Below are 142,483 nucleotides of genomic sequence, written 5' to 3'. Positions count from 1 at the left end.
GGATAATGCGAATGCCAAACAAGAAAGATGAATAATAGTAACTACCCTCTAATTCTACTTAATTGCGTATGAATGACTCCTCGATTCCTGTTTGGGTCTCTTTGTTATATAAATTGACAGCCTAAATTACTCATAGTCACGTGCATGCCATAATATATGAGAAAACCATATTTTTTGCTAGAATACATTAATCCCTCTAAATATACAATATAGCAATATAGCTTATGAGGGTTAACCTTTAGTGTAGGGTCGGTTTTGGGATTGCCTGAAAGTGTAGTCGTCCAGCGTTGCCCAAAAAAAATATTTTTCCTGTTTTTCATAAAATTAATTAATTAAATGTTTAAGGTTTTCAATTTTTCACGGTAAGTACTTTATCTCCTAAGGTCTCAAAACTTTTTTAATTTTTATTGTATTATATTTTATATTTTTTTTAAATAAATCTAATTTATTATTTTGCCTAACCCGCAAAAACTGACCGGCCTGCTTTAGTGAATATGAAAATCGTGGGTATTTTGAAGGGAATAAAATAGCTTTGAATTCAGACCACATAATGTTGGAGTCAGGACGAGGAAATTGAAACCTTTGTCTTTCCATTGTATATTTGTTTGGACTTTTGCCAACCCCTAAAAATAATATCTCAACAAAATCTTAAATTATCAAAACTGATGGTATTTGTTAAATGGGTAAACTATTAAATTAGTCATTTTGTTTGTCTTAGGTTATATTTTAGTTATTTATGTTTGAAATATTACGTTTTAGTCACTTATGTTATTGTGTTATAACATTTTAGTCACCGAGTGTTAATTGCTGTTAACGGTGTAATGGTAAGCTGACGTGGCACGTTAAATCATCATTTTAAACGAAAATTTTAGGTTAAATTATACAATTGATCCTTATATTTTTTTTTGTTTTGAGCAATTTAATTTTTTCTTTTACGCAGATGGAGAAGGGAAGAAAATAAAGGGAGAAGTAAAAGAGAATAGAAAATAAAGGAAAAAAAAAGAAAGTTAAAAAAGCATAAAAATAAAAAATTAAATTAATCAAAATAAAAAATATAGGGATCAATTGTATGATTTAACCTAAAATTTTTGTTTGATATGATGATTTGATGTGCCACTTTAGCTTACTGTTACACTGTTAACGACAATTAATGGCTTAGTGACTAAAATGTTACAACACGATAACGTAAGTGACTAAATCGTAACATTTCAAACATAAATGACTAAAATGTAACCTGAGACAAACAAAAGTAGCTATTTCAGTAGTTTACCCCAGGTATAAATTTCAAAAATATTAATTTTTATAAATGGATATAAAGAAATTACTCGACTTTAAAAAAAAACAAGAAAATGACTCTGCTTGGGTAAGCAAGCATTGCCCGGCATTGCATTTGCACATATGCCATTGTTTGTAGACTTCTCGTTGCTTACGAAGTGACTGGGCTTGTCTCCAATCCATTCGAGCAGCAGATACCACAAATGAAATCGATGTTGACACGTCAGTCGTCCAGAAGAGACAATTATTGATAATGTTTTGTGTACGAAATTTTTTAGGTTGCCAGTGGCAGACGGTAATGTTGGATTGGATGAAACGGAAGTAGAATCAAAGGAAAATATCCCGCTTTTGATTACATCGCAATAAAAAGACATGAAGCACACTTAATTGATGTCATAAATGTTATACTCATCTATTCTAGAAGAAATTGATACTGAAATTTTACCCTGCAATGTCCTTTTCACCATGTCTCCTTTCTTTAGATTGGTATACGCCCAGTATGTTGCCAAAGATGATGTATTCACAAAAACTATAATCAGCATATTACAAACACTAATAATTAAAATATATTCGGAGTTAAATTAAAATTTTTTTAGAGAGAACCTAAACATGATGATTAAATTTTCGTGTCCGTTTTACTATTTATATTTAGAATTGTGGCTGTTTTACCATTTACACTCAACACTTATTGGTGATAAACTTTATTTTTAAAATATTATTCATATCCACCGTTCATGAAAACTAATTTTTTGAGGGTTACAGTTATCTTCCTAACAATATCGTCTCCAAACTTTGATTCTTTTTATCCAAAGAGAGCAACGGGAAAGTACTTCAAGTTAAAAAGGGGAAGTGAATACTCATAGGTTTATATGGAAAGTGTAGTGAAGAATTTGATAATGGATGAATCCGATGAGAAGCCTGAGGTTGGGCTAATGGTTATGCCTGGCTTTTGGATTGGTGGCAGTGTCATCGAGAGCCGAGTTTATCTTTCCGGAATGAAGGTTAACGAGTAAATTACCAGCACTATGCAAATCTATCTAGAGTTTAATGAGTAATACACGTACGGACTAATATAGTGTGCTGTTTGTCTATGTGGTTTGTTGTTATTGCTGTAGTAATTGTATCACGACATGGGAGCTCACTGTTTGTTGACAAAGTTCCTTTGTCTTTGTGTGCTTCAGCTGTTCTTCTGGGTTTGATTGCCTGCAAGAATGCAGCAGACAGTCTATGCTTTTGCATTGGGACCTTAGATTACTGAAGAGCAGATGTAAGAAAGAGGTTATGGCTATCAAAACATTGTTGTTCATCTCAAAAACGGTGTTTGATCATCAATGTTTCCGGTTTTTATCAGAAGTCTAGTGCAAATCATAGTTCTAGTTTATTATTTGATGTTAGGAAAATTTTAGGTTTAGAAAAAATGTGTTTGAACAGTGTGAGGAAAAAAAGTTATTTTGGTGTTTTGGGCATGTAGATAAAAAGTTGGGTAAGAAATTAAAATCTCAAAAAGTATATGTTTAAAATAATTAAAATCTAAAAAATTCAAAAAAACCAACATAAGTGAAGGTATTTTTTTTAAAAAGTATTTATAATTTTTTTAATCCTTTGATAATGAGAAACTTTATACTTTTATGCCTTCTAAAAATTTATTATTTAATTTAATTTCTTTTAAAAATAATTTAACTTTAATACCTCAAAAATTTATAATTTTATGTCCCTTCTACTAAAATTTCTGAGTTCGTTACTATAAAAAAATGTTAATATATATTTTGCATGTTTAACTTGTTCATTTGTATTTAATTGGCACCCGAACTTATATTCTATCAACCAAGTTGGTATCTCCGCATTAACCCCATTAATTTGTGTTGACATGGCACTACAAGCCAATCTGATGGTACCACGTGGCTGTCTTAGTATACCACATGTTGAACATAACTTTAAAAAGTTAAAAAAATATTTAAGAATATATAAAAAAAATTCACATCAAGAATAAACCTAGACAAATGGTTGTCCAGATTCATTTCATATGGAATTTTAGTAATGTTATATTTTATTTTATTTTATTTTATTTATAAAATATGAGTTTTACGTTATCTTATTTTAAAATATATAAAATAATAAATTTATAAAAAAATATAGACAATTAAAAATGTATAAAAAGCCTATAATATTTTGAAAAATATATAAAATAATTTATAAATTTATAAAAAATAAAATATATAAATATATAAAAAGACTAAAAGACTAAAAATTTATAAAAAAGGATATAAATACATAAAAGAACTAAAAAGCATAACTAAAATGAATTTGGACAAATAGTATTTCAGATACATTTGAATTTGGACAACCATCTGTTTAGGTTCATTATTGATATAAAAATTATTCAATATTTTTTATTTCACAATAATATAAATAACCTAATATTTTGTAAAAAATGAAATATATAAAATTACTAAAAACATATTTAAAACAACCAGTTATTCGAGTTTATTCTTGACGTGAAACATTTTATACTCTTTTATTAATTAATATATTTTTAAAGAATTTTCAATTTATGTTTCAATGTGATATATTGAGAGACTGCCACGTGACACTACTAGATTGACTAACAGTACCACATCAGCGCAATTAACGATATTAATATAAAAGTATGAACTTAATTGATAAAATATAAATTGAAGTATGAACTAAATAAAAAAATAGATACAAATAAGTAAAACATATATCAACCCTAAAAAATGTAAAATTTAAAGGTCTATTGCAGACATTCTTCCATTAAAAAAAATGAATATCCCGTGAATGAAGTGTAGAATTGACGAGACAGGTAATATATGGTTTCTTTGGTATTTTTTGACACTAACAAGTGACGGATAAGATAGATTATACTTGAAGAGTATAAAATCGAATTTTTTTAAAACAATCTAAATATGAACTGTAAAAATGAATTAATTTCATGTCAATGCCACTCCACCTACTTTCAATCAATGCTAGGCCATCAATAAGATGTGTTGCAACAAGTTTTTTTTCCTTTGGTCGTTGGGTCCACCCCTTTGGCATGATTGGATGCCCATTCAAACTTCCAACTCTACAATGCAACACTTCACTGTGGCCATTGGCCACACCAATCCCACCCACTTCATAAAATAAGGGAAACAGTTAAAAAAAGGAGGAGATGAAAGAACTTAAAACCAGAAACTCCCAAGAAACTCCAACATTTAAACATATAGGCTAAGCTAAGCTGTAGTTACAAACAGATGGCCTGGACCATTTACAGGAGAAGTGAAAATAAATTTATATATAAAACATATATTAAACATAAAAATCTAGATGGCTGTACGGTTCCTCCACCTAGTAGCCACCTCGGAAAGTGCCTTGGTGGAAGACCCATTTTCAGAAAGTGCCTTTGCCGCAGCTTCCTTGAGGTCCTTCATTCTATTTCGAACACCTTTCCCTTCTTCACCTTCCATTAGACCCTTAACAGCCTTTGCAATCTCGTCTCTGCAAACTAAACCGTTTTCGTTGGGTTCTGTTCGCAGTGCCACTTTAATATCTTGGGTTAGCATCGCGGCATTCATTTTTTGCTCAGCGTAGAGCGGCCAGGCGATCAAAGGCACCCCGTTAACGATACTTTCCAGAGTAGAATTCCACCCGCAGTGGGTCAAAAACCCTCCGGTAGAGCTGTGGCTCAGCACTTGAGCCTGTGGTGCCCACGATGGCACCACTAGACCCCGCCCTTTTGTCCTCTCCAGAAACCCCTTTGGTAGAAAGTCGAAAGGGTCCTTCTGGCTCTCCGCACTGAAAAAAGTGGCGTTAGCAACCTTATCGTTTGGGCTTCTTACAACCCACAAGAATCGGTGCTCACTCATCTCCAACCCCACCGCCAACTCGTTTAGCTGGTTGGAAGACAGGGTCCCACCGCTCCCAAAAGACACATACAAAACCGAGCCATGTGGCTGCTTATCTAGCCACTTCAGGCAATCCGTCCCATCAGCTTTGCCTTTGTTACTCGCATCAACGTTAACAAGTGGACCAACCGGGTAAACTGGGGGCTTATCGGGTTCTTTCTCTTGCAACGCCTTCGTTGCTCCTGCTTCCAACTCCACGAAACTGTTCACCATTATGCCTTCAGCCAATCTATACCTCTTTGCATGATGAAGCAGCCATTTGTAAGCGTCGTTTTTCCTGTCTTGAGCCGGGTCCAGCATTTCTTTGCCGCGAATAGGTATGCAGCCTGGAATCCTCACTTCAGGCAAGTCCCTGTACTCGCACGAAACCATTTGGTCAAGCTTCGGCAGGTAATGAAACAGAGACAAGGCCATGGCCGTGGAGGGGAAAAATATGTACGGCGAGAGGTTGAATTCTCCGGTGACATCAAATGCGTCTGTCCCAAAAAGATCAACCACCAAACCGACGAGTTTTGTCTTTGCGGCCAGCGACTTCAAAGCATCCCGAAGGAACGACAGAGAGCGAGCCACCGTTAAAGAAATCACGGTTTCAATCTTTGCGTCTTGAGGGAGGTCACTCAAGTCAACAGGAGGAAGAAAAACATAATCTATAGGGCTGGGAAGGGAATCCAGGGTTGATATTTGAGCTTTAGAAGGAGAATCAGCGGTGGGGATAACAAAAGTGACAGTGAAATTGTGTTGCTGTACAAATCGCTTAGCGAACTCAACGAGTGGAATAAGGTGACCCATCCCAGGACTAGGCAGAATCGCTATATGGGGTGTTTGCGTTTTCGCCATGGCAGTGAAAACAGAACCAAAAGAAGAAGAAAAAGGAAGTACTCTTTCTCTGTTTTTCTCGTGAAGCGTTTGGTATGAAGGGAAAAGAAGATGAAAGATGAGGTTTAAATAGATGGGTGGAGTGAGATTGTGGAATTATTTGTTTGTTTTTGGTGGTAGAAATGAATTTGTAGAACAATACAAGGTTGGGTTGATTAATGGAGTATATCTACTTAAAAACCTATAATTTCTCCTTGATTGTTAAAAGAATATGTGGGGGAATAGTGATGACAGATGAGAAGAGGAATAGAATTTCTAGACTCTTTTAATTACAAATGGAATATTATGGAGAGTGGACCTAGTGATGTCAGTTCCGACGTAAGGCTTATGTTATATAGAAACTTTTTCTTTGCATTTCTTTATTTTATGTTTTGAGTTTTTTTCTTTTGGGTCCTTTCCCGAGCTGTTATGGTGAAAAAGTGCAGCTTTTAACTCAAATCATTGTTAGATGGATTGAACTCGGCCCGCAAACACAAATAATAATTGCTTGGTTTCAGCTTTCGACTAGGCATTAGATTTTTATTTTTATTTTAATTCCTAAAGGTAATTTTAATCATTATTCATAGTGATATTCTTATTTAAAACGTGTAAAAATAATGGAAAATGTTTAGCTATTGTGTTTAAAATTTTATAGAAAATTAGAATCTGAACATTAATATCAATAATTTTTTAGTCAATTATTTCATACTCCTCGGACCCAACAATAAAAGCTGTAGACATTTTGGGAAAAAAAAAAAGAAAAGGTAGTTGACTTTAAATTTATTGTAAATTTTGGATGACATGCTACGAATTAGACAAGAAGCCAGAATGTTGGGTAGGGGGTTAAGAAAAAAAATTACAATTTTTTTTTGTGAAATATAAATTTAAACTAAATAATTAATTTTTAGGACAGATAAATATACATAAAAGACTAAAAGAGTGAAATTGATTATTAATTTTTAAAAGGGACTAAAAGTGAAATTTACCCATTACCCTAACATGAAGCCGTACTTGAGATCTTATCTCAAATTGCGCAAAGATTGACGATTTTTAATTAATTAAAAGAATTAGGAAACAGATGAGACTATTAATGCAAAGGATAGAAAAAAATAATAGGTCTTCAATCATTTTGTAAACAATTTCCAAGGTAATAAAATAATAAACGTTATGTCCATGCAATCGCAAACAAACCTGTCATGACGGTACGGTGATGAAAAGATGATGCAAAAATAAGCAATTTATGTGCCCCCACTTCTTAATTATTGCTAATAAAAACGACCACAATCCCTGGTGTCTGCTAATTTCGCTAAACCCTAGCTGTTAATTAACTAATCATTTATATGAGAGAAAGAACGTAGTACGTATCAATTATTTATTACTTCTAAATTTTATCGATTTTCCTATCATTTTGGACCCTTTTTTTTTAGTTAAGGTTGCTAGACGCTTCGAAGTGGAGCAACTTGGTCTGAATTGAGAAGGAGCAGGTAGTATTGCACACGTGTGATCCGGACCCTTCTTTTTTAAGGTCAATAATGGAGATGGGAATCAAAATTTGAACCAATATGTAATGGTCATTAGTCAATACGTACCATCTACAAAATAAAATATTTTTATTCGTTTAAGAACATTTTTAATTTCCTTCATTATATTTAATTTATTATAAAATCTAAATTCCGAAAATTTTTAATTATTACATAAGTATTAAAAATATTTTGTCATGATATAAAACTAAATAATACAAAAAAAAATCTTTTCATGACAAGTATAAAAAGTTTCTTTCATTTTGTTGCAAACAAAAATACTTGAGTGGCTAAAAAATTACAATATGCTTGCATAGTACTCCTACGAAATACATGTGTATTTTAGAAAGAACAAATTTAATTTTAGTATAAAAAAGCTAAATTAAATTTACTGTGTAGTTTAAGCATAATGACTTATTTGGTCTTCAAACTTTACAAAAAAAAGTTATTTTACTCATCCATTTAATTTTTTTTATCTATTTTAGCTATTGAACTTGCCCTATTTGCCAAATCTATCCAAAATAAATGGAAAAAAAACTAATGCCTGTTAACTTTGATAATATGACATGCACATTAATTAATTTTTAAAATTTTAAAAAATATTAAATAAATTATTAATATTATTAAAATGGTGTAAAAATATATATTTTTTAAAAATTAATTTTAAAAATTACTTAGTTGTTAATGTGGCATACACGTGGATGACATATCAACAAAGTTGACAAATGTTAACTCTTTCATCTATTTTGGGTGATTTAACAAACAATACAAGTGTAAAGTCAGAAAGAGATGAAAAATTAAATGATGAACTAAAATAATTTTTTTAATTGAAGGGCCAAATAAATTATTATATTTAAAAAAAAAGCAATTGAATAGAGTAAATAAAATAATAATAATTTTACTAATTTTAATAATAATATATTCAAACCTGTTTGATTAGATTAAAGGAGTAAAAAGTTGTGACTGAATTTTTACATGTAAACTCAAAAAGAAAATTGAAAATTTAATCATAGAGTAACAAACGGATTAAGATCCATTCCATTATTTTTTTCATTCATTAATATTCAATAATCATCATCATTTAATTGTGTAGGACTCAATCCATTTATTCAATGTAAATATTAATTTATAAATGGTGATTAAACTTGCATTCAATATTAATAGATGGGAAAAAATGAAGTGGATCCAAACCCATGGCGGACGATGTAAAAAGTAAATTAATAAAAAAAAAACAAATATAAATCCCAGCATGAAATACGTGAAGCTACTTTTCAGCTGTTTTGGTATTGCAGCGGCTTGTTATTCTCCAACGTGTAAAAAAGAAAAAGAAATCAGCGAATGTATGATGAATTTATTAAATTTATCTTTTCTGTAATCATGAATTTCCCTATTTCTGGACAGGCTTTTAGTTAATAGATATCAAAATGGTGTCATGTAACGTTTGACTTATGCCTTACCACTTCATGATGACAAGCATAACTAAAATATGGATTGGATAGATTATAGATATAAACCATTAAGTTATTGGAGCAATAATGTGAAGTAGAGATTGGATCGGCATGCAACGCAACAAACTTAAAATAAGGCAACTCTATTCCTAATAACCTTAAACATTCATCCAATCCAAGTACCATTAGAGTTGTAGTGGCGCACAGCTTATATTATACGCGCACAATCACTTACCACCAATCTTTTCTTTAGAATAATTGAATAGATATACAGACCTCACAATTTTCTATCTTTACCAAAAACAATTACTTTTGGAGATTAAAAAATGGCTATTTGGATTTTGCTTTGTATCAATAATTTGGGATTGAAAAGCTGAGATTCGAGAGGTTTAATTTGCCACTTAACTTTACACAATATTGCAATCATTGAAATGTTAAAGCACTTTCAAACTTGGTAAATATAAGATGATGGAAAGGAAAATTGGACTTCATATCATATGTTGTACATCTTCCTTCCATTTGACCACTAATTGGGACAGTGCTTTCGTTGATGACCCACTTTTACTCACAGCCTTGGCAGCAGCGTCCTTGTACTTGCTCATTTCTTCACGAATGATCAACCCTTGATCTCCCTTCATCAAACACTTTGTGACCCTTGCTATTTCTTCTCGTTCCACAACACCCTTTTGGTTAACTGTTGGCCTCAATGCAACGTTTATGCCCTCAGTCAAAAGAACCGCATTCATTCTTTGCTCTGCATATAGTGGCCAGGCAATCATAGGTACACCATTGGCTATGCTCTCAAGGACCGAATTCCACCCACAACGGGTCAGGAACCCACCAGTTGAACCATGATCCAGAATCTCCATTTGTGGAGCCCAAGATGGCACCACTAGACCCTTTTCTTCGGTTCTATCCAGAAACCCTTGTGGCAAAAAGCTCAAAGGTTCTTTGTTGTTTTGTGAATCATAATAGGAGCCCATAGCAGACATTTCATTCGGTGGTCTTACAACCCATAAAAATCTTTGCTCACTCATTTCTAAGCCCGAGGCTAATTGTTGAGTTGATCCAAGGAGAGAGTACCCCCGCTGCCAAACGAAACAAACAACACAGAGCCGCTCGGCTGATTATCTAACCATTTACCACACTCAGATTCATCAATCCCACCACTCGAACCGGTTTGTAAGCGTGGCCCAATAGCGTATACAGCAGGCTTATCGGGTTCCTCCAGTTGTAAAGCCTCGATGGTTCCTGGTTCCAAGTCCTTGAAGCTATTCAATATCATACCCTTAGCTATACGGTATCGCTTCGCCTCGTTAAGCAACCACTTGTATTCATCTTTCCTCTGCTGGAAAATCTCTACCATGAACCGGGACGGACCCTGGTAATTTCATCAGTTCCGGAAGGTCCTTGAACTCACAGGAGACAGTCTCATCTAACGTTGGCAAGTCAAACATAAGAGCCAAAGACAAAGCCGAGGAAGGAAAGTATACATAGGATGGAATGTTAAATTCCATGGCAACGTCCAAGACATCAGTGGAAAGAAGATCAACGACCAATGCCCTGGGCCTGTTACTATCAACCAATGACTTGAACAAATGGCGGATGGAAGACATGGATCGAGTGATTGCGAAAAAGGCATTCATTTCAGGTTGGTAGCTAACTGGAGGAACAAGTATGGGTTTTATGGTTCCAGTGAGAGCATGAAGGAGGTCCTTTTGTGCGTTTGTTGGTGGCCCAATTGTGAGAATGATGAGTGTGATAGCTAAGTCGTGGGAGTGAACGAGGTCTTTGGCGAATCCGATTAGTGGAATGAGATGTCCCATGCCTGGAGTCGGTAACATGACTATGCGGGGTTTCTCTGCCATGGTCGATCTGCGAAAGCAATGGTGTAAACTTGAATATGCTATCGGATGGCACAAACGTACGACAGAGTGTTACATAATATATTTCGTGCAAAATCGAATCTTTGGTAGTTTGGTAGTTAGGTTCAGCCCCTATTCCAACGGTTCTCTAATGCGACGCCTTTGGTGTATCTTTATTTAATCATCTACTTTGATTTTTAAGGACTCTATTTTCTGCTATTGTCCAAGGAAAAAGCCCTAATCAAATACCGGATGGGGTCTATGAGATATTTATAAAATGGGATCACTTAGAACACGAATATCCTTAGCAGCCTTTGTTTTGTTCTTTGCATACACGATGCACTTAACACCGACTAGATTACTAAAATGATATCTTTATGGGAGTTCAGATGCTATTAGATAGTTAAATTTTTTGTGATTTTGAAACATGTCACCCAATTATGCTTGATTTTCGGACCATCAAATGTAGACAGTGTCAAATGGCTTTACTTACAAATTAATCCACGAAAAAAAATTAACCACTCATTATTAAATGAATCAATTTAGTCTCTATACTATTAAAAAAATTAAATAAATCTAATTTATAACAATTCTAAATGAAACAAAAGTTTTCGGAAGCATTAAAATATTTACTTTGCAGTAAATGATTTTTTTAAACTTAATTTTATTCCATTTTAGTTTTATTTTAATAGTAAAGGGGTTAATTCGAGTTTATTAAGAATGTGATAACCAGGAGCTTTGAGAAACATGTAGAGGGCATGAGAATGCGAAATATGATTCATCTATTTCACTAGAGTAAGTGGGAGACTATTGGATCTAATGCTCTAAGTGTAGTTTTCGTAATGGTATGTAATCAAAGAGAGCTCAATCATAATATTATAGTAAAATGACTTTGTGACTTAACAAGTATATAATTAATAGGTGAAAACCAGAAACTTAATTATAAAATTTCGAGCCCTAATTATATATTTCCATTCGATCCCTCCACTAGCTCATTGAAACCATAAATGAATTGCATGTAGAACCAAATAAACATAAATGAATGAAAATGATGAAGTTAGAGAAATGGGTCGCATTAATAAATGGATACGTTTTCTCACTGAGTATATGAATGACTTAAAGATAAGACTTAAGGGCCTAAAAAGCCCTCAAACTTAAAAAAAAAATTAAGTCCCTCTTTTTTTTACACTCAATTAAGCACTTGAACTTTCAAAATATATCAAAAAGGCTATCAAACTTCTTCAAAAAAAAAGTAATTAAGCCGCTGCTTTTTTTCACTCAATTGGGTACTTAAACTTTCAAAGTGCATCAAAAAGACACTCAAAATTTTTCAAAAAAGCAATTAAGCCCCTGCTGTTATTAAAAATTAGAAAAAAATGATAACAATAATAAATTTTAGAAAATTATTAAATTTAATAAAAATATAAAAATTTTAAAATTTATTAAAAATTAGAATTTTTTATAATAATCATAAAAAATAAAAAAAATTGTAAAATTTTATAAAAATCATAAAAAAATTAATGACCCCTAGTTTTTTTCAATTAAAGTCATCATGTGTCACAACACAACGTGACATGTGGTGGAAAATGATAAAAAAATAGAAACCAATAAAAGTTATAGAAAAATTATAAAATACTTTTTTTGGTACGATAATTTTTATAATTTTTTAACGAAGTTTATATGTCTTTACATTTTGTATAATTTTCTTACGATTTTATAAAATTTTATATTTCTATATATTTTATATTTTTTTTCTATTTTTATAAAATTTTACAATTTTTCATATTTTTTTCGATTATTATATTTTTTCTAATTTTTAATAAAAGTAGGGGGTTAATTGCTTTTATCGAAAAAGTTTGAGGGTCTTTTTGATGCATTTTGAAAGTTCAAGTACCCAATTGAATGCAAAAAAAAAAGGTAAAGGCTTAATTGTTTTTTTTAAAGGTTTGAGGGCCTTTTTGATGCATTTTAAAAGTTCAAGTATCCAAATGAGTGAAAAAAAATTGTTTAATTACTTTTTTGAAAAAGTTTGAATTTCTTTTGCACCTTTAAGCCTAAAAATAATGAAAACTTATAAATATTATAAACATATAAAAATATATAATTTATAATTTATAAAAATTTATAAAATTAATAAAAAATATTTAAAATTCTATAAGAATGTATAAAAATTCTTGAAAGATCATAACAAATTATTGAAAATTATAAATTTTATTAAAATTGATATAAACTTATAAAAATTATTAAAAAAAATCATAAAACATGATTTGGACTGAATCAACCAGTCGAACCAGTTAAACCAAAATCGGCCTAGTTACCATTCTGAGGAAAGCCATTAAATTGGTTAACTTGGGACAGAGTGGTTGAACCATTTTTTTTGTTTTGATTTTTTAATATTTTATTTAAATAAACTGGACAGATTAGTCGAATTGACAAACCAGTGAATTGATCGTTTCAACCATCGTTTTGGTTTTGAAAACCTTGGCCAAAATATTTCAAACTGACATATACTAATACTAGGATAATGAAAATTTATAAAATTAATAAAAACAAATTCAAAAAATTAAGTGTTTTTGGTACAGTTAGACTAGTGGTCGAGTCGGTCAAGCTATCAATTTGCTAAATCGACCGATTAATCTAGTTTAATTAAACAAAATGTTAAAAAAATAAAATAAAAAAATCAGTTCAACCGTCCCGCTCTCAGGTCAACCAATCTAATTGTTTTTCTCCAGATTGGTACCCTTGTTGATTTCGGTCTAATTGATCCGAACGACTAATCTGACCTAGTTTAAGTTTTTATGATTCTTTGAAATTTTTATAATTGTATATAAATGTAATATTTTTAATGATATTTATGTTTTTTTATAAGTTTATAATAATTTTTATACATTTTTATAAAATTTTAAATATTTTTTTAATTTATTAGATTTATTAGAGTTTCTTTATAATATTTTTAACTTTATATTAGTTTTAATAATTTTTCTGATTTATATATATTTCTGATTTTTTAATATTTTTTATGAGAAAAATATTAGATTAAATCAAAAGCTACCATGTGTAACCTTATGATTGGTCTGTTAGTTTTTTTAGCGATTAACATGGTCAATGAAAAAAACCGTTAATGGAAAGGATTAATTTAATTTTTTTATTAACACTAAGATTTTAATTGGGTGCGAATTTAATACATAAGTTTAATTAACTTTTTCGTATTTTCTTAAGGACTTTTTTGACTATAAACCTTTAAACTTTTATGGAAAATATAAAATTGGGCCTATTATTGGAAACCACAATGGAAGGGCCTCTAAATTAAGGGCCAGAGTTGAGCTCAAGTCAACCAATAGGTTAAAGAAATAAAAAACTCAAGAAAAGAAAGCCATAGTTTGGGCCAAGCAGGCACTGCCCCAACTGGCCTGCTCTCTTTCTTTAAATGCTGCCGAGGTGCTTTTCTATTGCAAATTTGGAGATCTGACGAAAAAGAAAGGCGGAAACTTATCGAAGGAGCGGAAATAAAAGATGATTCACCGGAAATGGAGTTTGCTAACAGGCCCAGTTGTCATCCTCGGCGGCGTTGTGGGAGCCACCGTCGTCGCTCACTTTCTCTTTGTTGACGTAATTTCTATTGCCCTTTCCCTTTTAGTTTTAAACCTAGTTGCACTTAAAAATCGTAGATTAGGAATAATGTTTTTTGTTTTGGGGAATTTTCATTGATTTCGCCAAACATAAAGTTTCAAATTTTAATGAACTGAAAGGAGGGCCAGTTTTCTTAATATTATGTTAGTTTACTTTTTTTTTTGTTTGAATCGAGATAGATGGAACACCTCTAATTTAAGGAACATGAAGATTTAAATGACTTTTTTTAGTTTTTTTTTATTTATGTTAGTTTATTTTGTATTTGGACTTTGAACTATAGTTGAATTGCACGAAACTTTAAAATGAAGAGAGTGCAATGTGATAAAGAGAATCAAAACATGGAATTCCATTGGAAATTGAAAAGGGTCATGATCTCCTCATTGTTTTTGTCAAGGTATTGTCGTGTGGATTATGTTGAAATTGTAACTCCGAATTCATTTATGGGGGTGTTGCTCTGCCTTAACATCTTTCCGTAACTTTGAATATTCACAGGATCCATATCTTAAACCAAAGAAGAATACTGATTCACCACCACAAACCAAGTAGAAAGAAGCCGACGGTCGCTGTTGGCATTTGGAGCAAAGAAATGCCTAGGTCGCTGTTTAAAACATGAGTTGTTTGTTGAATAATGTCAAATCTGTTTGTTTTGTAATTTGGGTTAGCTTCTGTTTTCTCTTTCTTAAATAACAACTCAACTACAAAGTTCTTGAACACTTGCATTGAATCTCAGAACATTGCTTAAAGTTGCACCAGACAGACTACTTTGCAAATAGACTTTGATAAAGCAGGTTCCACCTATTGGTTCCGTACTTCCTTTTTTAGGTGTTCATTTTTTTGATTGTATATATATCTTGCATTTTCTTTTTAAATCATTTGGGAAGGGGTAGAAATGTTAGGGATTGAATTGAACCCGAGCTTTTATGTTGCACAATACAAAGTATTTTGGCATTAGGTCAAGAGCTTGTTGGCCATTGTGTTTTAGTTAGACGCCTTAATTTGTGCATTTTATCTTTGAATGATAATCAAACTGTTGCATGCTTGCAGCATTCAAGGCTGAATGCGACTGTGTTTTGGACTTGAAAACAGTTTGGAATTGGTAGATGATATTGATAAATCCTTAGATAAGATAAAACTGATTGGCATATTGATAATACCTTGTCGATTCTATTGTGTATGGGTGTAATAAGAATTGGTTTTATTTTCTTTTGAGATGCATGTGGGTTAGGTTAAATTCTGCTATTAGTCCCTGTACTTTGTGAAAGTGGTAGATTTAGTCCAAGTATTTTTATTTGATCGATTTTAGTTTTTGTACTTTTTGAATTGGTAAATTTTAGTCCTTGTACTTTTTAAAATTTGAAATTTTAGTCTTGGCCCAATCAGTAGCAGCTAAATTTGTTTGGTAAAAATCAATTATTAGTCTTGTACTATGCATACAGTTGTAGGTTTAATCCATTTTCTTCAATTGGATCATTCTAGATCATTATACTTTTCAAATTCTAAAGTTTTGGTCATAATGCAAATGATAATCAGTAATTTATTAATTGGATTTTTAGTTAGTATTATGTGGAAATAATAAGCTGATATGATATTACACATGATAATATGTTTGGAACTTTAGATTTTGAAAATAACAAAATTTAATAATTATAGTTTAGTGAGGATTGAAACTTTAAAATTTGAAAAGGATCAAGTAAAGGTAAGAGGATTAAATCTACAATTTTTGCCAAGTACATGAACTAATAGCAGAATTAACCTATAGGTTATGGTGATGATGCAGCTCACCTTTGGTGTACAAGTGACCCTCCTTTGGGCTCCCAGATGTCCTGGATGCCATTTTGCAGATTTTCCGCTTCATTCCCATCTCACGAGGGAAGAAAAATCTCGTTCGTTCGAACTGAATGATACATTGTCGAAGAATTATACAGCCCCCTGAAGTCCATAGAAAATGGCTAAATTTATTGATCTCTTCCTGTATTTACCATCTCCGTTGATAAAACATGCCGTCCGGTGAATTTTAACATGTTCGAATGCCCATAAAAAAATGTAAGAGAAGCACCAACACACCCGGAAGAACATGCACGTGAATGTTCGGGCATTAGATTGAATGTCCGAAGGAACAGCGAACGGCACTTCTTTCGCCCATCCTTGATTCAAATTACAGGAAACATGCCACTTTTTGGACCGCATAGGAGTGGATTGTGAAAGTGGGAATGAAGATGGGCCCTATTCCTGGGATTAGGCAGGCTTCTTAGTCACTTTATCAGTTTCGAGCTCCTTCGACAGTGACTTCACTTGCCAACCTAGTCATAAGTTGGACACCATCATTTTGCTGCATTCAGATCGTCTAAGAACAATTTGACAATGTTCCACAACTCCATCCCATCCATCCCAAGTTATTGATGTTCATATCTTGAATCGCCAGAGTCTAGTAGCAATTTCATTTCATTTTCTGGTTTTTGAACTTCCATTGTTGATAGCTAGGAAAGACGAGAAATCCATATCTCATTCCGTAAAACAAAAAATGGAGGGATCAAACCAAATTTACATAAATCCCATTTACAAATTGCAGCATAGAGAAAGCAGTAACTTTAAACTGTGAACTATTATCACCACCAGTGAAAATATCTAATAAAATCAGAAACTTTATCACTATTTTATCGATGGCTTAAGAAACAATCCAACACCAAACCATCTAGCTACAGAAACATCATTCAGATTTCAGACCTTCCAAGTTCCAACCAATACAGCCAAGATGCTTATTTCGGCACTTGGTTTAGAAAAAATCAAAAATTCTGTGATCATTACAAATGCATTATGCAGCTGCTCTTGGAACTTTCATGCCAAAACCACGCTTCGCTTTCTCAACTCTGTTCATTAACAAACAAAAATGCTTCAGGATGATACCTTACAAAGAAACCCCATTTTGAGATGCAGAAAATTTAATAGCAATACATGAGTTCAAAAGTTATAATGGACACACAATGAAGCAACGGGGAAAAAAAAATCAATCTTTACCAAAAAAGAGAGCTTTCAAACATCCTACACAATGGCACAATGTCTAACACTTGGTACTCATAACAACTCATAACATGCAGGAATGTACTATTCTAACAATAATTAAAGGAAGGAAATTAGAAAAGAAAGTTATAACCATCGACCACCATCAAAGAACAGAAACTACATTTACAAACCATCTATGCAATCCCTTTTGTACGTGTCTCATGTAATAAACCCCATTATCCCTATTTCTTTCCATTGTACGATCTTAGTGCCATGCCTTTGCCATTATTCTAAGATCTAGTTCACCTCGAGGCTTTCCTAGATCCAACATTTATAAAGAACAAAAGACGTGTTAGCATTACGGCTACAAAGGATTAATGCATAAAACAGTCATGAGAATATCAATACTTATTAGCTGCAACGGATGAATTGAATGAAAGCAGTCTACTTTTTAACTAGTTATGGCAACATTTAGCTATCTACATGTATAAGCATGTAGGAGGGGAAAAGAATAAAGACAGACTCACGTTGGCGCAAGTTTCCCAAGGCTATCTAGCTCTTCACCAGTGTCCTCATCCAGAACTCTGCCCGATATCTCAATGATATAAGATCTATCTCTGTCAGGTGGAAGCCCTCTATTAGCAAGCAAATCTAAATCTTTCTGATGGAGCTCTCTCCCGTTTACAAAAACACCAGTGGTTCCACCAGCACAGTTCTCTGGTATTGGATGGTTAAATTCTTCGATAAAAGGCTGCATTGAAAATCAGTTTTTTAATATATATATACATAAATTACTAAAACCAAGAAACAACAAAATGCTTAACAGTCAGTATCTAGGTTAAAAATTATATAATCTTACAGGAATTATGCCAAGACAAGGTCCGCCGAGAACACCCCAGAATCCAGCTCGGAAATCATACCTGATTTAGTCATATGCAACACAAGAATGTCAATTATTGAAATACACTAGAAATTACATGCCAGTCTATCATGATAGACATACAAAGAAACTGGTAAAACTCATAGCACAGATCAGAGAGAAAACCAATGGATGCTTACCAATACTGTCCAGGAAGAACTGGTCCAGCTATCTTTTCAGCTTTTTTAACCACACGTTCAGGAATAGGATGTCCATTAACTGAAATGTTACTTTTCCCACGTTCCTCTGTTTGATTAAATCTTGAGAAATCCTTAAAACTCTTCTTGATAATATTTGCAAAAAATGATTCACCTCCTTTTGCCATTTTCGGTTGATCATCTTCCCTAGTTACATCCCCTGAATCTTGAGAAATCCCAGTATTAGCATACTCATTGAATGACACCTCCATCTCAGTAGGTAATGCCTCTTTTAAAGAATTTTGTCGTGTGGCACCCTTGATTGACACAACTTTCTCTTGATCGGAGCGACTACTACGATTTCCCTTCCCGAATCGATTGGCTGCATGATTGCTAGAAGAATAATCAAAGTGCTCTTGAAGAGGTGAGCCTGCAGGTGGGGAAGACAAAGTGGATTTGGCTGGCTGCTGAACAGAACTCACTTCCTGTCTTGAAGCAGTTAAAACATCCGGACTGTTTTCATCCTCGGAGGTGCTAGGAGATGAAGAATGAAAGCTTTGCATTTCCTGAGGTCTGACTGAATTCAAAGCCTGGCCAGTTGACGATTCAACAGGTTCTCTATCCATTGACTGAAAATCATAACCTGAATGATCATAATCATCAGAGGAGAAGTTAGTAGCAATTCGGTTGACACGGCCTTCATTACAGTTATCATCAACATCTACAGAAATTCCCTTTGATTCTGCATGATTAAGAAGAACAAGCTTCTTGTCCATGACAGTAAAGTTTATCACAGTTGAACAGGCTCCACACCGCAATTTATGTTCATTTTTCACCATGAGCTGCATTTTCCGGGGCACTCGTAGCAATTCAAAGCAATTATAACACGTTACAAATGGAGCACCACCAGCTATAGGACGAATATGGCGCCCACCACCAGCTAGCACTACTCTCTGGGGACGGTAATGAACAAAACCACCCATGTCTGAGTTAATATCATTCTGCCATCTAGCATGAGCATTCAATGGGGGCATTGTGGTCCTAGAACTATGGTAATGCGAACCAAAAGACCTAGGGTTGTCAATATGGTAAAATGGGTTGCTAGGCACATCAGGGAACCTTTTATTGCCAAATGAACTGGGTGGAATAGGTGCTGGAACTCGCCGATGTTTCTCATAACAATGAAAGCAAGAACAAGAAGCCTGGTGCAACACTGAACTTCGTGGATACGGCATAAATGGATCATGATTACTTTCAATGTACTGTCCAGAAAAGTATGGATGATGTGGCTGTTGGTATTCTCCAGGGAACTGGTGCGGAGCTCTTCCAAGCATTTTGGATCCAAAAGGATCTCCATATGCAGGGATATGATTTGGATTACGCATTGGAGGATACAACCCATGCTGAGTCACATCATGTTCAACGGGATAAGCAAATGGTTCTGGAAAAAAACCAAAGTAAGAAGGTCCTGCTTCCGCAGCATGCTTATCAGGTCCATAGAAAGGCATTGAGGGCTTCTGCAATCCAGAAGAACTATTTGGAAACCAGCTATCAGTACAACCATAAGACTCTGGAGGAACTACCCCCCTATCAACCGGAGCCTTTTCTTTTGGTTTATCAGCCACATCACAAGACTGACTAAGTTGCTCCTTTAGCTCATCTAGCTTCCTCAGAAGCACAGCTCGATCTTGGTCAAGGTGAATTCTACTAGAACCATCCAGGTCAGTTTGATTCTGCAACGATTCGCGATAACCATAAGAAGAATCCAAATTAAGGTTTGATGGGCCTTCATCTGGGTGTTTTGAGGTAGAAAATCGCACACCTTCAACAACAACTCTTGGAATTCTCTGAAATTGCTCCATCTCTTCTCGTTTCCCAACCTGCCAATCGGACATCTGTCCCAGTCTTTGTGATCCACCAGTATATACAAAATTGGAATCCAAATCCTCCTGTTCTCTTCCAATAGAATTCACTATATCATCCTTGTTCCTGCTAATATCATTTGGATTCTCAAGAGACCATTTATCACCAGCAACCTTTGATGCACTCCTACTTCTATCACTGCACTCAACATCATTATTCTCTGGATCCCTTTGATCACACATCAAAAACCCAGCACTTGATTTAACATCTGCATCAGAGGCATCACTTGAGTCTATTATTCCCTTCTCGGAGGAAGTTTGGGATTTGGTAGAGACTCTGCCAAGACTGTCTTCTTTCGACTTGTCCAAGAAAGTAACTGCTTCATGATTCCTAATTTTAGCTGTTAATCAAATAACATTACTCTATTAAAACAAGAAAAAACTACAAATTTCATGGAAGATCAACACTAAAAAGTTCAGAAAACAACAAGAAACCGAAATCAAAGCCTTAAATGGTTTTATTGTTTTGATCTCAACAAAAATACTCCATAGAATATACTTTTATGACCATATCGGATTCTGACTATTGAAAAGAGGAGGCTGAAGCGCACTCGATTCTTTCATTGCCTTAGAAAAATGGCAAGCTTGCTCATCAATCGGATTGAGGGCATTATAGAACCAATAAAATGAAAAGAAAAAAAAAAAAGCAAAACCCCAATAAAATGAAAACCAAGCAATACCCAACTTCGAGTTTTCACAGAATGCACCATGCCCATTGTTGGTAAATACAAAACAACTATCATTAGCATTCTAATAAGATTCCAGAGTCATAAACAGCACACATGATCCACACCTTAACTATACCTTACCTTTCAATTTAACCAATGGGTTCAAGTTTGAACATTTACAGGAAGCTTAGTAACATGGGTCCAGGATCCAGGATCCAGGATCCAAAATCGATTTTCTGTCTCGTCTTCACTAACCAAACAAACAACTAGGAAAAAAGAAAGAGAGGAGAAAGCAACGGTACCTCGAAGAACAGCACCGCAGCCACCACACTGGTAAACCGAATAATCAGCAAGCTCTGGGAGAAGGTTTTCACACTTTGGACACCGAACCAACCTCACTTTGGTTGACTCGGCCATTTTTTGAATCGTTCAAAGCCTTATGTCAAGCCAAAACAATGTAATACTTCTCTAAACTTATTTTAAAGAGCTTGAGAATCTCTTGCAACAACTATCATCATCAAACACATTCCATTTAAGGAAAAAAACAACAACTCTTTTTAGCTAAGTTTGGTAATAGGAAATAAGAGAATACCAAGAGCGGAAGGGAATTGATAAGCTGAATTAAGGTTCTATTTGTTTTGTTTTTAAGCAAGTTTCTCTTGGGTTTCTTAGCGACCAAACAGGGAAAGGAAAGTTTGGGGAAGAGAGGTTAAGACAATGCAATGAAGGATCCCAGAATTTGTGACAAACACTCTGAAATTTGCTGTTGAAAGAGAATAGTTAAGTGTGTTCTGAAGCAACCTGAGTTTGTACTCTGCTCAATTTTTGTTCCACTTTGGGTACCGAGAAAGAGAAGAAAAAATACAAGAACTAGAAAAAGACAGAGAGACCACGAAACCGAGTGTACCCTGGATCGTTTCCCAATGGGTGCAGGTAAAGTAAAAAAAAGACCACCGAAACGCCATCGTTTTCTACTTACATACCATTGGCTATTGCAACAACTAAAACCCCTTCAAACGTCAACAGCTTCTGAGTCTGGCCTCCACTATGGAATCTCCTACTTTTTTTCACTTTAGTCTTTTTTCTTAATTTTCTTAATTATTTTTATTATTTTACTGTGTTTAGAACTTTATTCGATCCAATATATTGCTTTTTTGGGGACCTTAGTGTTGTGACGGGTGAGAGAGAGACAGAGAGAGAGCAAAGCAGAGATTTGGAGGTTGTGAAAAGAAGTGAAAGGCCCCCCTCTGTTTATATTTGCAAACTTCTCTTCCATTTCTGAGTTCTGACCACCCACATCTTTAAACTTTAATCACTCACTCTGTTTTTTTCTTTCTTTTTATAAATTTATATTTTTTACATTTTGGAAAGTGAATGTATATATATGTTTATGTGCCCCACAGCTCACCTAATATGGGATTAGGTCCCACTCTCTGCTTGTTATTTTACCAATTTTTGACACATACACGTTGCATGGGTTTTCTCATTACAACACAATCATGGACCAATTTCAGACCAGTTTTCTAGACCTCCCTGGGATTACATCTCATTTTGTTACTAAAGAATGACTGGTGATGGGTTTCAGGATTCAGATTGGGAATGGGAGAAATATGGGTGTTCGATGATGAAGGGAGATGAAACGTGCATCGAGGAATGAGATAGGGATGGTGAGGTTATTAACTTCTAAATTAGGTTACATTTAAGTCAAGCAATAATGAATTGCAAGTGTGGTGTTTTAAAATAGTCACCATCCATGCCCACCCCAGCAAGCAAAATAAAATTTAATGAAGAAAACGCCTTCAGACTCTGTTCCCCTTTCCTTTTATTCCCTGTATTCTTAAGATTAAAATAATAAGGGTGAAATGTGAAGTTATTTTTAAGATAAGCCTGGGAATTTAATTTCGTAGCTCTCTTCTCGGAATTCTATTGGAACTTGATGATGAAAGCAACCCATCGAAGAGCTGCTGGTGTGGCATTGATCTCACCATTAATGACGCCTTTCTCACTCGCTTTGACTTCACCCTCCCAATGCAGACAATGAGCAAACGAACAACCACTGTCCCTTTATTAATTGTAGTAATAGTAGATAGAAACAAGAACCCCTCCCCAAAGAAAAATCAAACATTTGCATATATCTGAGGATGTTGATTTTTATCCAATATACTAAGTCAGTTGCTACGCCTACTTGCTTCTAGGTTAAACTTTTGGTAAACTTCAACGCTTTGCTTGATTTGATTACTTTCCCACAGGAAAATGACGCAAGTCCAGTCCTCATATTGCATCTAAAATTATTTGGATATTCAAATGGTATGTGGGAGACTTGAAATTTACTATATGAAGTTTGAAGAAAAGTTGATGGTCAAAAGGGGTTGCTTAATGGTAATAGAATTAGTATTATACAAATTAGTTTGTGGATGAAGTCTTCTATTAAGTGTGGGTCATGAAACATAAATAAAACAAAGGGTGAGATTCCCTATATATATAAGTTGGCTTAAATAAAGAGTGTCCCCATAGCTGGCTGTAGATTCTTTCAAGGACTAATTGACTAAATGGGCATGTTCTATTTGGAAGGGAATAAGGGACTGCCAAGAAATGGTCCCAAAAGCTATTCAACTCTTCAAATAGTTGAGTCCCCTATTAACTGAATTTCCTGGTCGTTGTTCACCCCTTTTAGCTAAAAACTTGTAACCTAGTGCTACATCGAATGGCCCAGACCAGGCAATGGGAGGCCCATGCTCAGGAGCTTTATGGCAACGAAAGGCCTAATTTGGAAGCAACTGAAACTGATTAGTGCTATGCATATTCTCTGACCCAAATCAGGTCTTTTGGGGAAGAATTGTGCTACATCAGAACCAACTTTGCTTGGTTAATTAACAGCAAGAATTAAGAAAAGCAGCATCGATGAACAATAAACATAATTACCTTTGAATCAATTACATTGTTTTGTATGTTACTTGTTGCAAAAGCAACTGAATCGTGATCTTAAATTTATAGCCTTATCCCTCCTTTATCCAAACCTTCTTTTCTTCCAACACTTGCTCTCATGAAGTTCACGCGAGCTGCTCCTCAGAGAAGATGATTCCTTGGCTATGGATTTGCTTGTGGGATCTGCAATGCTAACTGGGGTGAAATCAGTGGGATGAGAAATTCCGGTCATTGGCCTCTTCGAACCATCTCAATAAGGCAGTTCCATTAGATGCCGGTCGATCACATGACTGAGTGATACCAATTCATACGAATCATATAAACGGCTGCCACAATCCCATGTAGCAAATGTTGCTGCATCTTCATTTTTCCCTTTGGTTTTTATCTTCTTCATTTGAGTTTAAATAAAATTTCTGGGGGATTGTCATATTGGTTTATACATAAATGATTATACGCACTCATTATAATATTCAACAAATTTGAGATTCGAATCCCAAGCCATCACCTTATTCCTAATCAACTACCCATGAAAAGGGAAGGATAAAAAATAAGGGAAATACTCATAAAAAACCGGGTTTAAACGTAAGCAATTAGAATTACAGCATACCATGTAAAGCAGAATTTGCAATTAAATTAGCAATAACATGGGATTTCTTCAACCAGGCTATTCCACAATTATTGTCGGGATTTTATCATATTCTTATTTGGTTTTGGAGTAACAGTTCAAATCCCTTTTTATGGTAGCTACATCATCATATCACAACAATATATATGGGAAAAAAATGCAAAATAAAACAGCATAAAGTTTTTATATTTTTTATTTTTGTGGTATACTTATTAACCACCAGCAATGTTCTATTTTCTCCAATTAATAGCTATGTAGTTTTCCATGTCCAGTTTACACTTGGATGAATGTAAGTAGCAGCAGCAGAAAAAGAGAAACATATATGAACCAGAACAGTGAAGAACAACATGATGGAAAAATATATTAATACATGAACATGTTAACATATCATATATAATGTCATAAAAGTTTATCAATATTTTTGGTTTAAGACCCTCGATATTAGATTCTAATTAAATTTGAAATTGAATCAGATGAAACTTCTGAAGAGGAGTGATAATGACTAAATAATTTAGAAAACTACCCGATAAATTTTTCAGTTCATAAAAAAATAACCCACCACCACCGATTATACACTCCAAAAATATATATAAAAAAAAAGTTTAACAAAGTGACCAGACACCCGAATAAAGAAAAGAGACCATTGAAAAATGAGCTAAAAGTCACTCGTTAACCACCCCACTTAAAGATGAACAAAATCATAAATGATAGGAAAGAAGCTTTGCCGAAGTACGAAAGTTAGAAAAGTGACCTGAATTGACAAATGATAACAAGATCCAACTAATTTTAGACTATTATTCAAGTCAAGATTTGGATATAAAGAACCACTGATATTAAACATTTTGCTTTAAAAAAAAAAAAGCTAAGATTGTTGTTGGTCCACTAAATTTAAATAAAAGCTTAAATTTCCTGGTTGGCCCTACTTCATCATGTCCATTAAAAACAAGGGGTTTCAAGCAAATATCTTGAGCTAAAATAAGATTTGTCTAAAAAGGAAGAAAGCTAGTTATGGTGGGCATATCAACCACCAAACCTTAGAATTCAACTATGGGGGGCTTGTCTGAGTCCCACAGAAATTAAATGATCTTGCATTCAACGTAGTAAGAAGATGAGCTAGATGATTAAGCGAATAAACACCCTTCAACAGAAACGGGGAAGAAATTTTACATTCTAGAAAGCAGTGCTGAAATAGTTTTTGGCAACATTGTCACATAAGATTTGTAACACTTTATTGTTTGTCGGCCGTACACATCGCGGTGTTTTGAATTGACTAAGAGCTGCTCCTAATCCTAAGTAATGATCAAGAACCTTCTGGAAAGTTCCCCTCCGAACAACACAAAGCTCGAGGGGACCAATGGCATCAACCTTTCGTGAACTAACATAGCCTCCATCCACGAAAGATCTATCCAAACAATTGCAGCATTCTGTTAGGACCTCATCGCTTACTTGCCCACTAATTTCCCAAAATATCACATAATGACCTGGGTCAGTTGATACATCCACATTACTAGAGAAATCAATCACTTCCAGCTTTTTCTTGGAAATTAACTTGGCGGCTTCTTCCACGGCAAATTGTAAATCTTGCTCGGTGCTCTTGTCGATGTTTATGGCGAGCATGACATTTCTCCTGCAAACAAATTTCAGTTCCGTGGTTGAGTTATGGAAGCCCATAACCTTGACCACATCCCCTAGCTTATATCTGTATAAACCTGGGGTTTACAGATAAAATGAAATTAAGGAATTGGACTCCTTCTAAAAACTAGGAACTAAATGTGAATGCATACTACAATATTTCAAAGGAAAAGGACAACCAAAAAATTACACTAAACTTTTATATGACTACACAAAAACCTATGCAAAGACACTAAAAGCTTCCATCTTCTCCTTGTTGGCCATAATGCTTTTAATTATTAAAACAATGAATAAAAAATACACAGAAAATTGACCAAAATATCCATCCAATCCTTTTCACACTACATTATTTTGTTAACTAATGTCATCCTTGATATCATAAAAACTTTAACATAGTTAAAACCATTAACCTCCTCTATGTAGTTTGAGATGACAACTAATTAGACAGCCATCAATGACTTATACACTTGAATGATTTTAAAAAGGGGAAAACCAAGAGATAAAAGGTGTATTAAGAAAAACTTCACTAGCAAAACCACTAAGGCCCAGGCAAGAAGGCATGTAAATATGATAAAGAATGAATGATGACAAAGTAAAACTAAAGAGGATACCAGATACCATCTTACTTTAAAAATTTGATAGAAATAATTATATAAATAAAGAAACATATGAAGACATGATGGATCAGACATGTCTCCCTTATTTATGAGTTTTGTCTCTGCACCTAAGAAGCAGAAGTTGCCAAATTCTTAATACTAAAGTTACTAGTTTGAAGCAAAGAGAAATATCGCATAGCACACATAGGTCTTCTTTAAAAATAGAACTATTTCCAAGTTGAGAAAAGTAACAACAAAAAAACATTTGTATGTACAGAAAGATATACCAAAAAGCCAAATAAATTCAGCCTTTAACCGTTTGATACAACTACTTCAGAATAGATGAACAAGGTATGAATTTGTCTTAACCGACAAGATTTAAAATGTCTGAATCAAAGAAATTTATTTAGAACAATGCAAGCAGTTAAGAAAACAAAAACTGTAGGAAAGAGAAGAATTGCATCAGAAATAACCTGTCCTCTATAGCTCCAAAATGACTACACACACATAAACTAATGGTAGGAAATGCAAATAATAATAATAATTTGAATCATAAGGTGAAAATTTTAAGGTACCTCCAAAGTTCGTGATGATAACTTCATATTCTTCACCAACCCTAACTTCAGTAAGATCCACTGGCTTTGGCTCCATGGAAAGGAAAGAAACATTGCCATTCTCTTGCATATGCTCCTCAACATTCTCTTTCAGAGGAATGAACTCAAAATACCCAATATTAGGAAGCACAGCATAAGTAGCTGACTCAGGAGGTAGACTTGGATTGATATTTGCCCCAATCCACCCCTCAGAAGAACCGTAATCAGCACTTATAAGAGGTACATCCGCAGCATAATGCCTTAACTTTTTCAGATAAGGCTCCATGCACCCAGTCATTATCCCATAAATGTATTTAACATTAGGGAACAGCTCTGGTATTAATCCATACCAATTATTTAATCCTGAACATTTCTTCTCAATCATATCAGCCAATTCAGGATTTGGCTTCAGCAATTTGGCCATAGCAGACCGGACAGGAGGAAATGTGATCCGACTTGTGAGGACCCCTTCTCTTATATCATCACAAAGCTCTTCCCAAACTTGTTCGAAAGTTCGAAATGCAAGAACAATGCTATATGCAAAAGAAGAGGAAACCAACTGAATTTCCTCATGAAAAATCAGCCCACATAAAAGATGGCAGTACAAAGATTGGTGAAAATCAGGACCAAATATCACCTCATCAGGGCTACAGCACTCAGATTGCATTGCTTTCATCGCTTTTCTGAACTGCGAATTGCGAAAGACATTGCTGGTTGCAGTTCCAGCAAACAAACCCCCTTTGGTTTTAATCTGCTTGCTACTGTAAATGAACTGCAAAGCCCTCCCATTTTCAATAGGAAATTCTCTGTATACCAAAAAATACAAACAAATTAATAACAGCTCAAATAAAATTAGTGGTGGACATAACACATGTATTTCAAAACTGGTTAATATCCACTATCATAAAAAATTGAGAGTAAAGGTGTGGATAGAAAGGAAATTGTTAATGGTCATTAAAGACTTTAAAGAGGAGAAGGGTAAAAAAATTAGAGCTAATATATTCAATTAATTACTTGTTTCTAAAAGCAAAAGAAGTACGGAATATCTGCAAAGTAGTTTCCATCATTTCGTCATTAAAAGGCACAAATTTGGGCTTTCCTTGAGTAGTGCCAGAGCTGCGAATTTCAATAAGAGGCGGTCAGTCTTGGAAATCAAATGATAGCCAACAAACTAAAAGGTTGAAAATACCTGATAGAAATGGTTGTTATTGGTTTTCCGGTGAGAATCGGGGAAAAAGCACCATCAGCAACTCTTTGAATACAAGGCTCCAAGTCCTTGTGAGTGACGAGAGGAACACAAGCTTTGAAGCTTTCAGGGTCAGTTCTGCCATTGAGGCCCAGATTTTGCAAATACTCAGCGCATCCATTTTCTTCCAAAATCATCTTTAAAGTCTCTCTTTGAACATTCTCAGCATCTTTGGTCAATACTTCGAAATCTCTTATTACCTTTTCAACATCCAGAATTTCCTTCTTTTCCAACATCGTTGAAACTATGACCAAAAATAAGATAAGGCCATGAAATGATCACTATCTAACTTCCTGTTGAAGAAAGCATTAAAAAGAAAAGCAAATTACAATCAAGTTGTAAAAAAAAAAAAAGGTTTTAAACTAGTTTTTTTTCCCTCTTTATGCAACCAATTACAAGCAAGATGGAGCTTTTATTTGGTATTGGTAAGGAATTAATTCAGGTAAAAGAAAAAAAGGCGGCTACTGAAAGAACAAGGAAAAGAGAAAGGGAGGAAAAGGAAAATCTTAAAAGCAAATACGTTGTCGAGAGCAAACTTGTATAATCACGAAAACTAAGACTTTAGTTAATTGAAACTTTTCGAAATAAAAACTTCCATTTTTTCTGACAAATGGTCATCATAGTCAACCATCAAGAAATTTTCGGCAATTTAAAACACGCGAGAAACTTTTCAAATCTAAAGACCAAGAAAAATGATAAAATTAATCAAATTTAATTCTAATAAGAAAAACAAATTTAAGGAATGCAAGTTGTATCACAAAATTGAACTTCACATCCCGATCCAAAACTTCAAAGAAATGTACACAAAATTTACAAAAAAATAAAAGAAGAAATTAATAGAATCAACCTTAAAAGGCGTACGTGAACTAAGGAAAGTCAACAACACTAAACAAGGAAAATGGAGATTTTTCAATACAACCTAATTAGGATGGGGTATCTGGATTAATTGCAGCTTAAAGTTCTTTGAAAAAAGAACCCTTTTGTTTTAGTTCCAAGGTAGGGAGAAGAAGAAGAAGAAGTCAGTTACCTAAAGAAGCTTAGCCTTTTAAGTGAGATAGAAAATGAGAGAAGCTGTTTTGAGTCAGAAGTTTCAAAGCTAATATCAATCCTTTCTTTTCTCTGCAAATTTAAAGCAAAAATGTTGCGCGGAAGCGTGTGAAAGAGTAAAATTATTGTACTGAAAAATCACACTAAGTTCAATTCCCAGGAAAGAGAGGTAGATCACGAAGATCACTTAAATACCAAGTCTTTCCTAGCCAGAATATCCCTCTATCGTAATTTAATAGCACAATAAATTACTACAATCACATTCACAAAATATGCAAAACAAATAATAAAGAACACCAGAATTTTAACGAGGGTCAGCAAATTTTGCCTACGTCCTCGGGCACTACCAAATATATTTCACTCCAAAAATTACAAGTGAAATTTACAAATAGAGAGAGAATAATGCCTTAAATAGAGAATGGCAATTATGGGATGAAGAAAGTAAGCAATGGTTAGGCCTATTTATAGTTGAGGTTCAAGTATCAACTTGCAATGTCCCTATACAATTAGGGACCAAAATTACAATTATCCCATGCCAACTTTTAACCCAACTTGCCAACCAATATTACTTTCTACTTTCGGTGCCCACCCCATTTGACTTTTCAAACAATGGTGGGTTCCAATAATCTCCACCTTGAAGATTTGATTACGATAATCTTATCTTCACACAATTCTTTCTGCTTTTGACAACAATACTTGATAGTGCCTTCTTCAACTGTTAAACTTGCAGGATATTAATCAAGTTCAAACAATGTTCGAACTTGGTTGCTGTTACCACCTTGATCATCATATCTGCGGGATTATCTGCAGTCTTGATCTTCTGAAGACAAATTTTTCCCTCTTCAATAATTTCCCGCACAAAATGGAATCGTACGTCGATATGTTTTGTACGTGCATGATAGACTTGATTCTTGGCTAAATGAATAGCACTTTGACTATCACAATACATGTTAATATGCTCCTGAACCAACCCCAAGGTTTTAGCCATACCTTGTAACCAAATAGCCTCCTTTACAGCCTCTGTTACAGCCATGTACTCGGCTTCTGTGGTTGACAATGCAACTGTAGACTGTAGTGTAGACTTCCAACTTATTGGTCCTCCAGCAAGTGTAAACACATAACCGGTGGTTGATCTTCGCTTGTCCAAATCACCGGCATAGTCAGAATCAACGTACCCAATAACACCTTTACCAAGTGTATTATCCTGCTTGAACAGTAATCCAACATCCACGGTCTTCTGAATATACCGTAGAATCTATTTCACAGCTTGCCAATGTCCTTTTCCAGGATTATGCATATACCTGCTCACTATACTAACTGCCTGTGAAATGTCGGGTCTTGTACACACCATTGCATACATCAAGCTACCCACTGCATTAGAATACGGAACTTGCAACATGTATTCTCGTTCCGTATTCGTCGAAGGAGATAGTTGTGCAGAAAGCTTGAAATGAGAAGCCAACGGGGTACTTACAGGTTTTGTCTGCTCGTTCATGCCAAACTGCTGTAGTACCTTTTTCAAATACTGCTTCTGAGACAAGCTAACTCTATCATGAGCTCTATCTCTCCATATTTCCATGCCGAGAATCTTTTTAGCTTCTCCTAGATCTTTCATCTCAAACTCGAGATTGAGTTGAGTCTTCAATCTTTCAATCTCAACTTTGCTCTTAGATGCTATTAGCATATCATCAACATATAAGAGCAAGTATATGAAAGTTCCTTCTTGTAGCTTCTGAAAATACACGCAATGATCAAATTTACTTCTTGTGTACCTTTGCCCTTTCATGAACTGATCAAATCGCTTGTACCACTGCCTCGGAGATTGCTTCAATCCATAAAGCGACTTTGTCAGTTTGCAAACCCAATTTTCTTTTCCAGCAACCTTGAATCCATCTGGCTGAGTCATATAGATTTCCTCTTCCAAATCACCGTGTAAAAACGCGGTCTTTACATCAAGCTGAACTAGTTCAAGATCATATTGCGCAATCAAGGCTAGCAAAATCCGAATAGACGAATGCTTCACAACTGGAGAAAACACTTCATTGTAGTCTATTCCTTCTTTCTGAGCGTAACCCTTTGCTACTAATCTAGCCTTGTATCGAATTTCATTTTTATCAGGAAATCCTTCCTTCTTTGCATATACCCATTTGCATCCAATTGCCTTCTTTCCCTTGGGTAGTGTCACCAACTCCCAGGTCTTATTTTTATGAAGAGACTGCATTTCTTCATTCATTGCTTGCTTCCACTTTACACCATCAGGGTTACTTATTACTTCTGTGTAAGTAGAAGGAACATCATCATCTGTAATTGGAAGTGCATAGGCCACTATATCATCAAAGCGAGCAGGCTTACGAATCTCTCTTCTTGGCCTTCTATATGCAATTGAATCTTGTTGCTGTAGAGGTTCTTGGGTAGGAATCTCTTCATCATTTGTCCCTTCAATATTAGCTGGATCATCGTTAACCTTTTCAAGCTCCACCTGCTGCAAAGTACTACTGGTTTTGTCATCCTTTTGTGAATCCTTGTACTTCAACATGGTTGATTCATCAAAAGTCACATTTCTACTGAAAACAATCTTCCTTGTATCAGGACACCAGAGACGATATCCTTTTACTCCATCAGTTATACCCAAGAATAATGCTTTCTTTGCTCTTGGGTCTAACTTAGATTCTTTTACATGATAATATGCAGTGGAACCAAATACATGCAAAGAATCATAATCAGTAGCAGATTTACCAGTCCACATCTCCATAGGAGTTTTTCCATTTATTGCAGCTGATGGCAAACGGTTAATTAGATGGCACGCATATGTAACTGCCTCAGCCCAAAATTCTTTGCCCAATCCAGCATTGGACAACATACATCGAACTTTCTCCAGTATAGTTCGATTCATTCGTTCTGCCACCCCATTTTGCTGTGGTGTATCCCGAACAGTGAAGTGTCGCACAATGCCCTCATCTTGGCATACTTGTAGAAATGGATCGTTTTTGTACTCAGTACCATTATCTGATCGAAGTCGTTTGACCTTTCGACCAGTCTGAGTCTCACCATCTTCTTCCATTTCAGAAATGCATCCAAAAGTTCACTTTTTCTTTTCATTAGATACACCCATACTTTTCTTGAATAATCATCAACAAAAGTAACAAAATAGTGCATACCTCCCAAAGAAGCTACTTTGGTAGGTCCCCACACATCACTGTGAACGTAGTCCAGAATTCCTTTCGTATTGTGAATTGCTGGACCAAATTTTACCCTCTTCTGCTTGCCCAGAACACAATGTTCACAGAATTCCATTTTGCAAGAATTTGCACCTTTCAATAAGCCTTGCTTCACCAATGTCTGCAAAGCTTTTTCACCAGCATGTCCCAATCGCATATGCCATAATCTGGTAGCCTCTGAATCTACATCTTTTGTAGAAACTGTTGATGTTGATTCAATAACTGTACTTCCATTTAAAAAATACAAGTTATTTCTTCTTGTGCCTTTCATCACCGTCAGTTGCCCAACTACTACTTTTAGTAATCCATATCTCAAAGTGATTGTGAGCCCTTTAGATTCTAGGGCACCTAATGAGATGAGATTTTTCTTCAGGCTAGGTACGTAGCGAACATCTGTCAAGACTTGGATTGAGCTGTCGTGATTCTTCAATTAGACTGTACCCACTCCCATTGTCTTACAAGCACTATCATTGCCCATAAGAACAATTCCACCTTCTAGCTCTTTAAGACTAGAAAACCAGTCCTTATTAGGACACATATGGTAAGTACATCCTGAATCCAAAATCCACTCATCCGTTTGACATGCCATTGCCATGCCAACCAAGCTAAAGTCTGACTCCTCATCATGCTCCGCTACACATGCATTAGAAATAGCCTTGCCCTTTTGTAGCTTAGGACAATTCTTTTTCCAATGCCCTTTTTCACGGCAAAAGGCACATTCATCTTTGGCGGGTCTCCCTTTGGACTTTCCCCTTCTACCAGATTTGCTGCTGTGTGAACGACCTCTTACTGTTAAGACTTCTGCGATTGTATCTCTGTGATCTCTTTTATCTTTCTTTCGAGTCTCAAATCTATACAACGCACTACAGACTGCATCAAATGTGATCGTGTCCTTCCCATGAAGCAATGTGGTGGTAAGATGATCATATTCATCAGGAAGGGAATTCAACAACAATAATGCCTTGTCTTCATCTTCAAATTTCTCATCCAAATTTAGCAAGTCTGCTAAAATTTTATTGAATGAGCTCACATGGTCATTCATCGACATACCGGGTGCATACGTGAATCGATGAAGTTTTTTTTCATATAAAGCCTATTTTCAAGACTTTTCGTTAGAAACTTTTCTTCCAGTGTATCCCATAACTTCTTCGCTGATGTCTCCCTCATGACAGAGTACTTCTGCTCTTTGGCCAAACATAGGCGGATTGTACCACACGCCTGTCTATTGATCTTGGCCCACTCCTTGTCATCCATCTTGTCAGGTTTTTCTTCAAGGGCTATATCTAGCTCTTGCTGACATAAGACATCCAGGATCTCACATTGCCACATACCAAAATTATTGGTACCGTCAAATTTCTCTACTTCAAATTTTGCATTTGTCACAGTAGTCCTTGTTGATGACGATGCTGCTGCCATTTTTCTCCTCAATCCCAACTACTGTATACGTGAACAGTACCGTATACATGAATAGTGTCGTATACGTAAATAGTACCATATACATGAATAGTGCCGTATACGTGAATAGTACCGTAAACGGTCGTATTCCCCAAGTACGAACCTGGCTCTGGTACCAATTGTTGCGCGGAAGCGTGTGAAAGAGTAAAATTATTGTACTGAAAAATCACACTAAGTTCAATTCCCAGGAAAGAGAGGTAGATCACGAAGATCACTTAAATACCAAGTCTTTCCTAGCCAGAATATCCCTCTATCGTAATTTAATAGCACAATAAATCACTACAATCACATTCACAAAATATGCAAAACAAATAATAAAGAACACCAGAATTTTAAAGAGGTTCAGCAAATTTTGCCTACGTCCTCGGGCACTACCAAATATATTTCACTCCAAAAATTACAAGTGAAATTTACAAATAGAGAGAGAGAATAATGCCTTAAGTAGATAATGGCAATTATGGGATGAAGAAAGTAAGCAATGGTTAGGCCTATTTATAGTTGAGGTTCAAGGATCAACTTGCAATGTCCCTATACAATTAGGGACCAAAATTGCAATTATCCCATGCCAACTTTTAACCCAACTTGCCAACCAATATTACTTTCTACTTTCGGTGCCCACCCCATTTGACTTTTCAAACAATGGTGGGTTCCAATAAAAAAGAACAAGAATATGCAAGTTTTCCTTTCATTGTTGTTGCTTCCCGCTGTATTTTACCGATTCGGGCCATGGTCTAAGGTTTGAATTCCGGAAATGCCGCTTGGTAGTTGGTGTTAAACTGTTGTACTTGTAAATTACGGTTATGAGTTTATATGTGAAACCGTAGCAGATATATTGCCTTTTTTGGAATTTCTTTTCCTTTGCTCTTTTCCATTCATCTTTTTTGGCTAATATATTTTCCATTATTTTCTTTGAATTTTTTTCTGTAATGTTAGTAACAGTGAAACAACGTTAATAATATATATTTAAAAATAAGCAAAAATAATTTATTATTTTTCTTAATTTAATTTTAAAAATTAGCTAATTTTTTTAATTTGATTCCTAAACTCAAATTATATTAATATGTTAAATGTCATGTCATCACCGAATACTTTTAACAATTTTGTATAATATCTAAAAATTAAATAAAGATATAAAATTTTTAAGGGGTGATGTGGCCTAATCTCTAAGTACTAAATTAGTTTACTTTATCAGATCTAAGTTTAAAGACTAAGGCTCCGTTTGTTTTACTGAAAATGGCTTCCGGAAAATGATTTCTGGAAAAACTAATATTTTCTGGTGTTTGGATGAATCTGTGTAAAATATTTTCTTTTGTTTGACAGGTTCTTTAAAAATATTTTATAAAAGTCGTTTTCAATTAAACAAACATACATTTGAGATTTTATTTTTATTTTTTCATTGTTTAAATGAGTTTATTCTATATCTATAATTTTATATTTTACATTATTTTTACATATATTAAAAATATTTTGTTAAATTTAGGTTCATTGCAACGATTATTTTTAGTTACATGACTACTTTTTTATTTAAAAATGTGACATTAACAAAATTGACAAAAAAAATCAACAATGTCAGCAGTTGGACTTGATTTTCAAATCTGGAAAGTAGAGGGGCTAAATTCTTGAAAATAAAACTACAGAAACTAAATTGCAAATTTGTGAAAAGTATATAGACTTATGACATATTTTAACATTTATAATACAAAACATTTATTATTAATATATTTATAATATATTAATAATACAAAACATTTATTATTAATACAAAATAATTTGAATTATGATAATACAAACCGTGCTTCTCGTGTCTACTCCTCGTCCACTTTTTCTTTTCCTTTCTTCGTGGATGCCTCGGGTGCGATATTAGCTATGAAAAATTAAGATAATTTCCATAATCATTAATACAATATAAATTTTTCATCTAATACTTGAATTTCTATTTTACTTTCATCCCAATTTCAATTTAACCCCTAAATAGATTCATTTATTTTTCTATCTCAAGTCATACCTCATTTCTACTCAATTTCAACTAAACTTAAACTTAACTATCTAATTTTTATCATTAATTCCTAGTTTCAAAATTCTTGCAATTTTGGTCCTTATTATATAGACTTTATAACTTATTTTACCATTTAATACATCTCCCAATTCTAATTAGAAATTTTATTAATTCAATTTCTAATTCACAGGCAAAATTAATGTCTAAAAATCTAATGACTTCCAAAATTTTCAGCATAAACTTAATAATATTTTATTCTAGGTTCATAAAAACTCAAAAATTACAAGAAAAAAACTTAAACTTAATTTGACTTACCAATTTAGAATTAAACCTTGAAAATCCTAAACTTCTTCTTTTCTTTTCTCTTTTTCTTTGCTTTCTGTTTCGTCCTCTATTCTGTTTCTATGTTTCCTCTGTTTTCTTTCTTTACTTTACTTTATATATAATAATATAATATATAGTAATAAAACATAATAAATATCTTTATTATTTAATAATATATGAGATTTTTAAGGATTAACCGTCTCAACTTATGTTTTTGGTTTAATTGTCCTTTTAGTCCTTTTTACTTTCTTTGTATCATATTTATTTATTAATTTAATAATAATATAATATATAATTATAACAAATATCCTTTACTTAAATAATAAGTAAATTTAATACAAATGTACATATTTTAATTACACACTTGTATTTTATCATCCCCTTACACTTGTCTTTATTTATTCTATAATATAATAATAACTAATAAATATCTTTTGCTTATTATTTAAAAAAATATACAAATATATTACAAGTGTATTTTTATGTATTTTACACATATTTATTATCACTACCACACATTTGTCACTATTTTAATATAAAACCATAATAATAATAATAATAATAAACTCTTCCCATTTGCCGCCTCACCTAATGAAATAGGCATAATTTCCTATTTAATCCCCTTTATTTTATATTAATCTATAATTAAATTTTTACCCCTAATTCAATTTAGTCATTTTTTAATATTTTCTCTAAGTTGAGCTAATTTCACTTAATTAAAGCCTATTTAAACATACTACCAAACTCACAATTACTCCTAATATTTATTTACGGACTCGGTTTGCTAAGACGGAGGCCTGATAATGTACTTTTCCAATGCCCGTGAATTTTGGGTCATTACAGAAAATTTCAAATCGAATTAGGATAATAAAATAGATTCGTCAACTCGATTAATTCAAAAAAAATTTATTTGATTCATTTGAACGCTCACCCTAAATTAAACATTAAATTTTACAAAATTTAATTTAAAAAATTTGAAAATCAAAGTTAACAACTTTACTTTGTTGATTAAGAACACAGGCTCAACCATAGCCCACAATTTTTATACTTAATCCACACTTCCACTGAAAGATAGTTTTAATTTCATCGGACGTACCCTAAAAGTGTTATATTTTTTCAAATAAAGAAGTTTAAACTTCCTAGTTGGTCCTACTTCATCATGTCCATTAAAAACAAATATAGGGATTCAAGCAATTATCTTGAGATTAAAGTCTAACCTACTACGGACAGCAACCACCAAACCTTAAAAATCAACTATGGGGCCTATATGACAAGCCCCACAAAAAATCAAATGATATGTTGCATTAGTAAGATGATGATTAAGCGAATAAACACCCTTCATTTATTTATATATAAATAGAAATAACGAGAAAATTTTACATTCTAGAAAGCAGTACTGAAATAGTTCTTAGCAACATTGTCACACAAGATTTGCAACACTTTATTGTTTGTCGGCCCTACATATCGCGGTGTTTTGAATTGACTAACAACAGCTCCTAATCTTAAATAGTGATCAAGAATCTTGTGGAAAGTTCCCTTCCAAACAACTCGGAGCTCAAGGGGACCAATGGCATTAACCTTGCGTGAACTAACATAGCCTGCATCCACGAAAGATCGATCCAAACAATTGCAACATTCTTTTAGGACCTCGTCGCTTACTTCCCCACTAATTTCCCAAAAGATCACATAATGACCTGGGTCAGCCGATACGTCCACATTACTAGAGAAATCAATCACTTCCCGTTTTTCCTCGGCAATTAACTTGGCGGCTTCTTCCACGGCAAGTTGTAAATCTTTCTCGGTGTTCTTGTCGATGTTTATGGTGAGCATGAGATTCCTCCTGCAAACAAATTTCAGTTCCGGGGTTGAGTTATGGAAGCCCATAACCTTGACCACGTCCCCTAACCTATACCTGTATAAACCTGAGATTTACAGATGAAACGATATTAGAGAATTGGACTTATTTTAAAAATTAGGACGTAAATAGATGCTACAATGTTTCCAAGCAAAAGGACAACCAACAAATTACACTAATAAGATGACAAACATTTCAAATAGCTCAATACTTAATGTTGACTATATACATATACATCTACAAGTAAATAATGCAACTACTTGCCAACCAGGATTCGATTGCCGGTGACTAAAATACAAGAAGTTTCCACCAATCATCTTTAAAAGTATTATATTTATGTTTGATGAGCGTGATTAACTTCATGATTTCTAAACTTTTATATGACTCTACACAAATACCTATGCAAAAACCCTAAAAGCATCCATTTGGCCATAATTAAAACCATTAACCTCCTCTATGTAGTTTGAGATGACAACTAATTAGACAGCCATCAATGACTTACTTATATACTTGAATGATTTTAGAAAGGGGAAAACCAAGAGCTAAAAGGTGTCTTAAGAAAAACTTCATGAAAATATGATAAAGAATACCATCTTACTTTAAAAATTGCATAGAAATAAATTATATAAATAAAGAAACATATGAAGACATGATGGATCAGATATGTCTCCTTTATTTATGAGTTTTATCTCTGCATCTAAGAAACAGAAGTTACCAAATTCTTAATACAAAAGTTACTAGTATGAAGCAACGAGAAATATCGCATAGCACACATGGGTGTTCTTGAAAATAGAACTTCTATTTCCTAGTTTTGAGGAAAGTACCAACAAAGAACCATGTGCATGCACAGAAAGATATATCGAAAAGCCAAATGAATTATAAGTACTGTTTGATATAGCTACTTCATAATTATATGAACAAGGTGCGATTTTATCTTAACCAACTACATCTGAAATGTCTGAATTAAAGAAATTTATTCGGAACAATGCAAGCAGTTATGAAAACAAAAAGCATAGGAAGGAGAAGAATTATCTGAACCACAAGGTGAAAATTTTAAGGTACCTGCAAAGCTTGTGATGATAACCTCATATTCTTCACCAACCTTAACTTCAGTGAGACCCACTGGCTTTGGCTCCGTGGAAAGGAAAGAAACATTGCCATTTTCTTGCATATGCCCCTCAACATTCTCTTTCAGAGGAATGAACTCAAAATACCCAATATTAGGAAGCACAGCATAAGTAGTTGACTCAGGAGGTAGACTTGGATTGATATTTGCCCCAATCCACCCCTCAGAAGAACCGTAATCAGCACTTATAAGAGGCACATCCGCAGCATAATGCCTTAACTTTTTCAGATAAGGCTCCATGGACCCAGTCATGATCCCATAAATGTATTTAACATTAGGGAACAGCTCTGGTATTAATCCATACCAATTACTTAATCTTGAACATTTCTTCTCAATCAAAGCAGCCAATTCAGGATTTGGCTTCAGCAATTTGGCCATAGCAGATCGAACAGAAGGAAAAGTGATCCGGCTTGTGAGGACCCCTTCTCTTATATCATCACAAAGCTCTTCCCAAACTTGTTCGAAAGTTCGAAATGCAAGAACAATGCTATGTGCAAAAGTAGAGGAAACCAACTGAATTTCCTCATGAAAAATCAGCCCGCATAAAAGATGGCAGTACAAAGATTGGTGAAAATCAGGACCAACTATCACCTCATCAGGGCTGCAACACTCAGATTGCATTGCTGTCATCGCTTTTTTGAACTGCGGATTGCGAAAAACATTGGTGGTTGCAGTTCCAGCAAACAAACCCCCTTTAGTCTTGCTATGCTTGCTACTGTAAATGAACTGCAAAGCCTTCCCATTCTCAATAGGAAATTCTCTGTATTCCAAAAATAGAAACAAATTAATAACAACTCAAAAAAATTGTTTACTGGTGGGCTGTGGGCATAACACGTATATTTCAAAGCTAGTTAATGTCCACTATATCATAAAAGTTGAAAATAAAGGTGTGGATAAAAGGGAAACTGCTAGTATATTCAATTAATTACCTGTTTCTGAAAGCAAAGGAAGTATGGTATATCTGCAAAGTAGTTTCCATCAATTCATTATTGAAAGGCACAAATTTGGGCTTTCCTTGAGTAGTGCCAGAGCTGCGAATTTCAATAAAAGGCTGTTAGTCTTGGAAACCAAATGATAGCAAACAAACTAAGAGGTAGAAAGTACCTCAGAGAAATGGTTGTTATCGGTTTTCCGGTGAGAATCGGAGAAAAAGCACCATCAGCAACTCTTTGAATATAAGGCTCCAAGTCCTTGTGAGTGACGAGAGGAACACAAGCCTTGAAGCTTTCAGGGTCAGTTCTACCATTGAGGCCCATATTCTGCAAATACTCGGCGCATCCATTTTCTTCCAAAATCATCTTTAAAGTCTCTCTTTGAACATTCTCAGCATCTTTGGTCATTACTTCGAAATCTCCTATTAGCTTTTCAACGTCCAGAATCTCCATCTTTTCCAACATCGTTGAAACTATGACCAAAAATAAGAGAAGGCGATGAAATGATCACTATCTAACTTCCCCTTGAAGAAACTGATTGGAAAGCATGAAAAAAAAGCAAATTACTATCAAGTTCTCAAAAAAAAAAAAAAGGTTCTAAACTAGTTTTTTCCTTTTTTATGCAGCCAAGTACTAGCAAGATGGAGCCTGTATTTCATATCGGTAAGTGCAAATAAAAAGAAATTAATTCAGGTAAAAGAAAAAAGGCAAATCGCAAAAGCAAATGGGTTATGGAGAGCAAAGTTGTATAATCACGAAAAACTATGACAATAAATAATTGAAACTCAACCATGAAGAAGTTTGTAGCAAACTTATTGCCGTCTAGAAAGTAAAGAACGGAGATTGAAATGCAAATTGTATCACAAATTTGAACTTTTCCTAAACTTAAAACTCATAATTTTCGAAACTGAACCAAACCAATCATTTGAACTGAGAACCAACAAATCCGACGGTCCGATCACCCTTATAAAACGGAAATTAGATAAACTGTTGAGAACCGGTTAAAAACGGGTTAAACCGATATTGGTTTACGTCTTGTGATTTTCAGTTTGCTTTTCTTCATCTTTGAGCTTTGGATAGTCTCTTTTTCAAACTTGCTTCTTTTTTATTCGAACAGACAAATTTGAATCAACTTTAAAAGAAGTGCCTGCCTGAAGTAAGGCAAGTGAACAACACTAAACTCCCCCCCCCAAAAAAATTTCAATAAAACAGAATTAGAAAGGGGAATCTGTAGCTTGAAAATCTGTGAAAAAATTCCTTTTGTTTTAGTTCAAAGGCAGAGAGAAGAAGAAAAAGAAGGAAGCCAATTACCTAAAGAAGGTCAATCTTTTAAGTGAAGGAGAGAATGAGAGAAGCTGATTTTGAGTACGAAATTTCGTAAGGTATCCAATTTTTATAGGAAGAGAAAAGAGATAAAGTTTGGCCAAAGGCGTTACCATTTTTTGTCATTTTCTGTTTTTGTTTTATTTGTTTAACCGCTTCAAGTAGAAGAAGCAGTGTTGTAGTACAGTTCGATGACCAATGAGTGGGTGGCTAGCTAGCTTTGAACCTTGATAAGGATAGTTAGGTTTCGGGACCCAAACCCCCTTTTCCAACAGAAAATGACTCATGTCATATAACATGTAATGATTTATTATCTAATCTTCCTACAACGAATTGAATTAATTTATTACCATAAATAAACAATGCGCTATGTAATTAAAATAATATTTAATTTAATTTAATACTCAAAAAGATTTTTAAAAAATTGATGACACGTAGTAAAAATTGAAAATAAGAACATACAAAAATTATGTTAAAAATGAAGAAATTAAAATACTATTATTTAAAATAATTCTATACAATAGTTGTGGACATTTATATAGATTTTTCATATTTTTATAAATTCCGTTTGTTTCACTACTTTCGGAAAATATTTCATAAAAGTTGTTTTAATGAAACAAACATACATTTGAGGTTTTCTTATTTTTTCATTGTTTAATTGAATTTATTTTTATCTATAATTTTATATTTTACATTGTTTTTGTATATATTAAAATGTTATGTTAAATTCAGATTTATTACAACGTCATTTTTAATTACATGACTACCAAGTGAGTTTTTTTTTTAAATGTGACATCAACAAAATTGAAAAAAAATTTAACGATGTCAACAATTAAACTTGATTTTCAAATTTGAAAAGTAAAGACTAAATTGCAAATCTATGAAGTGTACATATACTTATGACATATTTTAACTTTTATACTACAAAACATTTATTATTAATATATTTATAATTGTAATAAATATTATTATTAAAATATTGAATATTTTCAATAATATGTGAATAATATTATTTAAAGTTATTATTTTTAAAATTTATTATTAAAATAAAATTAAAATATTAAATAATTTATTAAAATAATAAATTATATTTATTATATTAATAATTTATTATATAACTAAATATAAATAATTAATATGTATGTTTAATAATATTGAAAATTTTTATATTTTAATAATTTTAAATGTTTTTAAATATAAAAATAAAATTTATTATCAATATAATAATATTAAGCTTGATTTAAGTTAATTTTTATATAAAAATAAAATTATCCATTAAAGAGGCTCTTTTCCGGAAAATGACTTACGCTTTTCAAAAGGGTAAGTCATTTTACAGGAAAAATGACTTATTTTACGTTGACATGTAAGTCATTTTCTGTTGACCAAGCTGTTTGTTGTGAAGCAAACACATAAAAATGCAGAAAATATTTTCCGTAAAACCTTTTCCATATAAACAAACAAACCCTAATAAATTAATATATTTATTTATATTAAAATTTAATTTAAATAAGACATGTTTTATGATAATATTATTTATCTTTATGATCATTTTCATATTTTATTTCTAAATTTTGAACATTAAACTATATTATTGTTAAGGATAAATAAAAAAGAATTTAAATAAAATTTCTATGGAAAAACACATTGTAGTGAAGCTTGTTTCCTTGTACTTGACGATATAAAATAATTTTAATGGGATATGTGATTTTTTAACAACACAATAATTAATAATTATCATTTTAGTAATCTAAATTCAAAAAAATATAAATGTGATAAATTATCACTATATTATAATATTAATTATATAAATTACATTTTTTAAAAATTAAATTTTTTAGGACGTTTTTTTAATAAAACAAACAACATAATTATCATTTTGTTGTCTAAATTCAAGATCTCACATATGATCATTATCTAAATATTTATTCAAAATTAAATTTAAAACATTATTAGAAATATAGATGATAATTTTGTTTATCTAAAATAGTTCAAATTTATAATTTTCTTTTTAATTATCATTCCTGAGTAACATGGAGTACATATTTATAAAAATTTGCTCTTTTGTTAACTTGAGCATGAATTAGGACCAATTTGTAAAATTTTGAAATTCTCAGATCGACATCACAACTTCACCATCTCCACACCGTGACGTTGCTAATTCAATGAGTCGCGTCGCGACATCATGCACATCAACATTATGACGTCACTCTCTATCAGCTCACGTTGCAACGTTGGGAGTTGGTAGTCATGACGAGGCCCCTTTTTTTTTGCTTAAATCTTCTTTGATACCTAATTCAACCATTTGCAAATCAACCTAAACATAGCATATATCTTTTAACAATTAAAAACATTCCATTCCGTACCATACCATGCTAATACAATCACCTAAACATGTCACTCAAACATTTAACATGTTATATACAACATGATGATCATCTAAACTTAAATGTATCTTTACTTATGTCATATGAAAAATCAAAGGCTTATATAATTTCATTTAGATACAACAAAAAATATAAGTGAATCGCGTTTCTTCCTTTGCATCTAAACATGCCAATTCTAATTTACTCATCAACTCATTACACCTAAACAATCTCACCTTTCAATCTGTAACAGCTCGTTTTTAGTGAAATCGAAACAGTGGTTTTGGGACCACAAATTCAAGTTCGAAAAGAAGATTATTTATAATATTATTTTATGAAAATTTCGTTAAGAAAATTTTACTGGTTTGATGCTTAATTAGATGAAAAGGATCAAATTGCATGAAATGAAAAGGTTGAGTTCTAGTAGCTTTATGTATCAAATAGCTATGGAATTCAAAGTTTGGGGTCCTTATATGACAAATAGACCATTAAGAGAAGGTAGTAGATAAGGATGATGATTCATCCATGGAAATTTAATTTAAAAAATGATAAAATTGGAAAGAAAAAAATGAAAAGATGAAAAATAATTAAATAACCAAAAATATCATCATTTATCATCATCTTTCCCAATTTTTTTATGGAAACCCTAGCTAAGAAAAAAGAGAAAAGGGCTCAAGCAAGCTTTCTTGGCTTAATTAGATTGTCATGTTATTAGTAATTTTTATGTTTCCGAGATCGTAATAGCTTAATTAAGCTATTTTGAGGATTAATTTGCAAAGTTATCAAAGTTCTAGGATTTTTCCATGGATGAATATAGTTGAATTATGAAGTTTTATGGTAGAAAATGAAAAGTTGTTGATAGATAAACATCTTTTGTTAAGGGAATTTTAACGAAAACATGATTTAGGGACTAAATTGATAAGTTGTAAAATTCATGGAAAATTTCTAATTTTTGAGAAATTTAGGGACTGCTATTGTTATATGTAAAAATTGGTTAGGCTTGGAATAAGGACTAAATTGAATGAATTTCATTTTTTCGAGCCTAGGGATGAAATCGTCATTAATTAAAAGTATAGGGGTAAAATAGTAATTTTTCCTAAGATATGAAATGGATTGAATTGATTATGAATTGTATTAAATTAAGTTAAATTTACTCATATAGATCCGGAAAGACAAAATACGGAATTTGATCGAGGAAAGGAAAAAGTGTTAATTAGTAGATTACGAATCACGAACATTTGTCAAGGTAAGTTGATGTAACTTAATTGTGTAATTATATGTTTGAATTGATTTGAATGATTTGTATGTGAAATTGTATATTGGCCATGTATATGAAATCTGATCACATATCCGAAAATACCCGATAAATATTAAATCCCGTTTGAATGAATGAAATTCGATTGGATACAGGGTTCTATTTCCTGAAATGGTAGTGGTCCTGCATATGTTACGTACATATCGTAGCTCGAAAGAGCGTCCCGTTACAAGCCCTCTCAAGCTTCCAGTTAAATAGTTCTTACGAGCTTCCCGTTAATAGCTCTTCGGAGCAACCCGATCGGTCGTGACCCTACATGTATTGTGGGCCCACTACAGCTCTTATGAGCGTCCCGTATATGACTCTTTATGAGCTTCCCGTTATTGCTCGCTTGAACTTCTCGTTATATGGCTATCCGATGCTTCTTGATTAAGCGCTATTCGGAGCTACTCGTTAAGTGCTCTTTGGAGCTACCTGTTATATGCTCGCATGAGCATTCTAAATATGGCTCTTATGAGCTTCCCGTTATTAAGCCCGGATAAGCTTCCTGTTACATGCGCACATGAGCATCCCGTTATATAGGCTTGAGAGAGAGCTTTCTGTTTATATGCTTGTAAAAGTACTCCCGAATATAAATTGACGGATTTATAGTATTGTACACTTCATGTGTACTACCCAAGTATCCATCGAGATTTCAAATGATTCAACGGGTGAAATTCTGACATGAGAACATATGCAATCAAAATGAAACCATTATCTGTATATACATGAAATACTTGGAAACCCGATATTTGATGAGCTCATCCTTGTTATTGATATTTACATGAAATACATACTAACATGTTTGTTGAGGTTATGTGTGCTAGACTAATGGCTAAATTGCTTTGGATGTATTCTTGTATGTTTACTATAAATGTAAATGAATGATAAGTAAATTTTCCGTTATACGGACTTACTAAACACTAAGAGCACGTTTGGTTCGCTGTAATGGAATAGAGGCGTAATAGCAAATCAATTGTTTGGTTGAATGTAATGGAATAGAGGCGTAATAGTATTCTTGTGTTTGGTTGAATGGAATGGAGGTGTAATAGCATAATGGAAAAAACTAAAATGACTAGAATACTCTTAGCAGAAATTTGTTTAGGTAAATTATTATTGTTATTGTTATTAAATTTTAATAAGATTATTAATATCAATAATAAATAATTTAATCATATTTTAACATAATTATTATTAAATATATTTTAATTAAAATATATAATTTAATAAAATTCTTAATAATCAATATTCTTATATGAATTTACTCAAATCATAATATATGATACTATAAAATATAATTTGAAATAATTATTATTAAATATATTTTAATTAAAATATATGATTTAATAAAATTCTTAATAATCAATATTCTTATATGAATTTACTAAAATCATAATATATGATACTATAAAATATAATTTGAAATAATTATTATTAAATATATTTTAATTAAAATATATGATTTAATAAAATTCTTAATAATTATTACTAATAAATTTTCTTATATGAATTTGTATAATTTAAAATAATTATTATTAAATATAATTTTATAATATATAATTTTATAAAATTCTTGATAATAAATTTTCTTATATGAATTTATATAATTTAAAATAATTAATATTAAATATAATTTAATAATGATATATAATTTCATAAAATTCTTAATAATAAATATTCTTATATGAATTTAATAAAATCATAATATAACTTGAGAATTATATTCTACATCATAATCCATATGTTATATAGTTTTACAACATCAAAAAGTTTGAACATTGATTTTTAATGGTCAGAAAGAAATCTTTTGACCCATTCCAATTGCGCATCAGAAGGTAAACTAAAGAAAACGAGCATTTGAGTTGGATGATCTGGAATTTTACTCAAAGCTCGATACCGCTTATCGACGGTTAAACCTTCAATTTCCCATAAGGTTGAATATAAATTTGTAGCTTTCTCTTGGATGATCTGGAATTCTTCTGACTTTTGCTGAACTACCACATCGGAGGCAATACTCCTACTGATTTGTTCGCCAATGGCCCGCATGTTTTCGGCCAATAAAATGGCAACCTCATTAAATGAAGAAGACATATTATCACGAGCATCAGGTTTCTTCTTTTTCTTGTTTGAAGATGAGGAACCCCTTTGGTCTCTATCTCGTCGCGGCTCCGTAGTAGAAACATCCATGTCATCCAAAGAGACGTCAGCTTCGCAATCATAGAATGAGTTTCTTTCTTCATTCATATTTGTAGTAGGTATACACTCAGCATTTATTTCTTCAAGAACATCAGCAGCTGTTTGAGCATCTTTCCCAGCCGCTCGATCTCTTGCGTATATGGCAGTAAGCTGGTCATAGTAAGGGAAAGTACGATGTCTGAATTGAACGGCTTCTTTGTAACTCTAAAAAAATGAGGAAATCATATTAGTTATAAGTTTGGTAAAAATAAGATAATAAAGACTTGAAATAATTCTTACCTTTAAATAGGAGTCCCAAACCGCATCTTCAGCAACAACGAGCTGCCTATGCTCGTCCCAACCAAAACCGCTATTGTTTTGGCCATTAAGGATGTCATACACGATTGACCACTCCCTTTTTAGTAACCTAATCCTCAATTCAATATTAGGTTGCGCCTTCAACATTGCATTTGGTAAAGCCTTTTCTAGCATTTTTTCCAACTCGTTTAAATAACCGGCTTTGAACCCGGTATCAATATTAAATGTTCCAACATTGTGCAAGTCCACCATGCAGGAAACCAATGCTGCATCTTCTTCTGGAACCCATTTTCTTTTGGTTCCTCGAGAAGCTTGAGAAGAAGCATTTGATTCTGGAACACCTGACATAATTATCTGAAGAAAAAAAAACAAATTATATTAATTACTATTAATATCATGAATCAAAAGGTGAACACTTTATAAAATTATAATTAAGTTCAATATCATGAATCAAAAGCTCAATACTAAATTTAAAATTATAACACATGCTTAATGAAAAGAAATTAAATTATAATTCAACAAGTTTAGTACAATACAAAAATCAATTCAAACACCACCAAAGTTTCACAAACTAGATACATAAAATAACATAAACAAATTAACTCAAACTCATTTTGTCCCTAAACCTAACTAATTTCTAGATGCTTGCCATTCATTGAACATTTGGTTGGCTAGTTCCATCCTCCAAGTAGCCCAAGCATCCGATGGATGAATATTTGCGATATTCGGTTCATCGTCATCCACCACATTACTAGGTAATCCTTCTCCCACATCCGCTTCAATAGGATCAATACTCATATTGGTTCGAATAAAATTATGGAGCAAACAACATGCAATAATAATTCTATTGTGCACCCTTGCAGGATAGAATGATGGACTCCTAAGTATTCCCCATCTAAGTTTTAATAACCCAAAGCATCTTTCAATAACATTACGTGCTGAGGCATGTTTCATATTAAAAAACTCTTGCGGAGAACTTAGCTGATAACCCTGACGCCACTCATTCAAATGATATCGTTGTCCTCTAAAAGGCGCAAGAAATCCCTCACAATTTGTGTATCCAGCATCAACTAGATAATAACAACCTATAATTTTTTTTTAAATGATTAATTCAACACAAAAAGTTTGATCTTAATGAATAATTCAAAGTCCTCTAACTATCAACTTTACCATGAGGAACTTTTAGTCCATGTCTTCTACTAATGGCATCTCGAAGAACCCGTCCATCAGCAACTGAACCTTCCCAACCAGGAAGAACATAAACAAATTGTAATAGCCCGATTTTCAAAAATGTCGAAAACAGTGGTACGAGATCACCAAATTCAGAAAATAAGCTCGTAAATTTTATTATCAATAATTAAGAGCCAAATATGATTTTTAAGAGATTTTTAAATTAGTAATTTGTATTTTATAAAAATTTATTAAGTCAAGAAATTGAGAAAAAGAGGTATCGAGACTTAGATATTATAAACCGAGCCGTAAATATTTTTATAAATATTTACGGAGTGTCAATATGGTAGTGTTAAAGTTTCGTCAGAAAATTTTAATGTTTTGGCAGTTAATTAATTAAAAATGACTAAATTGAAAAGATGCAAAACTTGCTAAAGTGATTAAATAGCTTAAAAATTAAATAAGGAAGGACTAAAAGAGAAAATGGACCAATTTAGGGGCTGAGATGACATACCGTTAAAAAAATCTAAGATTTTTATGTATTAAGGACAAAATTGGAATTACAATAAAGTTTATGTGGCCAAATTTTATTTTAAGCATTTCAAGACCATTTCTTCTTGAAATTTCGGTGGGAGACAGCCATAGAAGAGGGTTTGGAGCTGGTATTCCATATTTTGGCTTCAAGTAAGTTTAATTCTTGCTTTGTCCTTGAAATTTTTATATTTTTAGACTTTTACAATTAGGTCCAACTTAGTATTCTACTAGTTTCTCATTTTGTTGAAAGTTTTGGAAGATACTAATGATAAGTTCATATGATTTTTGTTATTTTGTGATGAAATTTAGATTTTAATGGATGTTTAAAGGTGTTTTATTAAAGAATTTTAGATGAAAACATGTTTTAGGGATTAAATTGAAAAGTATTAAATCATGGAGAAATTCTAAAATTTCATGGAATCTATGGGTTGTTATTGATATGTATGAGAAATACTAGGTTTGAATCAAGAATTATATTGCAAGAATTTCATTTTCCAAGCCTAGGGACGAAATTATCATGTACTAAAAGTTTAGAGTCAAATTGGTAATCAATATATTACACTAAACAGTTTTGGGCAGCAGCAGTGGTCTGACTTTGAAAAAATCACCAAAAATTGTGGGAATTGAATTAGAGGGTGAATAAAATATGAAATTAAAGCTTATTGAGTCTAGTTTCTCATAGAAGAAACGGTGTAAGTAATGAAATTGTAAATCATGAGATAGAATAGATTTTGTGAGACAAGGTCAGAATGAATTCGGGTTCCCTTGTTCTGAATTTGGAAAATCATTAAAAATTTTACAAAAATGATTATGAGTTATAATTTATATGATTAGAATCCTTAATGAGTCTATTTTCAGAAGAAACCAATATAAATATCATCCAAATTCTGTACAATGAGATAATTAATTTTTAGTGAAGAGTGGTTGGAACTGTCAGACAGCAAAATAGGGGAAACTTTAAAGAATAAACTGTATTATTTGGCCAAACAAAAAATTCTGAAAATTTTATGGTAAGAAGGTATGTGAGTCTAGTTTCAGGGAAAATTAACGGATCTTAATTTGGAGCTCTGTAGCTCCGGATAAAAATAATTTAGTGACCCTGACTCGGATAAACAACTTTGAATATACATGTGAGTGAATAGTGAAATTATAGCTAATGTTGTTTAAGTGTGTTATACACATTAAGGATGTGGAATGGAGAGGAGGAGGAGAAAAATTGGGAAGCATATGAATGATTTGTGTATAATTGGTCATATGCTTGATTATAATTGATAAACGATGAAATAGAAATAATGCTTATATTTGTGCATTATTGGTTTTGGTTTAAGCTCATGTGTGAAAATAAAGTTTCATAGTATGTGTGTCTCGTATATTCGGTATATGATTTGGCATGAAATAATTTCATGAATGGTTTATCATGTGATTAGTTCCAAAAAGAGTTATGTTTAAATATACTAGCTTGTGACTATGGTTGAATGATATGTTTATATCTTGTGTGATGTGCATAGGAAACAAGTGTGGTAAGATGAAATTTAATGATTAAATGTTAATTTCATGAGTTATGTAATGTATGATGAGATATATTTATTGATGAAATGAGAATAAAATAAAAATGCGAAAATTGAATAAATGATCAAATTGAGCGGAACGCCGGATTTGAGTACTTCTGATCAAGTGACAAAGTGATAGGTGATAGCTTCGGCTACACTTATCTGATCAAGTGACAAGTGGAAAGTGATAAGTGATAGCTTCGGCTACACTTATCTGATCAAGTGACAAGTGGAAAGTGATAAGTGATAGCTTCAGCTATACTTCTCTGATCAAAAGACAAAGTGATAAGTGATAGTTTCGGCTACACTTATCTGATCAAGAGACAAAGTGATAAGTGGCTACACTTATCTGATCAAGAAACAAAGTGATAAGTGGCTACACTTATCTGATCAGGGACAAGTGATAAGTGATCATACGTAAGACCATAGTTATACTATGGCAAAGTGAAAGTGAAATACTCAATTTTTCGTAACCGTTCCCTAATTTGATTAAGGATGGTAAGTGACAAATGGGCCCAAATGAATTAAAGTAAATGAATAAGTGGTAGTGTATTTATACCAGGATGATGTTGTTATTTAAGCTAAAGTGATATTTTCATTGCAAAATTAAGAATTTCATAAATGTGTTATTGAATGATATAATCGATAAACGTTGAGTTAAATGGTAAATACGTATTAGTGTTAAACTTAGTGACATTGAATTGTACGTGAATTAAATGGAAATTGCTAGTGATATGATCTAAATTGTGAGCATGAGAAATTGCGAATTAAATGAAATGGAAATGAAGCATTGAATTGTATGAGTATGTACCGGGTCTCGTAGGCCCTAATTATTATGATTATAATATTTTGAGGATATATTGTGAAAAGTTATAGAAGCATTCTAATTATTTTGAAAGTTTTAATTTAGTTGAAATTTTATAACTCGGTTAAATACGTTTACAAGTGTATGTGTTTTGGTAATGCCTCGTACCCTATTCCGGTGTTGGATACGGGTAAGGGGTGTTACACAAATTGCATATCAGGTGTACAAACATCTAGCGTATTTGTTGCTATGTCACCTTTTAGCGTTCGATATCTAGGTTTATCAACTGTTGGAACCCTAATCTTGATGTGGGTTCCATCAAGAGCACCTAAGCAATTCTATATCACATGATATAAAACCTTGAGTTAGAATACTAATTTAAATCTAAATCAACTAAATGTTGTACAAGCTATATATAAAACTCAGTCCAATACCTTAAACCATTTCCACCTTGTGTCAGAAGAATCAGCTGTAATTGGCTCCGCCTTTTTAAATAACTCATCTTGTAAGCGTATGACAGCATTTAAAACACTATGAAATGCTCTGCTAACAGTTTCCCCGGACCTTCTAAAATGATGCTTGATAACTCGATTTTTTAGGTGATGGGAGATGATATGTAAAAACATTGCCACTTGCTCATCAACAAGCATGTTTCTTGACGACTTCAATCCCCCTAATGATTCTAACATCTCACATAATTTAAAAAAGGCAGTTCTATTCATCCTAACTTGTTCAATACAGGTCTTGCCACTAGCATATACAAGCTTTTTCACATAATCCCGTTTTGCATAAAAATCTAAGGTATAGGACCTAATCCTTAGTCTATAAGTATATAGGCTAAGGCTGGCACCCATTGTAAATAAGAACCAAATCGCAATTCTACAGATTTCTAACCATATTGTCAATGCAATACCAATTCTTTTACGCCTCACACTTTGTTTAATTAAAGGCAGACGAGTCATTACTGCAACATATTAAAATTAGAACACACTATCAAAGAATTGAAGTTGCAATTACACATTATCAAATAAAAATAAACAATACAAATTTAGAATCTTTACGAAACAAAAAAGTAGAACTTAAATGATATCGTTGCAACTTTAATTTCATTTCTTTATCAATCACCCAAACAATAAAGAAAGAAAATATTTTTAAATACATTTTAAATATATTAAAATTTAAAGGTATATGTATAATTGACCTAAAATTAATTGTTGGTATTTGTTAGATTATAACTAAATTCATTATAATTTAAAATTATAAAGCATGTTCAAAGTTTGAACATTGATTAGTTTATTTATTGATGATTAGTTTAATTAAGGTTTTCTAATTTTAAAACAAATAAAATAAAGAATGAGGATTTGGTTTAATAATGAAATTGAAGTTTTAAAACTTTTATAACATTTTAAATTTAATTGTCATTTTGTATAAATATATATAACTATTTTTTGTAAATTTAATATCATTTACATCTACAGAACTATATCCTACTATACTTGCAATTAATAATCCCCAAAACAAACAGGAACCAGAACAAATCAAGAACAATATCAAAACAAATGCAACAATTTCCAGTTTCATCTTCTACTCACTAACAACGAGAAGCTAATCTCTGAATTGAAAAAATAGCACTATCAACAATTTCCATTGTAAACTCTTTCAAAAAACAGCAGACTATCAAAAAACTGTCTGAATTGAAAACAGCAGACAATTTCCATTGCTCACTGCCTCAAGTCTACAATAAGTCTGGCATTCAATATTTATGGAATCCGAAACGCACAATCTATAAACATCAATACAGACTTTGATTTTAGAAGACATTGTGCACAAGACACAATTTTAGAGGCTAATTTTAGAAGTTAAACCAGACGTTTACAAAGCGCACAAGGTATAAACATCAATACAGACTCTGATTTTAGAAGCTGAGAGTTTTACAGCATTTCTTCTTATCAGTTAAATTGTTATGTTTTGTATGAATTTTATATGATTACTTGTCCTACTAGAAGAGTAAACATTTAAGTTAAATAATTCAATTTGCTAAATAAGATTTATAAATTCTCACTATTAAAAAGTTAGAGCTGTAGCTTGCATGCATTCATGAGTATGCTACTAGCAAAAGCTCATTGAATATGAAAATTACATAAAGTAGAAGCTTATTAACTTATTGCAAGCAAAATGAATGGTTCTGTACCTATGAAATAATAAACCTAGCTTAAACAACTTCATATAACATACGAATATTTTAGCACAATGTATAAACATCAATATAGACTCTGATTTTAGAAGACATTGCGCACAAGACACAATTCTATCAAATTTATTTTAGAAGTTAAACCAGAAGTTAAACATCAATACATACTTGCCCTTATGCCTTAAAACTCTTTGGATTACATAACAAAGGAAAAGAAACAGCAATACAAACATGCAATCGGGGAAAACTAACCTTTCAATCAAACATGTAATACAAACATTGAAAATACCTATGGAAAACTAACCTGTAATGAGCAAATCGGGGAAGAGTGCGATGAAGAAGTGTTGGAACAAAGAACCTGTAATGAGAAAAGGGAAATCGATTAAGTGAACAGTGCAATAATCGATGAAGAAGAACCTGCAATAATCGATGAAGAAAAGGAAGAGTGCGATGAAACGAAACCATATATATATACATATATCATGATCAACAACCAAACAAATAATGAAAAAAAATCATAACCAGCAGGAAACGAAATGCCGATTTACCAAGAACTGAAACAATCGCACCAAAAACTAATCGTATTTATAAAAAAAATTGCAATAACACCCATTAAAAATGCATGCAGAGAGGAAAGAAATAGAGATTACTCACAGGCGGAGATTACTCACTTGCCACTTCAAAGCGTCCGGAGATCTGAGACCGTGGAGTCGGTGAAAGATGCAAAGATGAAAGTCGGGAGCGGCTAGAGGTTTGGTTCGCTGGCAGCTTCTGTTGATGTTGGAGGGAGAGGGTGGGGTGGAGATCGATTTCGGCAAAGGGAGGGTAAAACAAAGACCAATTACCTAATCTTTGCTTTTGGAAGGGTTTAGAAATCAGCGCTGAAGCAGAGAAAATACCGAATTCATCCGCAACGTAATAGGCCCGTATTAGGGCAATATAGCGAACCAAACGGCGTATTGAGTGGGGCCACGAAATAGGGGTGTAATGGCTAATCCATTACACCCAACCAAACATGGTGTAAGTGCTTATTCAGTTGTATTTCCTCTGTTTTATAGTTCTCGGATGCTCATTGGGTTGGAAGCTTGGTGAAGATCACTCACACTATCCACTAGGCCCTTTTCAGTACAAGTATGAAACTAATTTTGGTTATAATGGTATGTATAGGTTAACTTGGCCATTGATGGCATATACATATTTTGGTTGTAAATAGCCATTTAAAGGGCTATGTTTGGTATGTTTTGATGTGTAAATAGTCTTAATATACTTGATGTGTGTTTGAAATGGTCAAATGATAGTAAGTACATGGATGAATGGATCAAGATAGCATATTTGGTAAAATATGCATATATGTGAATTTGATCAATTAGGTAAGATAGAGTTTATGAATACATGTAATGAAAATATCATGTATATGACTTGGTTTTGGCTTGATTTAAATGTCTTGTATTAGATTGGGAATGTGTTTATGTTAGAGGACAAGATTGGGTTAGAAATAAGGCTTAGAAATGGTCTTATTTTGTCCACACGGGCAGAGACACGGGCGTGTGTCTCAGCCATGTGTCACACACGGCCTAGCACATGGGCATGTGTTTTGGCCGTGTGTCCCCTGCATCTTAAAATTTCAAATAGTATGCTCAGAATTGATCACACAGCCTGGCACACGGCGTGTGGCTTGGCCGTGTGACCCATGCACTTAAAAATATTGCAAGTCAAAGAGTTACACGGGTGTGTCACTTGGCTGTGTGAACCACACGGCTTGACTACACGGGCGTGTGACCCCTACACCTTGGAAAATTTTGAAATTTCACGAAAAATTTTCTGAGTTATTGATTTAGTCCCGATTTGTTTCTAATGTATGTTTTGGGCCTCGAGGGCTCTCATAAGGAACTTTATGAATAATATCCGACATTAATGTTAAATAATAATATAAAATGTCTATATTTAATCTGTTTATTTCGGTAATACTCTATAACTCTGTTCTAGTGACGGATACGGGTTAAGGGTGTTACACAATCATTAACATAACAATTCACACAAATGCATTATTACTATCTTTAATAACATCAAACATAACTAAACATGCACTATATAAGTCCTTCAACAATTTAGCATCCAAAACCAAGCATTAACTTGTTCAAATAACAAACTAGCATGTGCAACACAAATATTACCAAAATTACCTTCTTGGTACATACATTATGTTCACAATTCAAGTGACCTACTGATCCTATATACATGCCACAACACTTTAACCAAAATGAACATAACTCTACTGATTTGATGATAGTGTGAGTTTCTCTTTGATCCGACTCGACAGTTCTGCAAGGTGACGATCTACAAAAGAATGAAACAACTAAAGTAAGTATGTAGAATGCTTATAAGTTGGAAAATATTATACTTACCTTATTCTTGTTTAAACATAAAGGCAACCCTAAGTTGGCATAATTTTTAGCTAGCTTAAAGCATTCAAACATCAATAAGGTGAGTTTATAACAATGTCCAAAATCATCCAATGCTACATATAACTTAATCATACCAAGTTATTCAACTCTCTTTTAATTATCAATATGACAAATTCACCTAACAAATTATAAATCACATACATAAATTAAGACAAACACATTTCATTTAATAACAATTCAATTTGATTACCAACAATCAATTTCACTTTCTTTTCAAGTTTCCAAGTTTATTTATATCGATTTACCCGACGAACCCTAGTAAAATGAACTTGGATACACGGATAAACTACACCACACCAAATTACTTGTTCGAGCTGAATATATATATCAAGTTACCCGTCCGGGCTAAACCTATATCACGACACATCAGGTTACTCGTCCGAGCTAAACTTGTGTCACATAATACTTGAGAATCCGCAACGAATACAGGATCCCGATAAGGCCTTTGATGATCCCCGTACAAGTGCGCACAAGGCCCTATTGACATGCCAAATGTATCCTAACATTTTATTAAGTTCACACAAGGGGGCTTAATTTCTCATATTACAATATCAACACTGTAATTATTCATGTATTCTTATTATACCTTGTATTTGAATAAATAACTTTAGAAAGTTATTTTTTATAAATAAGTTATGATAAAAACACTATAATATTTTTTTTATGAATAAGTATATTATTTTTATAATATATAATATGGACACATAAATAAATTATTTTCAAACTTATTAACTATAACTTTTTTATAAATAAATATCTTATAACACTTTTATAACATGTAAAATTTTTTATAATAAACTTTTTGGCCTTGACTTTGGAATTTTTTTAGAATTTAAATAATAATTTTTTAATATAACTTTATAAAATACACAAAGCTATTTTTATAATAGAATTTTTCAGGAATTAGAATATAAGAAAATTTTTACCATAACCATCCCAAATACTAATACATGTTCATTTTTATAATATAATTTTTTATAAAAATATTTTTTAAAAAAATTGGATTTTGATGTAATTACCTGTGTAATTATTCCAATTCTCACTCTCTTCCTAAGAATTGAAAAGTGTAATTAGAGTCCTCCAATTATACCAAATTCAGTAAGATCCCCACCAATTATAATAATTATTTAAACATATTAATCTTATGTAATTACAAGCAATCATACCCAAATCTAATAACTAAGTGATTTTCCGATCACACCTAAATCTATGTTGAATTACGTTCTTGTTTATGTTCAAATTATTGAATAATGACATGTAAAACACATATCACAAGAGATAAAAGCCTGGCAATAATATCCAACATTTGCCCTCAAAAGATTTCATTTATAAAAATAAACAAAGAGTCTTTTTTTTATTTGAAAGACGCATGTTTTATTTATTTTTATTTAAAAATGTTTTAATCTATATACTTTTATAATATATTTGGTTGATTTAGTTTTACGATTCTCAGTTTGCAAAATTTCTAAAAGTTCATTCTTTTTATAAAATAGGAGTGTAAATGAGACATTGATACTCGCAAGCTATTCGAATTTGACTCGGAAAATTTCAAACTCAATTTGGTAATTATTAAGCCGAGCTCAAGCTTAATCAGCTTGAACTATCGATCAAGCCGAATTTGAGTTTAGTAATACTTTACTCAAATAGCTCACGAGCTTTATCGATCTTTTCATATTTTTTTTGCTAATTACATTATTACCCTTAATAAATTGTTAATCAACAGTTTAATTATCGAGCCGAGTTTGAGACTAAAAACAAAAAATTGCTAAACAAGCTTAGTCGAGCTCGAGTAACATGATTATACCTTGAGCTGAGCTATAGCGTAAAAATAAATGTTTGATCGAGCTTCATAGAGTATCGAGCTCCAAATTTCGAGTAGAACTTGATAGTATTCGAGCTTGACTCAACTCACTTACACTCTTATTACAAATTAACAAAGAGAATAATTGTGTTTTTTTATATTTTAATAAATCTAAAAGAAATACATTTACACGATAAAAATCATATAATTTAAAATGAAAACACCATAGTCATCATTATCTCAATCTTACCCTTTTATTCAAAATCATATTTAATTTTTATATTAATTTTTTCATAAACTTATTATATACATTCCATTCATGAGTTGTGGTAATCTAAATGTTATGATTTTCAATAAAGGTGACAAAAGCAAATATAATATATATATAATATTTAAACACGTGTTACGTCTTGTTCTGCATGGATTATGGAGCAAAGTCCACAGCCGACTGTGAGTAAGATAATCAAGACAAATCTTACTGATATGAGGCAATATTTTAGAGTTTGATATGAAGAAGATGGTTAGACCTTTATCTTGATAGGGAAATGACACGTTTTCAAACATGTGTTCACTTCTATTGTTGTTTGTGTCTGCGAATTGCATCTATATGAAAATTATTTTTACATCTAGCATGCAATCAATTAAACTTATTCTCTCTATGTTTAATTATGAACGGAAATAGGTTATATATAAATAAAAATGTCGGAACATGTAGATTTCTTAGCTTTATCATGCAGTTAGGCAGCCAGTAATAAAGTCCACGTTTTCTTCATTGTCTAGTGGCTGGTATATCAATCATCGGCTTACCAACGTCTGACCCCCATCGCTCACCACGTACTGTTTTCCGCTCATTTCCTAAACTGCAATAATTTTTGGGCGAGCAATAGCGGTGAAACCAGAAAAAACTTTTAGGGTTCGAAATTTAATTATAATTTGTACAAAAAAATGCAATTTTACTATTTTAATGGATTATATTTTTATAATTTTTAAAGAATTAAATCAAATTTTTATATTTTTAAGGAGAGCCAAAGTATAATTTTAACTTTATTAATTTAAAATTTTAAAAATTTTAAAATAACCATATAGAAAAAAATTATTTTAGGGGGGTCGAGGCCCTGCCAGCGTTCTAGTTTTGCCACTCGCCAGCAATTCATGTTGCTCCACAGAAGTGAATGTTATGGGGCTAAAAATAATATGGAGTAGGATAATTCGTGCTTTTTTTTTTCTTTGTCTTGATTTCAAACCAAAGGGATAAAAGGTTGTCTCTATCAGAGGCGAAGAGAGGAAAAAATTTCAGGGAATAAAAGATTTCTTGGCTTTATCCCACATTTAGGCAGCCAGCAATATTTTCCGCAAATTTGAGTCCACATTTTCTTCATTGCCTATTGGCTGATGCATACGGTTTTGATTAAAGGATGTAAAAACAAAGTAGTAACCCCATGCCCTTTATTATTTTCCCCTTTCAATTCAATTATCTGTCTTTAAGAATTTTGATGCCCTCCTGTACTGGTATCAGTCATAGGCTTACCAATGTCCGACCCCCATTGATTCCCACCTACTGTTTTCTGCTCAATTCCTTAACTGCAATAATTTTTGGGCCAACAATTCATGTTGCTCCACAAAAGTGAATGTTATGGGGCTATAAAGAGTATGGAGTCAAATAATCCGTGCTTTTTTTTTTTTCTATATCTTGATTTCAAACCGAATGAATAAAAGGTTATCTCTATTATTTTTTTGTCGGCTATATTGTAAACTCCCTATCAAGGAGAGAGAAAAAAACAAAATAAAATAAAGGTTTATATGTAAAAAAACTTTAAAAAAGCAAAGAAAAAATTCTTGTATTAAATTTGTACCCTTAAATCTTTGTTGTTAACTAAAATAATCAATTAAGCCCTTCAATTGATGGTTTTCGTTATTGACCACGTTGAACGTTAAATAAATTGACGAGCCAATCAGATGGTGACACATGACAAGTTTTGGTTTAATCTAACATTTTTCCATAAAAATGATTAAAAATCTTAAAAAAACTATAAAATTTCAAATAAAAAATCAGAAAAAGAAATAAAAAATTAAAAAAAGATAAGAAAAAATTATCAAAAAATATTAAATATTATGAAAATTAATATAAACTAATAAAAATTATAAAATTATAATGATTCTAATAAATTATAATAAAATTTATAAAACATATTTAAAATTTTATAAATACGTATGAAATTTCTTTAAAAATCATAAACATTATAAAAAAGTATTAAAAGTTGATATAAACTTATAAACATCATAAAAAATTGAATTTGAATAATTAGACTGAAATCAACAAGGATATCAATATTCCGAAGAAAGCCATTAGACCAGTTGATTTGAGAACCAAACTGATTGAATCAATTTTTTTTTTAATGTTTCATTTAATTGAACTGGATAGATCAATCAAACTGACAACCTAGTGGCCTGATTGGTTTGACCACCGGTTCGGTTCTAAAAATATTTATTAGAATATTTCATTCTGACATATACTAATAGTTGGATAATGAAATTTTGGTCTAATAAAAATATTTAAAAAATAAAAAATCAGTTTAATTGACCAGTTCTCAGGTCAATCGATCTAATGGCTTTCCTCGGACCGATACCCTTGTCAATTTCGAGCTAACTGGCCCAGCTCAAGTTTTTATGACTTTTTTTTTGTTTTTATAAGTTTTTATCAATTTTAATATTTTTTTAATATTTTAAAAAAATTCTAATATGTTTTTTTAATTTTTAAATATTTTAAATAAGTTTTATTAATTTATATTTTTTATAAATAAGTATAATTTATTAGATTTTTTTGTATTTTTATAATATTTATAAGTTTTTATAGTTTCAATAAGTTTATATCAATCTTAATATTTTTAATATGTTTGTTTTTTTTTATTTTTCTGATTTTTAAATCATTTTATGAGAAAAAATATTAGATTAAATTAAAAATTATCACGTGTCACCATCCGATTAGTCTATTAATTTATTTTAATAATTAAAGTGATTAATGATGAAAACCATCAACCGAAGGGATAATTCATTATTTTAGTTAACAATAGAAACTTAATTAGGTACGAATCTAATACATATATTTAATTCATTTTTTTACATATAAGCCTAAAAGAAAATTCCAGCACTACTGCACTAGCCTAGCTGATTTACTCAATTTGGACTTTTTTTTAATGAAAATTAATTATTTCTATTTAATTTATAAATTGTTTTAAAAATAAAAATAAGAAAATAATTTTTAAATGTTCAATTCTTAATTAATTTTTTTAACAAAAATACAATACGAATATAATACTCGATCAAATAGTCACTTAACGTAAAATAAAATTATTACAAGATAAATATACTATAATTAAAATAAAGAATCAAACTACTAACTAAAAACTCACAATTATATATTTTCATTCTTTGCTGAAAAGTAAAAAGAAGAAGAAGAAGAAACTATGGACAGCTTTATTTTCTATCTTGATACTATAATTATTACACATTGAATTCCGTTCTATTTATTTTTCAATTTTTAATCTCTGGTCCCTACCTCGGTTTAATTAACCCCTCAATGATTGGGAGGTGATGATGGACACAAAATTGAGACGGATCACAAACACGCGTGCATGTGAGGTAAAGGATAAAAAGGAAATCTTCAAATTTTTTAGGTAAATTATATCAATATTCGTCTAATTATTATTGTACTTTTTGTTATCAAATTATAAAAATTGTCAATTTCGTCATTAATGTTTTACATTGTTTGCATTTCGGTTACTCTCTATTAAATAGTTAACAAAAACGATGATATGACATTTTTAACATGTATAATAATATTTTTAATTCTCAATACTTACACATTTTATTAATTTGATTCTAATTTTAAATAATTTAATAAATTTAACCCTTTACCTTCATAAATTCTATCAATTTTATCCTTAAATATATATATTTTATTATTGATAATTCTATAAGAATTAAATAGTAAAATGTACTCACCCTTAACTCTACTTCACACACACCGGCTGTTCCATTCATTTAATTCAATCTTAATAAAATTAAAAATTAATGCATTTGCTTAAAAAGAAAATAATGCAATATATAAATTTGGGTATCAATGAGCATTGGGATTGGGTTTAATAGTAAAACATCATTCACACCTACAAATAATATTTAAGTTCAAACGCCAACATCGTTAAAAAAAATAATTACAAACTTTAAAAAAAATTATTTTTTATAATGATGACGGCAATGTTATAAAAATAAAAATAATCTAAAAAATATGGATAAAATATTTTTATATACATCAGAGAGAAACAACAATTATTTTTTATATTTAAGATGGCACCAAAGTCATTGTCAGGTATATTCATTCCCACCGGCCGATGCACCTTTCAATCTCGTTTTCAAGTTTCTAACCGAAACTTATTTAAGCACATGGTTTTTTCAAGTAGACAAACAAGATTTTTTTTGATTGCGCAATCGTCCTGTGATTCAAAATTAGTTTTATATTTCTTTTGGATTTGAATTTAAATAGAAATAGTGTTAATTGAATATCGTGTGATAGCTTAATGGTTAGGGTGTTTATTACTTCAAGTGTGGGTAGATTCGAGTTACGCTAATTGCATTGTTATTAGGACTTTGTTCTCCTCTTATAATTCAAAAAAAAAATCCGTTATTTATTAAATAATAATCTAGGTTCTCTACTGTAAAAGATCATATTCCAAATATAATTCTATAAGATGGATGGTCCGATAATTAGAAATGTCCATCCAATCAAAGACTTCTTTTTTTTTTTTTTGAAAACAAATCGATCGATGCATTAATGATTGGAACGACTACAAATCCATCTGTAACGAGCGGTCTCAAAACTATTTACCATGAAGGCCGGTCTCAGCTAACTTAATAAAATAAAATTAAAGCTCCACTAAAGCTATTCCTAAAGAGAACCAAAGGATTAAACCCTAAAAAACCTAATCTAAACAAAACAACCAAGACAAAAAGAAAGATCCGGTGGGTAACCAAATCGTCAATCTTCTTCCTTTTCCACCTTCGTCATTTCATCAGTGCTTGTAGCAAGAGTGGATCTACCTCAATTCTGATAAGTATGTTTCTTGTAATTTGGATCTAATCCTTCCCTCCTTGTTTTCTGAGTTTAACGCACCTAACCTCACAATTTCATCATTTTCATCAAATACCTCTTTTTTAATACTCAAAACATTTGATATAGTAAAATAAAATTTTCATATTTCAACATCAAACAATTATCTGTGGTTTTAGCTCACATTTATTATTTTTGTATTTATTATTATCCAATACAAATTTAATCATCCTTTAAAAATATAATTTTACAGATTGGTGATAATTAATATATAATAAAAACATAAAAAACCAATTTACCTGGCAATGATTAGACCTTTGAACAATAAAGTAGACATAAATGACACTTGTGTTCTACTAAAAATAAAATAACCCAAGACATTTTTTTTAAAAGATTGATTGGGTAGGACCAGTTACTACCACTTGTTAGTCAAATGTGCAATAACAAGTAGGTTTTCAGCCGAAAAAGTAATGCAATAAACAAAGAAGAAAGCAACAAGCTACTCGCGTGGATGGGCATGGCCTGGCCTTCGCCAGTAAAATCACACAACAAGACCGACTCACCTTAAAACTTATAATCTTTGCTAAAATAATAGCACTTTTTTTTCCCTTATTCCTCACGTGTTAAACGTTTGCCTTTCTCTTTGCTTGGTTTGCTAATGCTCGAAAACATAACTGCCTGCCGCACTTGGAGGCTCTTGTCCTATAGCAGTGTAACCGACCAAAATGGCTGCTGAACATTAGCCCTTCATAAAAATAACATATGCCAAAAGGCTTAAACCATACGTCTACTACGATCGTGGATCTGAACTCTCTCCACGTATTTGTTTTTCCTGCATGTCAACATTGGGAAAAGCTGTCAAACCAGAGAAGTCCAAATTTGTTGGTGCACGAATGCTACATGCACATGCATACAGCTATACTAATTGAATTCTTAGCAGTTACAGTGATAGGATTTATTTTCCATGCAAAAACTACTGCATATTTAAAAGGAATGCGGGTAAATAAGATTAATGTTAATTTTATATATTACAATTAATATTTTAACAATACAAACAACCATATTTTATCTATATTTTACTCATTAAGATCATGTCAAGTTTTAAGTAATTTTAAAATAGGCATAATGACTTGTTTGGCTCTCCAAACTCTACAAAAAAAATCATTTTAGCCTTCCATTTAATTTTTCGTCTCTTTTAGCAATTGAATTTGCATTGTTTGTCAAATCACTAAAAATGGATAAAAAAGTTAACACCTATTAACTTTGCTGATGTAGCATACATGTGAATTGTAACGTGGATGTCACATCAACAATTATTTAAATTTTCAAAGTTAACATACATATGTAATGGCAATTAACTTTAATGGTTAAAGGGCTTAATTAATTGTTCAAAGGCTCAAGTGAGTGTGAAAAAAAAAGCAGGGCTTTTAAGGCCCTTTAGCCTTAATATTTTTATACAAGTCAATGTTATTGTACAAATTGTTTCATCCACATTGTTTGTGTATGTGTGTGTATATATATACTATTATTTAAGTGTGTGACTAAGTTGGCTTATTAATTATGTTGTCGTTAACTGAGTTAGTATCATAAGTCAATTTGATATTAACTCAAGAAAAATGGCAATATCATGATAAACCTTGAAGTGTGTTTGATATTCTTAATTTGATGTATTTACCTATTTTAATTTCTTTTAACTCACGATCTAAACTAATTTTTTATCTTAATTGCATACAAATTGCATATGTGCTATTATTAATTTCAAACTTTATGCTTCATTATTTATTATATATTATTTTTAAACACATAATTAAATTCTCGATACATCATTTTCACACATACGCCGATAATTTGCATGATGCGACAGTCAAAGAGAAGCAAAGTTGACAATATATTTTGTTAATTACTTTAATAATTTAAATGATTTGGTTAGCAGGTTGATTTACAATTTAGTATCATACTCCATTCAATAAATATTTTATTTCTAAAATTATTATTATTAATCCCCTCTTAAAAGTATTATAATAAACTAAGTATTTGAAATGATTAATGCAAGTATTAACTTATAAATCGATTATCAATTATGACATTGGCTTAATAATAAATTTGTGTGGGTTTCAAGTTGATTGGACTGAGACACAAAATTCGATCACTGTGTTTGTAAACCTTTTCTCCCTTCCCATTGTAATTTCACTTGTATAAAGAAAAGCTTAGGAATCGATTTGAAAATTAACCTTGAAATATTATAGTTAAAATAAATTTTAAATATAAGTAATATTAATATTATTAAAATGTAAAAAAAATATTAAATATTTTTTCAACTTAAAATTTCATGGCCCAAAAGAAATTAAGATTTCTTAAAACCTTGGGCGGATGCTGAGAGTAATTTTAGCATAATCAAAAGCTACTGTTGATTAGAGAAATTAAAATGGAAGGGTTGCCCAATGTACAAGATAACTTAAAGAAGGATACAAAACCTAAAAATGAACTTGGGGAAAAACTTGCATCCGTTTTTTATTGGGACGGAGCTTTAGGCCCAGATATATAGTATTTTTAGATAGAACTCTAAACCCTAGTTTTACCTAAACCCAAACCCTAATAAATTAAAGGCTAGCTCCAACGCTAACGAACTCTAAAAGATTTAATTGATTGTACATAGAAATTATTAATAAATTAAAGCCCAGATATGTTTTGCTTTTGCTTTTCCTTATAAATATAAGGGTTAGTGCCTAGTGGACTAAATTGCCTATTAAGAAATTTATTTGGGGTAAAAATGTGGATTGCAAATAAAGGTTAGAGAAACTGAACATCTACGTTACTCCTCCTCCCTGGAGTGTAGGGTTTTATGTCTTGAATTGAATCAACAAATTCCAAGCTTCTCCTGTGCTGGGGGACTTTCCAATACAACCAAACTTGACTCCAATGTTAAGAAATATTTTAAGGTTAGAGTTTGGTTTCTTAAGCGGTGCAGTGAAGGCAAACTAATTAAGGGTGTATTTGAAATTTTGAAAAATATATAATTTATTTTAATCTTTTAATAAAATAAAATCGATTTAATATTTTTTACCTGTCTATCTACTTATTATTGGAAACTTTATATTAAGTAAAAAATAAAAATAATTATCAAACACAATTAAAATATTAAATCATTTTCAATCATTTATAAACACACCCTAAACTAAAAATTAGATGCAAGTGGAAGTGTACTGCCGACTTTCTTTTCTGGGCTTTGAGAAATGGTTTTTTATGGATTCGAGAAATAAAAATGAAAAAACCCTTTAAGCTTTAAGGCTGTTGTTTGAAAATTTGAAGTTAGTCACAGGGCCCGATGTTGTTGCTTGTTTTGGGCTGACCTGACAACCTTAATCTGCTTTTTGTTTGATTCGAACAAGCCTATGAAAGTTGTTCATAATAATAACACCAACAAGGATGGGTTTGGGTTGGAATTAGAGGGTATTTGGATTGAGTGGTGACGGAAATGATGGTTCATTTGGTGTGTTAGCATCGACATGTGTGACTACATTCCTTGTCTATTCCATAGAGGCCTTTATATCAAAGTATTTGGAAATATTATATATATATAAGCACGGCCTAAAACTTAATAAGGATATTTTTAACTATCTTTTAATTTTTTATAATTTTTTAAATAAATATTACCTAATAACATTTAAATTCAAAAAATGTATTTTTTAAAGTTTCAACTCAGTCATTTTAACCATAGTCTATTCTGATATATATATATTTATCCACATTTTATAATCTAAGATTATTATATACCCTTTGTTTACAATTAATAAAAAAACATTTTAAAAGTCGTATTATTTTAATAAAAAAATAACATTTTAATTAGTACTCCATTGAATTCAATCACATCAAATAAACATATAGTCGTATCATAAGTTTCATGTGTTGTGGTATAATATTGACATTTAATATATTTATGTTTGTTTCATAATATATATCCAAAAACAGTGACCACATAATAAAGCAAATTTAAAATTAATGCAATTTAATTTTTTTTTGGTAAGAAAAAAAATCCAAGGATGAAATCATAGATGCTAAACAGTAACTTGGTGGCATTTGGTGCTACTGCTCTCCTAATCCTCTTCCTCGTGCCAATGACGCCATAAAGTCTGCAATCGCATTTCCTTCTCTGTTGACATGCTGCGCTGAAACCTTCCAATGCTGGCTAAGCATTTGCTGTAGTTCGCGCACCACTACTGCATTATGGTGCAGTTCTCCTAAGGTTGTCAACTTCCAAAATAACCTTCGTCAATCCGAGATTCCATGCAAGACGCAAACCTGTTAACATTAATGGAAGACAATTAATAATGGTTGCCATTAACATTAATGGGAGACAATCAATAATGACAACCACCAACTTTGGAAAAGTGGCAAGGGATAATTTTTTTTTGGTCCTTGAGATAATGGGCTATTTATTGTTTGGTCCTTAAACCTCAACTATAAATAGGCCTTCTCATTTCTCATTTCAATTTATCCCAACCAATCTTTCTCTCTTAGTTTTCTCTCTTCTCCCATTTGAGAATTCTCAAGGAATTCTATTTGTTTGTAATATTTTAAAGATAGTAAAGTTATCATCTGGTGTTAGTGCCCGAGGACGTAGGTATAATTTACCGAACCTCGTTAAAACTCTTGTGTTCTTTCTTGTCCTATTTTTCTTTCAATATTTGAGGGTATAATAGTAGTATTTAATTGTGCTATTAAATTACTATAGAAGGGATATTCTGACTAAGGAAAGACTTGGTATTTAAGAGATCCATGTGATCCACCTCTCTTCCCTGGGAATTGAACTTTGTGTGATTTTTTAGTACAATAATTTACACGCTTCCGACCCTATTGGAACAACAAGTGGTATCAAGAGCCGAAGGTTAATCGTAGTATGCTCTGTGGTTGTAGTTTAAACTGATCTTCCACATCATAAAAGATTTCCTTAGGTATATTGAAAGATTATGGAGAAAACGGTCGGTGTAGGAGCTTCAACATCGTCCATGTGGACAAGACCGACAATTGCAAATGCAAGATTGGCCGTGGAGATCTTTGATGGCACAGGCCATTTTGGTATGTGGCAAAGTGAGGTTCTAGATGCCCTTTTTCAGCAGGGTCTAGACATTGCCATTGATGAAGAGAAACCAGATGATGTACAGGAGAAAGATTGAAAGGCGATCAATCGGTTGGCATGTGGCACAATTCTATCATGCTTTTCTCGAGAGCAGAGGTATGCTTTTTCAAAGGAGACTTCTGCAAATAAGTTGTGGGTGGCACTTGAAGAAAAATTTTTGAAGAAAAACAGTCAAAATAAGCTCCACTTGAAGAAAAGACTGTTTCGCTTCACATACGTCCCAAGTACCACAATGAATGATCACATCACCAAATTTAATCAGTTAGTCACTGATTTGCTGAATATGGATGAGACATTCAAAGATGAAGATTTGGCTTTGATGCTGTTGGGGTCACTTCCTGAGGAGTTTGAGTTCCTAGAAACTACTCTACTTCATGGCAGGAGTGATATATCTCTGAGCGAAGTCTGTGCGGCCTTATACAGTTATGAACAGAGAAAGAAGGACAAACAGAAAAACTCAATCAGAGATACAGAAGCTTTAGTAGTCCGAGGTCGTTCATACACTCGGAAGAAAACTCAAAAGGGGAGATCAAAGTCAAAGTCCAGACTCGGGAAAGATGAATGTGCTTTTTGTCATGAGAAAGGCCACTGGAAGAAAAATTGTCCAAAGCTGAAGAATAAGGGAAAAGCTGTTGTAGATGCTTGTGTTGCTAAGCATGATACTAGTGACTCTGAACTATCACTGGTTGCATCATCATCGTCGTTCCATTCAAATGAGTGGATATTGGATTCGGGTTGTACCTATCATATGTCCCCTAACCGGGAGTGGTTCTCTAATTTAGTAGAACTAAATGGAGGAGTTGTTTATATGGGCAATGGCAATGCCTGTAAAACTGTTGGGATAGGTTCAATCCAATTAAAGAATAAAGATGGATCAACCAGAGTTCTGACTGATGTTCGGTACGTGCCCAGTTTGAAGAAAAATCTCATCTCATTGGGAGCCTTGGAATCCAATGGTTCAGTTGTTACTATGAGAGATGGGGTTTTGAAAGTGACATCTGGTGCACTTGTGATATTGAAGGGCATCAGGAAAAATAACTTGTATTACTACCAACGTAGTACAGTTATTGGAGCAGTCGCTGCAGCTTCCGGCAACAAAGAATTGGACTCAATATAGTTGTGGCATATGAAGTTGGGACATGCCAGCGAAAAATCCTTGCAAATTCTGGCAAAGCAAGGATTGTTGAAAGGTGCAAAGGCATGCAAATTAAAATTTTGCGAGCATTATGTTCTGGGAAAGCAAAAGAGAGTGAAATTCGGTACTACTATCCATAATACAAAAGTTATTTTGGAATATGTTCACTCAGATGTGTGGGGGCCTTCCAAGACACCTTCATTGGGAGGAAAACACTACTTTGTTACTTTTGTTGATGACTTTTCCAGAAGAGTTTGGGTGTATACCATGAGAACTAAGGATGAAGTGCTTAGAGTTTTTCTTAAATGGAAAACTATGATCGGAAACCAGACTGGCAAGAAAATCAAGCGGCTTAGGACGGACAATGGAGGGGAATATAAAAGTGATCCGTTCTTCGATGTGTGCCAAGAGTATGGTATTGTTCGACACTTCACAGTTAGGGATACACCACAGTAGAATGGATTGGCAGAGCGTATGAATCGAATATTGCTGAAGAAAGTTCGATGTATGTTGTCCAATGCTGGGTTGGGCAAGCAATTTTGGGCTGAGGCTGTGACATACGCTGGCCATCTTGTTAATCGTTTGCCATCATCTGCATTAGAAAGAAAAATTCCTATGGAGGTATGGTCTGGAAAACCGGCTACAGATTATGATTCCTTACATGTGTTTGGAACCACTGCATATTACCATGTGAAGGAGTCAAAGTTAGATCCGAGGGCAAAGAAAGCTCTCTTTATGGGAATCACTTCTGGAGTGAAGGGATTTCGTCTTTGGTGCTTAAGCACAAAGAAAATGATCTGTAGCAGAGATGTTACCTTTGATGAATCTGCCACATTGAAAAAGGTAGCATATAAAGATATTCAGACGAGCAATACTCCACAGCAGGTGGAGTGTACTCCAAAACAGGTGGAGTTTGAGCAGATGGGGATTTGCCCAGTTAATAAGTCTAATTCTCCAGCCACAATGGAGGAATTAGAGGTTGAAGAGGTTCTGACCCAAGAACCACTAAGTACACCAGAACCAGTTACAGTTGCAAGGCCACGGAGAGAAATTCGTAAACCTACTCGATTTACTGATATGGTGGCCTACGCCCTTCCCGTTGTTGATGATATTCCTATCACTTATCAAGAAGCAATGCAAAGCTTAGAAAGTGATAAATGGAAAAGCGCCATGGATGAAGAAATGCAGTCTCTCCGGAAGAACAATACTTGGGAGTTTGCGCAATTACCGAAAGGTAAAAGGGCAATCGGATGCAAGTGGGTATTCGCAAAGAAAGATAGATCTCCTAGCAAGAAGGATATTCGCTATAAGGCAAGATTGGTAGCTAAAGGCTACACTCAGAAGGAGGGAATTGACTACAATGATGTATTTTCCCCTGTTGTGAAGCATTCCTCCATTAGAATTTTGTTGGCCTTGGTAGCACAGTTGAATTTGGAGCTAGCTCAACTTGATGTTAAGACGGCTTTCTTGCATGGTGAGTTAGAAGAGGAGATCTATATGACTCAGCCCGAAGGATACACAGATGCTGGTGGTAGAAATTGGGTTTGTAAGCTTAACAAATCGCTATATGGATTGAAGCAATCCCCGAGGCAGTGGTACAAGCGATTTGATAGCTTTATGAGAAGGCAGAAGTACACAAGAAGCAAATATGACAATTGTGTATATTTGCAGAAGCTGCATGACGGATCTTTCATTTATCTACTCTTGTATGTTGATGATATGTTAATCGCTTCGAAGAGCCAATATGAGATAGATAAACTGAAGGCTCAGTTGAATCAAGAGTTCGAGATGAAAGATCTAGGTGAGGCCAAGAAGATTCTCGGCATGGAGATAAGTAGAGATAGACCGAGAGGCAAGCTCTGTTTAAATCAGAAGCAATATTTGAAAAAGGTATTACAATGTTTTGGTGTAAATGAAAACACAAAACATGTAAGTACCCCACTTGCTTCTCATTTGAAACTTAGTGCTCAATTATCTCCGAAGACTGAAGATGAAAGAGAATATATGGCGAAAGTCCCATATGCTAATGCAGTTGGGAGTTTGATGTATGCGATGGTGTGTATGAGGCCTGACATTTCACAAGCTGTTGGAGTTGTGAGCAGGTATATGCATGATCCTGGAAAAGGACATTGGCAAGCTGTGAAATGGATTCTACGGTATCTTCGAAAAACCGTAGATGTTGGTTTAATTTTTGAACAGGATGAAGCACTTTGTCAGTTTGTAGTTGGATATGTTGATTCCGACTTTGCTGGTGATTTAGATAAACGTCGTTCAACTACGGGGTATCTGTTTACTCTTGCGAAAGCCCCAGTGAGTTGGAAGTCTACCTTACAGTCTACAGTAGCTGTGTCTACTACAGAGGCAGAATATATGGCAGTTACAGAAGCTGTTAAGGAGGCTATTTGGCTTAATGGATTGTTGAAAGACTTAGGAGTTGTTCAAAGTCACATAAGTTTATATTGTGACAGTCAGAGCGCTATTCATTTAGCGAAAAATCAAGTCTATCATTCAAGAACCAAGCATATCGACGTAAGATATTACTTTGTGCGGGAAGTCTTTGAAAAAGGAAAAATTCTACTTTAGAAGATTCCGACAGCAGATAATCCCGCAGATATGATGACCAAGGTGGTAACAACAATCAAGTTTAATCATTGTTTGAACTTGATTAACATCCTGAGAATTTGAGCACCTTCAGGTGTATGGCGCTCGAGAGCGCATTTGTAGGCACTACAAAAGATAGCTTTATCGAATTTGGGGAGTTGAAGGAAGTGTGTGAAGATGTGATTATCCTAATCAAATCTTCAAGGTGGAGATTGTTAACATTAATGGAAGACAATTAATAATGGTTGCCATTAACATTAATGGGAGACAATCAATAATGACAACCACCAACTTTGGAAAAGTGGCAAGGGATAATTTTTTTTTGGTCCTTGAGATAATGGGCTATTTATTGTTTGGTCCTTAAACCTCAACTATAAACAGGCCTTCTCATTTCTCATTTCAATTTATCCCAACCAATCTTTCTCTCTTAGTTTTCTCTCTTCTCCCATTTGAGAATTCTCAAGGAATTCTATTTGTTTGTAATATTTTGAAGATAGTAAAGTTATCATCTGGTGTTAGTGCCTGAGGACGTAGGTATAATTTACCGAACCTCGTTAAAACTCTTGTGTTCTTTCTTGTCCTATTTTTCTTTCAATATTTGAGGGTATAATAGTAGTATTTAATTGTGCTATTAAATTACTATAGAAGGGATATTCTGACTAAGGAAAGACTTGGTATTTAAGAGATCCATGTGATCCACCTCTCTTCCCTGGGAATTGAACTTTGTGTGATTTTTTAGTACAATAATTTACACGCTTCCGACCCTATTGGAACAACAAAACCAGCTTCAAGCACCGAGCAGTACCCAATAGCTATTTTAAATTAAATATTATCAGCAATAAAATATTTATAATGACAATTTAAAAATAAATAGAAAGTAATAAGTTTATTTTTTGAATTTATATATTATAAGTTAATTATTTTAAATTTTTATTTCATCTTTTTTATAGTTATTATTTTATAATAAATTTAGATAATTTATTTAATTCTGACCTAATTTTATTTTAAAATTAATAAATTGAATTTTATTGAGTTTAATAGTGAAACCTAAAATATAAAATTAATTTAAAATCTAAAATGATCTGGTTCAACATAATATTAAATTAAGCTCAAAAGAATAATTAAATACGAAATGATTGTAACAAAAAAATGATTCAACCAAAAAATTTAACTTTCAAAACTTAAATAATCCGAATCTAAAATTATTTGAACTTAAAATAACTCAATTTAAATTGACCCGACTAAATATCAATTCGACATCAACTAATAGATCTAATACATTAAGAAAATCTAATATCAAAATCACATTTAATTTTTATCTCAAATATTTTCATAGAATGGCGCTGAAATATAGTAAAACAATAAACCATTTTGAGACTCCTAAATTACCAATAACCAAAACCAACAATTTAGTGGGCTTGAATTTTAAAGGACTTAGAACCGTTTTGGAAGGATATTTATCTTTAGTGTTGTGCGTTTAATTTTTTTTACCTCTTCTCATCTTCATCACTACATATAAATATACCGTCCATTCAAGCGTGCGATCCATTATAAAAATGTGACTTTAACACGGTTAACCCGTTTCTATTTAACCCAAACGCACCCCATTAGTCTTGCACGAATCTCACCTAACAAAAAGCACTATGTATGAGATGCCTCCACGTGACACACCAAATGCCTTTCTCCTTCCGCATAATAAAACTTCACCAAACCCACGCGCTGTTAATGCAACATTCCCACACGCTCTCTAATAGTTGAGGTCTCACTTTCTCCAGCCGTCACCACCACACCTCTCTCACAAACTAACCAACACAAACACTAGGATACAAGGGCAACTGTGGAATGCGGAGCCTCTTTTTACTGTAAATCGCTTCACAGATCTGATTCTCTTGACCGCCGGATAATCCTTCTCGACTTTCCGATATACTTCGTCGGGTTTTTGTGGCGAGAGACGGACTTTCAAAGTTTTCTTCCCCCGTTTTTGTTTTTCCATGGCTTCAGAGGATGTGAAGACTAGCGAATCGGCGGTGTCCACGATCGTGAATCTGGCCGAGGAAGCAAAGCTCGCGAGAGAGGGTGTTAAGGCCCCTAGCTATGCTATTCTTAGTATCTGCAAGTCTCTCGCGGCTGGCGGCGTCGCCGGTGGAGTGTGAGCTCTCTCTATTTCTTTGACTCTTTGGACTTTTGGTTTGTGTCGGTGGAAATTGTCTCCCAAAACACTGATTTCACAACTTTTGGAGGAAAGTGAAAATGGAGAATGGAAATGGATCGCTTGTTTAATTTGTCTTTTTACATGCAGGTCACGAACTGCTGTTGCTCCTTTGGAACGTTTAAAAATCTTACTTCAGGTTTTAAAAAAAAAAATTATTTTCATTTTATTTAGATCAATGAAACTAAAATTTGGAATTTCTTAATTGATTAACTTCTTTTTTTTTTTTGAAAAAAAAATGCAGGTTCAAAATCCACATAGTATTAAATACAATGGAACAATTCAAGGCTTGAAGTACATTTGGAGAACAGAAGGTTTTCGCGGATTATTCAAAGGCAATGGTACTAATTGTGCACGCATTGTTCCAAACTCGGCGGTCAAGTTCTTCAGCTACGAGCAAGCTTCAAAGTAGGGCTCCTGAAAACTGTTCAATTTAACTTTATTTATTGTTGTTGTTGGTCGACTAATTTGATTTTATTTGGAATCAGTCTGTTAATAGGTTATTGTTTTTAAGAACAATGTTACTTATTCCCAGCAATGTTGATGATCAGTGCATGCATGACTTTGGGAAAAAAGCATATCTACTAATACTATGCTTTAGGTTCCTTGAGGGTGCAAAGTGTTCTTTCCTTTGCACTGCTCCTACCACCCATTTTCAAGTTGTGAACTGAAGAAAACGTGTCTATTTCTCTTGACTGATTGTTCCTTGTTATTGTTTGTGACAGGGGAATCCTATATCTGCATCAACGGCAAACTGGCAATGGTATGATCAATATTGCCATCGTCTTTTTGCTGAGCAACCATCTCATGTTTGCTTTACACTGATAACATATGGAATTCAGTTATCTTTTAGGTTCATCGATTGATGCCTGCATACATGGGAATGCTCTAGCTCAGATATTATCATGCCTGTTATGAAATTTATGTTAAGATGTCCTTAAAATAGCTCATATTATTCTTTTCTGTTATTGCTATTAATTCTGCAGAAGATGCTCAACTCACTCCTCTTTTACGCCTTGGAGCTGGAGCATGTGCTGGAATAATTGCCATGTCTGCAACTTACCCTATGGACATGGTACGAGGCAGGATCACCGTACAGGTATTGTCTCTTAAATATCGTTTACTTGGCAGATGTATGATCATTTACTTCCTGGTTTAATTCATCTCTCTGTTATCAAGATGGAGCTTTGGAAGATGCTATTTTTTAATAATAATCTTTGACATAGCTTTACTATTTATTTCATTTTAATAATAATCTCTGTTATATGATTCTTCACAGCAAATATTGATTTCATTTTAAACTGCAACATTTTCCTTATTTGATGTCACAAATTGTTCTTCATAGGTTGGCTACATGAGCATTTAATCATTTAGTTGTGTATATTGCAGACAGAGAGTTCTCCTTATCAGTATAGAGGAATGTTCCATGCTCTATCCACTGTGTTGCGGGAAGAAGGTCCACGAGCATTGTATAAGGGTTGGCTTCCTTCAGTCATTGGAGTTGTGAGTCATTTAGTTTCTTTTCTTTGGAGTTTCATTGTGAAATAGTTTTGAATGTTGTGGATGTGATGAGTGCATGCCTTGGCCAAAGATAAGGGCTTAGAAGAGAGAGAAATGGAGAGGGATGATTTCTTTCTAAGGGTCAATAATTTTAAGATCCACAACTCATAAAAAAATCAGCTTCTCCCCTATATTTGCTGGGAAATTTATTATGGACCTTTCTGCGGTTGTTTTTTCCATTTATAATTTTACTTACTTGATCTTTACTCTGTGCTAATGTGTTCCTATGAATTTTGCATAGTGCTTGCATCCCATTTTTGATGTTCAAAAGTGGTTGCTAGCTTATTGTTGGTGAATTTATTATCTAACCTGACAAAGAGAATACTATGCTTTGTATTCTGTAGTTGATTTGAACTCATTTTACATTTGCAGATACCATACGTGGGTCTGAACTTTTCTGTGTATGAATCTCTAAAAGATTGGTTAATCAAAAGTAGACCATTTGGATTGGTTGAAGACTCTGAGTTGAGTGTGACGACCAGGCTTGCTTGTGGTGCTGCTGCTGGAACTGTAGGCCAAACTGTTGCTTACCCTCTTGATGTGATTCGCAGAAGAATGCAAATGGTAGGATGGAAAGATGCAGCGTCAGTTGTATCTGGTGATGGGAGGAACAAGGCCTCTCTTGAATATACTGGCATGATTGATGCTTTCAGGAAAACTGTTAGGCATGAAGGCTTTGGAGCATTGTACAAGGGTCTGGTCCCTAATTCCGTGAAGGTCAGTGTCTTTTGATTCATTGACGTTGAATTGTTGATAAATGCAGGAATGTAATTTTTCCATTTAGTTGGTACTCTCTAAAATGAAATTTTAGTTTAGGTTTAGACTCTGGTCAAAGAGATGGCTTTTAGACAAGGTTGCATGGGGAATATTTTCATCTCCAATCTTTTGTTTTCTTGAGCTATCAGAAAAATAAGGATCTTTAGTTTAGATTTGGGCACGAATGTAGGCAAGATTGACTTCTACTTTAAAGTAAGAGTATTAAATCTGTGTTAGCTGAATGCATGGAATTGTTATTTTGCTTATTCCCTTAAAAGTTTGCCCCATTGAACTTTTTGCATAACTGATACGAATACCTCTGTCTTCCTGTGAGTGGCTTTTGAATCTTATAATCAGTTACATCTCTATCCTTTCTCGGTTGTACAACTGCACTACTTGACTACAAGTTGTTTTATGTATTGCAATGAACCTACCTTATAACTTGTTTATATATATTCTTTTGTTGAATTGAATATACAATGATATCTTGTCTTAAAATGGTCGTTTAATATTTTCTTTTTCTTTTTTTTCCAGGTTGTACCATCAATAGCTATTGCATTTGTGTCATACGAGGTGGTGAAGGACATTTTAGGAGTTGAGATTAGAATATCAGACTGAAATGGTGCCAATTCAACTTAATGTTTATGAGGTGTGTGGTATTTTTGTAGGCAAGGGGATAGAGAGAAAGGTAAAGTAGGGATGATCTTCTTAACCTTTTTGTCTGGGAAACGGGCTTAGAAACTCACACAAGCCTGTCCATAGTTCCTTCCCATGTTATCCTAGGGAACGCTGTAGCTTTAAACTCATTCATGTTCTGTGTCAATAAAGATGAAGGAACGGTCCAAATAACATGATTTATGTACTTCTGCATAAAAGTTGAGAAGCAATTTCTAAGCCTTCTCTGCGATATTGATTGCGTTATTTCTGTGGTGTTGTAGAACATTTTGATCTCAATAAGTTGTTTGATTGAGCTTTAGCATGAAATGAAACTCAGCTTTAGTAGTTAAAGAAAGGGTCACGTTAGTTGATAGATTTCCTACTACGTTATGGATCAGCGTGCATCTGGTTGTTCATCTGTCGCTCCAATTCAACTTGTTTGCATTTGATGTTTGGGATGATGTATGTGCTTCTTCTAGTCTAGTCCATATCTATAATCTTTCCCCATTTTTAGTAATGGTGTCATTGTCTCTTATTTCATTCCCTTAAAATTTGTCTTGCACTGGTGGTTATAGTGCTATGATAACAAAAGGTGTTAAAATGGAATCTCACACCCCAATATTTTCTTTTTATTGATGATTAGATTTTGACAATTAGATATGATACTGTAATGGGTTTGGTTTTGAGTGTTTTTAGGTTTAACTTGGTTGATAATATTTGGACGATGTCAAATTGATAATCTATTTGCTACTTCAGAACATATATATTTATATTTAGTACACTATTCATTGGAGTGATTTTATACAAGTCGAGTTGAAAAAGTCGCATACTTTCTAGAATGCAGTAAAAAAAAATCTAGTTTTTTTGTGCTTTCTAACTCTGTAGTACAGAAAAAATTTCAGTCGCATGTCAAATATTAACAAAAAAACAAAACAAAACAAAAAAACAGGGTTTGTTTTTGTAGGCTGATAAAAGGTCACGTCAACATGTTAAATAATTATCTATAATTTTATGCTTAATTTTTATTATACATCCTAAGAGACTAAATATCATTTAATAAAACATTGTATTAATAGTATATTAAATCATTTCTGAAAAAGAATATACTAAATAACTTTTTTTTTAAATATTAATTCTGAAAACTTAAACAATATCGTGTTCTGTATTAGGAAAACTTTCTGAATAATTGAACATTCTACTAACACTATACTAAATGATTACTTTTGTCGTGCTATGTACTTAGAAAACAGAGACGTCTACTGACTACTGAGAACAGAATGTTTAATGGGATAAAGAAAATCATTGATTTTTCTCTTTTAGAGGAAATATTTGAGTACGAGTTAAGAAGTATTCATGTGACCTGCCAAACCCGTACCTCCTTTTTGTTCACCCCAACCTAAAAGCCACAAGAATCAAATTGGAGTTAATGGCAAAATTAGTAATAAATATGTAATTATATAGATAAAATAATATATATTTTTTGAAAATGAATATGTAACTATATAGTTTCACAAATAATTTTAAAATATTCTTATGTGTATTTATTTTTTAATATTTTACCGTACTTTTTGTAAGACACGTGTCAATCCTTGACCTTATTTGTGAAGTTTAAAAACTCTATTGACAATGCACCAAATAAAGTTATTTTCTGTTTTTCATGTTTTTTACAAATTTACTTTCTTAAAACAAATCATGGGTATAAAATTTAGATATTAGCAATTCCATGTTGATCAAATAAAAATATTCTTGTTTGTGATTTCTATTCCAATGAGAAAATTGCTAATTTAAGTTTACCAAATTTGATTTTTTTTTTAAAATCAAGAGATAAACATTAAAGAATTGTTAAATATTGCCAAATACCATGAAATAATGTTTATTTCTTATTTTTAGTTCTTTTTAATATAGCTGAAGCTTTGACAAAACAGCGCACAAAGTTTTAAAATTCTCCTATCGGTCTATTATTTTGGGAGGAGATTTACTATACTATCCTATACTAGATGACGGTGAAATTCTCAATATGTATTATCCAACATGTAAAGAGATACGAGAAAGAGGCAACAAATGCACTTGCCAATGAATTAAAAATGAGGAGAATATTCTTATGCAATTCATCAGATCTTTATGAATGATGTTATGAACTTAAAATAGTTTCATCTGATGGTTAAAAATGTGTAAAATTAATGAGTTTTACATCATGTTTTGCATATATTAATAGAGTTTTGGTTGCAAGCTAGCTACTATTAAAATTATGGACAAGAGATATCTTCATTTGGGAAACTTTCAACATATGATTCTATTAAATTATTATTCTTGTTCTCTAATCTTGTTTGCGAGTGCTCTCTTTGTTCGTCATGAGAATTGTTCTATCAAGTTATCAAGAATATGCAAATAAACTATTTCTGATAATCTAACTACTCCAACAAGTCACCTATATATTTTTCAGTTTCATCATTTCACATTGTATTAGCTTATCAAAAAGCGTCACGTGAGGAGTCAACTCAGCTCTCCTACCCCTTAGCAAGAGGACTCTCTGCCACTCAAGATACCAACTTACTCCTTCAATCTAGGCTTTCCTTAGTATCCCTTTTTCCTTCCTACTTGACCAATCTTTCCCTTCATCACCATTATCTCCACGTTATGGCTCTCCACCCCTATTAAATGAACTACCCCAGCCTTCACGTCTATTTCTTGATAAAAAAATAATCACAATATTACCACTAACAAGACAATATATTAAAATATTATAATCATATAAATAATATTCAGTAACATCTCAAAACCTTATTATATTTCTTATTACTAGTGCTTTTCAGAGAGATAAGCAGTTAACCATAAAATATATTCTATTTTTACGAGTGGAGATAGAATCCCTAATCATATGATTAAGGATAATGTGAACACTTCATGATTATTTAAACTCTTAATACCGTTAACATAAAATAATGAAGGAGAATACAACACTTCCAACTTGGTCACTCGGAGGAGAATGTCGTATTCCACATTCTTCGATTATTGGCCACAAGGCTGTCCACAGTATTCACCACCTCACCTAATTGAGGAAGTATCACCATTAATCTTGATAATATGAATGGGGGATTCCAACTATTTTTTTCTAATTCAAGATGTTTTTTTTATATTGATTTTAAAATGGTTAAATTTTAAAATTATATGTAAATTTTATTTTAATATGTAAAATTATATAAGAAATTTAATTTTGTACATTTTTATATATGAAATTTTAATTTAATTTAATTTTCACAAATTACTAATACATTTATCGATATAACATCATTTTAAGTTTATATATTATATACACAAATAGTTATATTTATTTAATATAAAAATAATATTATGTATTTATTTATTTAAATGTGTCCAATTGAATCAAGATTAAAGTTTCACGGATACATTTGAATCACCATAAAAAATTCATGTATGTAATTGTACCAATTTGATGTTAATTTATCAAATTACACTAAAATCAAAATTCATATATATTTTCAAGAATTATCCTTTTAAAAATCATGAAAACTAATTATTTTCAAATTCCTAACTATAGGTGTTCATGGGCCGGGTCGGGTTGGGACCGGGCCTAAGCATGATATTAACATAATTTATGTTTGCCCAAGCCCGGCTCGACTTGAGATGTGTGCTTAAAATTTTGTCTAAACCTGTCCATATTTGTAAAAGACTAACCCAAGCCCATTTTAGGCCCGCCCATATTATTTTTAATTTTTTTAAAATATTTATTTATATTATATTATTATTTAATAAATTTATACATTTTTTATTTATTGAAAATTTTCATATAGTCATTTTAACATTATTTTTAATGTTTATATTAGAGTAGTATTATATATTTTGTATAAATTTTATTTTTTTAATGTGTTTTAAATTACATAATGTATAAAAATAACATAATATAAAGAATTATAAATTTTAAAACAGATTGGGCTAGGTTCGAGTCTTGAATGTTCAAACTCGAGATCGACTCAAATTTTAAACAGATCTAATTATTTTACCCAAACTCATTTTTTAAGACCTAAATTTTTTACCTAAACTCTTCTAAATTTCCGACGGACTTTCATACTTGATGGATAGCTCGACCTATAAGAATTCTATTCCTAACCAACCCATAAGGAAACATAAACTAACTAAATATGATTGGCGGGACTTTTTCCAAAAAGAAGATGATTGGCCCATGGTTGTCCATAAAACGTTAGGCCCAATGGTATAGTCAAGTTGTATTGCTACACGTGCCAGCCGCCAGAGGAGGGCCTACAATCTACGTGGTTCGTTAAGAACAACTCGTTCCTGTGTTGCCCGACAGCGCATCGCGAAATTCGCAAATAAACAACCGCCATTGGATTGTAACAGAATTACAGAAGCACCCCTACAACGGTTTTGCAGCATAAAGTATCCAACGGTTTGTGAGGCTATCCACAAACTGGCCGTGTCTCCATCGGCCTTTGTTCGGATGTGTGTCAAACGCCTGCATGTTCGCCACGTGTTCCGTCTTCTCTCGTCACTGTTGGACCCTATATCTACACTGTGAGAGGCTTTAACAGCGCCGACAATGGGGGAGCCTTCGATGGCAGGTTTGCTAATAATTAACAAAACCAGTGGCATTTACATTTCTAAGAGATTCCAAACCCTTTATTATTTATTATCTTTTATTTTGACTAAAAGATTTTTGCAGGGAAAAATATCGTGGCTGCTGTTTCATCCTTACATTTGAGACGGCTCTGAGCTCAGCAAAGCGTTGAAGCAACCCAGTTGTCTTTAATTTTTCCCATAGAAAAAGAGAACCGATCCAATAAATTTCACCTTTTTTTTTCTTTCTAAAAAGAATAATTAAAATAATAAATCTTGAAAATTCGCGGACCAAACAAAATTGAATCATTTTAATTTTGATTAACTTCAAAATTAAAAAAACTTAAAAAGGAAAAAAAATAAAGAATATCTAGAGACACCGAAAAGACGTTGTTCTGTTTCCGACTCAGTTTTGGTATGTCTAATAACTGAGAAGATATTATTAATATTATTATTCTTTTACATACCCCAAATTATAATTTTTTATAATATTTCTTGTTTCCATTTCTGGCAAGTTTTTCTTTAGTTACTCTCTTCTTTTATTTTCTTTTCTTGGTTGGATTTGAGAGTAACTGTTAACTGCTCTCTGCTAAAAAGCTGAATTGCCCTTGGTCCTAGATGTGTAAGTTATTTCTTCTGGTTTTTCAATTTCGACTTTAATAGTTTGGGAAGAGATTTTCATGTGATAAAGGTGGTTTTTATTTTAATTTTTTAGACACCCAGTTTCCTTTTTTGTTTGTTTGTTTGTTTGTTGAAGTTGAAATTGAATTTATTTGCTTCAGTATTGAGATTTGAAATGATGCTTTGAATAGAAGATAACTTGTTTTAATATATGATTCAACATCCAATTGTTTTTCCTTTTTGTGTAGATACAATAAATTTCTAGCTTTTGGCAGCCCTTTATCTTTCATTATATGTGTTGTTTGTAGTTCTTATAATAATGTGTAGAGTAAAAACAAAAACAAAACAGAAATGATTGAATTGGGTTTTATTTGGAATTGGATAGTATGGAACGAGATGGGCAAGAAATGGCGGCCAATGAATTACCAGAGACTGCTGAATTCAAAAGAAAGGACTTAATTTTTCCTTTGAAATCAGAAGGTCACATTTTGATGGAATCGCCAATGAATGGTTTGAGTCGCTTTGCACCTCAATATCCTGGGACTTCTATGAATGAGACCGAGACCGAGACCGAGACTGGTATAATAGTCGAAGAATTGACTGTGGAAAACTATAAGATCTCAACTTTAAGTTTAGCCAAGAACTCGAACAACTTAAAGCAGGGTCAGAGGGAACGAATGTATCATAATCAAAGGCTGGAACACGAGGTTTTAGATGATGAAAACGCAAACCATGTCTTGTTGAGAGCAAAAGAGCAACTTGCAAGAATGTCTTATGAGAACCATAAGAGCAAGGATATTGACCAGACGACAGGGGGAATGGCTCTGCATTTGAAGGCTACTGATGACCACTTGGGTATCTCGAGCAATTCATTGTCAGTTGCAGCTGCTCGGTTGAAAATGTCATCTAGGCCTAGCTTTTCTCAGTTATTTGTCAAGAAAGGTATGAAAGGAAAGGACATTATCAGAAGAGACCCACATGACCAGCCTTGTTTACTTGGGATTGATAGGTCTACTACTGACCCTTGCCCCAATGCAATTAGTTTGAGGGAATGGCTAAAACTAGGGAGTCGAAAAGAGGATAAAGTTGAAAGCCTGATTATATTCAGGCAGATTGTGGAGCTGGTGGATTCAGCGCATTTGCAAGGAGTTGTCTTGCAAGACTTACGACCATCCTGTTTCTGTTTATTACCACCTAATAAGGTAATCTATACTGGTCTGTCTGTCAAGCAAGGACTAGAGTCTGCAGTAAATAATGATTTGAAGAGGAAAAGGGACCTGGAACAAGGTATGAATGCTTCCAATTGCAGACGAGGTACAAAGAAGCTAAAGCACAATGAGAACATGCAACCTCCTGGATACAAAACAGAATTCGCCTCTCCTCATGGATCCAAGACCAAGATGCAAAAAAATATTGGCTTTCATACATCTATTAAGCAACATTCTACCTCATTTCTCAACCAGCCTCCAACTTTCCACTATGCTACACCATCTGTTGTGCAGTCTATTTCTGCAGCTATACAAATGGAGGAGAGGTGGTATGCTTGCCCCGGGGAGCTCAATGGAAGAAGCCTTACATTTTCATCAAATATATATAGCCTTGGGGTTTTCCTTTTTGAGGTGAGGAGCTTTATTAGTCTTTCATATTTGTTAATACTTCCGGTTTCCTTCTTTGCTTTTCTCTGCATAGAATACGATGCATTTTAACCCTGTATTAGCTATTAGGTCAACCATACTAAGAGTATAAGTCTTGTCGTTGCGTCTTTGAACCATAGATTTTATTGATCTGAGTTATTAGGGTGAATCGTTTAAGACCGTAACATTAAAGTATGTGAAAAAACTCCAATCCCTGAATCCTTGCACATCTTGATTTTTCATCACTTCAGGGGTAGGTATTATGGTGTAATGGCTTATCCATTGTTCTATTAATTGATGATTGAAACTGAACCAATAAAAAGGGCACTGAATGTAGTACTACAATTTGTGCCTATTAGGGAAAAGGGGGAAAGGAAAAATGTGATTCACAAAAATTTGGGACAATATAGATTGTACTCTCTCACTAATGGGCGAGACATTCTTCCTCACATGATCTGGTGCCCTTTTTGTGTATTTGTCTCTTTGCACGTGTCATTGAGAGAGTAACCTTAAAACCGCTAATCACATGAATCTTGACTTTTACAGTATAGAGTAAGTTGGAACAAATTAATGCTTCCTAGTACTGATGCTTCCTTTGAGATAGGGTCCAATACTTGAATCTTTATAATCTAAAAGTTATGTTTATTACAACCCGATGCTGTGTATTTCCCCAGTACCTGAGCATGCTTTCAACCCATAACTTCTCTAGAATGCATCTGAAAAGGTTTTCCATTAAACACATCTGGTTTGCCATTAAGCATCTGGTTCGAATATATCTCAGTTGCTATACTTTTCACTGTAGAGTTGCTAGGCTATCGTTTCTACTAATGCGGGCTGTTTCTATCAGTTGCTATGTTGTTTTGAATCAATGGAGCAGCATTCTGCAATGATGTCAGACTTGAGCCAGCGGATTCTTCCACCAAATTTCCTTTCAGAAAGTCCCAAGGAATCTGCCTTTTGTCTTTGGCTTCTTCATCCTGGACCTCTCTCTCGTCCAACAACTAGGTATCCATGAATCTTTTATTACCGGTCATCAGCTGCAATAACTACTAGTTATATAGCAGTTTTGTTTACTATAAGCTGTCATTTTATATTTTGAATTGCAAGAAAAACAATTCAGATAGAAGTTAGTATATGTTGTAAAATTCACTACTCGGGTCTATCCTTTTCTAGCCTGCACATTAGTAATTGTTTTTTTACTTTACTGTCATTTCCTGACTCCCTAAATAAAATGACGTCATTACAATTCCAAGTGCTTGTACTTCATTTTGTTGGTATGTAGATTATGTACTCTACTGCAATGCATTAAGATTTAATGTAGATTCTTTTTGTTTTAGTCCTTTAAGAACATTTAAATTCTGTACAAAAACAGGGAAATCTTGCAGTCTGATTTATTTTGTGGATCCCAAGAAAAGATTAGCGGGAATAATTTATCAGAATCTCCTGGTAATGATGTTGCTATATCAGAGATATTACTACATTTTCTAACTAAACTAGAAGAACAAAAGCAGAAGCGTGCCTCCAAATTGATGGAAGAGATTAGGTTCTTAGAAGAAGATATTAAGGAAGCTAAGAGAAGGCAAGCATTAAGGACATCCTCAGTTTTCCCTCAAATACAAAATGGATTTCCTGATGCAGGAAAAAAGTGGATGCATTCCGAAAATCCTGGAACTTCAGTTGCTCATTGTGTACCAAATTTGAAGTCAGATGTAAATGATGGATGGTTGTCGAAAAATATCTGGCAACTCGAGCATGCCTACTTCTCCATGAGATCCCAAATCCACTCTTCTGAAATTGCTGCTGCAGCAATCTCTGACAAAGACTTACTGAAGAAACGAGGCAAGTTGTCTGAGTCACAAAGTGAGAATGGAAAGCTGAGAATGAATCAGAAATCTATTGATCCCCTTGGGAGCTTTTTCAAAGGTTTGTGCAAGTTTGCTTGCTATAGCAAGTTTGAAGCCTGTGGAACAATAAGAAATAGAGACCTTCTAAACTCTGCAAATGTGATATGCACTCTTAGTTTTGACCGTAATGAGGATTATATTGCTACTGCTGGCATATCAAAGAGAATCAAGATTTTCGAGTTCGATGCATTCATGAATGATTCTACTGATATCCACTATCCCATTGTTGAGATGTCAAACAAGTCAAAGATTAGCTGTGTGTGCTGGAACAACTACGTAAAGAATTATTTGGCTTCAACTGATTATGATGGCGTTGTCCAGGTAAATACTTGAAAGATACCTTGATGTGCATGTTGGTCAAATAAGGCATTCAGGTGTTATCCCAACAACATTATATATAGCAATATATTTGTTAGATGTATATGATCCATCATCGGTTTGGTACTGTTCCGGTAGACTGGTAAATTCTTTTCATGATCAATGTTGTAGTTATTTTTTATGCATTTTATTGACATCTATACCATTTGCCTCAACGTTGGATTATGTTTGGCTCTATTGCATCGAAGAGTAATTGCAACTACTGAACTTCTGTCTAAGCATTTAATTTTCCTTCTGGTTTGTGTTGGAATATGGTATTTTTATTTTTGAATGAAGGTTGTTGCCATGTATTTAATTGATAAAACGGTGTCTTATGTGTACAGACATGGGATGCGGGAACTGGTCAAGGACTCTGTCAATACAATGAACACCAAAAGAGGGCGTGGTCTGTCGACTTTTCTCAAGCTGACCCAACAAAGTTTGCCAGTGGAAGTGATGACTGCTCTGTGAAGCTTTGGAGCATTAACGAGGTATGCTTTCCTGCCTCACTTATCACGTAGCATGTGAAAGTTTTGGTGTTTTCACAAACACCTACATGCTTGCATGCACATGTAAGAGTTTTGGAACAGCAGCTTGTATGTTTTCAGTGAAGCTTATGAAGAAAACTTTGATAGCAGAAAAGTTCGCTTGGAACCTTGTGGAGCCCTGCAAATGTCTGCTGTGTTCAGTTCTCTAGTTTCTCTCCGCATCTGTTGGCATTTGGATCGGCTGACTACAAAGTCTATTGCTACGATCTCCGTCATTCTAGAATCCCCTTGTGCACACTGGCTGCCCATGAAAAAGCTGTTAGCTATGTCAAATTCTTGGATTCCAACACCCTTCTCTCTGCATCCACTGACAACACCCTGAAGTCATGGGATCTCAAGAAAACTTGCTCGGATGGATCGACCACCAATACTTGCTGCTTAACCTTTAGTGGCCATAAAAATGAGAAGGTTAGATATTTTCTCTACATCTCTACAAATTTTGAGCATCTGCAATATTTCTGTGTTAACTATTTGTTTTTTGCTTCATCAGAACTTTGTGGGTTTAACTGTCTTGGATGGATATATAGCATGTGGTTCAGAAACGAATGAGGTAAATATGTTTAATCACAAAAAACAGGTGCTGAAATCCATGGCTCAATTCTGGATTTTCTCTGTTCTTTTTGTTTATGATCATTGACATTACACATGGTTTGCATGCATATATAACTGAGCCAACACAGCTGATATCCAAATCTTCTTTTTTTTTTTTTTTTACTTTTGTAGGTCTATTGTTATTATAGATCTCTGCCAATGCCCATCACTTCGTATAAGTTCGGGTCTGTTGATCCTATTTCTGGGCATCAAACCGGTGATGAAAATGGGCAGTTCGTTTCAAGTGTCTGTTGGAGACAAAAGTCAAACATGCTTGTTGCTGCCAACTCAACTGGAAGTATAGAATTACTGAAACTAGTGTGATGAAAACCTTTCCCCAAAATCAGTTCTGCTCGATAACCTGTAATTAGCTTGGTCGTCCTAAAGATAGATTACATTTACTTTGAGAAACCCATGATTTGGTTCAATTGCAGAGGCTGAAGGGTAAAAATGAGAGCAAAAACTTGTGCACCAACTTTGAGTCTGCCTTCAATTGAGTGTGCCCATGCACGCAGTCATATTACACTCTGGTTTCCTACTAAAACTGCTATGGCCGTTGGAGTATGGCATCTTTACAAGTGCATGACCATAAGCCTTAACCACTTGGAATTGGAAGTTAAAGATGACAATACTCTTCTCAGTTGTTGGCGCCCTGCAGATTTATCTCGACTGCTCCTTGTGAACAGCGTTGCATTTAACTTTAATGGCAACCTTGATGAGGGGTGGCACCAAAAATTTTCTTGGGTTGCAATAGTTCATGAGCAAAAACATTACTGATAGACTTAGTAGCAGAAGAAGTATGTGCCCCCCCCCCCCCAAGACTTTTGTGTTTAAGAAACATTCAACAATGCTTCTTAGTTCTTAAAAAGTTAGGAGGCATGCAGCTGTCAGTTTTTGGCAAGGTATTTTCGGGAGCATTTTGCTTATTGGTTTGTAGATATTAGTTCCTTTATGATTAATTCCATAAAGTTTCTCGCTATTGCGAACAAATAGAAAACTAGCCTTTCTGATTGAGAAGTAGTTTGTAGATCTCTATGGATGTGAGGGACCTTCCCACCATTACAAAATGGAAATCCCTGGAGATTTTAACTGTTATATATGTTTCTATTTGCTGACTATAGTTTTGTTGTAAAGGCCCTTAGACAGCACCTATATACAGTTTGTATGTATTTAATAGCGTCATTAGGATTTGATCATCTTACTTACATGGTTCCTTCTTATTGTATGGAAACAAGAATAACCATATAGATTAATTGAGTACAATTATTATATAATTAAAGGTATCCAAAGGAGAAGGTAAAAAACAAAATTGAACTGCTTATTGAACTGGCTTAAAGAATTTGTATGCTATGTGTTGAGCATTAATGAATTGTTTCTGCTAAAGTTGTAGCAAAAAATGTCTTTGTCTTTCATAAATCAAAGATTATGATTGTTCAGTACAATTACCAAATTTACAGATGTAAGGTGCAGCCAGTGTAAGCTGACATGTTCCCGCCCTTAAAACTTTGAAAACTCGATAAGCTCTGAGCACTTGTTCCGAGGATTGTCTGTTTGAATACTATCTTTTCCACTCTATTTCATCTTCAGTTGAACTTTTCTTTCCCTGTAATTATTGATCTGGCAAAGCATTTCATCACTGCAAACTAGATCAAACATTGTTTCTGTGTCTAAGCAATCAACATGTTGAGAAAGGCTAGGAGAGCTCAGAGTCTGAGACATGGCCGGATGATGATCTCCGTAGTCTGGGGCTCACTAGGAGCAGCTGGCTTTCTGAACTCATTCTGAAACTGCGGACACGCTGATTCGTTGGAGGTCTTGTTGATCTTGCTTTAGGTGTCACTGGAAAAGAAGACAGGCTGTCAGCATGAATTCCAATGTTTAAATTTTGACATGAAACGATAATTTGGTGTTGTGCCTTATTGTTTCAAGAGGAAATGCATGAATGAAAAGAAAATTCGAGAATGTGGTTGATTACCTGGATGTTTTGTTCTAATATCTGCAGATTTCTTCATTGTAGTATTTATCCTAGGCAGTGGTTCAGGTGAAGGCATGGACCTGTCAGTTGCTGATGTGTATAGCTCATCAGTAGTGACATTTTCATCGCCACTAGCCGAATTTCTGTCGCTTCCCGATTCCGAAGTGTCTTTGAGAGGAACTCCTGTTTTGTCCTTTTCCAATACTCTATAAACAAACATCTGAAAAGGGATTTGTGATGTGGATAATGGATTGGGAGTTTCCCATGTGGGGAATATCCGTTGAAGCCTCATATCAATGTCACAGTAATCCACAAGCGGCTCCGGTAACTCCGACTGACTGTTATAATCAGGGTTCATTAGAAGTGACCGTTTTATATACCGAAGAATTCTGCAGATGGATAGGAAGCTAGGCCTTAGATCCGGATCAGCATGCCAACATCTCTTGATCAAGCTTGTTATAGATTTTGGTGGCTTGAAAGGAAACAGTGGCCTCTCCCCTGCTCTTATGTTTCGGCTCATTTTGTCCCCTTGAAGATGGCCATCTTCGAATGGGACTTTTCCAGTAAGAAGCTGAAAGCAAATCATTCCAAAGCTATACACATCTGCTTTTCCAGTGAACTTTAATTTCACTTTACTTCCTGGCTGTTCTTGCTCCTCTAGAACCTCTGGTGCATGCCAAATGAATGACTGTGTTTCATTCTGGTTTGCTGCTCCCCTCTGAGGTATTGAAGACAAGCCAAATCCTGAAACTTTCACCTGCATGTACCCTTCCGAAGATGTTCCTCTCAGCTTAACATAAATGCTGGAAGGATTTAAGTCACCATGGTAGATTTTATTTGAGTGTAGATATTCCATTCCCCTTGCAATCTGAAGCATTAGATCAACAGTGACCGGAAGACAAAACGATGTTCGCTTTCTTGGGCCGCAAGTTTCTTTTATGCAGTCGCAGAGGCTTTTATGCGCTAGTTCCATGACCAAAAGGCATTCCTTCTTTTCTTCATCAGTGAATCCACAAAGGAAATGCAGTATGTTTGGGTGGGAAAGAGATAGTAATGAAGAAATATCAGAAGCTACTGCTTCTACATCTCCAATTATGTGTCTCAGAATAAAGCTTTCACCTAACCAGTAAACCTCCTTGTATTGACTCCCATTACCGAGCCGCCGTCTAACCTGATAGTCCTTCCACCCCAATAGAATCGAACTCGGTAAAAGCTTATCTTTTAAAGATTTTGAACTATCTAAGTTTCTCAAAAGCAAATCTGCAAGTTTTCTCTCCTGCTTTCTAAACCTTGAGTTTTCCTTTTCTTGGATTTTGTTTTTAAGGATCCATCTATCTTCTTTCCAGACATTGTCAATCCTATTGCAAAAATCTTGAGTAACAAGATACTGCTTTGCAAATTTCCATTGGAAAAGTTCAGGATCAATCCATTCTTTATGGTACTTGTTGGAGTACACCCGTTTTTTCTTTTGCATTTCATCTTGTTCCCAACCGGACAGTTGGGCTGCAGATTCGATTGCTTCAATGACAACCGGAATGCAGGAAAGCAAGTTACTGATATGCAACTCGACGCAGTCAGTATTCTGATAGAGAGTTATGGCTTTAACCCACCAGTCTTTAGATTCCAAGCTTTCCTTGATGTAGGCTTCCCCTTCTTTGAAAATCCTGTGGAGCTCTCTCAATGGCATTTCAAGAACTTTCCATTTCAAGTTCCTCTCTTCGAATTTCAGGTTATCTTTCATTTCATCTGCTATCGATTTGTATGCAGAATAAAAAATATCTAGCAACAAAATGCATTGCCTCTGGTTAATTTGGATGTTGTCACGAAAAACCATTAATGCCTTCAAACTTCCTAAAGCCTCCCCTATCTGCCGAAATTGCTCCATTTTGGTCTAAGACTAGAACAAGGAGGCTCTATCAAAACGGCATATGTAAACAATAGTGCTCTCTTATATACGAATTAAAAAGAAGAGGAATCAAATGAAAAACAAGTGAATATTACAGAAACATGATATTGCTTACCATAGAAAAACAGGCCAAACTTGCTTCCTTTCGGATCAATGAAGGTGATAGGAACTTACAGAAGCTTTTTTTAATTCCTCCCCGATCCCAATATAAAAGAATTCAAAACCTCCTTCAAAAATCGGGAATATAGCAGCAAAACTAAGAATCGATAGATTCCGCCATTTATGAATCGAACTTCAGCAAAAAACAGGAAAATTCAGAACTCCAGAATCGAAACCATGTACATGATAATGAAAAGGGATGTCAAAGAAGTGAATGGAATTTAGTATTACAAGGAGTATTGTGTTGGGCGGGGAAATTGTGTGTGTAATGGCGGTGATTGGTGTGTCTGATTGAAGGCAAAGTTTGTTTTTGACGAGGCACTGACGTGACCAAACACTTGTCAGATTGGGTGGCAATGGCATGGTGTTCCCGCGAGTTTCGATGTTCATGGCTTTTAGATCGCATTGTTCGGCCATTTCTAATGCATTATTTTCCTGTATTTTTCTTACTTCTCCAATTTCTGCTCTCGTAGATTGACTACGTATTTCCAGGGCTGTGAAGGCTTAATCCTAGGGGTAAAATAAATTGATTACACTCGGATCCTGACGTTATATATCAATCTTTTTACCTTGTTACTTAATCTCATTTAGCTTCAATTCAATTATTACATTTGACTGAATTATTCCTTCTAATTGCACACTAATCATCAATCATTGGCTTAATTGTAAAGTTCAAATTAAAACCTTAGAATTTCGAGATGCCAATAAACTATGTTTTGGTGTAAATTGTAACATAAAAAAGATTCATTCCACGTTAAATCGAGTTTCACAATTATTAAAAAATATTTTAATATTTATATTTGAGTAAATCATTTTAATTTTAAATATAACTTTATATTGTATATCGTAAGTTTTATGAAATGATTATTTTGGATTAGCATATATAATTGAATAAATTTATTCCTATAAGTAAGCATGTTTTTTTTTTATACTTAATTTGTCCCATGTGTTGATAGTCAGAGTATTCCTGCCCCAGGTGTGGCATGTGTTTGAGTCGCAATAATTGCGCTGTTGTTAAGGTTTTGCCCTCCTCTTCTAATTCACTAAAAGAGAGAGAGAGAGAGTATATATCAATTTTTAAATCCTACTTATGCGGTTTGGAATTTCTAATGTAATACTTATATTTAAACATTTTATTGAGTTACGTCATCTTTACTCGAGACACTAACTCAATTATAAAATTACAAAAGTATACATTCTTTTAAATTATAATTAATATTACTATCACACTTTTATTTTTTCATACTTTTATATCATCTTTAAATAAAATAATTAAAAACAACTTCTTCAAGAATCAAACATATGTTTAATAGTATTTTAAGTACATGCTTATCTTGTAGTTGAGTTTTGACTCTTTGTAAGTCTTTGAGCTTTTGTAATTAGATTTATCATGAGTTGGCCTAAAGTAAAATTCTAGATTTCACTAAAAAATAGAATAAAATTTTACCCAAACTCGACCCAAAGACTTACAAAGGGGGAGGCCTTGGGCAAGATTTTTTTGGTTCAAACTTAGTTTGGTTCAAACATATTATGTTATAAGAAATAATTATATTAATTATATATATTAAATAATAATTATATATTTATATTAAATCACTAACTCAATAACAATTAAATCCTTCACCCAATACCTAAAAAAATAAAAATCTATCCAACTAAATAACTCAACCAAAATATAAAAATATAAAAATGATGTTTAATAGAATAAAACATTTATTTTATTTATTTGCTGAATCTAATTTTATCTTTATTAAATTGGTCGAGCTTAGGAAGAAAAATAAGCTTATTTTCTAGACCGAGATAAACTTAAACTTAAAAAATTAATCTAAATATCTTATATGGGCCCAAACTCAATTCATCCCATTGTGAGTAAAGAGTTTGATTATTTTTTATAGCTCAAATATTATTATTAATCCCTATTCACTATGTAATATGTAAGTTATAGATTTTATCCTTATATTTAAATTTAATAAATAACAACAATTAAACATATTTAATTAAATTCTAATATTAATTATATATTATATATAAAATTGTATATTATCCGATCAATATTCTTAAATTGAAGTATAAAAATTAAATATAACAAAATCTAAACACACATTTTAAGCCTCGTACAAAGATTAACAGAAGAATTTAAATTTTAAAAATTTTTATTTATTTTATTAAATAAATTTTATTTAATTTATATTAATTTTTTTCCATTAAAAAAAGGGGCCATGGCCCCACAAGAAATGACATATGATCTCAGCCTCAATCAAGTGTTTTAACTCACAAAAAGGAAACGACGCGAAAACGGGGCGGCGTAAATACGACGACGTGTCGGTTGTATTAACTGATCGGTGCTTCCAATGGTGGTAGCTCTTTCACTGTCGCAGTACTCGTTGCTCTCTTGCAGTAGATGACAATGCTTCTACTTCAGTACGTGGATTATAAGAAATGAAAGATGAAGTGGTACATAGCAGCTTTTCTCCTCACCGTCCTCACCAGTTCTGAGGTCACTGTTTTCTTCTCTTTTACTTCAAACTCTAATTCTCAATTCTCCTTCTTCATTCCGCTTTTCCCACTCCCATGAATTTCCTTCCTCTCCTCCCTCAAATCCTTAACCCTAATAACTTAATATAACTATTAGATCTAAATTCATTTTAATGTTTGGCAGGGGATATTAACAACTCTATCGCAAAGCAATGGCAAATATAAATATGATTACGCCACCGTTCCTTTCCTTGCAGAGGTTTTTAAGGTACTTTTTCAAATTTCCATTGTACTTTCTTAATTTTATATCTGAAAAAGGATTGTTTATTTTTGAGTAATTTGTTTTTGTTTACAGCTTATTATATCGAGTGTTTTTCTATGGAGAGAGTGTAAGAAATTGCCTCCTCTAAAAATGACAACGGATTGGAAAACTGTTCGATTGTTCCCCATTCCCTCTGTCATTTACTTAATCCATAATAATGTCCAGTTTGCTACTCTTATGTATCTCGATACTTCGACGTATCAGATTATGGGCAATTTGAAGATTGTCACTACTGGAATTCTATTCAGGTGATACTCTCAGTATTCTGTATATGAACTATCTTTTTATGTCCTCAAAAGTGTACAATCTCGATATTGTTCTCACAAATGAATAGATGAGTTTGTTGCTTGATTTAGGTTATTTCTTAAGAAGAAGCTATCTAATCTGCAGTGGATGGCGATCATTCTATTGGCGGTTGGAACAACCATGAGCCAGGTACTTGAGATGTCTAACTAAATTATTATGTTCTCTACTGTTATTTATGTTAAATTGACTTGTGGTACAAGAAAAGTTTATGAATGCTTGAAGTTATATGCACTTTGAGGCCAGATCAATATGTTTTGACTGTTGGAAAAAATTAATGTATTTTGGCTGGTCAAACTTGATTCTCACGTGAGAAATGAGAAATCAAGCAATGGTTTTACTTTTTATGAAACAAGTTTAGAGAGATCCAATAAAAAATAAGTTGGAAGAACTAGTTGATAATTTTCTTTGCAAGTAATAATTGGAATAAACGCTTTAATAATTTAATTGCATTCTGAAAATTTAAGCAAGGACAGATAAAAGGAGAGTGAGGTTTAGGAGGAGTGGAAAGGAGCAACAGCTTAGTTAAGAGTGTAACATCTCTGCATAGGAAGCTGTTGTATCTCATTAGGACCTATCACTTATGCTCTTGAAGTAGGTTATCTGCTATAAAATTTTAGAATTTGTTTTACTTTTGCTGCATCTCTTTTCTATTTATAATTTAGTGAAGTATAAGTATAGGTTTCACAATTCAAATCATCCTTCTGTCTTCTCTTTATTAAGGTCAAAGGTTGTGGAGAGGCTTCATGTGATTCCCTCTTCTCAGCACCAATTCAAGGATACATGTTAGGAATTTTATCTGCTTGTCTTTCCGCATTGGCTGGCGTGTATACGGAGTTCTTGATGAAGCAAAACAATGATAGCTTATACTGGCAGAATGTACAGTTGTACACGTAGGTTCCTTTCTTTATCTTTTTTTATTGTAAAGTGTTCATTGCCTCATTATTTGAGGAATATTACTATGCATTTAAAGTATTTTTTGTTTCTCTAATCTTATATGTAACCAACCAATGTGTATTAGTATATTGTCAAGTTCAAGCCATTCAAAGTAATGAACATGATTGTTGGTTGATTTATTCTCATTTATGTTCTTCCAGGTTTGGTGCAATCTTGAACATGGCACGGCTTGTAGTTGATGATTTTAGAGCTGGATATGAGAAAGGACCTTGGTGGCAACGGCTGTTTAATGGATACAGCATCACCACTTGGATGGTTGTGTTAAATCTAGGTTCTACTGGGCTTTTGGTTTCATGGTTAATGAAATATGCTGACAATATAGTCAAGGTATCTTCTTTGTAGCTATTCTTGATTCTGTGTGTGATTTCTATCCGTAGGCCGGTGAATGTTATATTGTCATAGATTCTTTTCATGTTTTCATGTTCGAACCTGGAGATTTCCCCTTGATTTGTTTCATGCTATAAACTTCTTAACTGCTTCGTGACAATCTGAAATTTTGGGTAGAATTCGTCTCTTCTTTTTTTTTTCAAGTTCTTTAACAACTAGTTGTTTATGCTTATTCATTCAGGTATATTCCACATCGATGGCCATGCTATTGACAATGGTTCTCTCTGTGTTCCTCTTCAGTTTCAAGCCAACACTTCAGGTAGGCTTCATTGCTGTGGTCTAAACGAGATATCCAACTTAAATGTCAGGCTATACTTGGATAGGTTTTTTCAATTCAAGCTGTCCCAGCCCAAATTAATAGTTAATAATTAGAAACATATTTTATTTAAATTTAATTATTAATGTATAAATAATATTAATATATAAAAACCGTGTTTAATACTCTACTATTTAACAATCGTAATATGGACTTTTGGGCTGGGCCTGGGTAAGGGAAGTAAAAAATATCTGCTCCGATTCTGCGCAGCCCATGGGCAAGTCTACCTGGATATAGCTATTCAATTCATTTTCTTTTCAGGGTTGAGTTTCATGGTTAATGAAAAATGCTCTCACACATAGTCCTGAATATGTTATCAATTGTGGTCTGAACTGGATAGCCATCCCCTAATTCAGTCTCTAAGGCTTTGCTTGGTAAGTTGAAAAGAAAATCGGAAAGATGGAGAAAGGAGGAGAAAAAGAGAAGGATAAAATATATATTTTTCTTTCCATTGGTTTAACTTGGTATTAAAAATGAAAGGAAAAGTAATTTCCTTTCCATTCATTGCTTTGTAGAGTTAAAACATAAGAGGAAGGAAAATAAAAATTTTAGAAAATACAGAATCTTGTAAATATGCACATTTAACTTACATCTCTCTCATTTCTCCCCTCTTAGCATTCCAATTCAGAATGACTTGTTTTTATGCACGATGAGAAATTGTTTATCCTTCCTTTTTTTTTTCTTCTCACTTTTTCTTTCTTATCAAATGCACTTAAAATTTATTTTCTTTCCACTTTTCCACTCTCTCTTTTCGTCCTTCAGAATTTTCACTTAACCAAGCACACACTAAGTCTCTAAGTGTGTTATCGTAGCTGTGTTCCAAACCTGGATGATGGTGTTAAATTTATATTTCGTTGGGCTTTTAGTTTTAGTTTCATGGTTAACAAGAAATTCTCACACAAAGAGACACATATACACACATATGGTCTGGAATTTTATATCCACTTGTCGGGTGATCTGTGAGTTATCCTGTCTGTTTTGGTCATTTTATGTGAATATAGTTCTTGAAACATACAAAAACTTTTCGGGGCTCCTCTGACGGTTATGCTGCTAGTTTTGTTTGGCAATTGTTGAACATTGGATTGCTTATTTTGCTCTTCTTGGCATTTTTTCAGCTTTTCTTGGGAATCATTATTTGCATGATGTCTCTACATATGTATTTTGCTCCTCCAAGTATGCTTGTAGGCCTGCCTCCAACAGTTAGATCAGATCCAGATAGCCTTGTCATTGTTTCAGATGACCATAAAGCAGAGTCATGACCATCAACATCTTTTCTGAAGTATGTAATTCTTTTGCAATTCTCCTATTAAAGGAAATTAAATTTATTAAAAGTTTCACCGCCTACCAATTGAAATTCATCAATTAGGTATTTAGTTAAAATTTTTATTTTTTACAGCTGAACATGGGACATGAAAATGAGTCCCACTAACAAGGTAACGTGGTCATGTTTGATTACTTGGAATGGTCATTTTCTCATTTGAGTTATGAGAAAAAACCTTGTTTCCTACATATTCATACAAATGAAGGTTAATTCCCTTTGTTTTATGGAGTTGTCTTCTGTTTCTTGATGAGACGTTAACAGATAGTTGGAAAGAGAACTATGCATTATTGTAATGGATTAATGAAAGCGAGCAGTACTCAAAGCAACTGTTTCTTGACCGAGTCTGGCTTATATTGTTTTGCTTTTATAGATATCGACAACTATGGTACAAATCAAACCATCATAAGTGGCTGATGTTTTTCCTTTACAAGATTTTAGATTTTAGCTGCAGCTTTGTTAACAATGCAGTGACCACAGACCGCCGCAATGAATTGCTTAAAGGTTGTTCTGTTGGATTGGTGGGACAAATGCCTGCTATTGATGTTCTAAGTCAGTCATTACTTTTGTTTAGATGATATTAAATGAAAAGTCTAAATATGTAGATCCAATTATGCTGCATTGTTGCCAATGCCCGAAGGTTTTGAGGCCCTGAAGAAGCCAAAACCAAGGATATGGCTAACCCTATTTTAGAAGCTGGCAGGTCTGGCAAAATGCTGGCCTGTTATGGCAAATCGAATTATTATGGTTACTACCATTTATTAGTATGAAATTATAAATGGGTAGATGGTAGGAAACCACCTCGATTTTGAGAAGTTTTGTTTTCTTAGTTACGTCTAATTTGGAATATCGCATCACCTCCTCGACAATGCTTGCTCCAATACATACCCCTACATTAGTTCATCTATAAAAAGGCCAGTAGGCCACAACCAAATAACCACACGGTTTAGGTGTTTCAGAAATGGGTGTCAAACCAGTAGCCAGTGCAGTGGGCCAAATGGTCAGCAAGCTAGGAACTGGTGCAGCCACTTCTAGATGTCACTGTACTACCAAGGTACAACAAAGCTGACTACGAGGTCATGCTAGAGTGGAAGCTTACCCATTTCCGGAGATGTTGAGCACAAGAGAAAGTTCGCCATGGGAGCTTTTGTCTGGGCTCGCTAGATTTGTATTTCTTTTGATCCCTCCACGTTACAATTATTGAAGCTACAAGACTGTTATTTTCTTGGTATGCTTTCGATAGTTCCAATTTGATCTGGTTTTGTTTACGTGATCAAGAAATGACTTGAAAAAAATATTTTGAAGAACGATAAAAAATAATCAGAGGAAATAAATCTATATGAAATGCAAACAATAAATAGGACAACGCTAAATGATTAAGAATATGGTAACTGGAGCTATCTATTTTAGTTAGATAATACTGTAGTAATACATTCTATAGACTATAGTTTCCCTGTTTATACTGAAACGAATATTTTCTGACATCGGCCTCCAGTTCTGAATTTGTTCAGGTCCGTCCAAGAACTAGTTAGTGGTTAGCCTTGGGAGCGTGTTGAGCCCAAATAATCAAGTAAAAAGTACAGAGTAAGAGTAACCTGGGTAGACCTTGGATGGGAACGCATTAAATGAAGCCCAATTTTATAAACAAACCCGTGAGAGAGGGAGAGACGGAGGAGTAGGATGGGAAGGTCGGGTTAAGCTAAAGCGCACGTTAGCATTTATTATTAGGCAAAAGCAAGCCGGCGCATAATATAAATTATACACTGTTTGTACCGGTCAGTGTCACTGGCATATAAAAAAGCGGAAAGGCTCTTCTCATCATTTCTGTTTTTTTTCCCCCTTCAAAAAGCGTCGGGCGCCAGGCCTTCTTTTGCGCCTACCGATCTAAAGTCTAAACCCTAGTTTCAAGCGAAAGGAAAAAAGAAAGAAGAAATGCCGAGAGAAATCATAACACTGCAGGTGGGACAATGCGGGAACCAGATTGGAATGGAGTTTTGGAAACAGCTCTGCCTCGAACACGGCATCAGCAAAGAAGGCATTCTTGAAGATTTCGCTACTCAGGTTCTCTTTTTCTTTTGAGGTTTTCTCTTCGTATTGTTACTTTTTGTACTTTAAAGCTTCACTTTCCAGTTAATTATGGGAATTCATATTGAATTTTTTTCTATTTATTTGCAGTTTTACTAATAATTAAATGTCTATGATGATTTTTAAAAAAAGTACTTGATAATTAAGCTGTCAGATTAGGTCCCCATTAGGGACACATAGCCCGTAATTTGTTGATATTGAGATGATTTTATGTGAGATATAAAAGAATAAGGAGTGAGTTGGTTCTTGCGATTTAAACATCGGTATCTCTATGTCTTGATTTTCTCGGCACGGATGATGCAGGGAGGTGACAGGAAAGATGTCTTTTTCTACCAAGCTGACGATCAGCACTATATACCACGTGCTTTACTCATAGATTTGGAACCTAGAGTAATTAATGGAATTCAAAATAGTGAATACAAAAATCTATACAATCACGAAAACATCTTTGTTTCTGATCATGGTGGAGGTGCTGGAAACAACTGGGCCAGTGGATATCATCAGGTAGCATGTTTTGGTGGATCCTATTCGAGTAATGTTTCAACTTTTGTTTTTTATCACTTTTATCTCCCTTCTCCATCATTATAGTATGTTTCAAGTAACAGTCAGAAACAATTATGGTCTTCTGCACATTATTTTAAGTTCACATGTTCAGATCATCTTGTTGATTAGGAAAAAAATGATCAGAATTTCAAGTATCAGTAATTTTTTATTGATGGCAGAATAGAATCAATAGATATATGCTTTCATGAAATGTTGAGGTTATCAGTTTTTCTTTTTTAATCTTAGAATCATTTTTCCTTGTTTATAGAAATCATTAAGCATATTGCAACTTTTTTATGAAAAAATCTGACATGAGTTTCATGACTTGTACGTGTTATGTATTAATAATCTTTTATCAAAATCCAGCTCCTTGATCATGAATAATACATTATTTTCAAACAGGGAAAGGGTGTTGAAGAGGATATAATGGACATGATTGACAGAGAAGCGGATGGAAGTGATAGTCTTGAGGGTTTTGTTCTCTGTCATTCAATTGCTGGAGGGACAGGCTCAGGTTTCTTCTCGTCTTCTTATTTGTGTTTTTAACTCTCTGTTCTGGCCTATGTAATATTTGTAATTATTTATTTTAAGCTTATTTTTCTCTTTTGGTTTATATGTCCACACGTGTTTGTTTCTTTTGGTTGCAAAAATTAGGATCCCAGCAGTAGTAGTGTCTTCCACTAAGGTACTGAAATTTTCTTGAAGACTTTGTTTTGGTTACAACTTGATTGCTTTCATCTACAATGAAGGTATGGGTTCCTATCTGTTGGAGGCTCTGAATGACCGCTACAGCAAGAAGCTGGTTCAGACTTATAGTGTATTTCCTAACCAGATGGAGACAAGCGATGTGGTGGTCCAGCCGTACAACTCACTTTTGACACTCAAACGACTAACGTTAAATGCTGATTGTGTTGTTGTTCTTGACAATACTGCACTCAATAGAATTGCTGTAGAACGTTTACATCTAAGTAATCCTACGTTTGCTCAAACAAATTCTTTGGTTTCCACTGTGATGTCTGCAAGCACAACTACATTGCGGTATCCAGGGTATATGAACAACGATTTGGTTGGTCTTCTTGCCTCTTTAATTCCAACCCCAAGATGTCATTTTCTTATGACAGGTTACACACCACTTACAGTGGAGCGCCAGGTACTTCAAATACTTGTTTTTTATATTTATGACTTTGTAGTTGATTGTGGTTCCTGATCAATTGCTCCTTGTGTGATTTTTAGAGTTAAGTAGAGCCTTTACACAATTTGTCTATAATCGATTCACTTACTCATTTCATAATTGGGGGTAAAAAAGAGGTTGGGGGTGAAAAATGTATCTGAAGCTTTAAAATTCCATATATTTTATTTTTATTAAATCGATTATCTCAGTATGTCTCATCAGTCCTAAATTATTGTTTTTAGTCTTATTATTCATGTAAAGATCTTTTTGGTGTAGTGTGATGCCTGTGTTTCTCTTCCTGGCAGGCCAATGTGATTCGCAAAACTACTGTCCTTGATGTTATGAGAAGACTTCTCCAGGTGAGATATGTAGGTTGTACTTATTTCAAAATGGGTTGCATTTTTCTAACCCTATGCTTCCTGGCAGACAAAAAATATTATGGTTTCCTCTTATGCGCGCACAAAAGAAGCTAGCCAAGCAAAGTATATTTCCATACTGAATATCATTCAAGGGGAAGTAGATCCTACTCAGGTATGTTGAACTTTTTTTTTTTTGGAAATGCTATAGCTTTTACAGGAAATGTATCTCCAAAGTCCCACATTTATATTATGGATAAGAAAATTATATGCATCATTCTTTATTCTTGGGCAAGTCGTTGATTACCTTTTTGTTGACTTTGGCCAGTAGAACAACATGTGCATTCTTTAGCGGTTTTAGTTATTTCTATCTTAAGGGTGGTAATTGGTCTAAGATTTTGCATGTGAATGCATGCAAATATATATATTGTCTAGGTTATTGAACATCTTATTCTTCCTTCTGTTGACTGTTGTCCAAAAGTTTACAACGGTTTGCTTTATCTTTTCTTTAAAATGATATTGGACATTTGATAGATTCTCATGTCCTTTTTTTTCTCTACCTCTGTTTTATCCTTTCTCTTTTCAGAAACATCTCTTTTCTTTAGACTTATTGTGTTAATTTTCTTCACAGAAGATAGTTGAGTTTTGCGGTCATAGCCAGTGCTTCTCTCCCCTTGAAAATTTAGAGCATTGATATTGATAAGATGGTTGCAATGATGCTCCTAGGCACACGTCAACTTAAAATATTCTAGTTTAAACCGTGAGACAAGGGCGCATTTCAGAGAAATCCAACCTTGATTTCTTGTGGCTAGTAACTATATATTTTCTCCCTTGGAAGAGAAGAAAGTATTTGGCGTGTTGCAATTTGAAATCATTTGAAAGTTTAACAAAGCCTAATCCAACTATGTGAGATCAACTATATTACTAATGTACACTTTGTTAGTATTTATTGAATGGAAGAGTAACTTAAATCGATTGCTTGTTAGTTGTTAATGGTTATGTGTGTTTGAAAATCAACTTAAATAATTTCATGGAATCGTTTTTGTATTGTCTATTCTTACTGGTTTGAGCTTTTAATGTTTGCTGAATAATTTCCCCTGTTTTATCAGGTGCATGAAAGTCTACAGAGGATTCGTGAAAGAAAGCTAGTAAATTTTATTGAATGGGGCCCTGCAAGTATTCAGGTCTCTTGATAGTTGAAGCAGTTGTCCTCACTTTGGGTAATTATTTTTTCTTATGATACCTGGACTTACATCATCGCTTTATGTTCTTTTTGCGTTTTTGTAGGTTGCTCTTTCTAGAAAGTCCCCATATGTCCAGACTGCCCATAGGGTACAACTCTAGTTCTTGTCTTTTGGACTTTAGATCTCTTATTTTGCCTGCATTATAGAACAATTCACAATATTTAATCTGAATAAGCAAGGGTAACAACTTTGAGCATGATTTTGCTCTCCTTAAAAGGGACCCTTTTGCTGGAGAAAAAATAAACAAGGGCATATTGCATTCTTCAGGTGAGTGGTCTTATGCTAGCAAGTCATACCAGTATCCGACACCTCTTCAGCAAATGTTTGAGCCAGTATGAGAAGTTGAGAAAGAAGCAAGCATTTCTTGACAATTATCGGAAGTTCCCAATGTTTGCTGTGAGTTACCAGCTTTCTGCCCACTTTCTAATTTACGATTGCTGTCACTATGCTTTTTGTGTGTTCATATGAATTGCAAAGATCTGCGTGCATGAGTTTTATGCGAATAGATGGAAGTTGTAACATGTATTTATATGCAACCACACATATTTGTAAGCCTGTCCTAAGGGCATGTTACTTCTTTAGATCGGTTAAGAGATTCAAATCCATGACTGAAATCATCAGTGTGATTTGTTTGTTAATTCTGCTACATGTCATTTGCTTCCAAATCATATAATATTTTTCGATTGGGTACCTAAAAAGTGCACATCACATTGGTATTTTTATCCTAATCTCATTCAACATTAACAGGACAATGACCTTTCTGAGTTTGATGAATCAAGGGACATAATTGAAAGTTTGGTTGACGAATACAAGGCTTGTGAGTCACCAGATTATATCAAATGGGGAATGGAGGTAAATGCCTAGCTGGCCCCAACTTCTCCAATTTTGAGAACCTCTTGGCTTTAATTGATAATAATGTTATATGCAGGATCCTGAGAATTTAACTGGAGAAGGAAATGCCTCAGGAACACTGGATCCGAAATTGGCTGTGTGAACAGAATAAGGCTCAATTGTGAGTTCTTCTCAGGTAAGGAACTGTAGGTTGTTTCATTTTTTGCAAAAGTACTACTACTATTAAGTTATTCAACTCTTGTGGTGGAGTTATTGAGACACTAAAGTTGATTTAGAATCTGCAGTCATTTTCAGTCCTTGCCTTAGGTTTTGATGTGGTTCTGAAATGAAAATTGAAGAAAATACCGCTTTTTCTTTTTCTTATTAATTTTGGTTTTTTCCCTTGGCACCTGACATATACATTGTCTTTTAGTAAGGCCATTAATGTCCTTATATGCATTAGTTTCTTCATGCGTCTGTTACTACCTTATGTGTGTGCACTCTCCCGTGCAATTTTGTTAATTTTTTTACTACAATTATGAAGGTCACTTGGTTTGAATTGGAATTTGTTTCTTACAGGATACCGCATAAATATTAGGACCATTGTGGGGAGTGGAATGCAATTTTAGTTTTTCTTTTTAATATCCTTGTGTATCCGGTTTTGTGTATTTAACAGAAGAAAAGTTGATTTTAGGATGATAGCATCTTGGCTTGTAATTGGGTAATTGTTTTGAGTTTGATTTTAGGATCTTACTGATACTTCTTGAGAAACACCTGCGCCTGGTTTGAGTTGGATGTATATTTTTGCGTAGGATTTGTTAGGTGTTGTGTGCCGTGGTAGTTAAAAGTTTTATCCTAACAGATCTGTTTTTGGAGTGGAGCTAAAAGGATTAGAATTGGTAACCATTTAAAATGGTTTGAGTGGGAATATCATTCTAATTCAAAACAAAAGTTATCATCGTGCACGGGATCGACATAGCATGTGCTGTCATATCATTTGTGTGAATATATGCTTATATCATGGTCTGGTCCCATCCCGTACCGTATATAATTTGAATGACGTTTTTTCTCGCCTATGCTGCAATTTTTAATTGTTTATTTGAATTTCTCAAAGCAATAACCAGTAGGATAAATACAACTATACATGTATAAAATAATAATATCATGCAGAACTTCTGTAGCGACGGCTACTGCCAAATAACGTTGGCAGCTGGAGGGTACCCGAGGCCGTAGGGTGGTTAGTTTTTGTGTTCTACTTGCAGCTCCGTGTTCTTTATATTCGTTAAAACTTAAAAGAGTATTCGAATTTCTTTTTCATTTCAAAGTTGAAAAAACCATGCATCAATCATTAAATTATATCATTTGGATGCTTGGGCTGGATGGGAGCTGATGTGAAACTCTAGACTATGTTAATTTAGATTGTCGGCATCGCTTATCTCATTCAGCTCCTGGAATTAACTGTTGATATAGAAACCTTTGATAGACAAATGTTGAAAGGGTTGTTAATTGAATGGGAGTCAACAATCACTCAGTCTGCAGTCAATTTGACCAATTGACAGCAAAGTTGATAATGATGGTCAGGCGACAGTGGCCCAGAACAAGAAAACAAAGACCGAATGAGAGAGGCTGCAAGTTGTATCTGCAAATGGCGATTGACATCTAACCTCGTTTAGGGTTGAATTATATTAAGTTTAAAATATATTTGAAGTTAAAATTAAACGAACACAAAAATTACTGATTAAGGTTCGGCCAAAAAAGCGTTATTATTAAAGAATATATCCTATAGTACTTGAACTTCTCCTAGTCTAATTGAGATGAAATTTCATTACATTATGCGAAATTAATTGATTTATTTTTAAGGGGTGTGCTTGGATATGAGTAATGGTAAAAAAGTGTAATTATTAATATAGTAATTACATGTTTGTAACTACAAAGAATTTTTTTAAAGGCAGAATGTAAATACATCTAAATTTAAAAAATAAAAATAAAAATTCGAATATAATCATGACTACTTATATATATTTGAATTACACTCAAGAGATTAATTAATTACCATAATTACTTAAATGTATTACATGGGTGCAATTACACATAGTATCCAAATCCAAAACAAATTATAGTTATGGGTGAAGTGCAGGTATCTCTCATCCTAAGTTGTAAATCTAAACTGAAACAAGAAGTTGATGTTAAATTCATATGAAAGTATATCTACTAAATAACCACCGAATTTGTATTTAGCAATCTAATTTAAAATGGGGAAAGTATATTCTTGTTTGAATTTAAATTCAAATTAATTTTGGATAAAAGAATATTATTAATTGAAATGATAGCAGCAACACTTAATTGTCAACATAGTAAAGGAACTAATAGCGGTTTAATCCAATATCGAGAATAACGTTAAGAAAACAAGAGTTTGGTATGAAAGGAGAAAACAACAACTAAGCAACAACCCATGAACAGTCTGTCTCAACAACAATACAGAAAAAAAGGCTTGACCCACACCCACACTCCCCCAAGTCTCATTTCCCCCCATTTTTACTGCTTACAAATTACAAAATTAAAATACAAACTCATTTTTAACTCCCTATAATACAATCTCAACCTCTTTATTTAAACCCAAGTTTTCTCTCTTCTGCATTAGTCCTTGGGGTTTTCAACTTTGTGTTTTTCTTCAGCGCTCTCTCTCATATTGCTCCCTGCTGATAATTTTAGAAAGGGTTTCTGCGCAAACATGGCAGTCATTTCTTTCAGGGTTCTTATGAGAGTTGTGACCATCTTTGCTCTTGTTTTTGCTATTGTCTCACCCAATGTTGAAGCTCAGTCTGCTGCACCAGCTCCTTCTCCTACAAGTGATGGTAACTAATCCATATCTTTAACATGCTGTTTTTGGACCTTTAGATCTTTTCAATACTGCCTTCCTTATGACACTATTCAGGCATTGCCAAAATCTACTCTCTTTTTTTTTTTTTCTTCTTTTCACTCTGAAACGGTTCTCATTTTTCCTTAAAGGCATTGTTTTTCTCACAGTTAAAATAAATACAGTGGGCTTTTCCCCCCAAAATCAAATGCATTAAATAATTAATTACTTATATCCATTTGATTTTGGGCAGGAACTTCAATTGACCAAGGGATTGCTTACGTTCTGATGCTTGTGGCACTGGTGCTTACATACCTTATCCACCCTCTAGACGCGTCCTCCTACACCTTCTTTTAAATTATATTATTCATTTTGGTAACAGAGTACTATGTGGATAAATCTATCAAGTTCCTTTTTTTTTCCCTTTCTTTTTGGGTGATGGATGTAGTGGTTAATGGTTTGCATTGGTTTTGAGAGATTGATTGATTAATGTGATTCCTGAAATGATAGCCTACTGTGTTGCCTCCACTACTTGATTCTTTTGCTTTCAATAACATTTGGAATCCTCCTTTTGTCCCTGCTAATCTTTTAGCTTCCTTCTTTCTAAAGGAGGATAACTAAAAAGTAAAAAGAACTGCAAATGGGTACTAATGTTTCTCTCCAATCTCAAACAATGGGGCAGGTTTTGAGCACATTTTGCGCTTTCTATCTATTCAAGTACTTGAAACAATTAAACCATCAAAACAAACTTTATTCCAAATATATTCTTAACAGAAAAAAAATAAGTGTTTCTGTAATTCTGTTTCAACTTGCAACATTAGGCTTGCATTATGTGAAAAAAGAAAAAAAGAAAAGGAAATATACAGCCTGGAATTTCCTGATCCTGGAATCATTTGAGTCATGAGCATGGGTATCCACGAAAAAAGCTTTGCCAAAGTGGTTTGAAGCGACATGATGGAATTTTTTATGGGGGACCAGAAGTGTGTTAATTCTTTTATTTACATCATTGAGTCGGGTGACTATACTTGAATCATTAAATCAACCATAGTTGTGGCACAAATCCAAGTCTTTCACTCATGATCTTCGTGTCTGTAATGTAAAGCGAACTTGACAACTTCATAAAATGAAACAACAATCCCCACAGACGGACCAGTGCGACCAACACGAGGACCAAGTCCAGCAAACAGTCCCTTCATCCCTCCATCCCTGCACCAAATAACAGCTTGGTACAGTAAGTTAATTAAAGTGAATACGCATATAACCTTGAATGAGCTAACCTAATATATTAGGCAGCTTGACTACAAGATAGAGCAATTGTATTTCCTAAAATTGGCCTCAAGCACACACACTTCTGCTATAAAATAAAAGTCAGCATTCGCCTCCTATTGCTGCTCCTTGTCCTTTGTGTTACCCCATTGGAGTGTTTAAAACTATGTTGTTCTAGTTAGGACATAAGAGATGCATTCATTCAGTCATTTACTAGAAGATCTGCTACTATGCACTTGACTGCAACTAGAACAAAGATGCAATATTATCTCAAGGAAAAGGAATATTGCGTACCTCCAAATTTCACGTAGAGTTTTTCTTGTAGTCATCTCTAATGACTTGACAGGATCTTTCTGAAAATCATGAAAGAAAGTTTCAGAACGAAATGCACCAATCCATAGCATATATCTGAATAAAAAAACTAGTTAAATCTTTTCTCAGAAATAGTTGCTCTCCTATGGTCACATATGTGTAGAGCAAGTGATGCTCTGAATATAATCCTTAGGTAATCAGTTAGATCACTTTACTGTGTTTGTGTGTGTGACTGTGTGTGTGGGTGCCTGCTTTCATCCTATCTAAACCGAAATGAAATTCATATGAAGAAACTAAAGACCTCTATCTGCCGTCGGGTCTTTGCAACATCTAGGGGACAGGTAACAGCTGCTGCAATGCTTCCTGCCACAAAACCAGCAGCAAAGTTTGCCCCAAGGATGCTACCTGCACCAGCTTCATCACCCACTGACACAAGCAGTTCTCTCCTGATCTGAAAAGGTCGAAAGAAACAAGAATTATGTTGAATGCATAAGGTAGCATTAAACATTTTTTTTGGGGGGAGGAGGGGGGGACACTTAGCTTTATCTCACCGGCTCAAGTGTTGCCCAACAGATTGCAGAGAAAGGAACATCACGAGCAAGTTGTGAACTAAGGCCAGTCCATAGGATGCGGTAGTTTTGTACTGTTATGAAGAATATGTCAGCAATAATGAGCATCTTGCTTAGTTTAATCAAACTTTCTCAATTGCGATAAAATTTCTCATTCAATGCCAAAATTATACTTTTTCAGGCAGAGAGTAACTCACTCCAATAATTAACTTACAGTTTTGAATGCAATTTGTGCTTGTCACTGGGTTGATTACTCCAACTAATGTCTTCCATACGCCTGCAGGCTTGATACCACTTTTAGTTTCTTTAAATGCCTGGTAATAAATTAAATATTCATAAAGTTGAACTTCATTCATTTCTGCAGAATACAAATTGAGGATTATTATACTAATTCCTGGTTATATTAGATGAAGCACAGATGATTTTATACCTGCATGCGGGTCCTGGCCAGTTCAATAGGATAACAAGATATGCAAGCTAAAGAACGTGCAAATACGCCTGCTACCAATGGGACATATGGGGTCAAAGTTGGAGCATTATTAGTTGTGAATTCCTCCATTGAATCGCGGAAAATGTCATAGCAGGGCATGTAAATGCCAACCTGAATGACAAGAAAAGAACAGAGCCCACGAGGAGCCAAAAAAATATAAGCACATAAAAATGCTTCCTCGCACTAATGCAAGGGATAAAAACATGCAATGGAGGCCTGGAGGGAAGCCATTAAAATGAAAGACTTACAGTCGGCACAGCCAATGCTAAACTTGCATTTGTTCCTCTCCACAGTCTGGCAAAACCTTCCTGCAAAAATTCACTCCCGTGAACCTCCAAAAATAAGCAATAATCTGTGCATCGAAATATGAAGGTGATAATACAAATGTGTATATATAAAGAGATTATAATGCATATATAATGAATGTTTGGATGATTATGCTTAGATGGATTAAAAATTGCTTTCACAAAAGTGTAAAACATCTACCACTAAGTTAGCCATCAGCTGTGTTTCACCGAGATTCTTTTACCTGTGTGTACCGAAGAAATACAACATCCCATTTATTTAACAAAAAAAGAAAAGAAAGAAAAGAACTTATTTATTAAACAGAAGTGCCATTACAGCATCAAGCACTTGAAGAACAAGCCTAATATAGTAATTAGCAAGTGCAGAAAACAACCAACCTGACGAATGACTTTGTAGAAAACATCAAGTGTTCCAGTGTACCTATGACACTCAGGGGGACATAGTGGTTCAGAGCCAACAACCAAACGCGAACATGATTGAGAGCTTCTCATATCTGGGAACATCTAAAAAGGAAGAGCAACGGAGGAAAACACCAAAATATTCACCAAGGGAGTAAATTGAGATGCTGAAAACAAGGAAACTAATGAAATTGATAAGTACCGTATTTGTTTCAAAGCAAGTCTTGTAAGGAACTCCAGCAGCCTGTGCTTGCAACCTTGTCTGGATCGAAAAACAAATCATTTTACGATTTTTAACACATCTTCTGAGAGAATTTTGATTAATTCTAGGAATTGGGTTTCTTTTTTACGTTGAAAAAACAAAAAGGCTAATTATTTAGAAGAAAGGAAAATTAGATACCTTGGCGACATCGAGAGGATTAACGATGATGGCGGAAATAAAAGCGGCACCGGCGGCAGAGAAAGCCCTCTCTTCGAAGCTCAAATTGACGTCGGCTACAGCTATAGGCTTTTGGGTTGTAGAATCGTCGTGGGCAGTTTTCAACATGTTATCAGCGTTTCCTTCAAAATCAATTCTGGTGCCGGAGGCAGCGCTTATCCATGAAGGAAACCCCTGCCTCGAGCTTACCATCTCTCTCTCGTTCTTGCAGCCAATCAAATTTTCATCGAAAGAAATAAAGAGAAACGTCAAATGAAGAGTGAGGACCAAGAAGTTCAAGTTGAACAAATTATTGGAAGATTTTAGATTAGCTAGTTACAAAAGTTTCTTCCAGGGCTTTCCTTCTTTTATTAGTATTATTATAATAACAGAAAGAGGCAGATTTTTGCATGCGGAAGGGAAAACTGAAGAGGAGGCGAGGCAATGTGATTCGTGGCGTGGAATTAAGGGCGCCAAGCGACTCAGCGTTGCATAGGCAAAGGCCAATCGGTCCTTCCACTTTCCTTTTTCCTTTCAGGAAACCCAAAACTCTCGTTGGCCCAATATAGAGCTGCTCCTTCAGCCCTATTAAACTGTCGGATTTTTCTTTATCGAAAGATTTCTAAGATTGGGCTAATTATCAAATTAAGCCCCATAGAAGTCTGGATTACTGTATACTGTATGGTTTTTATTTTATTTTGGTAGAATTAAAGTATTCTTCATGTTAGGGTTTAATATTCTTTTCAATAATTTTGTTTTTAATTCTCGAACTTGACTTATCTCCTTACAAATACAATGCACCTTACAATTGATGATTTTTATTTAGCGTAAATAATGGACAGCATACATTAAAAAATCATAATATATAACCAAATTTGAAAAAAAGTCTGATATTGAAACAATGAAAAGTTCATAGTCACATAAATTAGCTGAATATTGATTATGATTCTATGCATGTATCGAGAAAGGAGGTTGAGCTACTTCAGTTTGCTGTATAAATACAGCCGAGTTTGATTTGCAATCCCATCAAACAAGTATTAATTCCATGATATTGCATGAGTTGAATATGTATGATAAAAAATTAATAAGAGTCATCACCAGCGAAAAATGACATGCAAAGGCATCTTTTGAATACGTAACTGAACTTCTTGGTGAATTACATGATAAAATCATAAATAATTTTACTGCATAATTTCCAACAGCATTGTGCCATTTCAAGTGGTTGAATAAAAAATTCTACTGCATGAAACGAGAAACCTGGAAACTCCTTCAATTTTCTTCACAGTTTCTTCCTCATCCATTTCAATGCCATGCTTAGTACAACCCTCAGTTTGGTCTGCATGGGTTAAACGACATACGCAGACCAAATTAAGGCCAAAACCTATAATACCTCTAATGTTCTATTTCTAATCATCCATTAAAAAGATAACAATGAATAAATAACTTGGGAGTCATTTGTTATTCTTAGCATAAATATATATTAGTTCAGTCCACTAAGAACATAGGCCAAAAATGAGAGCCTTTGAAACATGTAACCTGATTTGTTTATCATCTTTGGATTACAGGAACCAACCAAAGATTGAGAACCATATATTATAATAATATATATATATAAGAGATTAAAGGATTAGGTGACTACTACGATGACGATTCAGCATTTCAACCTATGGTAAATGGCATATCTGATACTGTATTTGTGGAAAACTTGCAGTTTCCCAGGATTTTCCAAGACTGAATAATAGCTAATAGAAGTGGCGACATTGACTTACCTACAAATGCAAAAGCAAGCTCTCATCAATTACTCTCTGGTGGCTTCCTCTCCTCAAATGTCACTATGACGACCATATTGTTCTCAACAATTCATGCAGAAGCTGATACTGTTTTTGATTTTATCGTTCCATGAGAGTTTGCAGTTTGTTTTCATTCCACTCCATCGATGGAAAACATAGCCCACACATCAAAATACTACTGTATTACTACTTTTAAACTCCATGCATGGCTTTATCTTTTTTTTAACAAGTTACTATCAATTATTTTAACATTTTTCGGCTCCAGCGTTTTTTATCTCTTGGCTGTGGTGGAAAGCTTGAGGAACAATATGGAATATTAAAGAATGGAAGGGTAGGGCTTTAGTGAGGCTCTACTTTATAATGGTTTTTGCCATCAGGTGTTTGGACAAAATCATTTTTGATTGCTAATTATTTTATTTTGCTTTTTCTATTGGGTACCGTTTATTGTTTAAAGGGAAAGTTTTGTTTGGAACTAGTAAGAAGCTTAGCTGTTTGTACCGCCACAGTCCCCCACTCTCATCGCAATCACATGCAATCATGTATATATGCCCTCCTTTTCATTTCATATATTAGCATCATTATGCTGCTCAATCTCATCAAATCAACCCTCTCATGGATCCAGAATCCCCCAATGGACCATGTATCTGAGCAATAATAACATTCCATTGCACGAAATAGCATGCCATCATCACTCATTATACAAGATGTTAATTGTTAACCATCCATCACAAGGTCCCGTCATACACATCAGTTGTAGCAACTTAATTTGTGGGGTTCAAAAAGTCAAGGCCAGCCCCTTTGGTGGTTCTTTAAGTAGACACATGATGATCATGGGCCAGGGTCTAATGGGCTACTACTAATCCTCAGACATGGTTAGTAGGAAACCATTTTCACTGGGTCGTCTCATCTACCACAAAATAGGAAAACCATGAATCTCTATTGTTGATTTAGACAGATAAGAAACAGCACACCAATATCCTATTCAAAATTTTTATTCAAAAATGAAAGACTTAGATTTGACCTAAAAACAAACATACATAGAATAAATTTAAAAAAATAATAAAAACAAAAATAAGAATTGTAAATATTCAAAATAATAAATAAATAAATAAATAGAAATTAAATGTGGAAGATGGATCAAATATCGTGATGGATATGATGGATATGGAGGATGAATAATGAATTCTCATAACTCCTTAAAGAAAAATGAGAAGAAATCTATTTCTAAAAATTATAAAAAATAAATATTTCTCAAAAAAATTAATCAATTGTGTATCAATTGATCCAAATAAAACTCTGAAGTATACAAATTCTAATTAATCTAAACAATAAGTAGATTTAAACTAAACTTTTTTCTTGATTGCAAACACAAAATTTCTAAATAACTTAAAATATTTAAAAAAATCTAAAATTCGAAATAAATAAACAATAAATACAATAAAACCTAATAAATACAATATTTGGCTAACATATAGTAAAAATTAAACCTAAAAATCGAACCCAATATAATTTAAACTCGAATTAAAACCTCGAAATATAATTTTCATAATAATCTCATTCAGAAATTTTACTCGCGCAATCTTCACTAAAACGATCATAACTTGAGCTCCTAAACTCGAAATCAAGTGATTCAAAGTGTGTTTCGAAACTAAGAGATATATCTTCGAACTCTATAAAGACATTTCAACCTTAAAATGTCTGAAACCCGTCCAAATATTTGTTGGAAGTCTAACTTAAAAATTAACAAAAATGAATCATCAAGTAATTTGGCTCTTTGTAGACGTAAAAGGGCATGCAATCACTGTGGAGGAGCCGCCTTTATATGATAATCATCAGTTTCACTATTCAACTGGCCCTAAAGCACATCATCCACAATCAACAGATCTAAAAACCCGTTACAGCTTAGATTTTGAAATCCCATATCCAATTTACACTTGACTCTTTCTTCTCATTTACTTTTTTCGACATTGGACCAAAATATGTGATTTCATTGGTCAGCCATCAAAATTAGCGGAAAGCAACTATCATTTAAAGAGGAAAATAATGAGGTAAGAGTAGTACTTGGAAGACGGGGAAAATTGAATGCAATGTGGCCACAATGCACAACCATAACATGGGCTCAAGATCAAGAGCTTATCAATACACTTGAGTTCCCTTAACCTTAAATTTTCCCAATCAAATTTCCTAATAATTAATCGTATGGGAAAATAAATCCAGGACCCAATGGTAGTTCCTTTCCGCTAAAAAGGCTCTAATTTGATATTGAAAAAATGAAAACAGTAGATGAAATGGGTCCTACTTGTTTGATTTAACTTTCAACGTGATGCAACAGAGATTTTGTGGGCCATCCTATTTTTCTAAACAACACTGTACCCTTAAATTACAGCAAATGTTCAGGTGGGCTTAAGCCCAGTAAGCTTGAGACTGAAATGGCTGACACCACGTGCCGTTCACGTGATCATCCGAGTCAAAAAAGGCATTCAGTTCGGTCTCTCTCTCCCTCCAAGTTTTAATTTCGATATACTACAATTTCTTCTTTTCTTTTATTTTTGTCACTTTACGTTCCCATCCCATCTTTTTCCTTTTTTCCTTTTTCGAGAGCTGTTTGTTTTCTTTTGAATGCAAGACAGTGCCTCTCAAAACTGCGTCGTCGTACGTTGCATGAAGACCATATATTTAAACAGCAAGTCTGAATTTATTGCACCGAACCCATTTTAAGTTGTAAATAAAAGACCAATTATACATATTTATAAGTTAAAGATTGAGGATAAGTCAGACTGTCAGAGCTATTTAACAGGGGTGATCAAGAAGCTGGATCCAAACTATAGCTTTGCCTTGGATTTGAATCATTGCATGCAGCTATATGTTACCTGCATTGGCTCCACCATAGTACAGTTTTCTCACTGATCTCTTTATTATTAGTTATTGCCGGATTGAATTCTGACGACTACTTGTGCTATGCTACGGGTCGTCGCATGAAACATAGACAGACAATATCAAAGGTAGGTCAGCTGAAGCCGACAAAAAGCTACAACTTGTTGTAGCCTATAAGACCAATGACCAAACCCTTTTTCTTTTGGGTTTTTTTTTTTTTTGTTTCTGCTTCCTTATTATTTGCAATTTATTAATATATGGATTCGGCTTCCTTGGCTCGTTTGGCTTTGCAATCCAAAACATGATAATTAGTACTTCAACTTTACATAATAAAGTATGCTTAAACGTTAACCGCTAATGTGCTCTAATTCCGCGGCAATAGAAGGTATTGGCTGTACTTTGATTTTTGAAACAATTCCAAAATAGTGACGAATCACTGGATAAAACCCAACAACCTTTGCATGTGGAAGTGATGTGAGAATTCATAATTATGTTTGCTTTACTATGTGTCTTATATTAAAAGTGTAATGTCATAAGTTTCCTCATTTTGCAGTGTGGTTTTTGGGTTTTCATTTCACAACCCCTTTTCCAGTCATGATCATAATCAAAACATGTGCATCACAATATACGGAGTTGGATTGGAATAGTTCTCCTAATTCAGCTTACCTGACAAATATGAAGCCTACAAATGCCAAAATATGTATTAATTTGGTATTACATATAATGGAACGTTGCGTGAGTGCCTCAGGAGTTTGACCAATTTTCAAATGCTTTTGTTATTGCCCCCCAGAAAATTGCCTAGTTTTAGAAAAAGTGGTTTGTCCTTGTCACAATGCATTTAATTTAAACCAGAAGGAAAAGGAATTGCAGATCAAGATTCAAGAACGTCTTATGCTGCTATATCCCAAAAGCCTGTGATATTATAAATCATGAACCACCTTTCTTAGTAAAGCTTTTGACTGGGTGTTTTGGAAAAAAAATACCCTCAGGCTGCCGAAGGTTCAAGCACGCCGCCTGAAAAAATTAGCTTAAGATTTTTCGTATAACCCTTCTCAAGATATGTCGAAGTCACCGATTTGAGGTCATTTGTACAAGGGAGTAAAACGGTACAATAACAGTCAAAATGCCTCTTAATATGGAACAAAACGTGTCGCTTGCACTCTTCAATAATTTCATAAAAGATCATTTATGGTAGCATAATAATTTTAACCGTGACAGTTAAGTAGAGAGCACGAGAACTTGAAGTACAAGCACTGTTTTAGAGTATCAAGTTGTAACATTCCCAACATCTTCATTATATTTTTTCCTTATTTGATTGCTAGGCTTTTAAAACATTGACCCAAGGAAAACCAAACAAGGGAACATGTGACATGAGGTTGAAAGTCCTTGCTTAAAAAGAATGGCTCTATGTTTCTAATTAAAACCCAGAAAATAATTTATGGCTAACAAGTGGCTAAGGTGGCGAACCGTCGAACATGGGAAGGGGCTACTTTACCCTTAACTTGGCAGCCTTTTACAATGCAAGATTAAAATGACAAAAATAAAAACAAAAAATAAAATATCCCACCGACTCCCATCAAAATACTCAGACAAGAAAAAGATCTAAAGTAAAAAAATTCAGATCATAATCTTTTTTTTCTCTCTCTCTCCCGTTTTTGAACGAAAGCCATAACCGCTAAGCACACTTTCAAGCACACACAATGACCACGCCAAATGAAACGCACACCGAACCAATTCAATTCAAAAGAAAGGAAAAGCCATACACGGAAAAGAAGCAAGAATTTACATATTAACTTGGCATTTGTTAACACACTGTAGTAAAAAAGTACTGAAAGAAAACTGGAAAATATGTGACCAAAATTCCACTCGGAAATTTACCATGACATTGAAGTAAATTACGCAGGGTAAAGTATTTACCAGCAAATGGGAAGTGGGAACAAGCAGCAACTCCAGGGAAGTGATATTAAACTGATATTAATAGTAGTTATCTACATCCCATGTGGAAGACCCAAAATCAACGTCTAATTTTACAGAGATATCAAGTTCCAAATTGCTGTCTTCTGGTAACCTCATTTCATCGAAAAATATTGGCTCAGGGACAGGGTTATCAGAATTGAAGTAATCACATAAAGCTCCCGGATCTGTTAATAAATACTCATCTGATAAGTTACTTGGTTCGCCTGCCAGTTCTTCAACAGGTCTCCACCCTCTTTCCATGTGGTCTAAAGAGTCATCGTTGGATTCGGTTTGAAGTTCGGCTTCTTCATTGGACTGGAACCTGAGAACAGATGTAGGTGAACAGAGAGACTGAGATTCTTGACCCGAATCATACCCGGAAATCATTTCGAGTTCAATCTCCGGCGGAGGCCTCACAGGAGGTTTCGAAAAATTTGTGAGAGCATCCGGGCCTTTGATTCGAATCGCGGCTCGGTCGTACACCAAGGCCGCTTCTTCCGCCGTGTCATAAGTCCCAAGCCATACCCTGGTTCGACTTGTGGGGTCTCTGATCTCAGCCGCCCATCTCCCCCACGGCCTTTGTCGAACCCCGCGATACTTCATACCGTTGGACAAACATTGTTGCTGTTGTTGTTGCTGCTTCGTTGATCGGATATTCACATGGTTGCTTTTATTACTTACTTGCCTGTTTTGCTTGTTGGGTGGCTTGGAGAAATTGGCAGTGGAACAATCTTGGATCCTGATTTCGTTCACATGCCTTTTCACTCTCTGGTATCTCACCCGATCACATTCGTCGCTTGAAGAATCGGTCGCGTCTCCATCGGTGATACAAACCCTGACAACTTTAGGGGCTTTGGCTTTGGACTCCATTGGAAACCACTTGCTGGATGGCTTCACTAGCTTGTTAGTAACAGTTCTGTGCTCTGTGTATTTCACTGGGAAGGGACTCGCTGGATTCATCTCCAAAACTGTATCATCAAAGATGGGTTTTTTAAAAATAGAGAGGAATATGTAAAAGAAACGATATTTTCAAAGCAAATTAAAAGCTTGTTGGAGAGTAAAGAGCGAAAGACCAGAGATAAACAGGAGAGTTTCAGTTGCAAGGAAGAGTCAAAATGGCAAGAATCGCTGTTTTATAGGAGTATCCTGATTAAAACTACTTTATTAGAAGAAGTTTATTTTCCCTTTTTTAATTTAAAAAAAACTAAAATTATTAATACTAATAATAATTAAATTGTGAAATAATTAATAATAATTATAAATGAATTAGAGAATAAGATGGTAACAAAACTAGAGATTCCGGTGTCTACAGAGATTTGGAACAACTCGCCGCATCTTCTCCTTAATGACACGTGTCCTACCGCTCCCTCTAAATGAGCTTGGTCCCCAGGAAAACTAAAATCTATCTCACGCTCCAGTCATCCATGCCTGGCACACGCTACATTCGCATTGGGTACCTACCCTCAATGATGATATTTGATTCGGTGTTTAGCTAACTGATGGTCACAGCTCGTGAGATTAGTGTCTCTCACACTGAGGGTGAGTTTGGATAGGCGGTGCGTTTAGCTGCGGTTAGTGTAAAAACAGTGGTAGCGGTGAGATTAAATACTGTAGTGATACTGTAGCGTAAGATAAAAAGTAAGCTAAACGCACCGCACCACAGTCAATCGCCCATCCAAACGAAGCCTGAGTGATCTCCGTCACCGGAGGGGAGAGGAAGGACCAGCTCCATTGCAAATCTTACCACTCGCCACGTCAGCATAATGCTTTTGACTAATAAATTATTAAATTATTGCTAATGCTTTTGACTAATAAATATTAGTGCTGCGTTATTTTAAGAAATAAAATAATATTTGCCAATAAGCTCTATGTTGACATTTTAAAAATCGTTTTTAATTTTTTAAAATATATACTATTTTTATTAAAACTATCTCAGATTATAATTCAATTTGAAATCAGATTTTTATTTTTTTAATGTGAAATATGATATTTTAAATTCACATTCGTCTACATCTTTATAAACTTAATTTAGATAATAGGTCAAGCTTTTTAAATTTACCAATTAAATTTTAAACAAATTTAATCCTAATAACATTTAAACTCGATTGATATTTTTAAAAATATCTAAATAATTTAATCAAATAATATTTAGTCTTTTTTTAAAAAAAAAGTAAATTTATTAATTCATTCAATGAAGGGAACTATATAATTCAGAGAAAAAAATAGCAAACGCTCATCGCAGATGATGAATGACAAGCTCCGCCAACACAACAAAGACTTTAGCCTCAGCATCAATAAAACATTATGACACGTTGACACTTGACTTTGTCACAACTCAAGCACGATACATCTGGAGTGATTGCAAGCACTTAATATGATAAGGAAATCAGCCTCGAATGGTACAAAGCAACGAGCAAAAATAGACAAAAGGATCGAGCATTCGCCAAACTAGAGAGGACGACAACAATATCATCCCTAAAGTCACTTGTAAAACTAAGATTACATGCATAAACAAAACTAAAAAAACGTGTTACAAGAGCAGACAAAAACTTCTAAAATTGAAGACTTATTAAACAATGGAAAAGAAAACATATAAAACTTAAGACAACACCGGTACAAATCGACACGTGAAATTATTTATTATTCTAAAATACTCTCAAAACAGAAACATATTAAAAATGATAAAGAGCCACCCACTTTCTAAGAAAAACTACTAGTGGCCGATGGAATTTTAACGAACGACATACACCGTTATCTATCTATTACAACTTGTGAAGACAATAAAGATGCCCACAAAATATATTTGCAAACTGAAAAGAGAGAAGACATATGTAGTGGATGAGAAGAAGGAAGAAGAAAGGGTTGATGGGAGAGGAAAAAGGTTGGCACCGCCACTGAGCAAAACAAAAAATAAAAAGCAAAGGGCTTGAAGAAAAAAAGAGAATTTTTTAGGAATAATATTTAGTCTTTAAAGTTTACACATTCGTAAGATTGGTCACGATTTAACAAATTTAGCTCATAACATTTATATAAGAAATTAGTCGTAAGTAACAAATTTAACCCGCAATATTTACACAAAATATATAAACATCAAGGGTTATGTTTGATATTATACTAATCAAAATTAAGTACAATTGACTGGGAACACCGGTGCCATGATTAACTGTTCTTAATTACTCACTTTGAAATTGGCAGAGATTAAATTACTCCAATTATTTTAAAGGGATCAATTTGCTCAATATTGAAATTGAAAGAGACCAAAGAGGGATTTTTACCTTTTTTTAATGAGAAGTATTAGTTTAGACATAACAATTCATAATAGTATATCCACTCATGCATTTTACCATATCTCATGTATTGAAACTAGTACAGATGTACCAAACAAGTCGATGAATGAAGTATAAACTAAACTTCCGAGAAAATTTCTTGGGATTCAATTGCTCCAATCAAAATGAAAAGTAAAAAACTAAGCAAGTTGCAGATTAACTTTTAACTTAGACTCTGCCTGACTGGAATATGGATAAAACAGTGCATGAGAAAGCAGCCATAGCAAATCACAGTAACAAAGCCAGTGAAGGACGCCTATCATTTTGCATACAACACAATGTGGTATATATTAACTAAACACGCATGCATGTATATATATATACACGAGCGACTGCATATCAGAAAAGAAAGTGTAACGTAGAGTAAAAAGGTACTTGAAAGACTCGATATATAAGAGTTGACGAAACACGACGGTAGCGACGACTTTGTGTCTATGCTAAGGAAAATGGAACAACCCATATGCTTTAAGAATCAATAAACCAAAATCATTTAAATTAATACCATCTTAATGTAATACATATAAAGCAATAAACCACCTCTGCACTCATCTCCAACCCTCACTTCCATCCATCAATCCTTGCATCTATAATCTAGTGTAGTAAACTTGTCCAGTATACAATAAACAAATTCATTAATCCTATATACTCATGTCCACGAGTGAATTTAAGGGCTTAAATTTGATTAAATTACTTTAAAATTCTTTTAAATTTTTAAAAAATTATAAAATTCTCTTAAAATTTTATAATTTGATCTTTGGGCTACCGGACCCATCAAAGTTATAAAATTTATCCAAATCTTAAGTTTAACGGTATGGATCTTGTTGAAGAGAAACCATTCGAGAAAATTACTTGTAGCACAAATAAATTAAAAATAAATTTCAATACAAAATAAATTTTAAATTCGAAAGTATAGATTTTATAGTAAAAAATCATTCTCGAATTAATGAGCGAGTCGACTCAGCCATAAATTTAAATTTTTTATTTAGAAAGACTTGTTAAAACTAATACTATGCTTTTGAGAGTAACTGCATGTATTTCTAAGAAATCTAGATAGACACTTAATCTAATATTTTTTTGGAGGGATATTTTTATAGGTTTGTATTTGATACATGAGTAATATATATTTTTTATTTTACAAATAGTTTTAAAAATTTGTCATATGTTTTTTTAATATTTATTTTTTAAATTTTCACTTAGAGAACATTTGTCAACCTCTAACCTTATTTATAGGGTCTAAAAACTCCATTAGTAGTCGCTCAACTATTAGTAGATTTTTTTTTGTTACCTAACTATGAAAAGTTACAAGATTGTTATCAATTATTAGTAAATTTCTTTTTTAATCATCCAATTATGAAAAGTTACAAAATAATCACTCAACTAATCAATTTCGTCTTTTTTTGTCGCCATAAGGCAGTAACATAATAATAACTTTAACTCTCAATATTTACATATTTTGTAATTTAGTTTTTTTTTGCAATTTTTTTTGTGACTCCTTCGCCTAAAAAGTTAAAAAAAAAACCTCTAAGGAGGGTTTTCAAAATGGCAGCACATCAATTAGTGGAGAGAGTACGTACCTGAGGGACACATAGATAATTAATTGTCCAGAGTCCTTCATGTACATACTTTTTTTCACCAATTGAGGTGCTCGCAATCCGTTAATCCTCGAAGTTTTGCGCAGAGTTAAAAATAACCCAAATCCTAAAACAATATCTACAATGGTTAGGAGCCTATCCGACTAACCTGATTTTGAACATTCCTAAACAAGTCAAATGATAACGTATTTAATTTATAATTTGCTTGGCAGTCAAGCATCGAAATTTGTCTTCAATATCAAAGAAAAAGAAAACACCAAGGAATAAAATAAAGACTCAGATACTGTTGAAAATTCTGATAAGAATAAAACCTGCTACAAATATGAAGCTTGGGGTCCAAGGAGAAAAGGAAGAATATAATATTGATTAAAAAAATTGTATTTAATGGTTTACTTTCTGTATATATTATTTATATTTAATTAATATTTTCCTGTCTTTTGTTGGGCAGGAAGGTACATGTAACCTATTTAGCAATTTCTCAAATCAAAATATTCCTTGCATTCTATGCATTAATTAAATTAAAAAAAAATACTAAACACATAAATACATTCATCAAAATTATCATAACAATAATAATACCAAATTAATCCAAAGATTTTCTAAAATTGAAATATTAATATTCAAGACCAATTGTTTTTATTAATTTCGATTTTCTAAATTGTAACCTTTTAGAGTTAATATTTGATGACACTGTGGTCTGAAAATTTAACATAGGGCTCTTCCACAATCCATTCGAAAGCTCTGGGGTGCCTCATTTATTTTTTTCAAGGACTGGAAACCGACCTTTGTCAAGTGGAGTTGGGTTCCTCTAAACGATTGTCCTTACCGATCCAAGTCAACATCGGAGGAAATAACAATGGAATGCCTCTTAGTATTGGAGCAAAACGTGTCCCTTGCTGTCTTCACTAACTTCAAATTCATGCCTCCTTTGATTGCGAGGCTTTAAAACCTTGACACAAGGAAAACCAAACAGGGGAACGTACATGCGACATGAGATTGGAAGGCAATTGCTTAAAAAAGAATGGTTCTATGTTTCTAATTAAATCCCAGAAAAAGAGTAGATGGCTAACAAGTGATAAGGTTGCCAAGGCCAACCCTCGAACATGGGAGCCCTGACTTCAGCTTAAAATATATTTACTTCACATTTTTTCGGGGAAGTGTTGTTGTGTCCGGACCCAGAGTTACTATATCTTAATAGTAATCATCAACTTCCCACGTACAAGCCCCAAAATCAATATCTAATTTTACAGAAATATTCTCTTCTGCTAATCTCATTTCATCGAAAAATATTGGCTCAGGGTTACCGGAGTTGAAGTAATCACATAAAGCCACTGTAGTATCTGTTAATAAATACTCATCTGATAAGCTGGTCGGTTGTCCTGGGAGATATTCCTCAAGTTTCCACCCGTGCTCGAAATAGTCATCTTTGGATTGGATTTGAAGTTCAGCTTCTTCATTGGTCTGGAATCTGAGAACAAATGTAGGTGAACAGAGGGACTGAGATTCTTGACCACAATCATACCCGGGGATGATGTCCAGATCAATGTCGGGTCTCAGGGGAGGTTGTGCAAAATTTGTGACAGCGTCGGGGCCTTTGATTTGAATCGCAGCTCGGTCGTACACCAAGGCAGCTTCTTCAGCAGTGTCATACGTGCCAAGCCAGACTCTGGTTCGACTTGTGGGGTCTCTGATCTCAGCCGCCCATCTCCCCCATGGCCTTTGTCGAACCCCACGATATTTGACACCCATAGACAAACATTGCTGCTGTTGTTGCTTCTTTGATCTGATATCCACATGGTTACTTTTATTAATTATTTGGTGGTTCGTTGGTTTGGTGAAGTTAACAGTGGAACAATCTTGGATCCTGATTTCGTTTACATGCCTTTTCACTGTGTGATATGTCTCCCCTTCGCATTCGTCGCTTGAAGAATCGGTGGCATCCTCATCGGTGACACAAATCCTCACAATTTTAGGGGCTTTAGCTTTGGACTCCATGCAAAACCACTCGCTCGATGGCTTCACTAGCTTCTTAGTAACAGTTCTTTGCTCTCTGTATTTCACTCTCAACGGACTCCCTGGATTCATCTCCAAAACTGAACCCTCAAAAAACATAAGGAGAAGAATCTGTAATCAAACGATATTTTCAAAGCAAATTAAAAGCTCGTTGGAGAATGAAGAGCCAAAGACCGGAGATAATCAAGAGCTTTTCAGAGTCAAAACGGCAAGAATCGTAATTTTATAGGGGTATGAGTCCTCCATAAAACTACTACTTTATTGGAACAAGTTTATTATTCCTTATGCGTGTGTTTTAATTTTTTAAAAACGTAAAAATATTTAATTCTAATACAATTAATAATATTTTTAATTAATTTTATATAAAAATAATTTAGTGAATTCATTTCAAATTTAAATATTATTAGATTAAATATAAATTTAAAGCACTTAATTTAAATTAAAGTAGTACAAATTCAAACTATTACAATATAATCCAAACTAAAATCAACAACTTGAATTAAACCAACACAGGTAACCGTATATTCGAGATCCATACATATAGGTCTCAAACGTAGATACTCAAGACCTAAGGGGTTCTGCCTTTATCAATTGAGCCAATAAATGAAGTAAATTAAAATATTATTGAAACTTAATCAATTGTAATTAAAAATAGAGAAATAATATAAGGAAAAACATTTTAGACTCTTGACAATTTAAAAATAAATATTTAAAAAAAAAACACATACTAAGTTTTTGAGGCGACTTGTGAAATAAAAAAATACATTGTCAATTTAATATATAATTATCTTTTTATTTTAAATTTACTTAATAAATATATGTCACTATTTATTTATGAGATTTTGGAAGATAAATGTCAACCAACATGCACTTGAGAGTTTAAATAAAATACAAATTAAAAAGTAAGGGAGAGAGAATATTGATTTGTGTTGAATTGAAACTTGAAAGTAGTATAATTTAGAACCCCATGCGATGATCTGATGGTTAAAAGTTTTTATCGTGTTAGGGCCTAAATTCGAGTCGTGCTAATTGTGCTGATGGTTCGGATTTTATCTTATTATTGTAATTAAAAAAAAAGGAAAGTAGCATCATCTAAAATATGAGAAAAATAAAGTTTATTAAAACACCTCATTTATTGTATAACCGTTAAGTATTAAAAGTTAATCCGTTTACCTTTTTCAAGTCAGTCCCCTATTCTAATTTGCTTGCTAATCAAGCATCCAAATTTCTCTTCAATGTCGAAGCGAAAACAAAAGACCAGTCACTGTCGAATAATATATTTATATTTATTTAAAATCTAATAATGTAATTACGAAATTCAAACATAATATATTAATTTAATTTTAAAAACATTATAATTATATTATAATCAATCTAATAAAAAAAAGACAATACTATTTTATAAATAAACAAACTTAAATTAATAAATTTCATCCAATATAGATTTACTCATGAGTTGAGTTATCGTCTAAACTTGAAGATCCGTTTAAAATTTAAGAAGATTTATATAAAAAATTAAACATATTTAAAAATAGGGTTTAGAGTTTAAACAAAATATTAATATGACAATTAAATAGTTATAATTGTGGCAATTAAAATTTATTTAAAGGAAATATTAATAAAAAATTTAATTAATTCAAATTAGTTTTCAAGATTAAAAATACAATAATTTTGGCTAAATTAAATGCTTTCAAAATAATAAATTTGACTAAATTTATCACATTTATTTCATAATAAAAATGATTTTACTAAAACAATATTTCATTTTAGAAAATAATACAAAATATAGTTAATATTCATAAAAGAATAATTAAGTTTTAAATTGGCCAATGTTGGATGAAATCATTTAAAATTAGAGTCTTTGGTTTTTATAATATTTATATTAGAAGTTATCATAATTAAATATATAAAATTATTTTTGATCACATTAAATATTAGAAACTTTAATTTTTATATATTTATATTAATTATAGTGTAATATAAGTTTTAAAATAATGAAATTATTGTATTCTTTCTTTCAGATTTCATATAATATTATGGCAGAAAATGTTCATTAAGTTAATTGTTTTAATGTCGGATTAATTAAAAATGTCAAAATAAAATCCCGCATGCATATAAATAATTATACTTAATTATTCGTGAAGTGTTTTGGATAAAAAAAAAATTAAAAGGTATGGCATTATGTTGTAGGTATAAGAGTTTGGGTTTGATCCCAAACAGCTCCATTCCTCTCCTCAATTATTAAAAAGAAAACTATTATTAGAATACATTTATACACGATCAATAAATATTAGGAATAAATTATATTAGGATGATCCTAAAAAGTATAGATAATATCACGTCATTAAATTTTAAATATAATAAAATATTATTATACACTTTTCTATATCTAATATTTTCTCCAACTTAATTTAACTTTAATTAAATTACTTAAAATAATTAATTTTTTAAATTATAAACAAACATATTTTCTCCTTTTACAAATTTTAATCTTTTTCTTTTGCATAAGTTAATATTTTTTTTTGTGCAACCAATTTTTTTTTAAAAAATAGTAATTTTTGTACAATTTTTTCTCTGTCATTAACACATAGTTTTAGTAGTTATTTTACTCGGAACCCAGAACCCAAAACTCTAAATTTTGAATTTGAACCTTGAACCCCGAGATTTATGGTTTGGGTTTAGGATTTAATATTCGAGGTTCGAGATTACGGGTGATGAGATTGGGGTTACAAGTTTGAGATTCCATATTTAGGGTTCAGGGTAAAAAAAATTTACTAAAATTATGTGTTATTGACATGGAAAAAATTGTTAAAATGTGATTAGATAATTGAAAAAGAAGCATAAATAACGTGGTTGCATCTTTAAATGGAAGAAGGTAGAAAAAGAAAAAGAAGAGGTATTGTGGGATTTGTGTACTGGAAATCACAATATTTGGGTGACTCAATGTGCTGCATTAACATTTAAAACATTTGAAACAAAAAATTCATTAGATGCCAACATCTTAGTGTTAAAATGGACACCCCAGAAAACATGTGAAGCAAAAATGAGATTGAAATCATTTAAAACATTTGAAACAGAAAATGAGATTAGATGATTGTATTGAAATTAATCATTTAAAACATTTGAAACCAATTTTTCACTCAAACAGAAATGTTATTAGATGTCACCATCTTAATACAGTACTGTTTCGGATAATATTAAACCCACCTTTTTTAAACTTCTAAAATGAATTTACTATATAAAATACATCATAACTATAAACATGGAGAGATCCATTCCTCATCTTTATGTACTTTTGTGCCATGGAATGGAAGGACGAGAGCAAAGCAGACTGGTATGGTTTACTTTTGGATTATCTAGTTAAATCTTATATTCCTTATTGTTATTTTATTTCTCGAATTTAGTAACACTATTAAAACTGTTGGTGCGACATTTTAAGTTTTTTTTTCAATTAAAATACCCGCTCGATAATCATGCCGCAAAAAATAACACTATAATGGACTTGAATTTAATGAAAAATTTAACGATATTAACAATCCTTTAATTTACGTTGGCAATTTAATTAGAATAAAATATTTAGACTAATTAATGACATTAAAATGCTAAGGTACCAAATTATGTCAAAAAATAAAGTGTAAAGATCAAATCTCAAATTTAAAAATATATATATATATAATGATTGAAATTAAAATTTGACCATTTTGTATAGTTAAAAGTGGAGGGACCAAAATTGAAATTTAACCATTTTGTTAATAACGCAAAACCAATAGTATTGACGGGTGTGATTTATATTTAATACTTCACTTTCACTAAAATTTGAAGTTATATTAGATTCATCATAATTTATTTTATAAATACAATGTTAATTAACGAATACTTTTTTGATTTAATGACAAAAGTAACTGAATTTAATCCCTAATAATTCTATTGATTTTATTTATTTATTTTGTTTTGGACCATGTGAATAACAAGGGAGAGTTTGGAGGACAATTATGTCTTTCAGCACTATTGTACCAGATGATGTTGTAATTCTTTCTTCTTCTTCTTCTTCTCCCCTTTTCTCTGTAGAATGTTGTAATTCTTAAACAAAAGATTTTTCAACTCCGAAATTAAATTTTTAAAACTAGATTATTGAGATTTTTACATGTCAATTTTGACTTTTTAATTTGTGTGTTTTATCATTTTAATGAGTAAAACTTTATTCAATTTTTTAAAAAAAAAAAGTATTTTTTAATTCCTAATTAATCAAATCAAGTAGTTCATTTTTTAATAAATTCAAATAAATAATTTAATTTTTCAAAATTTATAACTCGAATAATAAATTGATGTAAATACCCTGTCAATTTCGAAAATAAACAAGTTCGACTCTCTAAAAATATTACAAAAATTATAAATAAAAGAAACAAATAAAAATTTTATATTTCTAAAAACTTCTTAGAAAAATAAATTTTAATTTTTTTGAAAAATTCTAAATTAATAAATTCAAATCCTTAAACAGGTAGTAATTAAGTTTGTGCGTGATTATATATGATCTCAGTCAATAAAAGTATGAAACTGAATTAACTCATTAAAAATTTCAAGCTGAATTAAGTTATCAAAATAGGAGTCGAGTAACTTAATTAACATTTTTCTAATTCTACAAGTCCCTACTTATATTTAAATATTGGAATAAGCATAAGGTCAACAATACATTTTACCCAATTTATTTTTGTTTATTGCTCATAATTCCAAAATAAAAATAAAATAAAATAAACGTTAAAATACTAAACTCGAAGGGTCTTTTTTTTGTTACAACCGAATAAATTCTTACATGAAATTTATACTAAAAAATTATAAAATTCAAAGATCTTTTAGACAAATTCCGCATAAAATCAATCACTAACTCGTGTCACTTTATTGGACTTTGATGTCATTACATAGTGGGCTTTCTATTATTAGTCATATTACAAGGCTTTCATATCATTGTCCGTTACTATTTTCGGTCAGTCTACCGCACTCGATTTTATTCAACAACATTATCTAATGATCATACAGCAGTTCCATATACAACATCAGCCAGCTTTCCATCTAGTCTTCACTTTGTCTATTTAGTATACTACAGGAGCAATCGCCACAAATGCACAGTTGCTTTATACACAGTGAGTAATGAGGAAACAATATCCTAAACTTTTTCTTACCAATTTATTAGACTAGCCCATTGCATATTTCTGGGTCCAGATCCTAGCAGTTGACTCATACTTAGCTCTGTCTGTCTTGTACATGTGAGCGATTTCCGGAACCAGAGGGTCATCTGGGTTTGGGTCCGTCAAGAGGGAGCAGATAGAAAGCAACACCTGAAATAGGAAACAAGAACCTTTCTACCCTCTTAAAAATACAGTAATGGTTAACCAACTGAATGGAATGCACCCACCAATAAATAAATAAAGCCCAGGAAATAAAAGAAAGAGGTTGCAAAATTGTAACGCTGATCAATATTCCTTTGTTAACTAAATCCCATAAGATGACCACAATTTGGAAAACAGAATGATACTCCAGATTAGTTTGGACCGTCTAATTTCAACCTGCTACATTGGAACAGGTTGTGTTTGATGAATTCGGGGGAAAGTCAAAGGAGTCGCATGCAATTACGGTTCAACCGTGACATGTACAATTTGGGAACATCCCACGCCTAACCTTGTACAACACAAATGCTGAAAACACATGCCAGGGTTTGGCAAACAGTGCTTCATCAAGTAGAGGTCACTTTCATATTGGCTAAATATCATGGCTTCAAATTTTGGAGGGGCTGAATATCTCCAAAAGCCTACCTGATGTTTACTATTCTATCTAGAGACAGCAAAACGAACTCAAACTTGAAAACCCGCTCAAAAAGCTCAAATTCAATTTGAAAAAAGAAAAGGAAAAAATCTGAATCCAAAAGATTCGAGCCTAAAGAAAACGCCAACCATGACCTCGAAAAGCATGTTGGAGTAGTCGCATCTTTCATAAAACCTCAAAAGAAAAAGACTAACCCAAACCCGAAAGGCTTGAATCCAAAATGATCCAAACAAGAAATGCCTAGAACTGCTCCTTTGCCACCTCTAACTCTTCTATCTTCCATTCTTATTAACATACGTTTATCATGAAATTATTAGCCATTAGCTTATGGAACATTGTTTAAGTTGAAAACCTTTGATATAGTCAGGGCTGGGCTCCACTGCTCCTTTAGTATGTCGAGGCATATGCTACCATTGCTGTTGATATTTGGGTGAAAGACCTTGGTTCTAAAAGCAAACTGCAAGAAACAAAGAAGAGAGCACACAATGAAATGAAAACAGATAGGTAGAGTTTGTTTTCATTACCTAAGTAACTTTTGTTGTCTACGACTACAGCCAAAGCCATCCGCCCCAAAAAAGTAAATGAAAAGAGGGAAAAGTCTATTTGGTTGCATAAGCTGCTTTATTATTTACATTCAAAGATAAAAACCCACATATATGTATGGTTCCCATAATATCATGGTTCATGATAGTCTAGCGTGAAAGGTTAGGGCAACTGCAAAATCATAACAAAAAACATATAGACCTTACCTTCGGGGGTTTAAAAGGATAATCGGGAGGAAAATGAATCGTCACTAGAAAGACACCTCCAGCATAAGGACTATCAGGGGGCCCCATTATTGTGGCTTGCCAATGGAACATGTCTTCAGCTACAGGACCTGACAGCATATGGATTACAATAATATATCATATGCTATAATTTCATACCAGACAGAACCTTTTGCTACTGCATCCAATAATCCCATCAAGACTAAGAACTCCAAAATTCAGATATCCTAAATTAGTACTGCACGCAAGGAACTTAAAACACAGAAAATAACAACTTGAACATCTTCCATCAGGCTGTCACAGCATCACCCTTCGCTAGCTGAAATGTGTCAACATACAAACCTCTTGTGACTATACTATATTCCAGTACTTGCAGACACCAAAAACAATCTGGTGGAGGTTACTGTCTACAATATACATAAATTTCATGGTCATTCAGGCCTAAAAATACCATAAATTAAACCTTCAAAGTAGCTGACCACGACCATAATTATTAAAAAAAGTATAAATACGGATTATGGAATCATAGCAACGAAATATATAATTTGTAAGTACTCAAAAGAAACTTGATACTCAAGAAACTATTACACAGAGATTGATCATGCTAAAACAAGAAAAAGTTATGACAGTCGATCATTTAATACCCTATAAAGCAAAAAAAAGGGTTAAAATTTTCTATTAGTCCCTGTACTTTGTGAAAGTCGTAGATTTAGTCCCTATACTTTAATTTGATCAATTTTAGTTTCTGTATTTTTTGAATTTGTCAATTTTAGTCCCTGTACTTTTCAAATTCTGAAATGTTAATACTGACCCAAATAGTAGCAATTAAATTCATTTGGTTGGATTCAATTATAGTCTTGTACTATGCATACAATTGTAGATTTAATCCATATTCTCCAACTGGATCATTCTAAGTCCCTATATTTTTCGAATTTTAAACTTTTATTCTTGATGCAAATGATAGTCATTAATCTATTAACTGAATTTTAATTGAATAATATGTGGAAAAACCAAGCTGACATGGTATTATACATATGATAAAGTGTTTGACAAATTAGATTTTGGAAATAGCAAAACTTAATGAATTTAACAATTATCATTTGATAAGAACTGAACTTTTAAAATTTGAAAAGTACAAGATTAAAAATGACCAAATTAAAGTATAGGGACTAAATCCATAATTTTTGCAAAGTACAGAGACTAATAGCAGGAATTAACCACAAAAAAAACATATCCTACCAAATACTATGCACTTGCTAATGTAGGCATGCTTGAACTACCAAGTTCATCATTACATATAAGCCAAAACTTTCAAAAATAATGACTAGAAGTCAGCAGTGGAAAGGCATAATTTGTATGCCAAAACCGGCATAGAAGCAACGGAAAACAATTTAGCCACCAAATTTACTTCATAAAGAAGAACAACCGAATGATTAAAGATCTCATGAATACTTCACTGTAATAATACAAAGGTTGTATTGCATAAACCGTTCAATTTCTTATCTAAGTAAATAATAACTTAATTTCTAACAACGATAGTTTCAGGCTTTGATTTTTCTATTATTAGCTGCATTTGGTTTATCTACAAAACTTTACCCGCAGTTCGCTAATAAAATTACTGGTAAGTGGTAACCGAACGCAAGGGAAAAAAAATAGTATATACCATACACGCAAATAAACAAAAGGATATAGATCAAGCTTCAAAGAAACTAAGGAAACGTTTGTAAAAATATATATATCGAAGATCAGGGAAGGGAAGTTACCGGCGCTGCATGAAGTAGGAGGATCTTTCTGAAGATCCTTGAGCTCCTTCAGGATCCGCTTCGAAGCCATCGACAGAGTCCGACAATCTTGTCAGATCTAAGGGCAGAGCTCGGGAGAGAGAAAAACAAGGTAGCGTTCTAGAGAGAGAGAGGGGAAGCCGATGTGTTGAAGAAATATGGTCAAAATAGATTAAGCAAATAAAATATACGGACAGGGAAATTAAATTTTCTGTTTAGAACAAATAAAATTACAGTAAACAAAACACTTCCATTTTTTATCGCCGGAAAATCTTAATCTGGCGGAGAAATGCGGGTCCCATTCTGAATACAACAAACGAACGGCTATTGTTTGGACGTAGACATCGACGGTTCGTTGGTTCCATTTCTCGATTGGTTACTCCCTGTGGCTCGCTAAGGCCCTGTATGGAACCCGCTTTGACGTTTCTGTAGACGGGTTCTCAACGAGAAATTAATTTTATTTTGTTTTTTACAATTTTCGGATTTTTAGAGCAAAAATTAATTTAAACGCATCTTTTAAGTTTTTGGAATCCATTATCTCAAATTATGATACTAAGGGTCTGTTTGATTGCCAGTAAAATATTTTTCGTAAAATGATTTTTGAAAAATGTTTTACTTTTCTGTAAAATGATTTACTGAAAAATATTTTCTGGTGTTTGATTGAATCTGTGTAAAATATTTTCTGCTGCTTGGCAGATTTTTTAAAAATATTTTTCGAAAAAGTTATTTTTACATATATTAATATATATTAATAAATTTTTATATTTTAAATTATTTTTACATAAATTGCAATGATTTATTTATAATAATACTCAATTATTAAGCTACAATATTAATCGTTATAAATTGAAAAAAACTAATATCAAATAAATTATTTGTAATTGTGTTAAAAAAACAAGTTACTGGAAAATCAATAAATAGAAGCAGTTTTCTACCGGAAATGAAGGAAGGAATGAAGGAGGCGATAGAGAGGAGAGCACGGAAAATGTCTTACGGAAATTGAAAGGGTAAGATATTTTCCCTAAAATGTAATCCATTTTCCCTTGTTTTGGAGTTCATTTTCCAAATAGAAAATGTTTTCCGCCAATCAAACGCTGGAAAAGTTGGAAATGATTTTCCGGAAAATTAATTCCGTCAATCAAACAGACCCTAATTCATTAAAAACATTTTGTAATTCATCTGAATTTAAAGAATGAGAATTTTAACATATTTCGGATTTTTTTTTAAGAGTCATCGAACAGGCCATATTTGGATTTGAAGAGAGACTTCCACTTCATTATTCATCTTCAATTGCATTGCCACTTGTTCAACATTAACTCTCATAATACTCTTCTACATCCTTTTCTTCTTTTTTGGCTCCATAGTATCCTTTACCCTCTCCTATTTTCTTGATACTTCCACGTAAGAAAACATTATTAAAGATTTCTACATTCAAAGCACAAATGTGTATTATGGTCTTGGCATTTGATTATGCCTTCCATATATCTTTTTCGTTGGACATTCCTAAAAGACTCCTTGTGATTGTTCTCTAAGCATCAAAATTATATGTTTGGACAAAAGAATTTCATCACCACTTTTCAATGAGAGTGGAGGAAAAAAATAGAATGACCATCTTCCATATTTATTACTTTCACTTAATAACCATTATCTTCCAATTCGAGTGCCTTGAGTGAAAAATATATTTACTTCTAATGGAGACCTTGCATTGGTACCGGTTGATAAGCATTGGTGGGTGGATTTTATCAAGAGGAGATGTATTGGTGATTGAAATTATTTTGCTAAGGGCTGAGGAAAGATAAAAAAGATTGACACGGTTAATTTATAGTTGCTTAACCTCGATTACTTACCTTCACTACATTAACCTCCTTTGTTAAGGTTTTCTCCCCTTCACTAACTTGTAACCTTTTAAGGATAAGAAATAACTTTAAAAAAATTCTGTCTTTTGCAATCTTAGATGGAACCTTTTCCCCTTATATTCTTTATTGCTTAGATAAAAATAATCTAGTTTTCAAGGATTAACTAGAACCTCTATTGCTTTCCAAGACTTACCTAATAACCTCTCTAACTTTAATGGCCAAAACTAAAACCTCTCCCCCTTTCACAAATATTTATTTTGTGTGAATAAAGAAATACCTATATTTACAATTTTTAAGCTCTCTGTATGATAAAATAAAGATTTTACAAAGATATACAATAAAACTCTTACAAAAACTATGTAAAAAAGAAGGAATGAAGAAATTAAAATTTTCTTGTATTTTCACTTCATTTGATGCTTGGATATCGATTTTTTTTATTTGAATGTTGATCTCTTGCTTCTTGTAGTAGTATTAAGATGTATTTCTAGCAATGATGAGTTTCTAGTCATTTGAAACAATTAAGGATGAAAAATAACTATTAAAAGTGAAATAGTGTTAAATTTAGGCCTTGGTTAGTTAGATATCAATACCATGAGACTAACTATCGATACCATGATACTTTTGGGTCAAATATTGATACATAAAAAATAGGTACTCATACTTTAAGAATAGGTATCTATATTTTACCCTCTAGAAATGGTTGTGGCTATTGACTTCTAAGGTATCAATATTATAGATAAAACATTGATACTTAACCACTAAAATGCTTAAAAATAACTTTAAAATATTTTGAATTGACTCAAAAAATTTTAAAATATATCAAATCGATTTATTAAAGGATTTTTGAGTTTTTTAAAACTTTGAAAATAATGAGATTTTCAATAAAATTTTCACAATATAACTTAAGAATAAATATGAAATGTTGAAGTCGATTGAGTCTTAGTGATGCGGAAACCCCGGATCTAGACACAAGAGAAACACAAATTAGAAATAAAAACGAGAATAAATAAAATTAGTTAAATAATAATAATAATAATAGGATAGATTTGCCCTATGGAGCCATTGGTTAACTTGCAACCAAAAACGCCAATGATTGAGTGGCTCCCAACGAAACCCCTAAAAGAAGAACCTCTAGAAACACCGATGAACGGGAAAGAAATTTGAATATTTGTAACTCCGAAATACCCTCAAAAGTAACAAACTCCAAACTAAATAGCAAGAGAAGAATCACTCTACTCTCAAAAATTTGCCTCACACAAATTTGGAAGAAAACAAATACTCTCTTTTTTTTATATGTCCCCCTCCCCAATGTGTAGAAAGCAAGCCTATTTATAGGCAAATTACAAGAGTAATTGAATCCTAATAAAACTCTTTAAAATTATCTAAGAAAATAAAATAAATAATAACCTAACCAATAAAATTACTTAACTCATAAGTGATGTGTCCCAACCAATGAGAATTAAGTAAATAATAATAATAAGATACATAAAAGATTAATCCACCAATTTATGGGCTTTCACTATTCCAAGATTAGTCCAGTGAATTGCATTCTCGTATTTGTCAACGTCACGAACATGATGACTTAAATTTGTAGCAACAAAGTCTTGGACAAAAGCATTCATCTTTGATTTTAATTTTCGTGCCTTGCTTCGAGTGATTGGACCACAAGGAAAAACAACCCCTTGAGTGTCACCTCTTTGGCTCGTATCATTCTCCCCCTCTTCAAGAAGATTCGTCCTCGAATCTGAACCTACATCAAATTCAAAAGGAGAAAGATCAGAAACATTGAAAGTAGCACTAACACTATACTCACCAGGAAGATCGATGCGATAAGCATTGTCATTTATTTTCTCGAGTACTTGGAATGGTCCATCTCCTCGTGCATCAAGTTTATTCTTTCTGTTAGAAGGAAATCGTTCCTTCCTCATATGCACCCATACCCAATCTTCAGGTTCAAACAAGACTTGCTTTCGCCCTTTATTAGCTCAATGTGCATTGGACTCATTCTTTTTCTCAATAGCTTTACGAGCCTTCTCATGGATCTCTTTCACTAAATCAGCTTTCCTTTCACCATCTAAATTAGCAATCTCATTCAAAGGTAAAGGAAGCAAATCTAAAACAGTAAGTGGATTAAAGCCATATACAATCTCAAAAGGAGTAAAACCTGTGGAAGAATGAACAGAACGATTATAAGCAAACTCAACATAGGGTATCCATTCTTCCCAAGATTTAACATTCTTACCTATTACGACTCTAAGCAAAGATCCCAAAACTCGATTTACCACCTCGGTTTGACCATCAGTTTGAGGGTGGCATGTAGTAGAGTAAAGTAGTTTAGTACCTAACTTACCCCATAACACCTTCCAAAAGTGACTAAGAAATTTTGCATCTCTATCGAAAACGATAGTCCTTGGGATTCCATGTAATCTCACAACTTCACGGAAAAATAGATCAGCAACATGGGTTGCATTATCAGTCTTATGGCATGGAATGAAATGAGCCATTTTAGAAAATCGATCCACAACCATAAAGATGCTATCTCGTCCACGCTTTGTCCTTGGTAAACCTATTACAAAATCCATTGAAATGTCAGTCCAAGGTGAACTAGGAACAGGAAGAGGAGTATATAGACCATGAGGCATCACAGTGGATTTAGCTTGTTTACAAGTAATGTAAGTAGAGTAAATTTTCTCAACAAGTTTTCGCATGTTAGGCCAATAAAAATGCTCATGTAAAACATCATAAGTCTTAGTGACTCCAAAATGACCCATAAGACCACCACTATGAGCCTCTCGAACCAACAATTCTCGTATTGAACACTTTGGTAAGCATAATCTATTATTTCGAAAAAGATAGCCATCATGCTTATAAAATTTGTGAAATTTACCATGTTCACATGCGTCATAAATGCTTGCAAAATCAGAATCAGTGGCATATAAATCTTTGAGATACTCAAAATCTAATAACTTAGTATGCAAAGTACTAAGTAAAGTGTACCTCCTTGATAGAGCATCAGCCACAATATTATCTTTACCTTTCTTATACCTTATAACATAAGGAAAAGATTCAATGAATTCAACCCACCTCGCATGTCGCTTGTTCAACTTACCTTGTCCTTTTAAGTGCTTAAGTGATTCATGGTCAGTGTGAATCACAAACTCCTTTGGTAAAAGGTAATGTTGCAAACTTCTAGTGCCCTTACCAAGGCATACAACTCTTTATCATAGGTCAAATAGTTCAAATGTGCTCCACCAAGTTTCTCAATAAAGTAGGCTAGTGGTTTACTATCTTGCATGAGGACGACACCTATACCTACACCAGAAGCATCACATTCAATCTCAAAGGTCTATTCAAAATTAGGTAAAACAAGAATAGGAGCATTACACAATTTATCTTTAAGTTCATTAAATGCTAATTCTTGCTTATCTGTCCAATGAAAAGATACATCATTTTTAATAAGTGCAGTCAAAGGCGAAGCAATTGTGGAAAAGTTACGAACAAACCTGCGGTAGAAACCGGCTAACCCGAGGAAAGACCTTACCTCAGAAATAGTTTTAGGGATAGGCCATTCTTTAATTGCCTTTACCTTCTCCTCATCCACATGGATTCCTGTAGAACTTATCACAAAACCCAAAAAAACAAGCTTATCCATACAAAAGGTGCATTTTTCAAGATTAGCAAAGAGTCGTTCATGCCTTAACACATCCAATACTAATTTAACATGCCCAACATGATCATTCAAAGTTTTGCTATAAATCAGTATGTCATCAAAATACACAACGACAAATTTTCCTAAAAAAGGTTTAAGTATGTGGTTCATTAATCTCATGAATGTGCTAGGAGCATTAGTTAAGCAAAATGGCATGACTAACCACTCATACAGGCCATACTTAGTCTTAAAAGCAGTTTTCCATTCATCACTTTGTTTCATTCTTATTTGATGGTAACCACTTTTTAAGTCAATTTTAGAGAAAATACATGCACCATTAAGCTCATCCAACATATCATCTAATCGAGGAATTAGATATCGATACTTTACCGTAATCTTGTTGACAGCACGACAATCAACACACATTCTCCAAGAACCATCTTTTTTGGGACGAGAAGTACAGGGACCGCACAAGGGCTTAAACTATCACGAATCAACCCTTTCTCTAAGAGATCTTCAACTTGCCTTTGCAACTCCTTAGTTTCTTCAGGATTGCTTCGATAGACTGGTCTATTCGGAATACTCGAACCAGGCACAAAGTCAATTTGATGTTCAATCCCTCGTAAAGGAGGTAATCCCTTAGGCATTTCAGAAAGAAATACATCCTCAAAATCCTGTAAAAGATCAACAAAACAACTAAGCAAATGTGTATTAGGGTTAGTCAAAACAAAGTTTTCTCTAAACCTAATAATTACAAATGTTTGTTTTGTACAAAGAGCAAATTTAATATCTCGAAACCTAGCGAATAAACTCACTCTCTCATCTCGTGACTTGTGTGTGCAATCACTTACCAATGTTGGGCCTTTAAGTTGGCTTTTAACACTAATGGCCTCTTTACTCTCAGCCTTTTTTAATGATTTTACCTCACTTCCCTTACCCATCTCACTAGCAAGTTTGAGTTGATCATTGTAGACTTCTTGAGGAGGAAGTGGAGCCAAAGTAAACTTCTTTCCGAGGAACACAAAGGTATATTGGTTAAAGAAAACATCATGATTTACTCGTCGATCAAACTACCATGGCCGTCCAAGTAATATGTGCCCAGCTTGCATTGGAACATCACACAAAACTTTATCAGAGTATGTACCAATGGAAAATGAAACTAAGCATTGTTTAGATACTTTTACCTCCCTATTATCATTCAGCCATTGCAAGCGGTATGGCCTTGGATGCTTCACACAAGGTAGGCCAAGTTTCTCAACAAGGGAAGAACTCACCACATTGGTGCAACTTCCACTATCGATGATCAATGAACTAGGTTGTCCACCAATCAAACATCTCGTGTGGAAAATGTTATCTCTTTGTTCGCGCTCTTCCTCTTTAAACTGGACATTTAAAGCCCTTCGAGCAACAAGTGCTTTCTCACCATACTCCAAGTATTCTTCATACTCATCATGAGTATGCACATCATCAGCATCTTCCAAAGGAGGCATCTCATCTTCGTTATCAGGCTCAAAATCAACCTCGCCATCTTCTCGAATCACCAATGACTTTTTATTAGGGCATTCTCGAGCATAGTGACCCCTTCCTTGGCATTTGAAACAAGTAATATCTTTTAGCTGCTTAATGGCACTAGGAGAAGTAGAAGAAGAAGATGGAGCTCGATTAGTAGAAGTAGAACCTTTAAATGAATTAGGCATACCTCTATCTTTGGAGTAAGTTCTAGGCTCATTTGGCTTGAACCGTGCATCTTTCCCATTCCATAATCTATTATCTTGTTTTTGCCAATTTCCTCTCCAAGCAGGATTAGAAACTGAACTAGCACCCCTCGTTGTCCCTTTCTTTCGTAATTGCTTTTCAATGGTGAGTGCAGTTTGAAGCATCTCTTCAACATCCATGTAGTGTTGTAACTCAACTCGATTTGTAATCTCAGGCTTTAGGCCGACAATGAATCTAGCCATAGTCACCTCAGCCTCTTCAACAAGATTGGCTCTAATCTGAATAGTCTCCATCTCTTTGTAGTAATCATCCACAAATCTATCTCCTTGAACAAGATGTTGGAGTCTTTGATGGAGTTCTCGATAATAGTATGGTGGAACAAACCGTTTTCGCAAGATGCGCTTCATTTCAACCCAAGTAGTAACAGGTTGCTCTCTATAAAGAATCCTACTTTTACATAATTGATTCCACTATGTTAGTGCATAATTAATGAACTCAGCGACAGCGTATATTACCTTTTTCTCATCAGAGTAGTTGTAACAAGTAAAGACTGCTTCCATCTTTTCCTCCCAATCAATGTAAGCATCAGGATCATTCTTCCCTGAGAAAGAAGGAAATTTTGGTTTGGGGGTGTCATTGTTTCGTTCCAACCATTCTCTAGGTATATACTCGGACTCAAAGTCATCATCAAAAACATAGTCCTCCCTTCATTTAAAAGTTTGATCGCGCGAATTTGATCAGCTTATAAAGGCTTCGTTCAACTTCTTGTAATTATCGGCAATGTATCTCTCTTGAGTTGTAAGTTTTGCATCAAGATACTCCCTTTGCTTTTGTAACATCTAGGTCATGCGATGTTCGAATTGAGTTTGCAACTTTTTCATCTCTTTTTGTAACAACTCGACCAAAGGATCGTTCTCTCTTTTTTGCTCATCCTCTTCATTTTTACTAGTTTGGGATCTAGTGAGCGGCATAGTATCTGTGAAAGATCAAACAAATAGGAACAAGAAAGAAATAATAATAATAACCTCACTTGTTAGCTCTCAAAAGAATAACTCTCTGAATGATTCAAAACTTGTAGATATGTTTGGAGAGGGTTACTAATCAAGATCAAATAATGGATGTGCAAACTTCAAAGAAACAATGAAGACCCTAATTGCTCTAAGTGGCCAATAAACTTGACGAGGCAATTTGTAATGGAGGCTACACAGATGAAGGAATTGTGCGTAGCTTTAATATCTGTTAACACAAGAAGAAACAAAGTGTTAGAAAGCATAAGATAAACAAAAAAAAGTTGACCTGCAACGATCCCTAACTCTAGAGTCAAAGAAAAGCTTTAATAAGAAGAAAACTTAAGAAAATTCTACCCAAATTAAAAAAAAACAAAAATCGAAAATGTTTGGTGTCTTAAGATTTTCAAAAATTGAAGCTTTAATTATACTTGAGTTAAGAAAAGAAGAAGGAAAAAAAATCAATTTTGGGAAAAATAAAAATAATAACAATAATAGGAAAAGAAGAAACCTACGTATGAAAGGTAGGCAACTTTTTTTTTGCGCCTTTTGCTTCTTTTTTTTGCGCTTTTTGCTTTTTTCTGTTTTTTTTTAAAGAATAAGAGGAGAATAAACACAAACTTCAAAAAAAAAGAATCGACGAAACCGATGAGAAGTATTTTTGGTATTTTGACTCGTTTCGGATAAGATTTTAGCTTCAAAAATAACACCGAATGACCTGAAACTGATACCAACTGATGCAGAAACCCCGGATCTAGACACAAGAGAAACACAAATTAGAAATAAAAACGAGAATAAATAAAATTAGTTAAATAATAATAATAAAAGGATAGATTTGCCCTATGGAACCCTTGTTTACTTGCAACCAAAAACGCCAATGATTGAGCGGCTTCCTACGAAACCCCTAAAAGAAGAACCTCTAGAAACACCGATGAACGGGAAAGAAATTTGAATATTTGTAACTCCGAAATACCCTCGAAAGTAACAATCTCCAAACTAAATAGCAAGAGAAGAATCACTCTACTCTAAAAAATTTGCCTCACACAAATTTGGAAGAAAACAAATACTCTCTTTTTTTTATATGTCCCCCCAATGTGTAGAAAGCAAGCCTATTTATAGGCAAATTACAAGAGTAATTGAATCCTAATAAAACTCTTTCAAGAGTAATTGAATCCTAATAAAACTCTTTAATTTATTTAAGGGTTGGGAAGGGGCTATGAGTTTTAGGGTTTAAGGTTAAGAACCTATAATAAAATATGAAATGTTGA

At 33.3% G+C, this 142,483-nt stretch overlaps 14 protein-coding genes and 1 pseudogene across 33 annotated transcripts; 5 read left to right on the top strand and 10 right to left on the bottom strand.

Annotated features, from left to right (window-relative positions):
* Positions 1–4,468: 4,468 nt before the first annotated feature.
* LOC107924208 (hydroquinone glucosyltransferase) lies at positions 4,469–6,538 on the bottom strand. The gene has a single exon (XM_016854549.2). It carries the CDS (start codon positions 6,012–6,014, stop codon positions 4,596–4,598), a length of 1,419 nt encoding a protein of 472 aa, XP_016710038.1. The 5' UTR covers positions 6,015–6,538; the 3' UTR covers positions 4,469–4,595.
* A 2,926-nt stretch (positions 6,539–9,464) lies between these two features.
* LOC107923565 (hydroquinone glucosyltransferase-like) lies at positions 9,465–11,113 on the bottom strand (annotated as a pseudogene).
* A 5,867-nt stretch (positions 11,114–16,980) lies between these two features.
* Positions 16,981–22,234, bottom strand: LOC107924066 (protein ENHANCED DISEASE RESISTANCE 4). 2 transcript variants are annotated; one of them, XR_005921045.1, is made up of 6 exons: positions 21,444–22,234; positions 18,555–20,814; positions 18,355–18,415; positions 18,023–18,246; positions 17,687–17,813; positions 17,120–17,362 (listed from the first exon to the last, which is right to left on the bottom strand). XR_005921045.1 is itself a non-coding variant. In XM_016854337.2 (5 exons), the coding sequence occupies exons 1-5, from the start codon at positions 21,556–21,558 to the stop codon at positions 17,308–17,310; spliced, it is 2,715 nt and encodes a 904-aa protein (XP_016709826.2). In that variant the 5' UTR covers positions 21,559–22,229; the 3' UTR covers positions 16,981–17,307. The 2 variants fall into 2 exon arrangements, 1 of the variants encoding a protein (XP_016709826.2); XM_016854337.2 differs by lacking the exon at positions 17,687–17,813 and having other exon boundaries at positions 16,981–17,362; positions 21,444–22,229.
* Positions 22,235–25,812: 3,578 nt separating this feature from the next.
* On the bottom strand, positions 25,813–29,859 carry LOC107923052 (jasmonoyl--L-amino acid synthetase JAR4). 5 transcript variants are annotated; one of them, XM_016853262.2, is made up of 5 exons: positions 29,786–29,859; positions 28,702–29,051; positions 28,527–28,628; positions 27,495–28,318; positions 25,813–26,400 (listed from the first exon to the last, which is right to left on the bottom strand). In XM_016853262.2, exons 2-5 carry the CDS (start codon positions 28,992–28,994, stop codon positions 25,862–25,864), a joined length of 1,758 nt encoding a protein of 585 aa, XP_016708751.1. In that variant the 5' UTR covers positions 28,995–29,051; positions 29,786–29,859; the 3' UTR covers positions 25,813–25,861. The 5 variants fall into 5 exon arrangements, with proteins under 5 accessions (XP_016708751.1, XP_040961862.1, XP_040961863.1 ...); XM_041105928.1 differs by having other exon boundaries at positions 25,813–26,318; XM_041105929.1 differs by having other exon boundaries at positions 25,813–26,318; positions 29,606–29,787.
* Positions 29,860–38,117: 8,258 nt separating this feature from the next.
* On the bottom strand, positions 38,118–42,140 carry LOC107923326 (jasmonoyl--L-amino acid synthetase JAR4). Of its 3 annotated transcripts, none has more exons than XM_041105926.1 (5): positions 42,023–42,140; positions 40,884–41,245; positions 40,709–40,810; positions 39,716–40,539; positions 38,118–38,720 (listed from the first exon to the last, which is right to left on the bottom strand). In XM_041105926.1, exons 2-5 carry the CDS (start codon positions 41,174–41,176, stop codon positions 38,182–38,184), a joined length of 1,758 nt encoding a protein of 585 aa, XP_040961860.1. In that variant the 5' UTR covers positions 41,177–41,245; positions 42,023–42,140; the 3' UTR covers positions 38,118–38,181. The 3 variants fall into 3 exon arrangements, with proteins under 3 accessions (XP_040961860.1, XP_040961861.1, XP_016709018.2); XM_041105927.1 differs by having other exon boundaries at positions 40,884–41,184; positions 42,023–42,114; XM_016853529.2 differs by lacking the exon at positions 42,023–42,140 and having other exon boundaries at positions 40,884–42,012.
* A 32,157-nt stretch (positions 42,141–74,297) lies between these two features.
* LOC107924466 (mitochondrial adenine nucleotide transporter ADNT1) lies at positions 74,298–78,186 on the top strand. Its single transcript, XM_016854927.2, has 8 exons — positions 74,298–74,826; positions 74,977–75,025; positions 75,131–75,294; positions 75,612–75,649; positions 75,873–75,985; positions 76,276–76,389; positions 76,819–77,163; positions 77,737–78,186. The coding sequence occupies exons 1-8, from the start codon at positions 74,669–74,671 to the stop codon at positions 77,818–77,820; spliced, it is 1,065 nt and encodes a 354-aa protein (XP_016710416.1). The 5' UTR covers positions 74,298–74,668; the 3' UTR covers positions 77,821–78,186.
* A 4,067-nt stretch (positions 78,187–82,253) lies between these two features.
* Positions 82,254–89,354, top strand: LOC107924358 (protein SUPPRESSOR OF PHYA-105 1). Of its 7 annotated transcripts, none has more exons than XM_041105921.1 (9): positions 82,254–82,457; positions 82,559–82,867; positions 83,459–84,692; positions 85,555–85,712; positions 86,080–86,932; positions 87,313–87,459; positions 87,607–87,924; positions 88,007–88,066; positions 88,240–89,354. In XM_041105921.1, the coding sequence occupies exons 3-9, from the start codon at positions 83,460–83,462 to the stop codon at positions 88,429–88,431; spliced, it is 2,961 nt and encodes a 986-aa protein (XP_040961855.1). In that variant the 5' UTR covers positions 82,254–82,457; positions 82,559–82,867; position 83,459; the 3' UTR covers positions 88,432–89,354. The 7 variants fall into 7 exon arrangements, with proteins under 7 accessions (XP_040961855.1, XP_016710252.1, XP_016710254.1 ...); XM_016854763.2 differs by having other exon boundaries at positions 87,604–87,924; XM_016854765.2 differs by having other exon boundaries at positions 82,559–83,074.
* Positions 89,355–89,494: 140 nt separating this feature from the next.
* LOC107924359 (serine/threonine-protein kinase HSL1) lies at positions 89,495–92,245 on the bottom strand. 3 transcript variants are annotated; one of them, XM_041105924.1, is made up of 3 exons: positions 92,104–92,245; positions 90,083–91,995; positions 89,495–89,946 (listed from the first exon to the last, which is right to left on the bottom strand). In XM_041105924.1, exons 2-3 carry the CDS (start codon positions 91,965–91,967, stop codon positions 89,801–89,803), a joined length of 2,031 nt encoding a protein of 676 aa, XP_040961858.1. In that variant the 5' UTR covers positions 91,968–91,995; positions 92,104–92,245; the 3' UTR covers positions 89,495–89,800. The 3 variants fall into 3 exon arrangements, with proteins under 3 accessions (XP_040961858.1, XP_016710255.2, XP_040961859.1); XM_016854766.2 differs by having other exon boundaries at positions 90,083–91,979; XM_041105925.1 differs by having other exon boundaries at positions 90,083–91,861; positions 92,104–92,223.
* A 2,158-nt stretch (positions 92,246–94,403) lies between these two features.
* Positions 94,404–98,565, top strand: LOC107924265 (CMP-sialic acid transporter 1). 2 transcript variants are annotated; one of them, XM_016854625.2, is made up of 9 exons: positions 94,404–94,644; positions 94,807–94,890; positions 94,978–95,192; positions 95,301–95,379; positions 95,971–96,140; positions 96,345–96,531; positions 96,773–96,850; positions 98,023–98,186; positions 98,304–98,565. In XM_016854625.2, the coding sequence occupies exons 1-8, from the start codon at positions 94,594–94,596 to the stop codon at positions 98,164–98,166; spliced, it is 1,008 nt and encodes a 335-aa protein (XP_016710114.1). In that variant the 5' UTR covers positions 94,404–94,593; the 3' UTR covers positions 98,167–98,186; positions 98,304–98,565. The 2 variants fall into 2 exon arrangements, with proteins under 2 accessions (XP_016710114.1, XP_016710113.1); XM_016854624.2 differs by having other exon boundaries at positions 98,023–98,565.
* A 1,178-nt stretch (positions 98,566–99,743) lies between these two features.
* On the top strand, positions 99,744–105,314 carry LOC107924264 (tubulin gamma-1 chain). The gene is made up of 12 exons (XM_016854623.2): positions 99,744–100,286; positions 100,614–100,814; positions 101,256–101,367; positions 101,603–102,003; positions 102,330–102,383; positions 102,451–102,555; positions 103,490–103,564; positions 103,668–103,712; positions 103,892–104,020; positions 104,372–104,476; positions 104,553–104,651; positions 105,035–105,314. Exons 1-11 carry the CDS (start codon positions 100,158–100,160, stop codon positions 104,616–104,618), a joined length of 1,422 nt encoding a protein of 473 aa, XP_016710112.1. The 5' UTR covers positions 99,744–100,157; the 3' UTR covers positions 104,619–104,651; positions 105,035–105,314.
* Positions 105,315–106,912: 1,598 nt separating this feature from the next.
* LOC107924525 (arabinogalactan protein 20) lies at positions 106,913–107,840 on the top strand. The gene is made up of 2 exons (XM_016855016.2): positions 106,913–107,310; positions 107,566–107,840. Exons 1-2 carry the CDS (start codon positions 107,187–107,189, stop codon positions 107,667–107,669), a joined length of 228 nt encoding a protein of 75 aa, XP_016710505.1. The 5' UTR covers positions 106,913–107,186; the 3' UTR covers positions 107,670–107,840.
* A 485-nt stretch (positions 107,841–108,325) lies between these two features.
* On the bottom strand, positions 108,326–111,571 carry LOC107924524 (mitochondrial carrier protein MTM1). 3 transcript variants are annotated; one of them, XM_016855014.2, is made up of 10 exons: positions 111,054–111,571; positions 110,856–110,915; positions 110,633–110,758; positions 110,198–110,257; positions 109,890–110,060; positions 109,674–109,773; positions 109,442–109,533; positions 109,192–109,341; positions 108,873–108,931; positions 108,326–108,518 (listed from the first exon to the last, which is right to left on the bottom strand). In XM_016855014.2, exons 1-10 carry the CDS (start codon positions 111,282–111,284, stop codon positions 108,383–108,385), a joined length of 1,185 nt encoding a protein of 394 aa, XP_016710503.1. In that variant the 5' UTR covers positions 111,285–111,571; the 3' UTR covers positions 108,326–108,382. The 3 variants fall into 3 exon arrangements, with proteins under 3 accessions (XP_016710503.1, XP_016710504.1, XP_040961854.1); XM_016855015.2 differs by lacking the exon at positions 111,054–111,571 and adding an exon at positions 110,436–110,478; XM_041105920.1 differs by lacking the exon at positions 108,326–108,518 and adding an exon at positions 108,541–108,752 and having other exon boundaries at positions 111,054–111,564.
* A 5,930-nt stretch (positions 111,572–117,501) lies between these two features.
* Positions 117,502–118,813, bottom strand: LOC107923177 (ethylene-responsive transcription factor CRF5). The gene has a single exon (XM_016853395.2). The coding sequence runs from the start codon at positions 118,649–118,651 to the stop codon at positions 117,710–117,712; it is 942 nt and encodes a 313-aa protein (XP_016708884.1). The 5' UTR covers positions 118,652–118,813; the 3' UTR covers positions 117,502–117,709.
* A 4,434-nt stretch (positions 118,814–123,247) lies between these two features.
* Positions 123,248–124,813, bottom strand: LOC107923754 (ethylene-responsive transcription factor CRF6). The gene has a single exon (XM_016853918.2). The coding sequence runs from the start codon at positions 124,719–124,721 to the stop codon at positions 123,801–123,803; it is 921 nt and encodes a 306-aa protein (XP_016709407.2). The 5' UTR covers positions 124,722–124,813; the 3' UTR covers positions 123,248–123,800.
* A 4,675-nt stretch (positions 124,814–129,488) lies between these two features.
* LOC107924754 (ubiquitin-conjugating enzyme E2 28) lies at positions 129,489–133,455 on the bottom strand. 2 transcript variants are annotated; one of them, XM_016855336.2, is made up of 4 exons: positions 132,970–133,455; positions 131,189–131,316; positions 130,792–130,896; positions 129,489–129,955 (listed from the first exon to the last, which is right to left on the bottom strand). In XM_016855336.2, exons 1-4 carry the CDS (start codon positions 133,037–133,039, stop codon positions 129,812–129,814), a joined length of 447 nt encoding a protein of 148 aa, XP_016710825.1. In that variant the 5' UTR covers positions 133,040–133,455; the 3' UTR covers positions 129,489–129,811. The 2 variants fall into 2 exon arrangements, with proteins under 2 accessions (XP_016710825.1, XP_040961853.1); XM_041105919.1 differs by having other exon boundaries at positions 131,189–131,525; positions 132,970–133,108.
* Positions 133,456–142,483: the final 9,028 nt, after the last annotated feature.

This window comes from Gossypium hirsutum, chromosome D11 (genome assembly GCF_007990345.1).
Source record: "Gossypium hirsutum isolate 1008001.06 chromosome D11, Gossypium_hirsutum_v2.1, whole genome shotgun sequence".
NCBI lineage: Eukaryota > Viridiplantae > Streptophyta > Magnoliopsida > Malvales > Malvaceae > Gossypium > Gossypium hirsutum.
Note: the sequence above shows the minus strand (reverse complement) of the source record. Positions and strands in the feature narration are given on the sequence as shown.

Bases quoted from the DNA above. Each gene is read 5' to 3' on its own strand.
- LOC107924466 (XM_016854927.2), top strand. From the start codon at position 74,669: ATGGCTTCAGAGGATGTGAAGACTAGCGAATCGGCGGTGTCCACGATC. The intron at 76,390-76,818 runs GTGAGTCATTTA...TTACATTTGCAG, and splicing joins TTCCTTCAGTCATTGGAGTT to ATACCATACGTGGGTCTGAA. The intron at 77,164-77,736 runs GTCAGTGTCTTT...TTTTTTTTCCAG, and splicing joins TGGTCCCTAATTCCGTGAAG to GTTGTACCATCAATAGCTAT.
- LOC107923052 (XM_016853262.2), bottom strand. From the start codon at position 28,994: ATGTTGGAAAAGAAGGAAATTCTGGATGTTGAAAAGGTAATAAGAGAT. The intron at 28,629-28,701 runs GTATTTTCAACC...TGAAATTCGCAG, and splicing joins ATAACAACCATTTCTATCAG to CTCTGGCACTACTCAAGGAA. The intron at 28,319-28,526 runs GTAATTAATTGA...TTTGGTATACAG, and splicing joins TCTTTTGCTTTTAGAAACAA to AGAATTTCCTATTGAAAATG.
- LOC107923326 (XM_041105926.1), bottom strand. From the start codon at position 41,176: ATGTTGGAAAAGATGGAGATTCTGGACGTTGAAAAGCTAATAGGAGAT. The intron at 40,540-40,708 runs GTAATTAATTGA...TTTGGAATACAG, and splicing joins TCCTTTGCTTTCAGAAACAG to AGAATTTCCTATTGAGAATG. The intron at 38,721-39,715 runs GTACCTTAAAAT...TGTAAATCTCAG, and splicing joins TATCATCACAAGCTTTGCAG to GTTTATACAGGTATAGGTTA.
- LOC107924754 (XM_016855336.2), bottom strand. From the start codon at position 133,039: ATGGCTTCGAAGCGGATCCTGAAGGAGCTCAAGGATCTTCAGAAAGAT. The intron at 131,317-132,969 runs GTAACTTCCCTT...ATATGCTGTCAG, and splicing joins TCCTACTTCATGCAGCGCCG to GTCCTGTAGCTGAAGACATG. The intron at 130,897-131,188 runs GTAAGGTCTATA...TGTTTCTTGCAG, and splicing joins ATCCTTTTAAACCCCCGAAG to TTTGCTTTTAGAACCAAGGT.
- LOC107924524 (XM_016855014.2), bottom strand. From the start codon at position 111,284: ATGGTAAGCTCGAGGCAGGGGTTTCCTTCATGGATAAGCGCTGCCTCC. The intron at 110,258-110,632 runs GTTGGTTGTTTT...GAATTTTTGCAG, and splicing joins TCTACAAAGTCATTCGTCAG to GAAGGTTTTGCCAGACTGTG. The intron at 108,519-108,872 runs GTACGCAATATT...TATTTGGTGCAG, and splicing joins ACTCTACGTGAAATTTGGAG to GGATGGAGGGATGAAGGGAC.
- LOC107924265 (XM_016854625.2), top strand. From the start codon at position 94,594: ATGAAGTGGTACATAGCAGCTTTTCTCCTCACCGTCCTCACCAGTTCT. The intron at 94,891-94,977 runs GTACTTTTTCAA...TTTTGTTTACAG, and splicing joins TCCTTGCAGAGGTTTTTAAG to CTTATTATATCGAGTGTTTT. The intron at 96,851-98,022 runs GTAGGCTTCATT...GCATTTTTTCAG, and splicing joins GTTTCAAGCCAACACTTCAG to CTTTTCTTGGGAATCATTAT.
- LOC107924358 (XM_016854763.2), top strand. From the start codon at position 83,460: ATGGAACGAGATGGGCAAGAAATGGCGGCCAATGAATTACCAGAGACT. The intron at 86,933-87,312 runs GTAAATACTTGA...TTATGTGTACAG, and splicing joins ATTATGATGGCGTTGTCCAG to ACATGGGATGCGGGAACTGG. The intron at 88,067-88,239 runs GTAAATATGTTT...TTACTTTTGTAG, and splicing joins GTGGTTCAGAAACGAATGAG to GTCTATTGTTATTATAGATC.
- LOC107924359 (XM_041105924.1), bottom strand. From the start codon at position 91,967: ATGGAGCAATTTCGGCAGATAGGGGAGGCTTTAGGAAGTTTGAAGGCA. The intron at 89,947-90,082 runs GTAATCAACCAC...CTTCTTTTCCAG, and splicing joins TATTAGAACAAAACATCCAG to TGACACCTAAAGCAAGATCA.
- LOC107924525 (XM_016855016.2), top strand. From the start codon at position 107,187: ATGGCAGTCATTTCTTTCAGGGTTCTTATGAGAGTTGTGACCATCTTT. The intron at 107,311-107,565 runs GTAACTAATCCA...GATTTTGGGCAG, and splicing joins TCCTTCTCCTACAAGTGATG to GAACTTCAATTGACCAAGGG.
- LOC107923754 (XM_016853918.2), bottom strand. From the start codon at position 124,721: ATGTTTTTTGAGGGTTCAGTTTTGGAGATGAATCCAGGGAGTCCGTTG.
- LOC107924066 (XM_016854337.2), bottom strand. From the start codon at position 21,558: ATGGCCGAGTCAACCAAAGTGAGGTTGGTTCGGTGTCCAAAGTGTGAA. The intron at 20,815-21,443 runs GTACCGTTGCTT...TTTGATTAACAG, and splicing joins CTGCGGTGCTGTTCTTCGAG to CTAAAATTAGGAATCATGAA. The intron at 18,247-18,354 runs GTAAGATTATAT...TTTTCAATGCAG, and splicing joins CTTGTCTTGGCATAATTCCT to CCTTTTATCGAAGAATTTAA.
- LOC107924264 (XM_016854623.2), top strand. From the start codon at position 100,158: ATGCCGAGAGAAATCATAACACTGCAGGTGGGACAATGCGGGAACCAG. The intron at 103,713-103,891 runs GTACAACTCTAG...TGCATTCTTCAG, and splicing joins ATGTCCAGACTGCCCATAGG to GTGAGTGGTCTTATGCTAGC. The intron at 104,477-104,552 runs GTAAATGCCTAG...TGTTATATGCAG, and splicing joins ATATCAAATGGGGAATGGAG to GATCCTGAGAATTTAACTGG.
- LOC107923177 (XM_016853395.2), bottom strand. From the start codon at position 118,651: ATGAATCCAGCGAGTCCCTTCCCAGTGAAATACACAGAGCACAGAACT.
- LOC107924208 (XM_016854549.2), bottom strand. From the start codon at position 6,014: ATGGCGAAAACGCAAACACCCCATATAGCGATTCTGCCTAGTCCTGGG.